The sequence below is a fragment of the Barbus barbus genome (genome assembly GCF_936440315.1).
Source record: "Barbus barbus genome assembly, chromosome: 17".
NCBI classification, from domain to species: Eukaryota; Metazoa; Chordata; class Actinopteri; order Cypriniformes; family Cyprinidae; genus Barbus; species Barbus barbus.
In genome coordinates, this window is record NC_136745.1 from 2,672,545 (window position 1) to 2,816,723 (window position 144,179).

General features: G+C 39.9%; 4 protein-coding genes across 7 annotated transcripts; 2 read left to right on the forward strand and 2 right to left on the reverse strand.

Moving 5' to 3' along the window:
* Window positions 1–4,184: 4,184 nt before the first annotated feature.
* Window positions 4,185–10,379, forward strand: LOC306883349 (fibroblast growth factor 16-like). The gene is made up of 3 exons (XM_079438539.1): window positions 4,185–4,509; window positions 7,027–7,130; window positions 9,412–10,379. Exons 1-3 carry the CDS (start codon window positions 4,248–4,250, stop codon window positions 9,655–9,657), a joined length of 612 nt encoding a protein of 203 aa, XP_079294665.1. The 5' UTR covers window positions 4,185–4,247; the 3' UTR covers window positions 9,658–10,379.
* Window positions 10,380–13,032: 2,653 nt separating this feature from the next.
* LOC306883285 (transcriptional regulator ATRX-like) lies at window positions 13,033–73,957 on the reverse strand. Of its 3 annotated transcripts, none has more exons than XM_079438442.1 (35): window positions 73,718–73,957; window positions 72,367–72,491; window positions 72,209–72,258; window positions 71,490–71,539; window positions 69,932–70,056; window positions 69,738–69,854; window positions 67,962–68,071; window positions 67,816–67,883; window positions 64,534–66,404; window positions 60,792–60,858; window positions 60,333–60,469; window positions 59,904–60,074; window positions 59,708–59,834; window positions 49,908–50,007; window positions 49,637–49,822; window positions 49,036–49,177; window positions 47,110–47,219; window positions 46,887–47,033; window positions 45,883–46,060; window positions 44,789–44,926; window positions 42,060–42,235; window positions 41,863–41,980; window positions 37,818–37,948; window positions 36,591–36,685; window positions 36,376–36,515; window positions 34,880–35,030; window positions 34,691–34,791; window positions 33,120–33,228; window positions 32,623–32,800; window positions 32,319–32,510; window positions 21,132–21,281; window positions 18,955–19,074; window positions 16,582–16,677; window positions 15,360–15,488; window positions 13,033–14,328 (listed from the first exon to the last, which is right to left on the reverse strand). In XM_079438442.1, the coding sequence occupies exons 3-35, from the start codon at window positions 72,251–72,253 to the stop codon at window positions 14,104–14,106; spliced, it is 6,000 nt and encodes a 1,999-aa protein (XP_079294568.1). In that variant the 5' UTR covers window positions 72,254–72,258; window positions 72,367–72,491; window positions 73,718–73,957; the 3' UTR covers window positions 13,033–14,103. The 3 variants fall into 3 exon arrangements, with proteins under 3 accessions (XP_079294568.1, XP_079294570.1, XP_079294569.1); XM_079438444.1 differs by having other exon boundaries at window positions 72,397–72,491; window positions 73,718–73,934; XM_079438443.1 differs by lacking the exon at window positions 73,718–73,957 and adding an exon at window positions 72,934–73,183.
* Window positions 73,958–74,668: 711 nt separating this feature from the next.
* On the reverse strand, window positions 74,669–90,061 carry LOC306882937 (nuclear pore glycoprotein p62-like). Of its 2 annotated transcripts, none has more exons than XM_079437947.1 (13): window positions 89,997–90,061; window positions 88,716–89,006; window positions 87,289–87,524; window positions 86,768–86,842; window positions 86,562–86,669; window positions 82,723–82,827; window positions 82,487–82,595; window positions 81,755–81,899; window positions 81,319–81,368; window positions 80,542–80,676; window positions 80,353–80,464; window positions 74,966–75,032; window positions 74,669–74,871 (listed from the first exon to the last, which is right to left on the reverse strand). In XM_079437947.1, exons 2-13 carry the CDS (start codon window positions 89,000–89,002, stop codon window positions 74,780–74,782), a joined length of 1,521 nt encoding a protein of 506 aa, XP_079294073.1. In that variant the 5' UTR covers window positions 89,003–89,006; window positions 89,997–90,061; the 3' UTR covers window positions 74,669–74,779. The 2 variants fall into 2 exon arrangements, with proteins under 2 accessions (XP_079294073.1, XP_079294074.1); XM_079437948.1 differs by having other exon boundaries at window positions 74,670–74,871; window positions 89,993–90,061.
* Window positions 90,062–90,540: 479 nt separating this feature from the next.
* LOC306883167 (uncharacterized protein) lies at window positions 90,541–116,209 on the forward strand. The gene is made up of 13 exons (XM_079438289.1): window positions 90,541–91,086; window positions 93,116–93,211; window positions 93,302–93,532; window positions 93,684–93,706; window positions 93,789–93,907; window positions 97,416–97,955; window positions 103,142–103,200; window positions 104,220–104,636; window positions 104,882–104,977; window positions 105,068–105,298; window positions 105,434–105,456; window positions 105,539–105,657; window positions 115,226–116,209. The coding sequence occupies exons 1-13, from the start codon at window positions 90,691–90,693 to the stop codon at window positions 115,768–115,770; spliced, it is 2,895 nt and encodes a 964-aa protein (XP_079294415.1). The 5' UTR covers window positions 90,541–90,690; the 3' UTR covers window positions 115,771–116,209.
* The last annotated feature ends 27,970 nt before the right edge of the window (window positions 116,210–144,179 follow it).

Genomic DNA, 144,179 nt, shown 5'->3' on the forward strand with positions numbered 1-144,179 from the left:
CTTTTGGAAATGACGATCGGCCGTCTAATGATCGCGCTTCTCCCGGTACACCTTTTCCGCGCAATTGTGCCGCTGCGCAAGGCGCGATCGTTCACAAAGCACAAACAAGTGATCATTTCAACACTTTGCCCAATGGGGATGGGGGTGGCAGGGGTGGACGTGGTCTTAGTGTCCATAGGAGAGCTGTTTCTCTCTGATAATCGGCCAGATTGCTTTGTTTGTTCTGATCGCGCGCGCTCCAAGTGCCGCCGGCAGACAGTACAGGTGCGGTGTGTGGGGTAGATCTGTGCGCTGTGCCATGCAATGAGAGCTACCATACTCTCAAGAACTATAAACTGTCACATAGATACCTGATTGGGCAGATAGCTGGTCAACTGATCAAAAAATAGGCACATGTATTTTACTATGGCACAGTAATATAGTAATAATTTACTACTTTCTCCTGTTTTACTGTTGATTTCCTCTTTTCCTGATCATTTGGAATGAGGATAAAAAGACAAAAAAACAACAACAACAACATGCAAATAAGTTCAACCATCCATTCAATATCTATTATTTCCTGAATATTACTGATGAACTGATCAAAAAGTAGGCTACTGTTCACATGCGTTTTACTACTATATAGAATAGTAATATAGTAATAATTTAGTACTTTCTCCTGTTTTATTGTTGGTTTCCTCTTTTCTGATCATTTGGAATGAGGAGAAAAAGACAAAAAAACAAACAAAAAAATCAAACATCAATTCAATATCTACTATTTCCTAAATATTATGAAATTCAAGAGGGCCGCCCCTGATGACGTCATAATATGCAAATTAGATGAGTATATTTACACCCCACATAAACTTTCGGTCATGCCCAACATTTTTTTAATTTACAGTAGATCTCTATCTTTAAGCCCTTTCAAGCCACAAGCTTTTGAAATCTTGATGTCAAAATCCAGCATTTTTTCCAAAAAACCCTGGCGCCTAAAGGGTTAAACTCCTGAATACATGGTGCAGTCTTGGCCACTTCTAAAAGGTGTTGAATTAGTTCCGGCATACCTACAGAGACAAGTGGTTTATATCTAACATGCCATACAAATAAAAGTTTAACACAAGCTGGTGGAGTATCGTGGTGCAACCTTTAAGAGAACGAGAGCAAGAATCTGCAGGACTGAAAATATCTAAAATACCAAATAAACAGGTAAGATACTGACCTCAATTCATGGCTCAGATTTGATTAACTTGCAAGACTTTATTTTCCGTGAAGAGTGAGTGAGGCACTGGAGCATGAGGCATGATCTTGAGGTCGTTATCGTCCCTATATGTCCCCGGAGCATATGGGAACATTTTCTACTCACTCATAAATCAAACATGTCAACTATCAAATATAGCTGACCAGCAGCAGATGTCCTTATAGATTTTTTAAAAAAAGGAAACAAACAAAAAAAAGGAATCTAAATTTCACAAGTTCTCAATTTTACAGCTAACACAGAGGATGCAGCCTGCTGAGTTCTCGCAAGCGGTTCCTGTGCAAATGACTGGATGAGGTGTGCATGTGAATGCTCAAAGCATGAGGCAGCAGTGCACTCACACCATAGTCCACCTGCAGTTATCACTCCCTCTGGGCTGAAGATAAACTACGGCTCTCTCACAGGGTTCATTCAATATGGTGATTTTTTTTTTATTTTTTTTTTTTATTGTAGCCAATGTGAGACTGGCACAATTTCTGAAAACCAGTTTCTGATGAGCTAATGCTTGAACTTCAAAAGACATTTTCCATTATACTTTCAGCCAGGATACCTGAGATTTGGGGAAAACATATTTTGATTCAGTCTGCAATTGAGTGTAAAACAGTGAGAAGCGTATACGGAATTTGGGCTTCATATAAAAAAAAGCACATGTATTCACATGATAGGGCTTATACTATGGGGCTGTTGAATGCTTGATTGTGATTGGTTGACAAACATTCTAAAACATAAAAAAAAAAAAAAAAAAAAAGCCCCTTGCACCTTCATAAAAATCCAAAATAATGTGCATAAAATGAAACAAAATACAAATAGGCAAATGCAAATAAGGACTTGTATATTCTAATAATGAGAGAGACTGAATATGTAGGAGTGCACAGATTTCCAATTTAAAAAACTGGAATGCTTTAAACCGGTGATTCACAGCAAACATGCTGTACATTAATAGCATTCTGAGTATCAAAAGACATAACTCATATCAATAGTGCTTATTTTGTGAAGGAAACACCGGGCTACATAGAAGAACAACACTGACCTTTAACTATTCAGACATTAAACAGAGCAGATATTTGACAAGCCATATCTTTATGAGTGTGTCGGACACATCAGAGATGTGTTTTATAGATGCAACCCTGCTCTTGATTTGTGAGGTGCACATGGTTTGCCGGTCGCCTCTGGCAGCACTCAGCATGCATCATTTCCTACAGAAGAACCCATATGAAGTTTGTGGTCATCTGGTGTTATTTCTCATTCCTATTTCGTGTGACGCATACATTTCACATTTTATGAAATTCCGTCTGCCATGCATTCCCTGCACCGCACAGGTTTAATAAAATACATCATCATCCTTTTGTATTTCTTTGCTCCTTTAATTTCTGCAGTAGATATCCAACAGCTGGTCTGGAGAGGAGGAGGAAACACCTGCTTACACAGGGGAGGTGGAGAAAGGAAATCTATGAAAACCTCAGACTGAGGCTGTGTCTCAATAACTAGACAGCATCTTTGGGTCCTCACTTGCATGCAGCAACTTCAAAATCCAGTGAAGTGGATAATTAGACAGTTATTTTAGGCATGTGTGCAGTTTTTGGTTGATCTCCAAAATTCAGCTCAAAATATTCTTCTAAAGGACAGAAATAATACACACAAATGTGATGCCTGAAAATGAGATTGAGGTAGGCAGCTCTCGATTGATGTTCATGCAGCTTTCATACTGTGCAAAACAGCCTTTAATTGTCAAATAGTGGTACACACAAACATATGATGCCCCAAAATGCTGTAAATGCCACAAAATTCGGTATGTATGTATATTAACCCTATACCATATCATACTTGAAATGCAAATTTCAACAATCAAAACTTTGCAGAAAAATCAATTGCACAGAACGTATTACATAACTTCTGTCATCTGACTGAAAGACTTTTTAGCAGAAGGCCTATAACTGTACAAACCTCCACCTCAAGATCATGCTTCATGTGTCTTTTTGCTGTGAAATCTTTACTGATTGTTAATTATAAGAATAACTTATAAAACTGTTAGTAATATTTCAAGATGAACATTTACTGGACTATATAGCAACTAAATATTTATTTGTTAATCTGTCATCATTGCATTGCATTGCTTTATATATAAAACGTATCTTAAATCCAATCATTTAAATATCTTACCAAGACATTATTGGGGGATGAGAGAGTTGATATTTATATAATTTCATGTATGCAGTCTGCTACATTCTTATAAAGATCTCATTAATTTACATTACAAATTATCTAAATTTCATTCAGACTTTCTGGCCATATAAACATTTTACTGACTATTATTTCATATGTCAGGCTTTACAGAGTTATTGTTGGATAAAATGCTGCTAACTCACAAAGTTGTATGCCCATAACGCTCAATTATGTTGTCTAGGCAGTTCACTGGGGTTTGACTGTTATGATGACCCGGACTGTTGCAACCATCCACAAAATTGTTGCACAAACCAAGGAAGGCATCTCACTGTTACAGGTTACTGCACGCACCTACGATACGCAAAATGAGGCTAGACACGCCGTTCACTGCCTTACAAGTTGCTGCAAGTGCCAGTGATACCCAAAAGAAATGCAGTCGAGAGGCAGGCAGCTCATTAGAGTTTGAGACGCAGCCATAAACTCCTCTAGTGGCTCACAGCGGCGCGGTGAGAGAGACTGCGATTACAGCAATAAAACACAGACACGCAGTCAGGAGAACTTTACGCACTGCGTGGCTTCGGTGTTTTGTCAGTGTTGCTGGTTGAGCGCTATTTTACGCACACGCAGACTTTGCTTTCACTGAACGATCCGCCACAGACAGCAGCATCAGGTCTGAAAGTTGGAGCAGAAGCTCTGCGTTGACATGCTGAAGGTGAAGCAGCAGGGATGTCATCCAGGCGTGGCTCGGGGAGGATATGGATGTCTATATAAATGACTCGTTCAGTCTGATCACGGATGAAAAGAGCGTCTCTCTCCTCTCCGCTCTCTAAACACGCAAAGTTTGCTCGCCATGGCAGAGGTGGCTGGATTTCTCGGGAGCATCGATCTGGATTTGCAGGCTTTTCCAGCATTGGGGAATGTGCCTCTGGCGGATGGTTTGAATGAGAGATTGGGTCTGATTGAGGGTAGACTGCAGCGCGGGTCGCTCACGGATTTTGGCCACCTGAAGGGCATCCTGCGCAGGAGACAGCTCTACTGCCGCACCGGCTTCCAGCTGGAGATATTTCCCAACGGGACGGTGCACGGAACCAGACAGGACCACAGCAGATTCGGTGAGAGCTCTCTATCCACCCTTTCATTCATTCGTCAATCCAGCCACCCGTCAGTCAGCGGGTTTGGGCATCACAGGCGCGTTAGCACACCTGGTCATTCTGTGGAAGGCTGTCTTTTTTTTTTTTTCTTTTGCAAAAAATAGCATATTTATAAACTGCATTGTGCCATCTCAAGATAACTTAATATACTTTAAAATGCATTTACAATGTGATATCTTAACGTCTTCATATAAGTAGCAAGGGTAGCAGAGTTTAAAAGTCTTCAAGGTGTTTACTGGACAAAAAAACAATGCTGATATTTACTCACACATTTACTTTACTATCTAAATGGGGGCACCGCATAGCCTTATACCGTTTTATATACTACTAGTTATACTAACCCACCTAAAACTTTCTGCATTTAAAATTAATTTATTCTCATACCATCTGAGTATAAATTTGCTCTCAAAATATGGATATGTATAAACACAGTACATGTATATCAACAAATTATGTATATGCACACAAATATACAAAATGCACCTGTTTTTTTTTTGTTTTTTTAATGATCAGTTTGCCAGATCAAGTTATCATGAGTTGTATTTCATTTTGCAATTGCATGCACAAGACATAACTTGTGTGCATAACTTGGGCAGAATTCAGGGCTGTAGATCTAGGCTTAGATTTCAAGTGAAGCAGATCTGCATTTAGGGGGTACAGGAAGCAGGAACCTTTCTTTAAAACTTTGATTATTGGGGGCTGTGCCTCCCATGTCTTATGGAATCTACACACCATATACAGGCATCTCAAGTACTTGCATCTCGTAACAAAATAACCCTAAGCACAATAACCCTTTTAGGAAATCATTAAAAGACAAAAAAAGAGAAAAGGTTTGTTAGATTTGAATAAAACAATATAGCATTAAATAAATACAATAATTCTGCTTAAGAAACTCCCCAAAACACCAACTAATACCAAAGCAAAGTGACTAAGAAATGTTTGTTCTATGAAAATCTGGAGCGTTTGAACGCAGATGACACTTGCTTCAATGTTTTGCTATTTAATTCAATGACATTCAGAGTGGTTTAGGTATCCAGATACTTTTTGGTACCACTGTATATCAATCCTCCCATTAGGCATATCTCTCAGTCTTGCACTCGAATTGCCCTCGGCGAACTCCAGCGCAGGGTCAAGGGATGCAGGTGCTTCGCTGCAGTGGAAAACAAGCTCACAGCATGAGGCTGTTTTTCTCTGAAAGCATGTTCAAAGGACCCCAGCCGACACAGGCACAGACAATACTAATTACAGCGCTAATAAATCAGTCAAGTAGTGCTTGGTATTACAATGATAAACAAATGATAGCAGAGCCCAGACATGAGGATTTTTTGCATTGCTCTGATCCATAATCATTGTGCAGGTGCAGCCCTTGCTTAGAAAACAGGAATAGCTCTAAATTAAAGCATGACCACTGTGGAATCCAGTGGTAATGCTTGTTTTTAGGCCGAGACAAGCTGCTTTACTGGATTGGGTGGTCCACGGTCATGTTTCTGGCATCCTTCTGGCAAATGCGAGCCGTTTGTCAGTAATGTTGCAAGCTGGCAGTGTCTTTGATTAAACGCATATGAAATGTGCTTCTGCTTAACCCAGCTTCAGAGAGTTTTCGGTGTCGTCGTTTGGCATCCAAATCACAACATACTTGGTCCAGGTGGTGGTAAAAGGCCACAAAGGTGTAGTTTTTGCTTTAGTCTTTAATCAAGAGCGCGTGAACAGCTGGTTTCGACCAAGATTGGGCTCGTATCCTGAAAATTGACACGAATGCAGATACCTTAATACAATATTGATTTGTGTATTATCTATCTATCTATCTATCTATCTATCTATCTATATCTATATATAAAGTACTTCAAAAGAGAGTACAAGAGTAGCAACAAGAGCTTAACCAAACATATCAGAGATTATTGGCTTTGTGTTGCATACGCGCTCTTATAAACAGTGTTAGTGAAAAGACTAACTTCCTGTCCTTTAGGTTTTATTGTGGCACATTTTTAAATGCTAGTTTGCTGAACGCTTACTTGTAAGGGCACATGTGAGACAAATCTTTCAAATACTAAATTCTCAAAGTAAACACCTTGTATGAAACAAAAACAACAGAATGCATGTATAAAAGCCACTGCCAAAGACTTTCATGTTAAGAAACGCACTGGGTTACGAGTAAGTGGAAAACAACAAACACAAACCAGCCAAAGTTGGTAGCATAGCTGGTAGTCTGGCCAGGTTGGTTAGGCCGGTGTGATTTGGTGGGGTTTTGGGTATTTATCAGCTTATGAAAGTGAAAGACCAGTTGGCCAAAACACCAGCTAGATCTGCTTAACATATCTACAACCAGTGACCCACTTTTGGCTAATTTACGTTTTTTCTTTCAGTCGGGAAAGGGGCAAGATAAAAATCTTACTTGACTATACAGCATTGTTGATGTACAGGTGCGCTGCAGTTGTAAAGGTGTCTGGTGTTTGTCTGACGAGTGCTGTTGTGTGGCAGGTATTCTGGAGTTTATCAGTCTGGCCGTCGGGCTGGTGAGCATACGAGGTGTGGACGCTGGTCTTTATCTGGGGATGAATGAGAAAGGTGAACTCTATGGGTCGGTAAGTCAAACCCCTGTAGTGCTCACACACACTCCAAACAATATCCACCAACAGAAGGTTCTGCTCTATGAAGTGTTCCAATAGGAATGCAGTCAGAGCTGGAATGAGGAGCAAACGACAACCCACCCACCAGCTCATAGTCTGTTCCCCATATGATGCAGATGTACAAAAAGAAAACACTTAACCAGACAAAACAAGCAGTGTTTCCACTGCTGCAAGTCCTGACCTCTGATCAGCGAGGTCTGTGCGTAGCTCACCTTGTTATCCACATGAGAACAACCTCTCAGACATAACGCTCAATCTCAGAGAAGAAAAACTGCCTCTTCATTTCGCTCCATACTTAAAATATTTACATATTTTCCAGGGACACATGAAGCATGTAACGTATACACACCCACATATCGTGGATATACGAGCTGAGTGCTCTTGGTTTCTTGCATATCTGTGTGCTGCGCAAGGACCGTGCTTTTCTCCGCTGGAGTGCAAATTGTAACCGAGACCAGGAGATAAAAGCATGTAGCATGGATTTGACTTTTTGCATGCTAACCTAGAGAACCATATATAGGAAAATGCGCCTGGCCTCCCCCCTCTGCAGACTTTGCCATGCTTGCAGGAGAAACAAGCTATCAGATTTCCAGAGACAATAAGTGGGGGCCCCAGTAAGTTTCTGTGGATCCTGAGTTAAAACAAACCTATTTAAAGCAAGGAGAGATGACTTCACATGCAATGCGATAACATCCCATTAAATCAGACTGTAAATGCAGAACTGCAAATCACCTGAAGTCTTCTAGGTTCACTGCGCAGACTTAAAAGGTCCATTTCTGTTGCATGAAGATCAAATAATTTACCATCACTGGTGGTTAGCTTTAATACATTATGTAAATCCTGTGCATGGAGCAGTATTTAATCCAAACAGCACCCTGCCTAATTGAAACGGCATATAAACCATCAGTAATTTCACAGCTCCTGAAGAGCTATTCCAGTACTTTTAAATGAATCTTTTAGTTGATCACTTTCTCTGTCTTACTCTATTTGCTTGGCCGACTGTTTAAACGATTTAACAGAACTTTTAAAGTTGACTTTATCTTAAACACTAATTTTAAATATCATCTTGACACCAAGACTTGAACCTGGTCCACTGCATGACTGTTCTTTGGCAGGAAACATGATGTAGCCCCAACGTCTTCTATTGTTCTCAGCAGTGTAGTCAGCCAGCGATGTTCACCTGCTTAACCCGAAGTCATCGCTCATGAAGTTCTGTCAGTGGTGTAGTAGTAGCAGCCCACACAGACTCTCTCAAGCTGCTGTGTTTGTGCGAGAGAGCTTGTTGCATCATGGGGGAAGCAGACAAAAAGGTTAACAGTTTTGAAGAATGATTTTGGGTGTAAACTGCAAAGCTTGCCCGTAATGACTTTTCCCTTCTCTGGTGCAGCGAGCACCTGCTGTCTGGCCTCAAGATAGTTTCCACTCCACACATTTTGCGATGGTGACAAGGGTAAACTGTGCACTGTGAGAAAGAAACAGTACCACGTCTTCACACCCTCATGCTTTCCAGCGCATCTGGAGGTCTGGAAATGGGAGGCGAATGTTAGTTCTTAAACATGTGGTCAAATGCACTTAAACTGGACTCTTGACGGACAGAGGAAAGATTACCAACTAGAGAACACACCATTTTGGTTGGGACGTTTCTGGGTCAGGGCATTAAAGTAGTTTCCAACTGATTCATATCTTACATCAGGGGTGTCCAATCCTGTTTCTGGAGGGCTACCGTCCTGCATATTTTAGCTTCAACCCCATTTTTAAACACACCTGAGCTAGCTATCAAGGTCTTTCTAATCATACTAGAAACATCCAGGCAAGTGAGTTGAGGCAAGTTGGAGCCAAACTCTGCATGCCAGTGGTCCTCCAGGACAGGGGTTGGACACCCCCATCTTACATCTTGTTTTAAACAGTTTGTGTAGATCAGGAGTGCCAAATCCTGCTCTTGGAGGACCACCTTCTTGCAGAATTTAGCTTAAACTGGCTCCAACACACCTATCTGGATGTTTCTAGTAATCCTGAAGACCTTGATTGGTTAGTTCAGGTGTATTTAACTGGGGTTGAAGCTAAACTCTGTAGGCAGGTGGCCCTCCAAGGGCAGGACTGGAAACCCCTGGTATAGGTGAAGCTTTTCATGATCTTTCCAATAATCTTACCTGTAACTTTCCATTATAATGTAATGCACATTATTGTCTCCAGATAATCAAAACAATGCTTTTGTCTCTTTCTGGCTGCCTTGCAGAAGAAGCTAACAGCAGAGTGTGTTTTCCGTGAGCAATTCGAGGAGAACTGGTACAACACGTATGCATCCACACTCTACAAGCACACGGACACTGGAAGATACTATTACGTGGCTCTGAACAAGGACGGCTCACCTCGAGAAGGCGGCAGGACTAAAAAACACCAGAAGTTGACTCATTTTCTGCCCAGACCCGTCGAGATAGAGAAGATACCCCAAGCCTACAGAGACTTGTTCCAGCATAGGTGACCAGAGCATCCGTCAGAGCTGCTGTGTTGGAGAAGCACAGTAGAGTTGCTGGATGGGAAAGTTTGAAGAACATTAAGAAATACAAGACCCTACTTCTCTCGCCTCACAGCTGTTTATATTTGGGTTCTGGTCCAAAATGAGGAGGCCCTCTCCAATGGTGATTGAGATAAACAGTACGTGTGTGTCCTGGATGGCTCCGTTTCCTCTCCTTAATGGGTTTTAAACCACAGAGAAGAGGGAACATTCCTGCATCCAAAGCTGGTGCCAAAAGATGTCTTGAGGAAGAGGTGTTGACTTCAGGGCCTCATGACGTGTGTCATGCAATCACCCTTTCTTCAGACACTTTTTGTAAGGTGAACCACATTTTGGGCATGTTCTCACTGGAAAAAAAATAGGGTCTAAACCTAAATTTATTGTGTAACTTGTCACCTGACATAGGAAGTAAAACTGCCTTTGACCGTTGAGATAAAACTCAACATGCCCAGTCTGGTGACCCTGGGGCCAAAGTCATGTTGAAAGGTCATGATGCAGCACTTACCAAGAAGACAGACATGGGGAGTATTCCCCAACCTTCCTGTAGGACAAATGCAAAGCAAGAGCTTTTCAAATTAAATATACCTTTAAGGGCACTTAAAAGGAGAAAGATGCTTTGAAGAACAATGACCAGCTTCTACTGAAACGATACAGATTTTGAACGGAAAAAGTACCAATTGTGAGACTGCAAAAAAAAAAGGCTTTATAATAATAATGTAAACAAATACCATTTTCCTATAGTGGCTTACACAGATGATCTTCTGTACATCTGTCTGCTTCCTTTGAAGGTTCAGGAGAGTTCAAACATTACAAATTTGGTAGAAAAAGCTAATTAGCAGTAGCAAAGTGATTAGTTGAAACGAACGCATGCTGCTTGCTGAAGGGTTCGGTAGAGGCTTTGGTCATTTGACTAAGAGTGACTTATAATGTTCAGGTTGTCAGGAACATTATTGAAATGCAAGTGAAAGACGTGTAAATATGGACAAACCTATTTATAAGATGTACAATATATTTATTTTCTACATATAAAGAATAATTATAAATCTATATATAAATATATTTATTTATTTCAAAGGCTCTATTTTGTAATGAACTTGAAGTTATTGGAACTGTAGATTCTACTGAAATTATACAGAAGGGCTAAACCATTTGACCTGAATGACTGACAATATAATTGTCCTGCTATTGTTTATTGGTGGTGACCATATTTGCAAAGATTCTCTGTACCAATCTATGGTACCAATCTCTGTATTAAAATCTGAGAAACACTGAGCTGATTGAGTTTGACTGCACACACACCTTTTATGATAGTTTATCAAGGTACTGTCATGGAATGAATGCTCATCTTTGCTAAACAACACAGGAACACAATGCTGAGAGCACTAGTTAAGTCAACATGATATGGCATCAGAAAACCATGATATTATCTTTCTATCTATAATATCATGTACCGTATTTGCAAGTAAAACAGGGTATTCAAAGAAAATCTGCTTCAGAGGCAGATTGAGTTATGTTTTTATGAAAGGTTACAAAAACAAACATGTTTGCCTTTGGAAGGAAGAGTGAATTCTGACTTCGTATTGTCTTCAAAGTAGAGCACATTTGATATCCTCTCTCAGAAAATCTTCATGTAAGGGGTCAATCAGTCTATGAAATGTTGTTTATCTAGCGCAGCGTAAATTCCAGAACATCACAGCAGCATTCACAGAATAATCCAGCTCTTCAGAGATGTGGATGTTAGCTGATGATGTAAAAAGACAGCTCTTGGCTCGGGGAACCTGTGGGAAAGTTCTCCCTAAGCAGTCTGTAGAGGCATAAATCAACGCCCTACAGAAAGCGAAACAATACGAGAGAATGTGTTGCGCTGGTGGGCGTCAAACCTGTTGAAAAGCCTGCAGCACAACGACATTAATTACCTATATAATAGTGATAACATACGCAGAACTATTATTAATGAGTTTTTTTGTGAATCCGATGCATTGTAAATCACGGCAACACAAAACAACTCCCTTGGTGACTGAATGAAGATTTGGACCAGCACTGACGTTGCCCTGAATGGACTTCTATAGGGTTTCAGTCAACTTACATCATCAGAAACGAACAGAACGATCCAGATTTACAAACATTCACAACCCCACCCACCACCGACGCCTGACAGCATGCTTGGCTCGTTCGTGCTCAGATGATCAATAGCACGCTCGAATACTTTCAGATATGAAGTGTATAGTGCATGTTCATGTGAACGGAAGCAGGTTTTAACATCGGAGGATAGATGGGGCAACAGCTGCCCGGTGCTGCAAAGCTAGCCGAGTGGTAATCTGGGCATACCAAGGATGGGATCAACATTTCAACATCTGCAATAGTTGTAATGTTTCTCTTTTGGCAGCTTTCTGCAAGCTGTGAATGCAAGCTCCCCTCGGGGGGGGGGGCTTGAGGGGGCGAATGGAAAAGAGGGGGAGAAAAACCCTGGCAGCTAAAGAAATGAAAATAATAGCAAGCTGTAGAAACGACACAGCAGATGAAAGACTGAAGGGGAAGAATGGGGTGTACAGGAGGAGACAGATTCTCAGTCTCGTTCATTTATTAATTTACTGAAAATAATGAGTAGCTGTTTGAGTACTCACTAGTTCTTCATAACCACAACTTCCTAGCATTGGCTTAAATCAGGGGCAAAAGTTTGTCTTGTCTTCTGGTGACTTCATCTGACTGTCAACTGCACTGACACATTTTAACATGCATAAGAAATGACTAGCCAGTATGCATCTGTCGCAAAAAGTAGCAAGTAAAACCACTGTCTAGAGTTATAGGTTGCCAACATATAGGTAATGCGTGTTAAGATTAAATAAAAAGAAAGAAAGGGGGAATTACTCAATATATGCCTTCTGACTCGTAAGTCAATTTCACACGAGTTCCCATATAATGCATTCAAACTTGAAGTATCATCCAAGAACCTGATTTAAGAATCTATGACACATGCTACTATAAGCAATGCGTCAGAACCAACTGAGAGCAAATGGAACAAAATGGAATTCTTGACAATTCCCAAAATTGATGAAACTGAAGATTATATAACATAAATATGATATAAACGTTCATATTGAAGTTTTAAATGTTAGAGCTTTCATGACTATTCCATTACCTTTGTTCAGTGGATACATGAGCAATTTCTTCTTGACAAAATATCTTAAAAACTAAGCATAAACAGAATAACTTATTCAACTTTTAACAAAGTTATGGAAATTTCAAATAATTTGTTAATTCCCTTAAATTTAGGACATGGATTTGCACATACCGAAATATTCGCCAGTAGTTGTGCAGAAATAAATAAAATAAACAAGCCAAGACCTGCATGTAACTCATCCTTTTGGTCACTTTATTTAAATGTGATATTAAATACTAAGTAGCAGTTCATATTAATGGCAGAAGTTGTTGGTGTATACGCTAACATTAGAACATATTCAGGAGGGGAAAAAGTTCCTCTACATTTCTGAATGACACCCTGTGGATATCAAAGGGCTTATGGTCGCCAATGAAAAACATCTAGTTTAGCATCCAAAGTGGAGATGTGCCCAAGAAAAGAACAATACAGCCTGAGCACTAACCTGATCAGGAAAGTGTTAGCATTATTATATCATCAGAACAGGTTTGAACTTCAGTTAAACCACACAAACATGTATCTAACTCCCGCCGCGTGCCAACTCAGCTGCGATCCCAATGCAAGTGGGGAAAAGAAACGGAAAGAAATAAACAACAGAAAAAGAAATGATGAACAGTTCTCACAACAATATGCTAGGCAACACTACAACGAGAAGTCTGATGTTACAAAAGTCCGGAGGAATTCAGCAAGCAGTTTTAACAACACAGACATTCCATAGCATGATTAGCAACAGCAAGTTTAAATACCTAAAAGCAGATTAGAAAAAGGGGTTTTAAAACATTAGAAGAGATCTAGCTGCTTGATATAAGGCCATTTGATTTGACGTTACATTTAAGGTGTCCGCTGCAGTGTCTCTGCTAGCACAGTACCGATGACAATCCACTACTCGGAAGATATTAGCGCAGATAGTATTTACGGGGGCTCTAGAACAGAAACGCTATGGTCCCTCCTCAATCACGCTGTTTTCCTTGCAATATAATTATTTATATATGCACAGCCCTTATTCAAGGGGAAAGAAACCTGCAATGCCTAAAAGCATTTGGGGAGAATATCTTCTTCAATCTTAAATACGTGAGAGAGAAAAAAAAAAAAAAAAAGAACTTGAATAACATTAAGGCTATATACACAAAATGACAAACTGCACTGCCAAAAACCCCTTTAACAAAGTCCCAGCATGCCCTCTCTTTACCGAGGAGCTCAAGAAGGTGTTCTGGCTGTATCAGTCCAGCTGTGTGTACACCGAGGGGCGGAGGCATCTACAGGCCCTTAGACGGGCCCGGGTTCTTGCCCAGCTGTGGTGAGGGGAGGCCCTGGAGCGCCCCGAGCTGCTGGTACAACCCCAGCAGGTCCATCTGATTTATGGGGCCAGTAAGACCGTTCTGCATGGCCAGCTGGTTGAGCAGCAGCCCCTGTCTCGCCATAGCCATCTGCTGCTCCTGCACCTTACGGTTGGCGACCACCTTCTGCACGTACATCATCAGCTGGAGAAGAGACGGAGATCGGATGTTAATTTTCTCATATGTGGCTTCAGAAAGTCATGCAATATCAGAGACTCCAACAGAACTGGTGTTACTACATAACCCGTCCACAAAGCTCCACATTCTGTGATTACAATCAAGAGCATATTTTATGAAATCACAATAGGGCTGGGCGATTTTTCCGATTAATTTGAATTTAATTTTTTATAAATAGACGAATCGCGATTTTGAATAGAAATATTACCAAACATTAGACACTTTGACAATATTCCAATGATAACAGTAAATAGAAATTAACGATCCAACCGCATGTCTGCGCACGTGATTAACCACTCGCATGTGACGCGCTCATATCGCTAAGGTACATTTGGATGAAATCACAAGTTAATAAAGTAAACTGCAACACAAAAATAAAGCAATCATAAATTAGAGGTTTATGGACACTGGATTTTGCTGATGATATAAAACCAAATAAAGACTATTTTGCCGTTACTAGTATTTAATGTTGTATTTTTAAACGCCAGATGTAGTTTATGGTATTATTGTAAAATATGCACTCTTGCAACCACCTACAAAGTATTATAATATAAACACCATGAAGCAAACATGCCATAATTCATCAGCAGTAGATCATAAGCAATCATTTGGCATACATGCAGTTTCCACTGATTTTGAATGCTCTGAAACTATGAGTCTGTAGAACGTGAAACAGTGCCGGATTTTTACACGGAAGCATGCAGCACTCACATCAGCCTTTTTAAGTTAAAATAACAACATAAGGCCATATTGCAAGATTTAAAAAAAAAAAAAAAAAAAAAAAACTGAATTTAAGACATGTTAGGCCTTTTAAGAGACCCTTAATTAATTTACACATCACATTTAATTATTTTTGATAAATGGAGAATAAAGGGGTGCAACCAGGGTCCCCAGATGTAAAAATCTCTTTCCTTCTAATTAGTTCAAAATGTCAGTGTCACTTGTACACAGATAGAACATAAGATGTCACAGAAATAGTGACAGATGAGCAAACGTACAGTTTGTTGCTTGCCGAGGACATCACGGTAAATAGCCTCCCTGTGTTTAATTTCCAGCTCGTAGCCGGCCTGCCTCCCAAGAGCCATGGACTGAACCTGGGCCTCGGGTAAACTCGGGTTCTCCTTCCACTGCCAAAAACAACACACCTGTTACATCCTGTAGACCTCAACAAACAAACACTTACACGCTCATCACACAAACACATTCAGCAGTTGTTCAGAACGTAGTCCATCATCTCAAGCTTAATACTGACGACACCGCAAACTATCGGCAAAAACTACAGCCTCAAAAGTGTATATATATATATAAAAAAAGCTTGATCCATGACACTAGGGTATAGTGGCTTGTTGTTATGCAGGTGTTGAAGATGGGCTCTGTTGACTTGACAACCAAATACAAGTCTCTATAATATTCTGGTGTCCAAATATGACTATAGAGTCTATAGATTTTGGTCTTTTTATCACCCAATCAGAGTTTCATTCATGTCTGTAGCACAAAATGTATGGGACAACCTATGCATTAGAGGTTCAACTGGGGGAAGTACTAACAACAACAGTGATCTTTGCCTGGCACACACTAACTGCAGAGCAAATTTTCAGTCTTGTCAGAGAAAGTGTGTTTTGCATCAGTTATTGGTCATAACAGCCCATAGATGCAACACTGGACCTGAAGCAAAATCTAAAAATCTAACTATTGTGATGTCATTACAAACAAAATCAGGCCAAAATGAAGTTTGTTTGGAGTTTATGGAAGTGTTCGCTCCTGCCGTTTTATCAGGAATATGATTCTTTGACTTTTCTTCTGTTCAGTCTGAACACACTGGAGAACTGCTTTATAGCAGAAACTGCAGCTGTAATTCTAACTGAAAGCAACACGGACACTTTTTTTCATATTTACTACTGTAAAGCTGCTTGCTTTAAAGCAATCTATTGTATAAAGTGTTATATAAATAAACATGACTGGAGTGCTGAATTGCAGAGATGCGCAAGCTTATCCACATCGCCATGATCAGATGCTTTCTTAACTGCTGTTTTCACACCGCTGTCAATTTGTTGTGTTTATTTGGTTATAGAGAGGAAAGCATGCAACATATGTATCTCTTTGGGATGTTCACTAACAGTAAATTGCTGCTCAGGCATTTAAAAACTTGTTTTCACCCCTAACCGAAGAGTGAGAGTATATCAGGGTCTTTCCGACGAAAGCCTCGCTTCTGTCACTCACCACCTGCGCGATGATGTCCTCCAGTGGTTCCCTGGGCACCGACTTCAGACCGTTAGTGGCTTCCAACACTTTCTGCCTGCCCTGGTTAATCAAATCCTTGAACACAGAGAGAAAAAAATTAGAAGAAATGGAAAATACTAGACGAGAAAAATCAAACCTTGCAAGAAAACATCTCTGAATTTGGTATTTTCACAGAGATAGCTAGCATTTGTAACTTGCACATGAATATAATAGTCAAATGTGCAACAAAAGTAGTAGAAAAACTACTCTCTGGAATAAAATAAAGTGCTATGTTACTTTGCATACCATTTTAGTCATGTTTAGTAGAGCTGCACGACTCTGGATAAATTGAAAATCACGTGTTTTTTAACCTCAAATAAAGATCATGATTCTCCCACGATTCTGAACTAAAAATAATGCAGAACATTAATTGTTGCAGTCTATTTAAAAGTGTTTAATCGATTTAAATGAATTATTAAACATTTTAATATATATGCATTTAAAAATATATTTAATACACCCATTTTTAATATTAAATTATGAAAAATTGGTTTGAATAAATGATTTGATGACTCAAATACTTCACTTGTTTCATTGACAAATGCATTTTTTAACAGTCACTTGTTGCCAACTAGTGGCAAAACGATGCAATCGACAAACATTATTTGAAACACCAACTATTTTAAAAAGATGACACTTTCTATTTTTATTGCTAACACCGACGTCAATGTTTAAATCTGAACTATAAACTTTCATCCCAGTATTTCTGTGATAATATGAATGACTGTAAGACAGAAATAATACTTTGTAGTAGAGATGTTAATTTCGGTTATTTTTCCTAACCGACAACCGACGCTCGTTAACCAATAATTAACCGTTAACCGACAATTAATTTTACATGCGCAAAAAGCAACAAACAGACCATGAGGATTCACGAGGTCATCACAGCTATCACATCACGCACCTGCAGCGCTTCTGCAGTGGAGGAAAACATCATAAAGCTAGGCGCGCACACTCGCTCTCTCGCTCTATACATATAAAGAATACATTTATTGACTTTAAACCGTTGAACTGATTCTTATCGGTCGGTTAACGGTTAATATGAACATCCCTACTGTGTAAGAAAGACTGTTTGAGAAGCTGTTTCTTACCTGAATATGGTAAGTGTCTGCTGTGTGTCAATGGCAGCGTAAACGCAGACCTGAATCTTCCGGTATGTTGTTTTTTTCAAAATCGTTGTCATTTAGATTGAGTGGGTGTTTGAATGGAGATAGCTAATTTTTAACGATTAATCGTGCAGCGCTAATGTTTAGTCATGTTGTCCCAGAAGTGTGTAAAATATAATGTTTCCACACTTCAGATTTAAAATGTGACGATCCAGAAAGAGTTGTCGAAGAGGTTTGCTCCTCTGCTTCTGCCATGGTTTTGCTTTCTGAAACGGATACTACGTCAACTAATGCTGCGTTCAAGTCCTCCTGGGACGTTCGTACTTACCAAGTCACTTTGGTGGGAACAAGATGGCGATTTAACTTTTCTACAGAAAATTCAATATTTTAAACTCTTCATCTACAAAAATGATGAATAAAGAATGCCTATCATTGTTTTTAATTTTTTTTTCCAATTTATAAAGGTGATGTAAATTTAATCATTATATATTCTATGGTAATTATACAATAATATAATATTTTGTATATGCAATTTATATAGTTTTATTGTACATAATTTTTTTTTAAAACTAATTTCAACAAATCCACCGTCAGCACAAACTCTGTATATCTAAAGTCTGGCTGCATCTATTGCGTTGCATACCTTTTTTTTTTTTTTTTTTTTTCACTGACACGCCCCCAACTCGGAAACTCTGGGCTTAAACTTTTTTTTTGAGTGGTTGCATTCACGCGTGTTCAACTCGTAAATCTGATGTATCCGACATGACTTGAACGCACCATAATACAGCGGCGCTGCGCAGACCGATCGTCGTATAACAAAGCACCGCGAGAGCTACAGAGATCAGACGGCTCCGCATGCTTTCGAATCTCTCTCGCAGTACTTTGATACACTGATCGGTCTTCGAGGAGCTGCTTCAAGTCAAACACACCTATATATGTCGGCCTCTGTTGGAATAAAAGCGGTAACTTCTCCCCACCACCTCTTAGGGAAAAGTAAAAGAATTAAATATACATAGATTCAGAGATAAGCCGATTTTTAAATAATTTTAAAAAGAATCGCGATAGTTAAATGAATCGATTTTTTCCTCCACCCCTTGTAAACAGCAGCTACCAGAGCACAAGCCAAATGTCGGTGTCCGAGGACGCATGTCACAATTAGCTGCCGGCTGAAAGAATGTGAAAAGAGCATGTGGAGCTCATTACTTACCTCCAACTGTTGGTTGCTCATAGAGGCCAAAGCAGCCACGTTGAAGGGGAAGTAAGAGTTTGGTCCTGCTCCCATGCCCATCTGAGAATAGGACGGCTGGTTGAAACGCATGGACAGCCCCTGAAACAACAGACGAGCGGGTCCATCAGTCGGAAAGAAACAGAGAAACTTCATTTATGAGATGAGGTCACACAGAAAAGATCCCAATTATCAATAATCTTCAAATCAGGTTGGGCCTGACAGATGAGTCAGCCTTCCATCACACTAGCACTTGCTGCAAGGTAATCAAAGCATTGCTTTTTTGACTTCATTTTCCACTCGATTTGCGACTTTGACATGATTTGTCTGCGATCTGGCAAAGACACGCGCCGAACGATAATTCCCAGCCAACAGATCGCTGGAGGATCCAAAAAATCCTGATGTGCACCCATGTGAACCTCTGTTAGGGTCCTGCCCAAGCTGTGTTTGTCTTACGGCTCTAAACAGAACGCTCCCCCGCTGAAGGTCAGCAGGATGGCTGTGTTTGTGTGTAAATGAGCTACCGAGGCAGATGCAGCCAATCCCACCCTCTAATTGGGTCTTTGGTGCATGCAGCTCGTAAACACACTCCACAGCTGAGTGTCCGGTGTTCAGACCTGGCATGAGCAGGTGTGCGGCAGAGACGCCGGCGTGGATCGCAGCTGTGCCGCAGACTATTTAAACGGACCCTCTTTTAATCTGGTTTCAAAATGTGACGCTCGCTGCATGGCTGTTTTCAACTAAATCTTGAGCAGAACTCGATAGGGCTCTCTAATCACTGCGAGTGACTGCTTAAAATCCACTTTAATGGCTCTGACATAGTTAATGATTTTAAGCAACCAAATTAGACAAAGCTCTTCAATCTTAACATACACAAATGACTGTAGCGAGATGATCAAAAGCAGGTGAATTCTTTTCGTTGCATATAATAGCTATGGCCAAGTGATTCACTGATGAAATTACTTTGATTTAAGCATAATCTTGCCAAAAAATAACATGAAATTTAGGAGACATTACATGTAGCGCAGAAACAATAGTGTCAATATGGTATGAATTAAGTACACACACACACACACAAATCTAAACCCATGTCTCAATGCTCAGTATCACAACTGAGTCCCCAACAGGTATAACTACAAATACAGCTCCTGTATTGGGTACTAAAGCTACAGTGATATTTTCCATGTTCCCTTTGTTAATTTTTACTGAAGTGTTCAAGGGAAAGGGGTCAGTCTGTGCTTTGTTAACTGTAGATCTATTTGCATTGATGTCAGACGGACAATGCTTGTGATTCAGTTTTCTGAAAGCAGTTGACTAATGAGAAAGATGACTGCAGAACTGTTTTGCAGGGAATCGGTGTAGATATTATGCGACTGCAAAAGGAATGATTACAGTGAATCTGAAATGGAGAGAAGCCACTTGTAATTAAATTAAACTGCAGAGTCAGAGTCCCACAAGGCAACAAGTCACTTCCCTCCCTAAAAACTCCACTAATGAGCAGCTGACCAAAGGGCGAAGAGTCTCTAATCTGAAGACAATGACTCAGATTGTTTGAATACTACAAAGGATTCCAGGATAAAAAGGACACAGGCTCTCGGCCATCATCTGAAATGCAAATTTCACTGCGTTTATGTAAGGGAATGAGTCGACTCTCTGAACAACTAGACACTTCATAAAAGGTGTGCTTTAATAGGTCTGAGCAGAATCATTACCACCTAAAGAGCACTTTCCAAGCAACAATCTTTGTTGGTAGCTCCCACTGGTTTTATGTAGGTCTTGTTTATTTATATGTTTTACAAGGAGCTAATCTTTGAAGCTATTGAGGAATTTTATGTACGCACATATGCATACAGTTAGACCTTTCTCATGGTATTCCTTAAAGCGTGGGTTCATTTCTTATGAAGATATCATTCCACAATATTATTTGACAGGTGTGGCGCATCACTAAAGAAATAATAATCAACCTCACCAAGATCCTTAAACAGCTATCAGTAACAGCCAGATATAAAAGACAATTCTTTAAGGAAATATTGAAGAAAAAAAAAACCCCACCTGAAATATGGCTAAACTCTAACATTATATTTACTAACTGATATGCTGGTATTAGAAAATATTCTCATCATTACATGTATATAATAGCAAAGGACTTGTGTGGTTACCTTCTTTTCAGCCTCGTATTCGGCCCAGGCCGCCTTGCGATCTTCCTCACTCAGTGCCTCTTCCTCCTTGTGGTCCAGCAAAGAGTCATGCTCGTGGTAGCCGACGATATGATCTTTGTAACTGTGAAGGAGTTCTGCCAGGAAAGGATCCTGGGACAGGAGAAAGAGTCAAAGAAAGATGGGTCAACATCCCACATGAAAACACACACAGATGTACTCCTCTAATAATCACCATTACCAACATAAATATTGAGCAGAATCAACAATCTAACATTTTTGTGGCTTATCAAACAAAAAAAAATTATTGTTGCTCTGACTTAATTAAACTATTCAAAAATGTCATATCATACATTTTATAATTTCATTAATTCATAAGTTCAGTCACACTTTCGTTTGGGGTCCAATTCTCACTATTAACCTTGAGTTTTAATGTTAGTAAACTCCTAATTTGCTTCTTATTAAAAGTTAGTAAGGTAGATGTTAAATTTAGGGATCTAAAATATGGCCAAGCAGATTAATTTCTCCAAAAATGTAGGGTAACACTTTAGAATCGGGAACACATTCACTATTAACTACGACTTTTCCCTCAATAAAGTCCTAATTTGCTGTTTATTAATAGTAAGGTAGTTGTTAAGTTTAGGTATTGGGTAGAATTAGGGATGTAGAATAATGCATTAATATGTGCTTAATTACTACTCATAAATGGCTAATATTCTAGTAATATGCATGCTAATAAACAACTAGTTAAGAGATCCTAAAATAAAGTGTTACCGAATTTAGCTCGATTAACCTGCCCTTGCAAGCTCATGTTCATCCGCAACAGATGCACGAACCAAGTCCCGCCCTACATTTTATTATTTTACTTAAATAATCCGTTACACTCGAATGTACGCAACAATAGAGAAGTAAAGATTCCTCACTACCTCTACATCATAGTAACTTAAACAATTAACTTTTTCATTTACTCACTGTGATTCTGATCAAATATTAGGAGTCACATGTGGATGTACTCATGCACTTGACATCAAAACGTTACAGATTCTAAATGTGTCGAAATGGTGTTTTTGAAAAAGTTGAGTTCTAAAAATGTTACAGCGTGCTTTCAAAACATGAGCTCGTCTCGTTACAAATAAATAAATAAAATAGCCAATTAGCAGTTGTTTTTGCTGAAAAGCTAAAAATAAAAAAAAACACGGCCTCCAACCAAGTGTTCATATTTAAAATAACTTCAGAGACTTTCATGCAACTCTGGTATCCATGACTACACTGTTATTGAAAACAACACCTGAGCGGTGCGCAATTCACTTCCAGACCTCGTACAAACATGGTTTAAAATTACTCTACAGCTATTGTTTGCTTTTCTTTGTCTTGACTGCGCTTTACATTAAAATGCCTTCAAGATCCAGAAACATCTGCTGGATCCCAACCACATGAACACTGACGTGTGATGGTTACGTCATCACCTGATTTAGCAGAGACAAAAAACAGAATAAAACAAAACAAAATCAATCATAACGTTCAAAAAGAAAAAAAAAGCCACAGGTTTCTAAATTTAGGACTGCTTACTAAATTGCTAGAGAAACGTTAGGATAAACAGAATCTGAGGAAGAAAGTGAGCAAACATCAGTCGTCCTCCAGAGAGCCTATCATGATTAACCGAATCAAGGTTTGTTTCAAGAAATAAAGATAACAGCAGTAAGACAGGTACCAAAAACAGAGCCATGCCTTCTGCATTACAGCAGAGTGTAATGGAGAGCGCAGCTACAGATCCATCCACATCAAGGCTTTTCAGTAAGTGGCTTCGATAGCTGGAAAATAAAAACATGTGGCGAAAGCAAGCACAATCACGCCAGGCCTGGCCTATACCCTCCACAAACCCAACTGGGTGAGTGAAGGTAATTTCTGGCTAAGTGGCTAAATTAAAGCATGGCTGGATGCTGCCATGTGAGGAACTCCTTCTGCATCACAACCGTGACAGAGACTGCATGGAAAAGATGATCTCTTGTTGAAAGTGTGCAGAAGACGAGGGGCAACTGAAGTGTGAGCCGTGTCTCTGGAGCAAAGGACAAGTCAGTGATGAAGCTGTTGTTTGAGCACATTTCAAACACTCGCCATCATGAGAAGGCCGACCTGAGCTTATCTGAACATTGTCCAATTTTGAGCTGGGTAAATGGGTCACAGAGCCGCTGGGTCAAATGACAGCGAAGCCGTCCAGGGGAGCAGGGAATGCTGGGATTCCTGATTAATCTCCAGGCTGGAGCTCCACGGGTGGTCTCGTCTGTCTCCGTAACCTGCCCTACATGTGCATCTCGACTGAAGGCACTAATGACGGTAACAAGAACTCCTGCATTGTCATACTGTGAGCTAACCCCACGCATAATGACGGCTTAGGAAAAGGATATCGTTTTACGCCATGCATGGATGTGGAATAGGCTGGGTGGGGGAATGGGGGAATCAGCAGACTGCAGATTTTTCTTCTTTTCTTTTCTCAGGGAAATGGGGAGTGGGGATCCCACAGGAAGTCAAACGGGGGGAGGAAGCGTTTTGCTTCTGATCAAAGCATAGAGGTGCATGAGCCAGACTGCTTCAAAGTTAAATACCGCTCCAGGTGAGGAACCGTCTATCTGCCCATGTCTGAACCACGCTCTCACATCAACCATAGAATCATTTCCTTGTCAGTCTTTGCTGTTTCACATGTGTTTTTTTTTTAAACAGTAGACCTCCATAAACATCTTCGTTAAGCTTGAGTTAACTTGCATTACAAACATTTCCCTTTGGTTTTGAACTTTTAGTGTGCATTTCACCACTAGCTGGAAAATGTTTATAATATGAACGATACACTGTGCCCTACCCAAGTATGATGCGACTTTTTTTTGTTTATATATATATCGGTCCACCACTAATTTACACAGGGCAATGTTAGAAGCTGCACCAATTATTGAAATCAGACATTCCCTAAGAAGTGCACACCAATATTACTGTTAGAATAGGTTGTTTCTTGGCAGTTTACAGAATTGTTCATTACAAAGTAATTGTTCAAAAAAATTGACCTTTTGTAGTGCTCCTTACAGCAACGCTGAGAATGTAACGTACCAATGAAATGGTGCACAATTAGGCATATATTGGCCATCTCTGTGTGCGATAGTTTATGCCAAGACTTTTTTGGCAACATGTTTTTTTTTTGCCTGAACAGTGGCACTCTTAAAACATTATTTACTGCTCAATCTCTCTCTGCATGACATTATTTAAACTGCCTTGAACAGCTATCAATTAAAAGCTGACGGCAATAAGAATTCTTCTTGCAAGTTCTCCTAAATTAGAAAGCTGAAACAGCGACACATCATTGCTGGTGAAACAGAGCATTCAAATAAACTTTAAGAGCTCTGCTCAACTACATACATTTATGACTTGGCAAACAAAGCCAATTTACTTAAGACATGGTCCCAGATGAACTCCGCTTGTGTGAAAAACGCAATCAGGTTCAAAGGTACAAGGTCTTTTTTCTTGCCATTTGGCTTCCTACTGAATCATTTTCAGCACATTTACAGCTATATTCAGCTCAATTGCTCAAAAGGTTTTTGATCACACCACCTCATATTAAATGCAATCCATATTTGCGAACTCCATTTGATTTCACTCATTACCATGGCCATAAACATCGTTATGCTCTTAAGAAGACAGGGTGTGAAGAGTGGGAAAATGGAAGTGTGACAGGCTAAAGCCATAATAAAAAAAGCAAAAGATACAGGAGCTTCGGAAAAGTGTGGAACAATTTGCGTTTTTCAAAAGACAAACTTGTCTTGTTTCGATAATAAAAGTGCAACTTTGCCTTCTTGACCGAAAAAGGGGCATCCCAGTGAACAAAAATCTTATTTACTGCTTTAAAATGAAGAGTCTAATGCTTGCCTCAGATTTCACAAGACACTACGTTACCATGCAGGTGCACAAACCAAAGAAACCAAGGGGTCCGGGGCAAGAGACTCAAGGAATGTGAAGGATTGGGATATTTGTAATACCTAACCTTAGCCAGGCAAAACGTACTCTACAGCTGCACGCAAATTATACACATAACCTCAGTGCCCTGATGTAAACAGTCTGTGTCTGCACATCTCTTGACGTTTGGCACAGGGCTGGATGTCAGGTGTCCATCCTCAACTATCTTTCCATCTTTTCTACCATTTACTAAATGGACGATGTTAGGTGAGAACTTCTTTGACGTACTTCAGTTCACACCTTCAGCTCTTTCATCCAAGTTGGGGTAAATATCTAAAAATTGAGGGTTGAAGGCAACCACTCATTTAAGGAACATCTGGGGGATTATTAAGACCAGTTCCTGCACCTAATTACGCCAACTAAAGTCTGTTCCTTTGCTCAGCGAAACCCACCCGAGCGAACGCAAATTACCACTTTCCCACTGATGGACCACTGTCAGGAAGTGTACACAATGATCCAACCGTGTCACTCAAGTCTCCCAGGTCTCAGCTCTATAATGGGCCTCCGAAGAGCCCCAGGCAAGGCCAGACCCCAAGCTGGGTGGCTCTCGTGTCTGGGCCGCAGCACTCTTCTTTGTCATTAGAGTGGAAGTCCGCTAGCTTCCTTTGTCTCCAATTAGTTTCTCTGAAAAGCACAAGAACATCCTAAAAGGGTTTTGGAATAATGACTGTTCATCAGGTCAGGGGAGGTTTACAGTGTTCCTTTGAAAACTTCAGAGACGAAGCAGTGAATCAGCGTAACAGATGGCCTTCATGATGTTTGGGTGAGTTGCAGCGGCACACAGGTTCAGAAGCAGTGTGTGCTTTAGACTGAGGGGGAGTCTTCCCAGAAACACTTGGGAAAGTAACAGGGGGACTGGTGGGAATAGCTGCTATCGCCAGATCAGAGTAAGTTAATAGCGTACTGTTACAAAGAAAATCGCTTATAGCCTTAAATTTGGAGGGGTTTAAGGAGATGTTAACTTAACTATCAGGTTTCATTTGAATTTTAATATATAATATTTAAACACATGAACGAGATCGCATCAACAGTGCGCACTTTGCACAAATGGGGTACAAAATAGGACTTATCCAGTAAATGTCTTGTCCACCGCAGGCAACTAAACAACATATGTGGTCTCGTTTACATTGTTTCATGAGGTTCACAATTTTCTTTAACCCTTTTAATGGAATTGGGGTTGAATGGTTGAGTTTCACAAATGTGTTAAAACAAAATGGGTCTTTTTACTGTTCAGTGAACTATTATTATTACTTTTATTAAGGTATAATTACTTTAATTAAATTTTATTTTTGCAATTTAATCGCAAAAAAAAAAAAGAATTAATCCAACATAAATGTTTGTTTATATGTGTGTGTACTGAATAAAAGGAATATTTACACACACACGCACACACACATATACATACTTACATATATACATACATATACATATACATATACATATATATATGCCAATCAGTAAAAATCAGCTGTGGTGGGTAACGTCATCAAATCACTAGCCAATTTGACGGGTTATGTTCACTCATTAATTTCTTGGGGAAGTTCATGCAAGCCAAATTTTAACTGTAAAAATTAAGGGGTGTACATACATTTAAGGCACTGAATACTAGCTATTTTAATTATGTTAGCTAACAGTTCAACACATCTAAGTTCTCTGTCCAAAGACAACTTAGATGTTCTCTTTGGACAGAGAACAGCGCTCTAGACATGCGTAATCTCTTCAGAACATTTAATTCTCTCCTCTGTCCCCCTCCTCCACCTCCCACCACTTTGATAACCGCTGACGACTTTGCCTCTTTTTTCACAGACAAAACTAGAACAATCAGCAACCAGTTCTCAACTCCACAGGACCTCCAATCAACCACATCCACTGCTCTAACTCCCATCTTCTCCTTCTGTCCCCTCACCGAGGCAGAAGTATCCAAACTTCTCCTCTCCAGCCATCCTACAACATGTCCTCTCGACCCAATCCCCTCATACCTCCAAACAATCTCTCCCACACTCTTACCGGCACTCACACACATTATCAACACATCTCTCCTCACAGGCATCTTCCCCACAGCATTCAAGCAGGCTCGGGTAACCTACATTAAACACTTATCTTTTAGAAAACTACAGACCTCTCTCTCTCCTTCCATTCGTAGGGAAAACACTAGAACGAGTTGTCTTCAACCAGCTCTTGCGGTTTCTTTCACAGTACAACAAACTGGATGCTAAACAGTCAGGTTTCAGGAGTGGCCATTCAACAGAGACTGCGCTACTCTCAGTCACTGAAGCCCTGCGAATTGCAAAGGCCGATTCCAAATCATCAGTCCTCATTCTGCTGGATCTTTCTGCTGCTTTTGACACTGTCAATCACCAGATTCTCCTGTCTACCCTCTCATCACTGGGATTCCACTTCGCTGGTTTGAATCCTATCTCACTGGTAGGTCTTTCAGGGTGGCCTGGGGAGGGGAGGTATCCAAACCACATCAACTGGTCACTGGAGTTCCTCAGGGATCGGTTCTTGGTCCCCTCCTCTTCTCCACATACACTACATCGCTGGGTACCATCATACATGCACATGGCTTCTCCTATCACTGCTACGCCAATGACACACAGCTCTCTCTCTCTTTTCAACCAGATGACCCAACGGTAGCTGCACGGATCTCAGGCTGCCTGGCGGACTTCTCGGCATGGATGAAAGAACATCACCTACAGCTCAACCTGGAAAAGACGGAACTTCTTGTCTTCCCTGCCACTCTGACTCTACAGCATGACTTCACGATTCAGTTAGGCTCATCAATGACTACCCCATCAACTTCGGTCAGAAATCTTGGTGTAATCTTTGATGACCAGCTGACCTTCAAAGAGCACATTGAAAAAACTACTCGATCCTGCAGGTTTGCACTACACAACATCAGAAAGATCAGGCCCTTTCTGACAAAGCATGCTGCACAACTTCTTGTCCAGGCCCTTGTCGTTTCTTGACTGGACTACTGCAATGCTCTTTTGGCTGGTCTGCCATCAAACACAATCAAATCTCTACAAATGATTCAGAATGCAGCGGCACGACTGATCTTCAACGAGCCCAAAAGAGCGCATGTTACACCTCTCTTCATCTCCTTGCACTGGCTACCAGTGGCAGCTCGCATCAAGTTCAAGACACTGATGCTTGCATACAGAACTACCACAGGCTCTGCACCCTCCTACTTCCACTCACTATTACGAACCTACATCCCCTCCAGAAGTCTGAGATCTGCTAGTGAGCGACGCCTTGTGGTACCATCACAGAGAGGCTCAAAATCACTCTCCAGAACATTCTCGTTCACCATTCCTGGCTGGTGGAATAATTTTCCCACCCCTATCCGGAACGCCGGATCCCTGTCAATCTTCAAGCAACAACTGAAAACTCATCTCTTTCGGCAGTACTTGACTTCATCCTAAACTCAAAAAAAAAATTCACTCTTTCCCTCTATCTTTCTCTCCCTCCCTTACTAGCTTGTACTTATTTGAACAATGACTGAGACTTGGTGTTACGAGCACTTCCTCTGTCTGATTGCCTCTTCAAGATTAATTGCTTTTTGTATTGCCCAATTGTCGCTTTGGATAAAAGCGTCTGCCAAATGTAAATGTAAATGTAAAGAACATGAGATTTGCGTTTGCAAGTGCAATGGTCATATTCTTTTGGCTTTATTAAAAACAAAAAACAAACAAAAACAAAAAAAACATCAAGATGCAGACACATTACACAAAGTAAGGAAAAGAGCGATGGGCAGAGGTCTGGCAGGTTTAGAAACATTTCCTGTGTTCCATAAACTTGGCGAGGTTACTGTGAGAAATAGAGATATGACTACAGGCTTTGAGGGATGACTGACTCATCCTCAGACGATTACAGGCAGCAGATTTCATCCATAACAGCTGACTTGCTACATTCTAGTGCACATATGGCCAAATCTGGTCATCGGCTGCATACAAAGGTAGGGCTACATCTCAGAATAAAGCTTGATCAAGAACAACAAGCTTCTCAAACATCAGCTCATGATAAAACACTGAGGACTTCAGCAGAGAGATGTGGGGGGCTGGCTGTATCTTCCCCAATATAAACCTTCTGTGGTGCACAAGACAAATATCTGCACAGCTGTGCGCTTTGGACACTTTTGTTGGATGTGTACTGGATGCTTTGCCTCCAATTAAAGGATCCCAGCATCATCGGTTCTGCAGAATAAAACTATTCAGTAAACAAGGGTCACGGAGGTCGCAGTGTGCAGCTGTGTGCTGTTGTGAAAGATTGGACACACAATCGAAGGCCCATGTGGTCTTGTAAAATCTTCAGGGGTTCTCTCTTGTGACTGCGCACCTGTGCTTAGATAGACTCAGAGATGAAGCGGACAGAACTATTAAGATGAGAGCTGAGCACTGTTCCTCAAATCCCTCCAGGAAGACTGAATACTTTGGAAACCAGGCGCATGAGTAAATAACAGTGTCTCAAACCTGGTGAACATCAAAAGGTAACGTGCACAGAACACAGGCCAGGAGCATTTAACTTTAGCAGTGAATGCGTGATTCTGCAGTCTGAGGCAGATTTTGGGAATGCTTAGAGATTTCTTTCGACACGGGAAGTCTTGGATCACTTGCTTAAGCTCACGATAGCTAAATCAACCACCAATGCAATTAAACATTAGGTCACAAGACCTACAACAGACTAATGAAGACCCAATAGAAGCACAGAAATTAATACTTTCAAGGTAAATGTATTTCTGTCACATCATTCTTGTATGATTTCTTTAAGTTTTTTGGTGTTACAATAAAGTTAAAAGACATGGTGAATTATTATATTGCCAAAAAAATTTAAACTATATTATCGCCCAGTGATTTGTAAACAAACTCTACTGTACTGATGTACTATCTATCCAACTTTTAATATGAATATAAGGTTACACTTTAGTATAGTGACAATTATTATTAACTAGTTGTTTATTAGCATGCCTATTATTAACATATTGGCTGTTTATTAGTGCTTATAAAACACATTATGCATGACTATATTCTGCATCCAAATCCTACCCAATACTTATCCCCCTGGGGTCTGGGGGTGTTTTGGGGGCCTGGAGAAGTTTTGACATAAATGTTAGCAGCATTTATGTACCTGATTGTGTTTTTGAGAAAGCCACGTTTATACGTGATTAGTGAAAAACAAAAATTTTGAAGTTGCTGAAATAAGGCCATTAAAAAAAATAGTTCACAAGACTTTTGAGAACTGGATCTTGTCATCTAGAGTTTTTGCTTCAAAATAATGTGAAAATCATCTTGTTTACTTGCTCACAGAAAACAATACTTTGATTTAAATTTTCTAAGTCACTTTTTGAGTAAAAAGGGTCTATGCGAAAAGGCGTCAACCTTCACATTCACACCTGAGAAGACAAAGGCCTGCATAATGAGCTTTATAATGAGCCATTTAGTCAAGTATGTGACTGAGAGGGAAGAGTTACAAGAAAGAATATGAGGACAAAATAATATTTTTTGTTTGTAGTTTATTTAGAATATATTTAGCTATCACACAAAATAGCTTAAGATTCACTCACGAGTGCAGTTAAGCATTTTATTAGAAACAAAAATCTTTCAAAGCTGACTTTTTAGCATCATTACTCCAGTCACATGATCCTTCAGATATCATTCTAATATTATGATTTGCTGCTCAAAAAAAAAACATTATTATTATTATTATTATGTTGAAAAGAGCCGAGATTTTTTTTTTTTTGATGAATAGAAAGTTCAGAAGAACAGTATTGTTTGTAACATGATAAATGTCTATCATCACTTGTGTGCTAAATAAAAGTTTTAATTTCTATATATACTGTCTCCAAGCTTTTGACCCTGGCATTTTCATAGTGTATAGGCTATCGTTTATGTGCTCTGAAGAAAAAAAAAGAAGAAAAAAACAAAAAACAACACATTTTGAAATTCTGGGTTATTTCTCTCAGCAGATCTTCTTCCAGAAACAGAAAGTAGCCGGGATGAACTTGGGCGTGGGCGTGACCGCATTAGATATAATGAGTTGAGACTGGGAAACCTGGACATCGCGGTGGTTTTATATGGATTACTTTATCACAGAATATTTGTTTTGGAAGTGACTTACTTCATTTAAAAGTAGACATTTCAAGCTTTCTATACATGTATTTCTCATGTATTTGAGGTGAGTATTCGCGGAGATTCATGTTGTTTTATTTACGTGTTTGTGAAGAGAGGTGACTGAGACAGAGCTGGCAGAGAACGCACAGTTTATTTTCTCTATTTTTTAAAAGCATATGGTTTTGTTGTTATTATGACTATAAACAAATAAAAGTAGACCCTTTGCAGCTTCAAACAATACCTTGTTCTTATCTGTAAAATCAAAACTCATGGAGTATTTTTAGTTCTTTTCGCGCCCAAAAAAAATATGAGACCGTTTGAGGCAAAAGTTGTAGTTAATGGTTTGTTAACAGCAAGAACTGGACGTTATAATAAAGTGTGACTGAATATACTATATGACCGCAGGTAATCGATACACTATATGACACCCTGGACCATAAAACCAGTCCTAAGTGTCAACCCTAAATTGAGATTTATACATCATCTGAAAGCTGAATAAATAAGCTTTCCATTGATTTATGGTTTATTAGGATCGGACAATATTTGGATGAGACTACTATTTGTAAATATTGAGAAAATCTAAATATTGAGAAAATCTCCTTTAAAGTTGTTCAAATTAAGTTCTTAGCAATGCATATTACTAATCAAATTAAGTTTTGATATATTTACAGTAGGAAACTTACAAAATATCTTCATGGAACATGATCTTTACTTAATATCCTAATGATTTTTGACATAAAAGAAAAATGTATAATTTTGACCCATACAATGTATTGTTGCTATTGCTACAAATAACCCCAGCGACTTGAGACTGGTTTAGTGCTCCTGGCTCATATATAGCAAATCTAGACTCTATAACTATATTCTCGCCCAGCCATAATCTGCTTAATGCGACAGTAAGGCATGAGAATATTGAAATCTTGTCAATATTACCAGTGATTTTCTGTAAAGCTGCTTTGAAACAATTTTGAACAGTGCTATACAAATACATTTGATTTCGCTTGACAAATTGAAACGAAACACTAATATGTCTTCTGTTGACAGACAAAACAGAGAAAAGCATGTGGTATGAAGCGGTTTTCACCTTGGGCAGCATGGGTGTGGTCCGCTTGCTCTTCTTCTCAGAAGGATCGTCCAGCTGGTCTGGCTCAAACGTGTACAGCTCCGTCAGCTCGTTCATGGTAAAGTGACGCTCAATCTGCTGTTGGTCTACAACTCTGAAGGACAGAGACTGTTTGGCGACCTGCCGGTCATAGATCTTGTCCTCCATGGTTCCCTAAAGAAAAGAATCATGTAAAAAAACATTACAGAAGTGATCCGCCCTGTCTGTGAATAAACGTTTCAACATTGGAATAAACACAAGAAATAAATAAAACTACATTTCTCACCTGAGCCAAAAACCTGTAGACAAACACGGTCTTCACTTGGCCAAAGCGATAGACTCTGAAAATACTCTGAATGTCGTAGGATGGGTTCCATGAGGCGTCGAAAATTATGACCCTGTTTGCAGCTACCAAGTTGATCCCAAGAGAACCAGCTCTGGTTGAGATGAGGAACAATCGACCCCTGAGGAGAAGAACAGGAACACAAGTGCTTGACATATTAGTACATGATTTATTTAATGCCATGTCAGCGTCTTAGGCTATTTTCATGGCATGAACAATTCAGAAAAATTACACAAGATTTTTTACATTAACATATGATGATAAATTCTAAAACTTTTTCTGGCAAAATTATACTAAACTCTTTAAGTGAGTTCACTTCATACAAGAGTTTTCTACATACATTAATCTTGCAGATCGTTCCAAGTGCTTGACATACATGGAAAAATGAGTAACAGCTCCACTGTTTGACACCTTATAGGGAAAATAAAGGGTGTGTTTACCGAACATTAGTAGTGTCATTGAAATCCTCTGCCCATTTCTTCCTGGTAATGGCGTTCGTTGAACCGTCTAGACGATAGTAGTCAACGTTTCTGAACCACTTGCCCTCACCTTGAGAAAAACATCAGCACAGCCAGTCAACAATCAGATGCTAGCAAATGTTTTATGCAGCTGTCAGCCCTGGTACGGTGTGCTGTACACGGAGAGCTCAGGGGAAAGTACCCTACATAGGTGGCAAAGCCCAAAGAACTCATGTTCAGCAATTAATATTGTGGCCTCCCACACTCGCATTCATACCTAACATCTCAATATGTTTCCAATTATTCCTCTGTGATCTTTTCATTACAAATTGCAAAGCCTTAAGCTAACTTTTTTTTTGCAAAATAAAAAAGGCCTAATCATTTTGAAAATGAAAGTAAAAACAGCTGCGAGGGTTTAATTAGGACCGTGACCTTATTCCAGGGGCTTTGTGTTTACCTGTGCATATTTGTGTGTTTCTGCGGGCACTTAAGCCAGATCTGTGTCACATGTGTGCGCAAAAATCAGAGGCGTTTCCGCTTGTAACCACAGTTTGCACTCACTGGATCAGTGCCCACTTATTTGCTGAAATGAATGTTAAATTTACAGCAAATATAATTCAAATAAAAACTTCAGGACTGGCCATAAACATTCAACAAAACACTCACAACACGGGCCACCGTACAAACCACATGAAGTCGAGACAGACAAAAGAGAAAGACGCGGAACAAGTCATTATATTTTAAAAGTTTTAGAACATTTTTTTTCTCTTTGGAAGTATGGACTCATTGCGTACAATAAGACCACAGATGTGACCAACAAAACCAACTAGTGTGTGAGTCAAACGATTAATCGCATTCAACATAAGAGTTTTTGTTTGCATTATATATGTGTGTTCTGTGTATGTATGTGTATATATGTGTGTGTATATATGTATATAAAATACACCCAAATACAGTGTATATTGAAAATATTTACATGTATTTATGTCTATATTAATATTTATATTATAAATAAATATATTTAATATATAAACAACATTTTTCAGAAATAAATACACATGCAGGTGTGTGACTTTATATTTACATAAATATACACAGCACACATACATATATTAAACAAAAACTTTTATTTCGAATGCGATTAATCGTTTGGACAGCACTACACTGTAAAAAAAAAAGGATTCTTGAGATTGAGATTCAGATTTTTGAGTTCTCTGAACTTGGTGTTTTAAGTTTATACAACAAAAATTGAGAAAACACAAAAATCTCCTAAAAAATACGTTGAGAAAACTTAAAAAAATCTGTGGAAGCTGGTTGCCTTTAAGTTTGCTCAACCTTTTTTTTTTTTTTTTTTATTTCATGCTGACGTAGTAAGAATTTAAAATGATGCACAATACAATGAATACAATATCCTGTTATAATTTGTAAGAGAATATATTAAGTATGAAAGTCACGCAGACTTTGAGTGGCAGAAATCTCTAGCACAGAAAATCTAACAGATTACAAAGCACCGTGATTAAGGCTGAGGAAAAACATTGTTAGAAGTGCCTGACCTTTGTAGGGCGAAAGCTTCCCTTCCTCTTTGGCTCTGCCTGCTAACTCCAGGAAATCTTCAATGAGGTCCAGAGAAATGAGAGACTGGCTGAACACCAACCTGAGCACACATGACCGTATGACACGGAAGACTATGAATTCTGAGCAGGAGGAAGAACTGTTTGCTACTCTGACAAAACTTAACTCACACTTTTTCTTCCACTTCTTCAGCCATGCGGAGGATCTCAAAAAGAAGCACCATTTTCCCAGAATGCTCCAGCACCTCAGAATCTGGCTCGGTCACAAACTCTTTGTACCAGTCAGGTGATGGGCTGCCAGGACTTGAGTTTGACACCCGAACTGAGGAAAACGTCACAGATACACACTGTTGTGGCCATATGTGAAGATGACGTGCAATGCAGGGATCTCAGATCCAATTTTTCAACAAAAAAGTTCTAGTGTCAGGTACAAAATCTACCAACATCATTATAATCAATAATAATAACAATAAAAAGTAAATATTTTTTAAAAACGTGAACTGTGTGTGAACTGGGGGAAGTCGTGGCCTAATGGTTAGAGAGTCGTAATCCAAAGGTTGTGGGTTCGAGTCTCGGGCCGGCAGGAATTGTAGGTGGGGGGAGTGAATGTCCAGCGCTCTCTCCACCCTCAATACCACGACTGAGGTGCCCTTGAGCAAGGCACCGAACCCCCAACTGTTCCCCGGGCGCTGCAGCATAAATGCCCACTGCTCCGGGTGTGTGTTCACGGTGTGTGTGTGTGTGTGTGTGTTCACTGCTGTGTGTGTGTGTGTGTGTGTTCACTGCTGTGTGTGTGCACGTTGGATGGGTTAAATGCAGAGCACGAATTCCGAGTATGGGTCACCCTACGTGGCCGTATGTCACTTCACTTCACTGTTATAAAACTAACAGTAAAAACGATCATCAGTATCGGCCAATGAACGTCTGTTGATAGGACATTCCACACAACAACGTAATCATTTACTCAACCTCAGAGTTTCTTTCTTCTGCTAAAAACAAAGAAATGTTGATAACCAAAAAGTAGCTGGACCCCAAAATACTATGGAAGTCAATGGCTACTGTCAACTGTTTAGTTACCAATAGGGCTGGGAAAATAAATCGATGCATCGCGAATTGAGAAATTATTCAGCATCGCTTATGAGATTTTCAGAATGAGTCACGATTCTTTCTGGAGTCGATTCTGAGCTTAGTTTTGAACAGCAGATGGCGCTGCACGCTTTAGATCCAGCCGTACTCTGCTCGTTTCCAAATCCTTACACACACTTGAGCCTAAAATAATCATTCATTAAATTAGAAAAGTTTGAAGTGAATTACAAGGGTGTTCACAGTGGGCTGTATTTACATTACTCTCGCGTAATAAAAGCATTCTGAGCCGAGGTGAAATTACAGACTCAGCCAAACGCACAAGCGCTCTTCAGTGCTCTTCTTCATCAGCATTTGAGTGTACGGATAAAAACTAGATTAGATCGCCATCTGCTGTTAAAATCTGAGCTCATTCCAGAGGACTCGCGATGCATTCGGAAGATCTGCATCGACTTATCGTCCAAGCCCTAGTTACAACATTCTTCAAAATATCTTCTTTCACACAGGTTTGGAACAACTTGAGGGTTGTTCCAATCTTAAGCTCCTATCTGAAGAGATGATTTAGTGCGTAAGCTCAGTCGTACCCTCTTCCACAGGCTCTGCTCTGTTGCGCCCCTCAGGGTTTCCTCCACGAGAGCTGGTGTTCCACTCCTTAATCACTTCCAGGTCATCACTGTCGGACTTGTCTGAGCTCTGCCCTTTCCCTTTGCCTCGTTTCTTCTTTCTGTACGGGGGTTTAGAGAACCAGATCAGTCATTATACAGGCAGCAAACAGGAAGAGTAAAGACTCAACACAAACCTTTTGGGCTTCTCATCTTCAGAGGTCAAACTCATGGAGGACTCCTCTGTCTCTGAGGCTATGAACTCCTCCATACTATCCTCGTCGAAGTATCCCTGTTAGTGTGAAGAGAAAAAAAACACAGTTAAGTTGCTGCTATACTAATCAGCAGTGTTAAAGCAATTGTTCAACCAAAAATGACAATTCTGTCATCATTTAATCAACCTTATCTCATTCCAAACCTCAAGACACAAATTAAGATATTTTGGTAACACTTTAGATTAGAGAACACATATTCACTCATAACTAAATAACTATTGCCTCAATAAACTTCCAATTTGCTGTTTTTATTAATAGTTAGTAAGGTAGTTTTTAAGTTTAGGTATTGGGTGGATTAAAGGATCTAGAATATAATGGTCATGCAAAATAAGGCATTAATATGTGCTTTATATGTACTATAAACAGTAAGTTAGTAATACACATCCTAATAAGCAGCTAGTTAATAGCAAGAATGGGTCTAAATTTAACTAAAGTGTTACCTCCACTGAAAGTCTAAGTAACCAAAATTTAAAACATCCAAAAGGGTCAAAAATGCATATAAATCCATATGAATTGAGCGGTTTAATGCAAGTCTCGTGAAGAGCTTAATATGATAAACAGATTTAATGTAGGCTTTTAAACACACATGAGCTAGAACAAACCTCAATGGTCCTCATGCATCACACGTGCACGCTTGAGCTTCTGTATTTGCCATGTGTGCATGTTTGTCAATCATTATTTAGATGAATAGATTAAGTTTTTATTTGCAAAAGCAACTGTCTCTTTTCAGATGGATTCGTTTAGGGCAGATTTATGACCATTTTGGTGACCTGGCATTTGAATAGTGGCACAGGGGTCTCATTAAAAATATCTGTATTTCTGAGGTTGACCAAAGTCTTCTGCATGGTGAAAAGATGACAGAATTTTCATGTTTGGGTGAACACTTTAAATGCTGCAAATCTAAGGGATTGTCTAGTTTTCTAAAGCTTAACATAATGAACTTGGGATAGATAATGTGAACCTGAGCACGTACAAAAGTGCTTCTTTGGCAAGTAAAGAACATCATTTGGCTGCCTAGTCATTTTTCTGGGTCTGGCGTCCTGCATGTGCACAGAAAGCGATGACTTCAGGGAAAGTTCCCCCTCAAGTAAATTCCCCCAGGGTTGTGTTTTCAGAGAAGTCCGCCGTCCGCTGTCTTTATTCCCTCACCTTGTTTTCTTTACTGATATAGTCCAGCTGGAGGCACCACGGATGGGTCCAGATTCTGCTGAGCATCTGGAAATCCTGGAAGAGTTTGGTCCCAGCGCGGCCTCTTCCACTCTCCAATGCAGAACCGACACCTGTTCAGAGGGAGACGTTTAGCGCCGCCGCTGGCACGGTTTCTATCCCAGCGTGCCAGAGCACGGCGCGGCGCACCGCAGCGCCCTAAATCCTGAATTCAGATTAGCCCAGAGGATTAACTGAGCAGGTAAACAAGCTCTTAGCGCTGTGAGAGGCTCACCCTGCCTGTTTTCACACTGATGCTTAGAAAAGCAATGCAACAAAATCCTCCACTCAAAAACCACAAAATAACATGCCTTTGCAAGAAAGGCTTTGCTACAAACATCTTAAAACTGCTGTGTGTCACTTTCACAGTTCACAGAGCAGATTTGCAAAACAAATGCCTGCTGTGTTCAAAAAGAAACACTAGGACACTGAATATTGCACAGGGCCTGAACCCTGTCTACTAGAGATATGCACGAGTACCAGGGCGACAGTGATAATCCATCATGAAAGCGATGATTGCGTGACTTGAATATAAATCTAATAACTCCGATTAGTTTTGGTGGCATTTTGTGTGTTATCCTGAGGTCTGATGGGTTACCATTAGAACAGTATGCCACCCAGACTAGAGGACTGAAGTGAAGCTATGGCTTGTAGTAATGACTGAAGTCCCTTTGATAATGAAAACACTGCAAGGCATGCAATATGCCAATCGGTCATAACATTATATTGAGAACGCTACTATAACACAATGTTGTAAATTCTTTGTGCTTTAGCTGTCTGTTTAAAGTCCCTAGAAGTCAAAAGTGTTTGCTGCTAGTATGATTATGCGAGTCTTAACTTTATCTATAAGCTAGTGTTTCGATATAATGACAAAATTTGCATTTATACGCATTCAAAATGTACAGCCTCTCTACCACCAATGTGGATCAACGATTTGTACATCAGCTTCTCACCAGATTTTAAGCTCAATCAAATGCTCTCAAGAACCTGAAGCATCCCTGCCCTTACACTAGACAAGACACTAAAGCTGCAACTGAAATTATACACACAATTCTGCATTTTGAAGCTCAATGGAGGAGAGCAAACATTGCAGTTAGACATCCTGTGCATTATAAAGAGCAATGATGAGCAGCAGCAATAACACCGGTGCCATGTTCTAGCACATATCAAGATTTTTATTTGTCACATACACAGTTATACAGAGCATAACCAGCAGTGAAATGTAGAAACATATTACACCTTTCCAAAATGTATTACTGAAAAAAGCATACATTTTTAGTAGTAAGACTACTTTTTTTTTTTTTTATATAAAACTGTGGTTGCCACAAGCTGTCAAATGCTGCATTGCTGGGCTGTAACACAAACTAAAAGCTAGCTGAATTAATAAAGGCACTTCAGTGGGAGTGTAAGTATATGAACTTCCATTCATATTCATGTAAATGTGTGAGACATGCTGCTTTCCAAAATTCAAGTTAAGTGAACTCTGACCTGTGAATTTATAACATGCGAAGACTTATGACCTATAGAAGATGTGACCTCTTAAATTAAAACTTTAAATCTGCAGGATTGCAGTTCAGTTAGAAAGCATATTTTATTACATGTTGAACATGCACAAAGTCTAGGTGATCGCAGCAATGCACAACATTAGTGGCTAATATTGTAGCATTTGTAGGAATGATATCCCTTTAAAAAGTTTATTTTTCAAAACTATCAATGTTATGGTCACACTTTGTATTAGGTGGCCTTAACTACTATGTACTTACATCAAAAAAAATAAGTACAATGTACTTATTGTGTTCATATTGTATCGCAAAACACTTCTGCTGCTATTGAGGTGGGATACAGGTGAAGTTAATTGGTTTCTGGGTAGGTTTAAGGGTGGGTTAAGGTCTTAAGGGATGGGTCAACGGTGTAATTATAAAAGTAATTACATTACAGATGTATTTCAAAAAATAAATATTTTTTAAATATTTTTTAAAGTACAATGTAAAAACATGTACACAATAAGTGCATTGTACCAAATTATTAATTGAAATATAAGTACATAGTAGTTAAGGCCACCTAATATAAAGTGGGACCAATGTTATTTTCCTCATACTTACACATCCTAATACCAAGTATAAACAGGGACAGAGAACAATCATCGCTGCATACAAGGCTGGGATAGTATTTGAAGAAAAAAAAAAAAAAAGAAAGTCAGAGCAGCTTTAACACACCATCTAAAACACCAAATGCGAGTTCACCTCAATGCAGCATGAAATTGGATCAGGGTTTGGGGAAAGCAGGCCACCAGGACAAAAGCGCAAGCATTAAGGTGGTCTCTGGGGGTCTGCAGTCACAGCCACAACAGCAGCGCAGCAGCATAGCAGCAGGCTCAGAGGAAAGCCGGCCTAATGAGCCTCTGGCTGGGAAATTCTCCCAAAGCTCTTCATTAGATAAGGACGTGGGAATTGGTTCATATCGGCCCGCGTCCTGGTGCCAGCTGCCGTTCTTCCTCTCCCAGCTGCGGAGCTGCTTCAGAACAATCACAGCCTGAGCTAGAACACCGCTAAACCACTTAATTGAAAAAATGAGAGCTGGGGGTGAAGACTGGTTTCACCTCAGGAGACTCTAATCTCCAAACTACTATTTCAAGGTTTAAGCTGAGAGACTGCATGACGTGAATCGCGTATTTGACAATTAAAACTCAACATGACAAAGCATTTAACTTCATATTCAGTTTCACTCAGGAATATTTTACATTAAGCAAAAAATAGAAGGATTTTAATCAAAACTTTTTTTTCTCACAGTTCACAAGGCCTGTGTTATGTCTATTTGCCCTGTTAAATCCAGAGACATACACTGGTGGACAAAATGATTAGAGCACTAGTATTTTCAGCAGCTAAAATGGTTTTAAGCCAGTTATTTGTATCTTTTGCTGTAGTGTCAGTAGAAAATATCAGTTTACATTTCCAAACATTCATTTTGCCATTAATTGTAATAACCCAGTGAGATTTTTGTCTGACAACAGCCGGTGCTCCACACAGAGATCTGATCTGATCATCATCCACTCTGTCTGGAGTGACATGAAGAAACAACAAACTGACACAGACTAAATCAGAAGAGCTGTGTCTCCAAGACGCTTCAAGATACCTCCTGCAAAGCTCCTGAGAAACTCAAGTGCACAGAGGACAAAAGCTGCTTTAAACACAAACGATGCTCACAACAAATGATGATTTAATTTAGTTAATAGAAGTTCTATTTATGACATTATTTTTGACAGCCTCCTCATTTTACAGAATGTTTACACCAGTGCCTAAAACTGTTAACAGCACTGTAGCTTTGCAGGAGGTCTCTTGAAGCGTCTTGGAGACACAGCTCTTCTGGATTGAGTCTGTCTCAGTTTCTTCTGTTTCTTCAGCTCATTCCAGACAGACTGATGATGATCAGATCAGATCTCTGTGTCGAGCACTAAAATCTCACTGGATTATTGTCCCCACCTGAGAAGAGACGATGCCTCAGACAACATACAAAACTACCAACTTTTGCTATATGTTTGATCGCAACATATAATCATTGCTGTTAATAGTGTTCACCGTCTGTTTGATTGCATGACATTAACTAACTGCTTCATTTTTACCGTACATTTCTGCCATAAGGACATCACCACTGATAAACTGCTACTAAATATAATAGATACTTAAATTTTCTGAAAAATTTAATCTTTTGCATCGTGAAAAAATAAACAAATAACCTTGAATTGGATTATTGCAATTAATGACAAAATGAATGTTTGGAAATGTAAACTGATATTTCCTACTGACACACTACAGCAAAAGATACAAATAACTGATTTAAAACCATTTTTAGCTGCTGAAAACACTATTGTTGTAATCATTTTGGCCACCACTGTATTTTATGAAAATAATTAGGAAAACATTAGATTTCAAGCCATCTTTAACAGAGCAAATGTGAAATAAACTGAAGGGAATATAACGTGGAGTCGTACCTGTGAAGTGATCCAGGTAGTACCGGTAAAGCTTGCACTGAATGGGTGTTAACCGTATCGCTAGCACATACTCGTGTTTTGGTGGCAGGAACTTTGTAAGAGCAGAATAGTCTCTTCTCTGTGGAAGACAACCAGTTTTACAAGTCTGTTCATCATAAACTAGCTCTGAATGCACCGGCTGTGGTGTTTTGTCTTACTTGGACGCATCCTGCCAGCATCTCGTAGAGGATGTGTGCGCGTTTCTTCATGACTCGGACATCAGTGAGCGTGGAGTCGGCGCACTGGCCGTTCTGGATGGGGTTGATGAAGCGGTTTCTGAACTCCTTCACTGATCCCAGCAGGTTCTCCTTGATGAAGGTCACCATACAGTGATCTGAGGGGAGAAAATGACACGTTCACTCCCAGAAATGATTCTCGTCATAATTCAAGTGTTTAAAGATGCCTTTCCACATTCAGAATGACGTACTTTCCTCCTCAGTGGCACAAGCATTAACTAATCATAGATTACCTGAAGCATAATGCACACACAATACTCCAGATCTGATAGAAATCTGACTCGACTAGCTGCAGTGCAGTTTCTGGGAGTCAAGAGGCACAGAATATTTAGAGCCAGTTAGAGGTTCAGTTTATAAACTAATGATGTTTTTTTTTCAAGATTATGGCATTGGCTGATAATTTTTTTTTTTTTACTGCCTACTCCACTCTCAAGTTGCAGGCCAATCATCTTAAATCTAATTAATTACATTCATTGTGTTGATTAATTCATCAAATTATTTTCAAACTACATTTGGCTGTGAAAATACCCCCAAAAGATTAGCATATTGACCCGAATATAAGATGACCCCGATTATAAGACGACCCCCCCCCTTTTTCCAGATGTACCTTTTGGAAAAAGGCTTTTTGAAAGCCAAATCTTGTTTTTTTTTCTCTCTGTAAAACACATTTTCATATTGCATCTTGTTTTGAAAGTATGGTAAATACTAGTAAAATGTACCAACAATGATATTTAAAAATATACACACTTTTTGATATACCATAGAAATAACAGGTAGCCCATCTGAATTATATAATATTTAGGCTATCCATCTCATACAGTAGTAGCCTACCAAAATTGTATTAACAGTAGAAGTGAAATCTTACTGTAGTCTTCAAATCTGGGTACTGTTTTATGTTTAAAATCACTTACAGAGGAAGTTTGGTCCCATCAGGCTAACATTTCTTTTTCTTTTGTTTTCACTCGCAATCTTTACAACACACATTACATTAAATATTTCATAGCACACTCGTTTTATGCGTGTTTGACGCCACCTATTGTTGTGGGTGTTTAATCGACATGTCAAAGTCTAGACCAGGGGTTGAAATATGACCAATGTGACCAATGGTTGAAATATTTTGCCACTAGATGGCGGGCCAGAACATAGTCAATGGATAATTTAAGAAATTCATTGATGAAAAATGTAACTAGAATTGCCTGACAGACTGTTACAGTGTCTTTTGTAACTGTGAGCTGTTACTCTGTGACAAATCCTGTAGTAGGACAGTCATTAACAAAATGGCACATTTGTGTGGCGGTGACAGGCAGAGTAGGGCATGTGAGCGGAGTGGAGCGAGGACAGTTTCCCTCAGCACTCCAGGCATTTAATAACGCCGCTCCGGGTTCACTGCAATCAGAAACAATCTAAAGTATTTCAGTATCACAGTTCTGTTCATAGGCCTATATTAAAAAATAAAAGATCGTTTCAACGTGGCTTATTGGAACACTAGTGTGCAAACTTTTTTTCCTACCACATGGCAAGCTAATTACATGGTTGTCAGCATTACAAAAGCAATAACTGCTGCTTTTTGCAGTGCAATTTATTTTTTTGTGATGAAAATAGTACGTTTTCATCAGTTATTTTACATGCAGATCGATGCATTTCTTACAGATTTCTGCTCATTCGAAATCAGATACAGATGAAAGATTACATTTGTTTGAATGCATTATTGAGAGAGCGATTGCGTGTGAATAAGTGTTGTAGTAGTTGTTTAAATCATGCTTTCAGCTCAAAATATTCAGCGTCTAGAAGGAACAAACTAATTCCTTGAAACTGTTATAACTTCCCGCTCATGTCGATTGCCGTCATTCACATTCTTTCTGATTTGAGTGATCCTTCTCTATCAAGTTAGCTAAATATTTTAAACTTGTGAATTCTTGTTAAATATGCAGTTATATTACGGGTCGTTGGCATGAATTATACTCATGATGGAGCGAGTGAAAACCACGATGCTCCGACTTTTAAAAAAATCCGCTCCTTGCTCCATTCAAAATCACACCGCTCCACTGGCGCTCCGCTCACATAGCCTACTCTGGTTGAGAGTAGGCTAACTGTTGCGGTCATGACGGATCTATTTCAGAACCAGCCGCTATCAAAATAATCTGGCTGCGGGCGTGGGCCAGATATTATTGCTGGCGGGCCACTTTTGGTCTAGACCCTGAATATAAGACGAGAGCAAAAACTGAGCATGTTATATTGAGCAAAAATATTGTTTTTAAAATATAACACCATATCAACTTCATATTTACTGAACTTGTTGATTCCTCTCTGCTTCTCATGTGATATCGCTTATATAAATATGAGACAAATACTCAGACAGGAGCATTTTTGCCCAAGTATCTTGAAATATAGGGCATAACTGCATTTATAGAGTTGTTGCACTGCATCATATCAAAGTCCCTTTCTATAGTCTTTGATCAGATTTATCAACTGTATGAAATCTAAGATGACGTACAGGTCTGGGGGCGGGGCCAGTGCATTAACTGCGTTAAAATATTTTAATTGTGTTTTTAATATAACTAATTAAGTTAACAAGTTAAACGGACAGCCCTAATAAACACATGCATGAATAAAAACCATATTGGTCAAGCAGTAGCAGTAACATCGCTCACACTCGATCAGGTTGTTCTGCAGTGGAGTTCCTGTCAGCACCACTCGCCGACGAGTCCTGATGGAGTTCATGGCTTTGGAGACCGCAGACGCTTCGTTCTTCAGTATGTGACCCTCGTCACAGATGACAAAATCCGGACCTGCACATCAAAACCTCATCCATTCAGTTCATGTCCATCATCAGTACTGATATGCAGCGCTCCCATACATTCTGATCAACACATAGATTTCTGGAATTCCTTCATAAAGAACATTTTCTAGTAAATTAAACATTTTTCTGTTCAAAAATGTATATTTACTAGTGCTGTCAAACGATTAAATCACATCCAAAATAAGTTTTTGTTTACTTAATGTGTATATTTATTTATTATGTATATACAAATACAAACAGATGCATGTATATATTTAAGACAAATATGTTGTGTTGGTAACACTTTACAATAAGGTGTCATTTGTTAACATTAGTTGATGTATTAATTAACATGAACAATGAACACTACATTTATTACACTATTAATAATTAATAAATGTTAATAAAAATACAGTCGTTCATTGTTTGTTCATGTTAGGTCACAGTGCATTAACCAATGTTAACAAACAAAACTTGTAATTTTAATAATGCATTAGTAAATGCTGAAATTAACTAAGATTAATAAATGCTGTTGAAGTATGGTTCATTCTTAGTTCATGTTAACTAATGAACCTTATTGTAAAGTGTTACCGTTATGTTTATATATTAAATATACTTATATATAATATAAAAGAATATAAACATATAAATGTATAAACATGTAAATATTTTCAATATATATACTGTATGTATGTGTATTTATATATAAATAATATATATTCACAGTACACACACACACATATATATTATGTTAACAAAAACATTAATTTTGTATGTGATTAACTGTTTGACAGCACTTACATTTACCAAAACATTAATAAAATAAAATCAATCATGAGTTGTCCATGACTGTTTTACGGATTTCAGTAGACTGGAAATCACAATCTAAACATTTTTCCCAGCTGATATTTCCAGGTTTTTCATAATCACGTGAGCAGAAGCGATTTGCTAATGCAGTAACTTCACCTGGATCCACCAGAGTTTTCTGAAAGGTTTCTTTCAGCTTCTTGCTCTTGATGTTTCGTCCTTGCGTGAGGTTGCGGTACATCTCGTAGCCTATGATCATGACGCCGCCATCTTCCTGCCAGCGCTGTAAAGCGTACGCCCTCTCCTGAGGCCTCTTGACTGTGGCCAGCTCGGTCACCTGAAACACAAGCGAAAACACACCGACATGCAGTGATTCCAACTCAAAAGGAATGTGCTCCTGTGAATTTTTATTTTTTATATTCAACAAATATGTGACCCTGGAGCACAAAAGCAGTCTTAAGTCGCAGGGGTATATGTATAGCAATAGCCAAAAATACATGGTATGGGTCAAAATGATAGATTTTTCTTTTATGCCAAAAAATCATTAGGATATTAAGTAAAGATCATGTTCCATGAAGATATTTAGAAAATTTCCTACCGTAAATATCTCAAAACTTCATTTTTGATTAGTAATATGCATTGCTAAGAACTTCATTTGAACAACTTTAAAGGAGATTTTCTCCAATATTTTGATTTTTTTGCTCCCTCAGATTCCAGATTTTCAAATAGTTGTATCTCAGACAAATATTGTCCTATCCTAACAAACCATACATCAATGGGAAGATTATATATTCAGCTTTTAGATGACGTTTAAAATTGAATTTGAAAAAAATTGACCCCTTATGACTGGTTTTGTGGTCCAGGGTCACATATGTATTAAGAGGAAAGCACCAAAACTTGCATTTGTTAAACAGGCTTAATTTATAATTACATTAGGAATGTGCACATGATGCACTAATGAATGATAATGCCACAGTATGCAAGTATCCCCCATTTTACTTCTCTGAAGTACACATGCAATAATAGTCACGTCAAAATAAATGTGTCTTTATTTGTAATATTCCTGATGCAATACTTAAACAGTTTCAAATGCACCCTTGTGAATAATTAATGATGGTAATGAGCAATGGGAAGATCTACGTGATGCAATACCAAAACTCTACCTCTAAACTCTCCTCGTCCGTCAGGCCTTCCTGCCACTTCTCAAACTCATTGAGCCAGTTGAGCACAGTGTTGAGAGGACACACCACCAGAGCTGTGCTGAAGTCCATCTTCTCACACAGCAGCAAAGTGTGGAGAAACGTCACCACCTGCAGGACGACAAGAGAACAGTCAAACACTATCCAGCTACAACAATCACAAAACAGTTCATTCTTTCACAGTTACCTGGAGAGTTTTTCCCAGCCCCATGCAGTGGGCCAGAATACAGCCGGAGCCAGCAGACTTCTCCACCTTCTTCACTGACTCACAGCAGCAGTCCCACATGAACTGCACACCTGCAAACACAAGAAAAAAACACACAAAACCATCACTCAGTGCGCGTGTTTTTAACATGCGTCCTCCATTTATAGAAGGACATAGTTATGATGACCTAAATAAATGCATGAAACATGAGAAAGACAAAAATCAGAAACATCCATTTCTGGGCAAAAGATTCATTAAGATTTGTTTAGATTTATTCAGTGACAGTTTGATGTTTTCTATTTTTGGCCCATGTAGCCTTAAGCCCTATTTGGACGGGACTAGTTTGCTAAACTACGTTTGAGTTTCGATTCTGATCACCTGACATCTGTGATGTTCATGTACCAATTCAGTCGGGACTAACGTCTCCGTGTTTATTACAGAGGTGGGAGGGTCTGTTTTGTACATCTAGGCGTGGAAGAGATCACCCGTTCTGTATGCGTGCATTGCGTATGGTCATCGGGTTAATTACCATAGTATAACCACAGTTATACTACAAATACCATGCTGAAGCTATATGGCTAGTATAGCAACACCTTGGTTAATGTGTGTTTTACTTTAGTTTAACTATTAAATATTTTTTTATTTGTAGTAAAACCATGTTTAATTTTGGTAAAGGTACATATGTAATTGAGTGCAGAAATTAGGGCGAATAATCTTACCCGACCCTGATATTACAGTAGCCAGTCTTAATAGTTTACATGATCTGGATCTTGATTTTATTATTTTTTTTTTTTTTTCCATTTCTTTGCCGGGAGGCAAACATATATAAAAAGTGTAAATAGCATATTTTCTTAGTGATTTATACTATTTACACTAAGCGCAAATAGCAATGGATTATATTTACACTGTTAAAATAGCAAGATTTTCTGCTATTTATACTACTTATTGCAAATAGTGGCAATTATCTGCACCTCTGTATTGTAGTACATTATAAAACAGTATGGAATAACGTATTGAGTGTAAATTATAATTTTAATTCAAATTATTAAATGGATGCCACATTATTGGGACAAAGCCCTCCCTACACCTACCCTATACTTTATTTTCAACTTTGATTATTTCTTTCATTTTTATTGAAAATAAATGGTGTTTCGATGCGATATGAGATTTGAAAAGGGAGAAAAAAAGTTCGGCAAAAGGCGGGATCGAACTCTGGTCGATCGTGTCAAAAAGCACACGCCTTACCATCTACGCCACTGAAATGAATGCTGAATTAGCATGTTTTTTTTTTTACTAACCCAATCACACGTCGGTGTAAATAGACACTCCGACATAAAAAAAAAAAAGGAGCACGGTAAGAGTGTCTACGGTAATTCACGTTGGCCAAAACACACAAGGAAATGCGTTGGGAACAAAAATATTGTCGGCAAACACAGACATTCGCATTTGGATGGGATTAGTTTTCTCAGACGATCACTGACTTTGCCGAAAGACACAGACATGGCAGATTCGGATGGGATTAAAATGGCAAAACAATTGCAAGTATGTCTATGAAACACAAATTTCTATAATCACCCCCCTGTAAAACTAGTCCCGTCCTAATAAGGCTTAGTTACATTAGCAAGAAAAGCAGATTTAAAGGTTATTTTTTCTGAAAGATTACACAAAACAAAATATAAATGATAGACCATGAACATTTAATTAGAACGAAATGGGGCCAATTTTAATTTGATGATGACTTTATACATCGATTTACTTCAGGCAACCCTTTTCAGTGACATACTATCAGCCAGAAATACTAAACTGCTCTTTCCACAGCATTAAATAAAAAATAAATGTCACGCATAATTGTTTTTCTGGAACTGGAATAAAAGCAAGTCCTATAACGAGTGGCGACTGCAGACTCACCGTCCACCTGATGGGGTTTGAGTTTGGTCACCAGGTTCCTGTGAACCTGCACTAAGGGCTCCTTGGTCTCCTCGTCCTCATCCAGCACCAGCTTTGTGGTGATGGGACACGCGACCTGCGATGACTCCTCCACCACAATAGTCTGAAACCAAAGAGTACCAGCTTTGAGTTTCCCTACAAAATGACTTACTGTTTCTGACGAGAGAATTCGGCAGAAAGAGGTATTCAGTCAGTGAGCTAGTGAAGAAAACACCGGCATTATAGCGATGCCACCTCTGATTGGTCACTGCATTCATACGCTCAACAGAATGGTGTGTGATTTGTTATAATGTGCAGTGCTGTAAAAACGCATCTGTCTCTGGCTCAGCGCCAGCCAGCGAACACAGATTTGAATTTAGCAGCTGATATGATGCACTGAACGCTCTAATTACGCCGTGTTATTGTATTAAATATAGAAAATATGAATCTGCTATTTTTTGTCTTTTGGAAGTTGCATTCAAAATGCACTTGGCTCACAAATCTCACTTTGAATGGGCATGACGCCTCTGATGACAAATAATACAGCAGAACAGTTTCGCTACGCTGAGCCCTAAATATCTACCTCTCGTAGTTTTAGCCTCAACCGCTCCCTCTCAGCAATGCGTTTCCTCCTCTCCTCTTCCTCCTTCAGCGCATCCCGGGTCTCTGTCCGCAGATTGTCATCTTTAATGATCTTGCGGATCTTCTTGCGATTTTTGGGCGTTCCTTTCTCATCTCCTTCATCCTCTCCATCCTCTTCCTCTCCGCTCTGCAGAGCAGAAAAACCAAGCACACTTCACATGAGACACCGATGGTTTGTGTGTTTATTGTGCTGAAACAGATCAGTACTGTACCTTGCCACTGGACGAGGAGTCTTGAACCTTAATGCGACGTCGTTTCTTCTTCTCTTTCTTGTAACTTCTCTCACGGTCCTTGGAAGCTTTATTAGACGACCTGCAAGTGTTACCACAGCTTCTTTCATAAGTTTCGTTTCCCCATTTAGGAGTAATTCATCCATTGTAAAAATGTATTAATAAACCATGATCATTAATAATTAGGGCTGGGTTTTGAACCAAATTTCACAATTCGATTCTCATTCACAAGCTTGCGATTTGATTCGATCAATACCGATTATTTTGGATCTTTATCAGGTACATTACATTTCAAATATTCAAGAAAAAAAAACTCAACTAATGCGGTTCATGAGTCAGTTGGTACTACATTCCTATAACACTGAAGGTTAAAGTTAACAGATTCGTATGCTTTACAACTGCTTAAATTACACTTAACCCTTTCCCCACCAGCGTTTTTGAAAAAAGTTGCCAGCCACTGCCAGCATTTTTAAGGATTTTCACTAAATTTTCATGGCCCCCAGAATATTTTGTATGAATATCTGAATATAAAAACGGCTTTCCAAAGTAGAGGGATTCCACCAGCACTCCCAAAGCTTGCACAGGCCTTTGCCACCTTCTGGATCCACTCAGAAACATTAGGCAGTTTTCATTCATATGCTGTTTATTGTTGATGATCCAATATTTTACATATGAGATCGCTCGTTTCTGCGTCTTCCTGGTCTGTGTTTTTGATGGACACATTCAAGACTCATTCAGGAGATACGAAAGAGCGCCCCCTAGCGTATAACCGCAAGAATTTGAATCTTGGGATTTAATAAATCGCTAGTTTCATAAAAATGAGAATCGATTAAAGTCGAGAAATCAATATTATAATCCATAATCTCTAATAATGAAGCAGAAAAAGTCTCTTCTGCTTACCAAGGCTGCACTTATTTGATCAAAAATATAGTAAAAACAGTAATATTGTAAAATAGTATTACAATTTATAATAACTGCATTCTTTTGTATATATCTTAAGATGTAATTTATTTCTGTGACTTAAACTTTATTCAGTATCAGAATTTTCAGTATCATTAGTCCAAATCATTCTATGCTGATTTGCTGCTCAAGAAACACTTCTGGTTATTAATGTTTAAAACAGTTGTGCGGCACAATATTGTTTGCTGAAACCATTATACATATTTTTTTTATTTTAGGATTCTGTAATGAACAAAGTTCAAAAGCACAGTGTTTATTTGAAATATAAATATTTTGTAACACTTTTATTGTCACTGAGTCCTTGCTAAATTAATTTATAAAAACAAAAACACTGCATTTGTGAGTTCTACAGGGGTCTTGATGGAAATATGTCATTACAATTTCAGGTGCACACTGATGAGGTGATTATACCAGAGATGGGCACTCGAGTCGCATTTTTATAGACTTCAGACTTGACTCAGACTCGACCTGAAATGACTCCAGACTTGACTCGAGGAAAAGGGCTCGTGAATATTTTAAAAGCAACTCGAGTCTTTTATCCGTAAATACTTGCTTAAAAACCGATATTCAAAAGGCGGGCCGCGTCCGCACCCCGGCATCCATCCAGACTGCACCATTTTTAAGTGAGCAGTGCATCAAAACAGCGGAGCGGATCACACAAGCGCTCGGGCTCGTTTGTGGCAAGTATCTTTCAGCTCTATATCTTTTTCTTACTATTTATCTATCTATAACCTATGACTCTGACTGGTCAAACCAGATGTGAAAAGACGTTTCTGATCTACATTTAGCATTAATAATCTGTAAGAACATTTCACAAGAATCATGTAATTATAATTGTTGTTAGATGGCTAGTATAGAACTTAAACTTTGAAACTGCTAGATATCTTTCTTTTCTGGTCAAGATGAGAACGTGTTGATTATTGCAGCTACATTGTTATTAGTAGATAATGCTTTTAAGAAAAATATTAAAATAGTATAGATTTAAGGAGGAAATCGCTGAACAGTATTTTTTCTGTCACATGGCTTTGCATGTTTCTAAATGTATGAATACATGTAAAAAAGTAATTTTTTATTTTATTTTTTTTGTCAGGACCTCTGCTTGGAAGAAAATATAGAGGCCGCACCTCTTGGAACTTTAATTGAATACCCCTGACTTATATAGTTTATTTGTAAAATCTGTGTCACAGGCTATTTCCTCTTGTGTCATAGTAGATCAGACTCTTTTTACAGAAAAACAGTTTTGAACATGGTAATGGATTAAAACATAAGTAACAGGCTGGATGTATATTAACCTTACATCTTAAAGGGATAGTTCACCCAAAAATGAAAATTGTGTCATCATTTAATCATCCTCAAGTAGTTCCAGACGTGTATGAATGTGTTTGTTCTGCTGAACACAAAGGAAGATATTCTGAAGAATGTAGGAAACAGAGCAGTTCTGGGCCACCATTGACTTCCATAGTATTTTTTTTCCTACTATGGAAGTCAACGGTGCCCCAAAACAGCCTGGTTACAAACTTTCTTCAAAATATCTTCCTTTGTGTTCAGCAGAACAAAGACTTTCGTACAGGTTTGGAACTACTTGAGGGTGAGTAAAGTAAGACGAGACTATTGTCATTTTTGGGTGAACTATCCCTTTAAGAGTTCAACTCGCATCTCATAACCTTGCTTTTCCCATTCCACAGCCATATCTGGTGTTTTCCAACACAAAAAAACATTGTGTGTGAATAGGTTTTAGGATTCGTGATATGTGGGAGCAGGTTATCAGGCGTGCCGCCATTTGGTAGGATCAGTTTTTTCTCTGAACGGTTTTCATTGCTGTATTGTTGACATGTCTAAAGTCTTGTTCAGACTGTCAGTCCAAATCTGATTTTTGTGCATATCCAATAGGTATCCGATCTAGATGACTGACTGTCCACACGGTGTATCGCAACTGATCAAATACGATTTGTGTGTCCCATAGCGCTCTTTCGTTTTATTGAATATCTGCATTGGTTTCTATTAGGGATGTAATGATTAACCGCGAGCCGGTTGAAAATCGATTCAAATATGTGACGATTCAAATCGGTTGAGATGCCAAACAAACGCGATTCAATTAGGGGTAGGAGTTTATATGAATGCATGTCTGAGGGTAACTTTAGATGGTATTTTTTATTTTCATCTTGCTGTTAACATGTTATTTCTTCCCTACTCTGTTCCCTATAAGAAGGTTCTTCCAGGTTAAAAATAAGGTTAGCGCATGCACTGATTAAAAGGTGAGCGCGCGCAGGGAAAGGGGAGGAGTTGTGAATGTGTGTGAGCTGATGTGATGGCGGCAATGGATGTAATAAAGTGTTAGCTGAATAAACGTCGTGTTTTATTTAACTTAACATGGTAGCAGAGGATGGTTGAAGGATGGCATCTAGTTATAAAGTTCCGCCGAAGTTTGATGAAGCCAGGCCATACGAGTGTTGGAAAAATGAAGTTAATATCTGGACGCGGGTTACCGAACTTGACAAAAAGAAGCAAGCCCTCGCTGTTGCCTTGGGGCTTGAGGGGAGAGCCCGTGAAACGGCGATGGAAATACCTGCGGAGGATTTAGACAGTAATAATGGTATGGCAACGCTAATGGCTAAGCTGGATGATGTGTTCCTAAAAGAGGAAAAGGATCGCGCATATGAAGCCTATTCTTATTTTGATGGAATAACGAAGAATAGTTCGGTTTCCATGACCGACTACATAATTGATTTCGAACAGCAATACAACCGGATGAAAAAGTATAATATGACGCTTCCTGACGCTGTGCTGGCTTTTAAGCTACTAGACACGGCTTGCCTCGACGAAAAAAACAGACAGTTAGCACTGACGGCCTGTTCAGAGTTGAAGTTTTCATCCATGAAGTCGGCTCTAAAGCGGATTTTCGGAGGAAAATCGACAGTCTCGTCAAGCGGAATACAAGTGAACCAGGACGTGGCATTTTTCACCGAACAAAGATCACAAGGAAGAGGAAAACGTAACGTAACGTTTCAAAGTGGACAACTAAAGCAGCAGCCATTACCAGGGACTAATCCACTTGATAAATACGGTAAAAGATCCAGATGTGCTATTTGTCAGTCCACATTTCACTGGGCTAAAGACTGTCCACACAAGAAAACGGAACAAGTAAGAATAACTGATGATGCAGATATTGAGGAATGTAACATCACATTGTTTACAAAAGCCTCAATGTCAGATGCCGAGATATTCATGACTGAATCATTGGGATCAGCGATTATTGACACTGCCTGTACCCGTACTGTGTGTGGGGAGAAATGGCTGGAAAACTATATTGATGACCTCACTCAAGATCAAGTGAACCAGTTGATGCAAACAGAAACTCACAGTTGCAGACCATTTCGGTTCGGAGATGGGAATTTGGTATATTCCACAAGAAATGTGAAATTACCAGCTAAAATAGGACTGACAAAATGCCTAATTGAAACGGAAGTTGTCAAGGTTGACATTCCACTCCTGCTGAGTAAAACGTCACTGAAGAAAGCAGGGACCATTTTGGACATGGAAAAGGACAGTGCAGTAATGTTCAAACAATCTATTCCACTTGAATTTACTAGTTCTGGACATTATTGTGTTGATATCAGAGACAAAGACACCAAAAAAGATCAAACTGAAGAGGAAGTTCTAACAGTGACAGAAAATATGTCTCCAGATGAGAAACGCAAAGTCCTTCTGAAGCTCCATAAACAGTTTGGCCACGCATCGGCAGACAGGCTACAGAGACTCATTCAAAGTTCAGGAAATAAGGACAAAGATTGCCTTACTATTCTACAGCAAATAGTTTATGACTGTGAAATATGCCAGAAGTACAAGAGGACAAAGCCAAAGCCTGCTGTGGGGCTGCCCATGGCTTCGGAATATAACGAGACAGTGGCGGTGGATCTGCACGAGTTGGAACCAGGTGTATGGTATCTTCACATCATCGACCACTTTACACGTTTCAGCGCCGGAAACATTGTGAAAACAAAGAAGTCATCTGAGATTGTCAACTCCTTCATTCACACTTGGATTAGTGTCCATGGTGCCCCCCAGAAGCTGTACAGTGATAATGGAGGGGAATTCAACAACCAAGAGATCAGAGACATGGCTGAAAACTTTAACATCGAGACAAGAACAACAGCTGGTTACAGTCCCTGGAGCAATGGACTACTTGAGAGACATAACCAAACACTCACCGAGATCATCCTGAAGGTCAAACGAGAGAATGGATGTGACTGGCACACTGCCCTTGACTGGGCCCTCATGGCAAAGAACAGCATGTTGAATGTTCATGGCTACAGTCCATACCAATTAGTGTTTGGACAGAATCCTAACCTTCCTTCTGTATTAGTTGATAAATTGCCTGCTCTAGAAGGTACCACTGTGAGTTCTAAAGTAGGAGAACACATTTCTGCTTTACATGCTTCTAGGAAAGCATTCACAGAAGCAGAGTCTTCCGAGCGGATAAGAAGGGCACTTCGTAGGCAGCTTAGGCCCACAGATGACATGTATGTGACAGGTGACAAGGTATATTACAAAAGAGCAGACTGTCCTGAGTGGAAGGGACCGGGGGTAGTTATTGGTCAAGATGGAGCTGTTGTTTTTGTAAGACATGGGGGGACTCTTGTTAGAGTACATCAATCCAGGCTCTGCAAGACAAACACGCAGGATCAGGAGTCTCAAGATAAGCCAAATGAACAAGACAACAGTCAAAAAGTAAGTGAAAAAGGTAGCTTAAACAATGTAGCAGATGGCTCAGATAGTGAAGAAAACACAGACAGTGACCAAGAAAACATCAGTGACAGGGAGTTGAATACAGGAGAAGTGGTTTATCCTAGAATGACACAACCTGAAATGGATCATGATGTGTGTGGTAATCCTGTCTCTTCTGCTGGTGTAAAGTTAAAAACAGGACAGACTGTAACATTTATGAAACAGGATGGTGGTGTACAGAGAGCCAAGGTTTTAGGAAGAGCAGGCAAAGCCTCTGGAAAATATAAAAACTGGTTTAATCTGCAACATATTGAACATGATGGCAGTGATGGGCAAAAAGAGCCAGTGGATATGTCATGTGTTGATAATCTTCACATTGATTCAACTGATAAAGAGAATGATGTACTCATATCAAAAGACATTTCATTTGATGCAGCTAAACAGGATGAAATGGTGAACTGGTACAAAAACAATGTTTTTGAAGAAGTTGATGATGCAGGTCAAAAGTGTGTCTCTACCAGATGGGTCTGTAGTCTCAAAGAAACTCCGAATGGTATTATGCCCAAAGCACGACTCGTAGCCAGAGGTTTTGAAGAGCTTAATATTCACGAGCTGCAGAAAGATTCCCCAACCTGTGCCTCTGACTCTCTTAGGCTATTATTAGCTGTAATCTGCCAAAATAAGTGGCAAATCCATTCCATGGACATCAAATCTGCTTTCTTGCAGGGCATGCAGTTGTCCAGAGAAATCTATATTCGGCCCCCTCCTGAAGCAGGAAAAGAAAATGTTCTATGGAAACTAAACAAGTGTGTTTACGGCCTTGCAGATGCATCACTGTATTGGTACAACAAAGTGAAAGAAATCATGCTGAGTACAGGTGGTAAAATGTCTAAAGTAGATCCAGCAGTATTCTATTGGCTGGATGAACAGTGCAAAGTTACTGGAGTACTCGCATGTCATGTTGATGATTTTCTTTGGGCAGGCTCACAAAACTTTTCAAAAGATGTGATACCTACACTACAGTCTGCATTACATGTTGGACGTGAGGAACATGACAATTTCTGCTATGTGGGAATGGACTTTGTTACTGTTAATGGTGTGGTTCATGTACATCAGCATAGTTACATTGAACACCTACAGCCTATTCGGCTGCAAGCAGCACGTGCAGTACAGAGGGATGCCTCTCTTAATGAGACTGAAAAAGAGCAGCTTAGGTCAAAAATAGGACAAATACTGTGGGTTGCAAAACAAACCAGACCAGACATTATGTTTGATGTATGCAGTTTAGCATCAAATTTAAAGTATGCTACAGTCCAATCTGTTCACGAGACAAATAAGGTCATCAGAAAGCTTAAATCTGAAAAGGTGACTCTCAGGTTTCAACATATGGGAAACAATGATGCTCTAAACTTTGTTGTTTTCAGTGATGCTTCCCTTGGAAATCTCCCTGATGGGGGCACACAGGGGGGAACATTGATTGGTCTCATGGGAGAAGGAGGGAAGTTTTCTCCTCTTTGTTGGCAATCTAAGAAAATTAGACGAGTGGTGAGGAGTACTCTGGCAGGAGAAACTCTGGCCCTGTCAGATGGAATAGATAATGCCATTTTTCTGACTACTCTTTTTTCTGAACTTACTACTGGAAATGCTGAGCTGAATACACCCCCGTTGATCTGTGTGACAGACAACCACTCTCTGTTTGATGCCCTTAAGTCAACTAAACAGGTCTCTGAGAAACGTCTTCGACTGGAAATAAGCTGCATTAAGGAGCTCATACAGAGTAAAAGAATCAAGAAGGTACTCTGGTCGGACACAAAAACTCAACTCGCTGACTGTCTTACAAAAAAAGGAGCGTCTGCCTTGATGTTATTGAAAGTACTCAGTGAAGGACTATGGTGCTATTGAAAGCACTAACTTAAGGACTATAAAAAAGAGGGTTCATTTGAAAAGATTCTGTACTTGTAATCGGATATACAACAATTTTCTTTTGGCAACTGTAATTTTTGTTTTGAACGGTTTTTTTTTGTATTTATATTTTCTTTGTATTTTTGTTGTTTAAAGTATTGGGAGACTGTTAACATGTTATTTCTTCCCTACTCTGTTCCCTATAAGAAGGTTCTTCCAGGTTAAAAATAAGGTTAGCGCATGCACTGATTAAAAGGTGAGCGCGCGCAGGGAAAGGGGAGGAGTTGTGAATGTGTGTGAGCTGATGTGATGGCGGCAATGGATGTAATAAAGTGTTAGCTGAATAAACGTCGTGTTTTATTTAACTTAACACTTGCCTCCGTTTAATGTATATTAAAGTTCATAAGTGCAGCGCTGCTTTGTTTACCGATGGAAAGCAATCAAGTCAGGGACTCAAACCTGCATCACTGGAAGCACTTCAGCGCCAATGTGTCGAGAGCTACATCGAGAGCACATCAAATTAAGGGATCATTTTCTAAAGTAAAATATGCAAATACATGTTGACAGGTATGAATGAAAATGCTCGGAATGAGTGTTTTGACTGGATGAACATTTCTTGGTCCTACGCCTTCCACAGAATATATAAATACTAGTCAAATGATTAATCGCATCCAAAATAAAAGTTTTGTTTTTGGCGCTTTTCCACTGCACGGCACGGTGCGCCAATAGTATGTGTGTGTGTACTGTGAATATTTATTATGTATATTAGGGCTGCACAATTAATTGAATTTCTAATTGCGATTATGGATGCCGCGATTACATAATCGTTCAAAGCCGCGATTACAAAAATAAATAAATAATTAAAAATGCCCACTTGCTTTATTCTGTGGGCTTAAGAGGTGCTTGCAGCGCAGGGTTTAACAAACTCAAACACACTGGATAAAAGACATTGTCTAACTGATAGTCGTTGTCACTCTGTTGTGCATGATAGACATGTTAAACGCCAATCGTGTCAAAAGCGGAACAAAATAGCGGTACTCCCCACTCGCCTCAAAAGAAACCAGCGCAGCGCGAGCTTAGAGCGTATGCGTTTATTACAGTAACCAGTCGCGATCACGTGCTAAACAACGCTGTGAAATCCAGTAAGAAGCAGTCGAGTTCAGCGCAGAGTTCTCCAGAACAAATCACATCTCTTTAATTTAAACTAGTTTAAAGCCAAATAAATGGGAGCTGTTATTCTCATCAACACTGATGCAGAAACAGTGCAACAACGATCCACTTAGAAGACGTTTCAATCCACTAATCACCCACATTTACCATAGTTTTACTGTAACACTAACGGTAACAATGGGATGGTGGCAGAAAAGTAGGATATTCATATTGAGTATTATTATAATACTAAATATGTTAAAGGAGTAATGGAATATAATTACATTATTGTGTTAATTATTCTATCAGTTGATGTGGATTTGTAATTGACTGAATGTCTTTAGGCGACTGTTCTTCAATGCAAACACCATAGAAACCTATAGTTAGGCTACTTTTTCCCATGATAATGAGGTGCTGTTCTTTTGGTTATGTATAACAGATGAGGCTGTTACAGTTTTCACAATGGTACTGTCAAATGTACATCTGCATCCCGACTCAAAAGCAATAAATGTTCAGGAAGAGTGTTTTCAGCCTTTTTAAAAATATATATTTTATATAAAAAAATATGGCATGCAGCTTCAAACAATGGCATAAATCTGTTCAAAATAATCGTTATTAATAATCGCAATTACAATCTCAAGGGAATAATCGACAATTATGATTTTTGTCATAATCGCGCAGCCCTAATGTATATATAAATACACACACATGCATGTATATATTTCCGAAAAATGTTATGTTAAATATATTTATATATAATATAAATTATATGCATATAAATATATACTTGTAAATACATGTCTATATTTTCAAAATATATACAGTATGTGTGTGTGTTTATATATAAAGCTTATATTTTGGATGCGATTAATCAAGATCAATCATTTGACAGCACTAATATTTACATATAAATACATTTAGACCATTAACTTAATGATCGCTGTAGGGATGTGAAGAGACTTTCAACCAGCATAACAACAAATGTTTCTGAAGACAATTGCACCTTTAAAACGGAGTTGAGAAACTCAAATTGTTGCCATCCTTACCGTGTTTTGCGTTTGTTGCTCTTGTCTTCGTCGGCGTCTTCACTCACATCCTCACTGAGCGCTGATGCCTCGCTGGAGCTGGAGCGTGACTGCTCAAAGTCAGAGTCTGCAGAATCATCGCTGCCCACTGCACAAACACACATCAATAAAACCCTAAACACTTCAGTAGAGTCACACGTTTAGACTTGACACTGACCTTTCCGCCTGCCTCTCTTTTTGGCTTCTTTCTTGTTTTTGACTGGAGTCTCGTCATCAGAGTCTCCCTCGCTTAGAGTCAACTTCTTACTCAACAAACGGTGTCTGCGTCCAGCTTTCTTCACGTCAACATCTGAGCCCGAGTCTGAAGTTTCATCCTCATCCTCGTTTTCTGCAGGAAACATCAATGCATTATACATGACAAGAACACATCTGCATTAAACTGGATTACATCTGAATTTAGGGTTGGGCGTTATATCAAGTCTGTATGATATATAGACTTTTTGTTTTTTAAACCAAGAAGAGAATGAGGCAATACGGTTTATATTTATTTCTGCGCATCTGAAAAATAGATTCCAGCAGCTCAATCTGTCTGTACTGACAGACTGGCTACTTGATATCGCCCAGCCCTGTCTAAACTAACTCTCACCACTCTCGTCTCGCTTCTTAGCACCATCTTTTCCTTTCTTTGGTGAATTCCTGTCTGCGTTTTCATCATCAGATGAACTGTCAGCTCCAGATGAATAATTGGCTTTGATTTGCGCCAGAAGCATCCTTTTGGCAATTCTTTTAGAAGAGACAGAAACAAGATTAGGCCAAAGTCCAGAATAATACATCCTCTTACATCCTTGTGAATGTGCATTCATTCTGAGGCGTTTTCATGAAGGGAACAGTTTAGATGTTCAGAATCAGAAACAAGACTAAGAGTGATGCTATGGAGTTGTGAGGCTTTATGAGATTTCACAGTTTGAGGACATACAAGGGTTAGCTTTTCTTATATATTTATTTAATTGGTTAAATATGTTTGCAAACCCCCAGACAGGGGAAATCTTGTTGGGATAAAACAGAAATAAAAACAATCCCCAGCATGTGATTTGTAAACTCATACCTATTCTCTGGATCATCGTCATCATCCACCACCTGGGAGGATTCAGCCTTCAATTCAGCTTCATCACCTTCATAAACAAGAAGGAAACAACAACTTACAAGTCATGAAATTCAAGAACTTTTACTCAAAACGCTAGTTTATACAACACTGATGATACACTTAATGATCTAAGACACTTAGTGTTCAGTAGGGCGGTCTGCTAATAGTCTTTCTTTTCCAAATCTTCACTCACATCTCAAGATTTGTCAAGAAGAGACTCAAATCAACCAAATTTGAATTAGTCGGTTTGTTGCAGGAAAAACAAAACAAAAAACACATACAATAGGATATAGAGAAGTCATGCAGTCTGTAACTAACACATCGTTAACACCGCTGCTATACAGTTTAGTCGTGTTTCTATAATGTAGCCTATAGCAGGTCTGTGCCGCTCATCCCGACAACTGCCCCTGGTTGAGCAGAACTTGTTTTTTTGCAAATGCTGTTTTAGGTGAATATTATGATGCGGAATTACTACAAAGTTTTAGTTACAAAATAAATAATAGGTTGGCAATTAAGTGTTACATCACAAGCATGGAAACATCTGGACTTAGGGTAAACATGAGAGTATTTAGGATATTTGCATCCTGTGCAGTAGTAAAGTGTAAAAACGCAGTAGGACAGATACCTTTTTACTTGCATGTCAAATTCTATTTAACAGTTTCTGTTTGCTAGACTTTGGTAAAGCACATCACGTTGTATAGTGCATGTCACACTTGCCCAATAACTTTGCTTTCTCTGGAAGTACGATATAAAATATAGCTTTTATTTCTTGTGCATGCAGAAGAAAAATTTGCTCTTCTGAACTGAAAGCGCAGAGCGGTAGATATGATGCCAATATGATTAAATTGATTTCATAAATGAGCGATTAATCCACTAATGGTTTAAATGAATGACTTTACTTACTATATAACTACATTATATTCCACCTGTTAATTCACTTTTTTCCTCTCGAGCTAGTCTACTCTATATTTCTGTGTTTTTTGACTACGTCTTACATCCAGAAACAGATCCATCTTAAATGCTCTCAAATGTTCCATCAGTGCGTAGCAATATATGGACTATCGTCTCAGTTCAGTGATCTTTGTGTCTAGGTCTGTTTCACTTCACTTCAATTTAGGCACCCTTTTTAAAAGGAGAGCCACAAGGTGTCACACTCCAAAAGTGGCAGAGAGTAAACAGTTTTGCCCATAGCTGATGCTGAAATCAGCTGGAGACTAGAAAACATAAACATGAAAGCAGATCAAAAATATCTAATCTCTGAATGCAAATGACTGAAGCAGGCAACACTCTGTAAGTTGGTGGTCTACGTAAATGATTTACCATAATTGGTCCTCATATATAACCAGTGCTGTGGAGTAATTAGTTACATGTATGGTAAAGGGGAGTGGTGTGTGACCAAGTATGGTGAGCCATACTCTGAATGTGTGCTCTGCATTTAACCTATCCAAGTGCACACTCAGTAGTGAACATACACCCGGAGCAGTGGGCAGCTAATGCTGCGGCGCCCGGGGAGCAATTGGGGGTTCGGTGCCTCGGTGTCTCACCTCAGTCGTGGTATTGAGGGTGGAGAGAGTTGGTTATTCACTCCCCTCAACTACAATCCCTGCCGGACCTGAGACTCGAACCCACAACCATCGGGTTACAAGTCCAACTCTCTATCCATTAGGCCACGACTGCCCTTAAATTATGTAATTGAAATTATGGTAATGTAATATGTAATATGACATTATGGACTGTAATTAAATTATTGCATTACATAATTTAATTACAAAATAAATTTTACTGTAATCTGTTACAGTTACTGAGAAAAAAATAATAAAAATTACAGTTACTTATGAAAATGTTATCGATTACAAAAGGCACACGAAGACACACACACACAATTGATTTCTATCCCAAACTGCATTGACTGTTTTAAAACATGAGAGACCAATGTTTAGGACACAGAATAGGACACATGCTTATTTAATAACTGCTTTATTTCCTATTTGGGTTTCTGTATATGCTAAGGTGAACGGTTATTTTGGCATTGTTAGATGCCGGTGTTTCCTGTCAAAGCTATGCAAAGATTTGATTTCAAAAACAGTATCAGTATCAAAAACAGACTCAGAATCTAAACATTCACTAGAACGGTAGAAAAGTAATCAAATGTAATCAGTTACTGTAAAAAAGTAATTGAAATAGTTACACTTCTTATTACATTTTAAGTAGGGTAACTTGTAATCTGTAACCCATTACATTTCCAAAGTAACCTTCCCACCACTGTATAACATATTCCTGATGCAAGTCACTTTTCTTTATCATCTGAAACATGCTGCAACTTGTATTATATATAATGCAAATAACATCAAGCATGCAAAACATTTGGATTTGACAAACGAAAGAGGAAGTGTACTTGTACAATGCATTACCAACATGCCAGTAGCTTCAATGTTGGTTTTCTTTATTTTTTAATTAACGGCGCTATAATTTATGTTTGTTTTATACTTTTATTTGTTCATTTCTGTTCTTAACAGCATTAAAATTAATTACTCATTGAGTGATGGATAAAATAAATGCTTACCTGTATTTTACCTTATTTCTGAATGTAATAAAAAAAAAATGCAATAAAAAAGTGTGACTTGCACACCGATGTAACCCCCCCCCCCCCAAACAATGTAGTTTTGACTGGTTTAAATGAAGTGGAAAGGAGGTGTCCACACATATTTCATAATGATCAAGTTTGCATTAATCCTCATTTACCCTCTCCAAAAACATTAGAAATTGTACATTATTTAAGAATTTGTAGTATGTAATAATTTCCATTTGAGAATTTTTATGCGGTCCCCCTTAGCACCACCTTGTGTTTGGAAACCGCTGCTAATAAAACATCCACAGGAGGTGTTGTTCAAGACCAATGGCAGGAGTTTACGGGGATAGTAGGTCATTTCTAGTGCTGTCAAACGATTAATCGCGATTAATCACAAATAAAATAAAGGTTTTTGTTTGCATAATGCGTGTGTGTTCTGTGTATATTTATTATGCATATATAACACACACACACACACAGTGTATTTTGATAATATTTACATATTCAAATATAATAAAATGTATAATATAATTAAAATATTTATATTATACAAGTCGCTGGGGTTATTTGTAGCAATAGCCAAAAATACATTGTATGGGTCAAAATTATCCGTTTTTCTTTTATGCCAAAAATCATTAGTATATTAAGTAAAGATCATGTTCAATGAATATATTTGTAAATATCCTACCGTTAATCTCTCAAAACCTTCAGATTCCAGATTTTCAAATAGTTTCAATCTCAGCCAAATATCGTCACATCCCATCAAACCGTACATCAATGGAAAGATTATTTATTCAGCTTTCAGATGATGTCTAAATCTCAATTTCCAAAAATTGACCCTAATGACTGGTTTTGTGGGCTAGGGTCACATATATTTTATAAACAACATTTTTCTGAAATATATACATGCATGTGTGTGTGTATTTGTATATACATAATAAATATACACAGCACACATACATATATTATGTAAACAAAAACTTTTATTTTGGATGCGATTAATCGCGTTTAATCGTTTCACAGCACTAGTAATTTCATCGATTTTCTTTTCCCTGATTTGAAATCAATGATCAATAGGCAGCTAGTACTTCCTGCCATAAAACTGATCTTAATTTAACCTTTTTTTCGACTGACCTGATGACTGATGGAAACCATCAATACTAGCCATCACGGACTCAAGAATTGGTTTAATCTTCTGCTGATCGCTGTCTTCGTCCGAGTTAGCGGCCTGCTCCTCCTCCTCTTCATCACTGGAGGAAAACTCCTCCTTGGTTTTAGCCTTTTCTCTCTGTGGCCTATGTTTCCTCTCGAATGACCTTTTAGGACCTTTCTTGCCCTCTTTACTGGACTCGCTCTCTTCCTTTTTGACACCTTTGGATGTTTTTTTCCCACTCCCGATCTTGGACAGGCTTTTCATCTGTTTCTCGAGGTCAGAGTTGTGGTTTGAGGAGTCCGATTCTCTGCCCTTCCTTTTTTTGGCCCTCCTTTTGTTTGCTGTCGATGACTTGCCGCTCTGTTCTGAATCAGAGGAGCCCATATCAAGTTTACGCTTCGGTTTTGCTTTCTCAGCAGACTGGGAGGCTACCTTCTTCTTCTTGGTGCCTTTTCCAGAAGTGTTCTTGTGTTCGCTCTCATCAGAGCTGGCCTTCGAGGCAGCCGTCTGCAGGACCTCAGGGACTTCATCCGAGTCTGACTCACACTGCGGCTTCACTGCGTTGCTGAGCTCTTTTTTTGCCGCTGAAGACCTTGGTTTGCGTTTGCTCTTCGCCTCTGGTGATTTGCGCAGCGGCGTGGTCTTCATTCTGGTGGAGCGTCTGCTATCTTGACCCTCTTTTGGCAACGTGTCCCCATCCACTTCTTCTGAAGGCGACTGTTCCTTGCTCTTATCTCGTTTTATAGTGATTTTAAGAGGAACGGGTGTTAGTTTGACTACAAGTTTTCTACCCAGTTTTGTAAGGCTCTTATTGGACTCCAGCACCTCAGCGTTGGGCGTTGATTTCCCATCACTGGAATCGGTCGTGTTGTCAGTGTCATGATCTTCTTTCTTTACTGCAAGACTCTCGACCATCTCAAAGAGCTCCTCTGGGACCGACGGTGGAACAGACACGATGTCTTTATCAAGAGACGCTTCCCCAGCTGCCACTGAGTTTTCCTCAAAGTCAGGATTATCTGCCATTTCTTGAGCTTCACTTTCTTCTGCCCGATCCTGAGGCTTTTCTGGAGAGGGTGGAAGGCTCTCCTTCATTTCAACATCAGCTGAGTTACTTTCCTGGTGGTTTTCATCCTCCTCTACTGCAGGGTTTTGGTCCTTGGCGGTGCAATCCAAACCATCTTCTCTGACAGGAGCGGGGTCAGCGTGGTGCGAGTTAACAATTGTATGATCTGTTTGACTCTGTGCTGGCCTTTGCTCCTCTCCGTTTTGAAACTTGAAGCCTTTTGATTCAAATTCCTTTTCAAGTGATTCCTCCAGAGCCCCATGGGCCTTTTTCAGATCGGCCAAAACTGATTTGAAGGCCTTTAAGTGTCTATAGCTTACAGCACTAACCTCACGGCCTTTTGATGTGTGCTGGAGGAATTGTACAAAAGTACGATTCAAACCGTTTGTGGTCTCGATCAGTTTTTTGGTCTTCTTAACAAGCTCTTTCGGAACCGTTAAGGTCTTACAGGAAAAGGTTAACGACCCCGCTCCGTCGGAGGCGTAACCCTGACCATTTACAGCCGTTTTTTCTCGTTTGTTATGCTTGTGTTTACGATCCTCGCGATTCACCTTGTCTCCGTCTCCCTTGGGCTTTCTATAAGACGATTCCAGACTGAGCAAAACTTTCTCACAGGTTTTAACAAAGTCCTGCAGCGGCTCTGGGCGGCACACATAGCAGTGCCATTTGCTTTCTTCATTCATGATTTCAGACAGCTCTTTTCGTCCAAGGTTCCTCAAAATGCACTTTTTGCAGAATGCATTGCTGCAGTAGTCACAGCACATCAGATTACCACCCTCTGCACACCACCTGAAAAAGAAAATACAACATCCATTAAATCATTACATTTTTATTTGGGAACTGACTGCTCTTTTTCTTTGGGTAACACAGCAGCTCATTTGATTGTGAAAGATAAATATCTACTAACGATACTATTAGTAGCCTGCAAGAAATTTACAATATGAGAAAGGTCAAAGACGTTTAAATGTCTGTATCAACAGATTTTACAGAAGTGATTTTAAATACATAGAAAGCTCATTAAATGTAAGTAAAGTGTCTACTTTTAAAAAGTTTCAAATAAGTTTTTAAAAAAAAAAGTCAAAATGTGGTTGAAAATGTTCCATTGACATTCAGTGTAACACTTTATGTAAAAACTGAAACTTATTCTGACCTGTAGGCATTGAAATGTGACCCTGGACCACAAAACCAGTTATAAGGGTACATTTTCCAAAACTGAGATGTATACATCATCTGAAAACTGCATAAATAATCTTTCCATTGATTTATGGTTTGTTATGATAGGACAATATTTGGCTGAGATGCAACTATTTGAAAATCTGGAATCTGAGGGAGCAAAAAAAATCTAAATATTGAGGAAAATCATCTTTAAAGTTGTTCAAATGAAGTTTTTAGCAATGCATATTAATAATCAAATTAAGTTTTGATATATTTACGATAGGAAATGTACAAAATATCTTCATGGAACATGATCTTTACTTAATATCCTAATAATATTTGGCATAAAAGAAAAAAAATATTTTGACCTATATGTATTTTTGGTTATTGCTACAAATATACCCCAGCGACTTAAGACTGCTTTTGTGCTCCAGGGTCACAAATATATAAGAGAATAAGAGAGCATACTAAATTTTCATCGCATTTTAATTGAGTAAAAAAAATGTTGCTGACAAATGGCCAAACTGGGATTAATTACTTATGTAAGGATATGTAAATATAAGGATTTAAAAATTATCAAGTCGGTAAACTAATTAATAAGGGGAAAAAAGTAGATCAAGAATTGTTCTGGAATCGGATCGAATCGTGAGGTGACTAAAGATTCCCATCCCTACTGACAAGATTGTTACACCGAATGACATTTTAGTGGCTGTTTTCTAATGGTTAAAATGTATTATTTATTGTAAACGGGACACTTTCTTATATATTGAAAAACAACAACAATTCAAAGCTGTATTACACTAATTGTTTAGATGCTTGAAAACCATTTTTTGTCTTTGACCCATATACTGATTAAATTGAGAACCCTTAAAGTTGCACAAGAATGTTTTCATTGAATTTAACTTTATATAGTAATGCATTCATCAGGATAATATGTTTTGCTGTGGCATTGGGAAATGTGAAATTCCACTGGTACTGATAACTAATATGTTGGTATCATCACAGCTGGCGTGTTATAAATAAATAAAACATGTTCTGCACCAACCTGCACTGCTCATCCATTCCATCTTCATCCTTGCTGATGTCGTCACTCATATAATATTTGAAACATGACTGTAAGAAAAAGGCATGCGTGTTAATAAGAGAGATACAAGTGCGTAATTGGCTGTAACAAGTTAATCTGGTTTCTACCTTGCAGATAAGAACATGTAGTGCGGGATGCTGAAAGACAGACTCTCTCTGAAAGTGATTGACTTGCTGTGCACATGCTGTGCAGTTAAAAATCTCCTTGAGCTGTTCGTCTGCGAAAGATAAAAAAAATAAATAAAAGATGATAAAACAATCATACTGAAACGCTATGACTCTTTAATATTTGAGCAGTTCCTCTCAATCGTGCTCTAGTTCATCAGCACTCGGCTGACGGAGCTGGCGAGATTACTTACAAATTGTGATCCATTACTGATTTCAAACTACATGACAAAAATTACAAGGAGAAAGAAAATATATTCCATTCGCAAACGGGGGTTAATGAAGGAAATGCAAGGAGTTTGTGACTTTAAAGAAAAAAAAAAGTTAAATAAAAATAAATCAATAAAAAAAGTAACTGTAGTCTGATTACACGTATTTTAAATTGTAATATAAACTAATTACAAGTACTTAACTTTTGGAACCTGATTACATAATCTAAGGGTGCGTTCACCTAAAAGGAAAATGATACATTTGGTCCTGGTCCGCTTAGCGTTCACTTTGGCATTTTTGACAGCGAACCTAAAGGCATAGCGATTCGTTTACAACCTGATTGGTCGGGATAAATGACGCATTCGTGACGGTGCTTACCAAACACCCCAAACAAAAGGCATGTTCAACTTAAAGCGGCGCTGCAGGTGTATGATATCAAACCACCCATTAACCGATCGGTCTGGTCATGCCGCTTTAAGTCGAACACACTTAATGCCGTCTGCTGGACAAAGTGCACTTATTGTCACGTGTACATATTTTATTTTAACCACCTGCAAACTCACAAAGAGCTCATAAAAGGCACTTTACCTCATCGTTGCTCCACGTCTTTTGCCCTCTGCTCATTTTGTTTTGGTTACACTGCTCGTTCTGTGTCGTCAAATCATGTCGCATAGCGTCGCATCTTGTCATTACTTCCTGTTTTCGTTCGTTTAGAAGTATTTGGTCCATGTTGCGTTCATATTTAATTTGAACCACACCAGAGTTCATTTGGAAGCGGACCGAGACCCATCTTTTTAGCGGTCTCGGTCCACTTGTTTGGTGCTCACCAGGGTTCGGATGGCAGCGTTCACACTTACTCAAACGAACCGCACTAACAGAGCAATCGTTCGATTTAATCGAACCAAACATGACAAGTGTGAACACACCCTTAATTACATGCAATCGATTACTACTCAGCACTGCTAACTGATGATCAGGTCAGTTTATTCAAGCGTGTTTCTAGGCGTGCCTCCAAACGTGACTTTTTGGGCATATTGCAGGAGGTTGTTTTTCTTCACTGAAAGAAGAGAACCTTTATATTATATTAAGCATTAGGCTGATAGATTGTGATAGCCACAGTATTTGACCTAATGGTGATTTTTGAGACCAAACATATAGCCATACAAATAAAATAATTTTATGTAAAAATAGAATGACAACACAATAGATAAATGTGAAGATCTAGGTCGGTTTCATTACGGGGACTTATTTTAAACTTAAGAACTGCATTTTCTCTCTTCCATTGTTTGGCGGAACAGGTCACACTAAAATTACTCTTAGTAAATTACATTAGCGACTGACATTTTGGGAGTCATTATCCTAGAAATAAAAAAATATTTGACCATTGAAAACAACTAAATAGAACCGTTTGACCCAGTGCAGCAGTTATGTAACAAATAAATCGATTTGAGATAATTCAATATCCTTTAACGGGGCATGGGATCATTAACAGCACATAAACCCACTCACCGGGACGTTTCCGAGCACCTTCCTCTTTCACTTTACTTCCTCTGCTACGAAACTCCGGACCGCGGAATTCATCTTTAACTTCATTAGCGACCGGCTCCGGCTTGACCACCACTGTTCCTGCGCAAAAGTGAAGTCAGGAGATTCAGTGCGCCTCTTAAACCACACGCTTCAGAAGACTTTAACAGAGGACTAACCTTGTGGCAGCTTGCTAATATCCATACCACTCTGCACGCTTTCATCTGTGCAGTGTTCAACGCCACTCTCATTTGCACATTCAGATTCATCTACAGCAGTGTGCTTGGTCACAAACGAAGGTTTTCTGTAATTAAAAACAGAGGGGGAAAAGGGGTTAACAGGTTGTTCCAATAAAATCGACAAACACTTCCCACACATTCACTTTCAAACTCAAAATCCCAGCATTCCATTCCCACAGCAACCTACAGCACTTAAAGCACAGCGTGTACACCTACACGATCATTGAAATCAACACTTTCAAAGAGTAATGCATAACCACAGCAGCTGATAGAGATAGAGAAATACAACACTAACATGTCAGAATTCGCCGTTTAAACAACACATTCTCAACACATGACTCATGATCATCTCTATTCTGAGTTTTATAAAACAGTACACATTATTCCATGTTCAGAGATCAGTGCAATGAAGTCTTTGACTCGTGCTGTTCTCCTTTCAAATTCAGGAAATCAGATTTTCCAACTTCTTGTTTGTAAAAGCAGTAAAAACACATGAGGGTGTTTTCACACCAGGAAAGTCTGCTAGTTCACTTGCTTTGGTTCGGACCAAATACAATGTTGATTTTTTTTTTGTTTTTGTTTGGTGCGGTTCGCTTTCACGCTGCCCTTTTTGCAAGTGAACCAGAAACTAAAGAAAACCACACGTGTGCTTAAGGTCATCCGTTCTTTGGACAGAAATCCTCAAGCAGGGAAAACAGGCTAATCATGGAGATCTTTCGTAGTGCAAGTTTTATTCTTTTACTAATTTGGTGTTATGGCAATATGAAAAAACTTACGAGCATCATGAGACAATGTCATACGATGTTGTAATTACGACTTGCCAAAAATAAGAGAGATATAAAATACTTAAAGCATATCACACAATGTTAGTTTAAACATTTAACCTAGAAAAATGTGTGTTATTAGGTGCATATCCAATCGTTTGTGTGGAGAGTGAAGGACGTCAGTGGAAACATCATTTTTCTCATGAAGGTCAGAATAAGGCATCGTTCTGAACTGGTCTATTTTTATTTGTGTGCACTCACAATATCAACAAAACATTGTGTGCTTGTAAAATAAAGAAAAACAAATAGGATGCAATTTCTCCCGTCTCGGTCTTGAAAGAGCGCTTCACAAAAATGCAGCGAATATTTCTTACAAACATGATGCATATAGAAAGCTTTTAATGACCACAAAACTAAATAATTCAAATCCAAAACTAAAAAGCTTTCATTAGCTTATGTAAACCGTAAAGATGCATTTAATTTTTCTTTGCGACACTGACACAGAAAACACTAGTTTATTAATAAATATTTAATAATGCACAATACAGAAATTCCTACTATGACAATAAAAACCCATATTATATGGTCATAATTCTGCAATGTTAAGTAGGGAATATCCCACATCTGACTTTGAATGGAACGCAGCACAAGACAAAAAACAAGGTAATGCATTTAGTTCAGCTGTTTTACTGGACAAGAGCCAGAGCTTCGACAATACCTGCAACCCAACTCACCTCTTTGAGCGTGAAGACGAGGGTTTGGTCATTTCTGAGGAGCAACCAGGCTGAAGAAAATAAAACACAAAATTAATTTCATTTTCAGTGATAAATCTCAATAATAAATACCAGCTCAACCTGCAACATTAGTCTTACAGTAGCTTTGCATAAATCAAGCACAAAGCACAGAAACATCTCTTTGGCAAAAAACAACAACAATAACTGGTCTGAATATTATAACCCAAATTTAGATATTGTTTAGATATTCTATATAAACTTCCTTTTGAAGCTTTTGAAGCACCAGTCCAACAAACTGAAGATCAAAGCATGAACATGAGTCATGTAATCCATGCTTTATTCATGCACTATTCTCGTACTATTACAGAGAATGATGGCAGAAGCGGTTTTGTGTGTTTGTTGCTAAATGGCAAGATGCATCATTATTCTGCCTAAATACTAATTGTGATGTTCTTCATGCGTACTCATCTCAAAGAAAAACAAATTGCATCTAGGATTTGTGCGCAACTTTGCAAAAACTGGGCAAGTACAATTAGAGTCAGACATTTTTTAGTTTTTGCATGACTACTGCTTTAGTTCAACTCAAGTTGAACTTCACAGTGCAAGTGAGTACAGAAAGATGACCTTACGCTGTAGACTTGCCCTGATGCAGCCGGATAGGACGTGGTGTTTTAGTAAACTGTAGAGATAAAAGGCAAAAACAGACTCTGTAGACATACCTCATTCATTTTCTCATCAGGGATGTTTGAGTCACTGGCAGCCATTTTACCTGCAATATGAGAAAAACATGCAAACTTACAAGATGCATCATTTTCAGTTTTATTACAAAAGAAAACATTTAGATATTTTTACATTGGCTTTATTTACTACATGTAACCTTTGAAGAGCTGACAGTAGGGATCCTCACTATTGGAAATGTCTTGAGAATCGATGCTTTGGTCGTCTGGAGAATGACCCAAGAACTCATGAAGTTTAGTCACCAATGTATTCAACTTACTGGACCTGAAACACACAATACTGTCAGATATCAACAGGACACTTTTAACTACATTTACCACAGATACTGCTCTTGTTGCATTTACATTTTTACATTGTTATTGTAAAACTAAATATGAAATTTCAACCTAAGAAGCTTTCAAAATATTACACACAAAGTATATTAGAGGAGGCTAAACCAAGTTATCACAACCTATTGTTTGTTTCAGGCCAGCTTCTGTGGCTATTTTCATGGCGAGAACAAATTATAACTAATTATTTTTAACATTTATAACCTCTGGCTTAAGAATATCTTCAAAGAGTTAGGTTAACTGAATAATAATAATAATAAAGTTCCCTCAGAGGGTTACCATCACAAGCTAACTGTGGTAACGTTACGGTTTAATACGGTACTAATTATAAAGAAACGTCGTAACACCTTCAACATAATTTCAACTCTAACAGTTACCTGAAGAATAAAATCTCTTCTTCAACAGAATAAACTGTTATTAATGCCCCTGAAAATCATATCCAAAGCCATGCTGCAAAAACGGCAAACAAAAGTAACGCACAGTAACGTTAAATCGCAGAAAAACGTGATTGTAGGTATAAATCCTCATAAAAGCATGCGATGATAATCCAAAGTAAACATTAGCATCAGATTAAATCCGAGCAGAGTTCTGAGGTAATTGCAGGCGGTTTGATTGACAGCTGGCGTCATCACGGAGCCCGTCTCCCATTAGCGCGCGACACAACAGCCGCTAACATAAACAAACCGACCCGTGCCTACCGGTCAAACCGAGGACATGCTAACTAGTCCCGTGAATAAAACAGGATGAGGGAAACCCAGTCATGCCACTACAGATCGCTGTTTGACACAGATCCGTATCCACTCATTTTATTTCAACGCTTAGCCTGATAGAAGAGCAAAACACCACAGAGACACAAAAACAACAGTCAGATCCTTTAAATCGACATGATTCTGAGCCAAAACACCCCTTTGAATGAAGTGCTAAACATTTTGGTGGAGAAAGGCCTAGTTCTAGCATGCATCTATAACTGCTGGAGATGCACAATCGCGTGAATAATGAAACTAACGTTACTTGTAAACGAAAGCAAGGCGCTTTTTGTTAGGACATCAATCCGCGTAGAATACCCTCTCGACGCCTCCTAACTCTTCGCAGTAGTTGAGCATAGATGTTAAGTGCACAAATGCATGCACGCATTACCCGGCTATCCATCCCTGCACCTACCTTAAGATCTCTGTGCTCGTGTCACGCGCGGATCTCTGAGATGTCACCGCTTTGGCACCGCGAGGAAAGGGTTTTTATCATTCGATCCGCTGGATTTTCAGGTGTGTAGTAAAAATAAATAGTGTTTTATGCCAATCGGGGCAGACAAAGCGAGAGCGCCATCTTGCCGGATGGCTGGAGACGCGCTAAAATGGCGCACGCGAGACTCAAGTCATCTGCTCGCGCGCGCGCTCTGAACGCGAATATGCACACATGCACTGGGCGGGATTCACTTTAAATACCAGTCCGCGTGGCCATTGAATGCATTTTTAAAGCACACAGAAAAATCATAAATAATTAATGGAAGAATGCATGCATTTAATGCAAAGAATGTGCAGCATAGGAGAATTTAGGGCACGAGTTTATGATGCATTCCGGACCCATGCTTGTTGTACCGGCTCGTGCTATAGTAAATGTGCAAAATCATAATGTTATGACCCCAGCATCCATGCCATTGCACTCATCATCACAATGCAGGCTGTGCACTTTAGACATACTCGTGGTTCAACTACACAGACTACATGCATGTGGAGGGGCTGATGCGGTGTTCTCAGTGGTGCACATACCTGCAGATGTCGGTGGTCATTTCGTCCCCTTTTAAAAATCTGCTCTAAAATATTATGATTTTTATTTCTGGAGATTTCATTGATTTTTTTCTACACGCAGACTTAGATTGCTTGATATTAAACAATGCCAGGGTCCATGTTGCTATGGTGGAGCTCCATGCAGCTGATTGGCTCGTTTTATCCCGTAAGTGTGAACCAGGAAGAGAAACTCCCCTCTTTGCAGGTGTATTCTTCATTTTACATCTTTAAAAGTTACTCTGGTTTTCCATCTTAAATATTTGATCACTAAACGATGATGATCATTTTGCAAATTGCAATAAAAAAAAGAGAGAAAGTACAACTAATTAAGACAAAATGGGGTAGAAAGAAATTATTTTATTTTGAAGCAAATATCAAAAACAAATGACATTCATTTACAACTGACTGAGAAAAAGAGAGGGAAGAAAAACAAACACGATCACTGGAAGTTTAAACGAAAGCTCTTCTCTTGCTCCTTGCTGCGGCTTTCACACAGCTTTGAGACCTCTTGCACTCGCCTCTGGAGTAAAACTGCACAGAGAAAGTATACAAGCCAACATTAATAAAGCATTTAATGGACTGACAGTTTGTTTTTTAGTGTGTAAAAAGCCCAAAGTATACCAACCAGAGTTTTGTTCTACCCACTGCAGGGAGTCCATATGTGCATTGAGGATTTTGCAGATCTGCTGAAGCTGAAAAACACCAGTCATTCTTAGTACAGATCACACAATGATTCATTAAAGGGTCTGAAACCCCAGACTACTTTTTCTGAGATTTTGACAGATGTTTGTGTTGCACATCACAGAAGACAATGTTAGCATCCAATAATTTTAACTGTTGGAGAAAACTGGTTAATTTCAAGGGTTTTTTTTGCGCAATTTTCATCTTCCGGGTTTAAAAATCACGATTATTTGATCAATTATTGTGCTTTTTATATGGCACAAGGGGGAGTCATACACCAAAAGAAACAGAAGCGCACTAGTTTGGTTTTCATGTGTTTCATTATATTTACACTGTTGAATTTAAGTTTACAGAAACTCATCTTCCTTCTGCTGCAGCTGTCAGTCATTCTCCGCTCAGCATTCAAACAGCACGTCACGTTCAGTTATAACAGTCAGCACGGTAAAACTCTCCAAAATGACATATCCCCATTATAATACTTGGTGTAGATAAAGGTCTGGGGATTCACATAAAATGACAATATCTTGCTGGAGTTCATTGCTCTCTCTCTTCTCTTCTCTGTGTTTGTACCGTGTGGGGAGTGAGAGTAAGAGCTTTGTTTGAAGCGTTTCACATTATCAAAGTTTTGCACACAGAAAGACTATTAGAAGCCTTTCTTTTTCTCATGATTTCTATCTTATTTTCATGAATGTATTTAGTAAGAATACAAATAGTTGACAGAATAAACTTGTTTAAATTGTATAATGTGCACCAAATAATTTTTCTTCAAGATATAGTTTTTGCTGCTAAATTATACAGTCAGCTGGTTTAATTTCATAGCTTATATATTTTTATTCAAACGTAGTTTTTCTCTGTAGTGAGGAAGTGAGTATTTAGTGGATTGTGTTTAGCAAAGGTTTTAAAAAAAGAGTCACAATTAGTTACACAAATGCAGTATTGATATTTTGTAGTGGTGTAGAAAAAAATTAAAATAGCGCTGGTGTTGGATCTGGCCGATTCTTAGAATTTGGAATACTCTACGTAATCTTATTTTACACTGCAAAATAATAACTAAAGAAAGATTAAAAGATATCATAATTATTTACTGAACCCTTAAATTAACAATTATAATTCACAATTATGTAATGAAAGACAAACACAATTAATCATGATAATCGGCATAATCGCCAAAGCCCTAAAACAGACAATTAATGGTAACCGTGACTATTTTTAGACAATTAATCGTCAGCGCGTTCATATACATGTTTTCGATGCAGAGTGCAAATGCATTTATTTGTGTTTTTAACTCGATGGGAGCGAAATGAAACTGTCTGAACCCGAAGCGGTGTGTGTTGGCTGTCTCCCCTCTTACCCCTCTGCTCCACAGCGCACCACGCCCACTTTTTTAGTGTTTTTTTTAAAACTGTGGTAAGAACGCTAGTTACATGTTGTTGTTATATGCATGTGTTAATTTGATTTAATTTCTTTATTTTCTTAAATATGTGGGTAGATAGTATTTATAGAGTTGTAACTTTTTAGTTTTAGTTACTTTTTCTTATTTGTAAGTCGCTTTGGACAAAAGCGTCTGCTAAATGACAAAAGTAAGTAAAGTAAGTAAAGTAAGTTACGTATATAACTGTGGTTCTGTGAATTCCGGATGAATTCTGGATGCTTAAGCACTAGTGGATTATCACTATGCCAGCTAGACAGGCCGAGATAATACACCAATGGTCACATGGTGATATAGGCGGAGCCTCGAAGACATGAGCCGTTGTGGCTCAGTATTCGGCCTCGACACGCCTTTCTCGCGTATTCTCATGCATTCCGAATTACAAATAACTCATGTAACTAGCGTTCTGTTTCATTCCTCCTGACCGCCAGAGGCGGTGCTTAAGCACTAGTGGATGACTCGTACCAACACAGTCATGAGGAATGGCACTCACCCGAATAATTGAAGACTGCTCCCGAAGAAGCACTGAACTGACAGTATGCAGGGGTAGCAATGTTGAGCTTGTAAAACCGGGCAAGGGTACAGGGAGAATCAACCCTAGAATCTTCTGGCAGCCAACATGCATAACTCACTAACGGACATGGCATGCAACTCACTAACACGCTTTGCCGAAGCGAGGGCCAACAAAAAAACAGCCTTCAAAGACATCCATCTAAGGTAAGCTGCCTGTAAAGGCTCAAAAGGTGGCGAACAAAGAAAATCAAGCACAAGTGGTAAATCCCACCCCGGAAAATAAGGTTTGCGAGCTGGTCTCAATCGTCTCGCACCCTTTAGAAAACTACAAATAAGAGCATGGCAACGAAGAGATGACCCATTAACCGGTACATGATACGCAGGAATTGCCGCAACATATACCTTCAATGTGGAGGCTCCTTTACCAGACTCCAAAAGCTGTTGTGAAAACCTTAACACTTTCTTTATGTCACTGCACACAGGATCCAATCCCCGACTCTTACACCACGAAGAGAAAAAGCTCCAACACGCTGCATAGAGTTGACGTGTGGACACTGCTCTAGCACTAGCTATGGTATGAACAACTGCAGGCTCACAATCAATCAAAAGAGGGTTGGACCCAGCGGCCAAACCCAAAGTTGCAGACGAGCTGAGTCCGGGTGTCAGACAGCACCGTCCATCTGTGACAACAGATCCTTCCGAGGCGGAAGTTGCCACGGCCTGCCCTCCAAAAGACTCAAAAGCATGGGAAACCAAGGCCTGGCTGGCCACCGAGGTGCGACAAGTAATACTCTGTGACTGCACTGTGCTATCCTGTGCAAAGTTTCCCACAACAGTGGAAGAGGAGGGAACGCATTAAGAAGGCAGTCTGGCCATTCGTGCGACAGAGCGTCCTGCCCCAATGGACTGAATGTCTCGGTTCTCGCAAACCACAAGCGACAGTGAGTGGTTGCCTCTGTCGCAAAGAGGTCTATTTCTGCTCTCCCGAATTGTTGCCATATCCTCTGCACCACATCCGGGTGAAGCCTCCATTCCCCCGGATGCAGAAGATTCCTGGACAGAGCGTCCGCTACTTGGTTGCTTTACCCCGAGAGCTGAACTGCCCTTAGCGATGCTAGACGAGGAAGAGACCACGTGAGGATCTTGCGAGTGAGATGCAGAGACCCGAGTGACCTTGTGCCACCTTGATGATTCAGATGAAACACAGTCGAGGTGTTGTCTCATCAGATGAGCACATGGCGACCAGCCAGAACCGGTAGAAGACACTGCAGGGCAAGGAAGACTGCACATAGCTCCAGGAGATTGATGTGATCCTTGGACCGAACTGTAGACCATTGGCCACAGACACCCCTGTGATTCCACGTCGCTCCCCAGTCGAGGAGAGAAGCATCGGCCGTGACCACTTCTCGGCGAAAGGGAATGACCACTAGCGGTACTCCTGACATCAAAAACTCCACCGCCTCAACGCCTGAATACAGTGATGTGAGACAACCATCAAGCGATGACGATGTCTGGCGGGGTTCAACCGCAAACCGGTGTTCCACCACTGAAGCGGCCTGAGGTGGAGCAAGCCCAGTGGTATCACGGAAATGGCTGCCGTCAACATCCCCAGAAGTTGTAGCAACACTCTGTATTGCAAACTCACTCCCAGCCGGTAATGAGCAATGAGCTGAAGAATGTGGTCTACTCGGGCTTGTGATAGGGTGGTAGACATTGCACGAGAGTCCAGAAGCATTCCAATGTACGTTATTGTTTGTATTGGAACCAGGCAACTCTTTGCCTTGTTTACAGAAAGACCGTGCTCCAAGAGCAGACTGGTGTCGTGGACAGCTTGTTCAAGTTCAAGTTCACTTTATTTATATAGCACATTTAAAACAGCCACGAGACTGACCAAAGTGCTTCATAAAAGATACAGCATCATAAAAGTAATTAAAACAAGCAAACAGATTAAAACAAAGAACCCAAATAAAACGGTACCAGAAAAACTATACTAGGCAGGAATATAAACCTAATAAGCCAATGAAAACAGATGGGTTTTTAACAGAGACTTAAAAATGGTCAAGCTCGGGGCCATTCGAATTTCCACTTTCCAGCTTGCTGTCTTGAGGGGGCACACAGCATCCAGTCGTCCAAGTAGGGCAGTTGCAGGTGAGATAGGAACCACCGGTTGAAGTGTCTGAAGGAGGCGTTTCAACTCTGACATCTCTGATGAAAGAACCGCCACAGTTTTAGAAAGTGAAGTTTCTTCCATATGATCTTTACGTGAAGATGCTTTTTTCTTTGAATGGGGAGCCCCAGCGGCCACAGATGCACCACGCTTCCGAGTACGAGTGGTAGATTGTAAGTCTGCATCTCCAAGCCCTACTGCAGATTTTGGATCCAATTCTGCGAGACGAAGTAGTCTCTCAGACATGGGTAAAAGACTACAATGCAAACACGGATCCGTAAGGGCTTCCTTTAAATGCTGAATCCCCAAACAGGACGGGCACATGTCATGGCCATCGTCAGGAAGGAGAGTGCTAGGACACAGTTTACATGTCAAGGGAAAACCAGTAGCAATAGAACTCTGTGCCATGGTCACATCAAAAATAAACGGGGATTGTCAGCGTACACGCAGAAAAACACTAGCCACCAGACAGCACCAAGAGGCACAAGTGTTTGCAAAACCTCCAAAAAATGATCCAGTCAACGAGGAGCCTTCAGCTTATCGGCGTGAAAAGGGAACGATAGCAACCGGATAGCACCGAGAAGCAGAGTGTTCCACAAAATCATATACACGTGATACCATAAACGGAGGACCGTAAACGTACCAGCACAAAAAAGAAAAAAAAAAGAAAAGAAAAGCTCTGAGTGTTCAGTAACAATTGCAGAGGAGAACAGTCAATGCATTAATGTAGCAGCACTAGCATTCGAATCAGCGGGAACCGCTGATATATTGTTAGCTCGGTAAAAAACACTAGCCACCGGATAGAACCGAGAAGCATAAGTGTTTCCAAATATAACAGGCCAAAAAAACAGCTCACCAATGTTGAAGAAATCCAATCCAAGATCCTTAGAAGTGAGCTGTCACAGCTTGAGAGGATGATAATTCGCTGCTCCGGTAAGCTGCACTTGACAGCGCGAGATCACTGAAGAACGACCTAAGTCATGCGAGAAAGCGAAAGAGGCCGAATACGGCTCATGTCTTCGAGGCTCCGCCTATGTCACCATGTAACCATTTTGGTATATTATCTCGACCTGTCTAGCTGGCGCAGCGATAATCCACTAGTGCTTAAGCACCGCCTCTGGCGGTCAGGAGGAATGAAACAGAACTAACCAGTGCTGAAACAGAGGGTTTCATGACCCTTTAAGAGCATTTCTGTCTGGACTATTGGCCATATTTTGCATACCGGGTCAGTGGTGTCAGCAGGACCGCTGGATGTGTTGAGGTGTTCAATAATCTCTTTAAGATCTTGGGACATTCTCTTGAGCTGGGCATCCACATTTTCTGCCAACTTGTACCTGGATAAAAGAAATAATTCAGATACTCAATGACGTACAGTATTATGAGATGCTTAGATGGCTGATTGAGCGCTTACGTTCTTTCTCGCTCTTCATCTGCGTTCTGCATGTAAATGGTTCCACTCTGTTCCTTCACAGACTCCTCTAATGGACCAAGAAGATCCTCCAGCTCTTTCTGCTGGGACAGGATGAAGTCCAGTTCCTGATCCAACCTAACACCAAAATATGAGAAGCACAAAGTTCACATCAAACATGGAATATAAAGCATGCTTGGTGATATCTTTGATTGTGACGGGTAAACTCTCCATTCAAACCATTAAGTAACTGCTATGAATAACAAAATAATGTACAGTCAGCCAGCCACTGCAAAAATTAAAATAAATATGAAAAGGTGTCACCCTTATGGCATTATGGAGAGCATCACGATGCATGTGCATGAATTCCTCTGCTCGTAAACAAGGCGCAACGCATTCGTCATGACACTCTCCATAATGGAGCTTTAGGGTGACGCGAAGAAGTATTGTTGAATAAAGTCGTTATTATCGTTTTCTTTGCACACAAAAAGTATTCTCGTAGCTTTGTAAAATTAAGGTTGGACCACTGATGTCACATGGACTGTTTTACCAATGTCCTTACTATGTTTCTGTGCACTGATCATGGTATTATCCTTGCTGTTTATGAAGGGTCAGAAAGCTTTCAGAACAACATGAGGGCGAGTAATTAATGACAGAATTTTCATTTTTGGGCGAACTATCCCTTTAATGGTTCTCCACCAAGAAATTAAAGTTTTGTGAATTACTTTAGAATGTTTTCAATATAATACAACTTTTTAAATAAATTAAAACACTGATTACCTTCGTTGGTCCAGTTTCACTTTTTCCATATCTTTATGTAAAGAAGTTATCTAACAGAAAAAGAAAAAAAAATGAATACTTTTCACTGGAAACCTGTTGCAGTATGATTTTATGCGGTGTGCCATCAACACTAGATTCAGGTTTCAAGATGGATAAGTTAACTATGGGAGACTCAAAATGGGAAATGTGTTGCATAACAAGCAGCAATGTCTGTTTCTGTGGGTGAACACATTAGAATCACAGTTCAAACCAAAGAGCTGAATACTTGCTCTTCTCCGAAACAGGTGCATTGCAAGAACGCTCTATTTGAAAAGTTATCATTCATAATGGGAACGTGTATATCAATCTGGAATTGCTATAATTGTACCAGTGCAAAGATGGTGTATGTGGCAGCAGGGAGAAAACAGTGTGCTAAAATATGAATGCATTTCTCTACCTTCTCTCCATTCTCCACCAGCATACGGTCCCAGGCATTGACCTGAGTGGCCTGCTGAAGAAAGTGTCGCTCTTGGTCTTCCAGTTCTGAGCTCCACTTGTTAATCAAAGCCTCCAGCTGAGCGTACGACATCACCGGAGCAGTGCTGAATACAACAAGAATTTGGATATGCAACTCGACAGTAGGAAAGAAATCAAAAATCTAGGGCCGGGAAAATAAATTGATGCAACGGAAATTAAGAAATGACTCATCGATTCTGATATTTTCCAAATGCGTCACGATTCTTTCTCGAGTCGATGCTGAGCTTAGTTTTGAACAGCAGATGGCGCTGCACGCTTTAGAACCAGCCGTACTCTGCTCGTTTCCAAATCCTTACACACACTTGAGCCTAAAATAATCATTCAGAAAATTTGAAAAAGGCTGAAGTGAATTACAAGGGTGTTCACAGTGGGCTGTATTTACATTACTCTCGCGTAATAAAAGCATTCTGAGCCGAGGTGAAATTACAGACTCACAAGTGCTGAACACGCAAGTGCTCTTCTTCATCAGCAATCGAGTGTGTGGATAAAAACCAGATTAGAGCGCCATCTGCTGTTAAAATCTAAGCTCAGAATCCATTCCAGAGGAACTGCGATACATTCGAAAGAGTCCATCCACGAATCGATTCTGCATCGGTTTATCGTCCCAGCCCTACAAAACAACACAACAGCTCAGAAGTGAACAGCTTTGTACCTGGTTGTGACGACGGCGGTGGAGGTGGATGTGATGGTGGCTGGTGCAATAGATGCTGCGGTCTTCAGTCCCAGAGAAAAGCCAGTAGTGGCTCCAGTGCTAGCAGCAGCTACAAAAGACACAAACACATGCTCAAACAATACAAATAACTAATAGGAAAATTATATATTGGTGCCAATTATTTGCTCAGCGTGTATTAATGTGCAAAGGCAGTGTGTGGGAATAAGTGAGGGCACCTGCGCTTATAGCAGGAGCGGCTCCTAGAGGTTTCAGGGACAGGCTTGTGGGAGCGATGGAGGCTGAGGTCGCCACAGGAGCCACCGAAGCCATCGACGAGCCCACTGACAGAGGAGAGAAAAACCATGTGATCTCAATGATTTCTCTAGAACAGAGATGGGCAACTTTGATATTGACGAGGGCCAGCATTTTTCTCCTTTATACCAAGGGGCCAAATTACTAAACCACGTCCACACACAGTCTTACTCAATTTCCTTTTTATTGAAGGAAATTAAAGTATAATTACAGTAATTTGTTACAGTAAAAAAGATTATTAACTATAAAACTTGTGCAGTTAAGTTAATCCAGTAGTTAATTCACTTTGTCAGTTGACAGCAATATTACCCCAACAAGCCAATGTAAACATCTCAATTGCATTGTCTGTAAATTTGCAACAAACCAATACACAGAGATCCTATTTTTTTTATTAGTGGCCTACAGAACATTCCCAAAACAACCTAAGAGGACAGTTAAAAAGGGCTTATTCAAAAAACACAGTACTTTCAGGTACCATAAAATAATGCCCACAAGAAAAAATACTATAGTAATTTAAATACTATACGGTTTTTGAACCATACTATAATAAATTACTTGAATTAATTTGTTGTGGTAATTCTATAGTTGCTGTGGTTATAAAACAACTGCAGTAATATAAGCACATTACTTTACCCAATACTGTGCTAAGATTTCTACAACTATAGGGTATATTATACTACAATACACTACAGTTTACTATAGTAAAAACTAAAGTATACTACAGTATTTATTAGTTTATCAGTTCACTATAGTTAATACAACAGTATGCTGTAGCATTCATTAAAGTGTTGTAAATACTATAAGATACAGGTGCATCTCAAACAATTAGAATATCATGAAAATGTTCATTATTTTTTGTACCTTATATCAAAGAGTGAAACTTTTATATATTCTAGATTCATTACATGTAAAGTAAAACATTTCAAAAGTTTTTGTGTTTTGTTTTTTTGATGATTAGAGCCTACAGCTCATGAAAGTCAAAAATCAGTATCTCAAAATATTAGAATATTTACATTTGAATTTCAATTAATGACCATCCCTACAGTATAAATTCAGAGTATCTCTTGTTCTTTGAAACCACAATAATGGAGAAGACTGCTGGCTTGGCAATAGTCCAGAAGACACAAAGAGAGTAAGTCACAGAGGGTCATCACTGAAAGGTGTGGCTGTTTACAGAGTGCTGTATCAAAGCATATTAAATGCAAAGTTGACTGGAAGGAAGAAATAGAGTAACAAAAGGGGCACAAGCAACAGGGATGACCGCAAGCTTGAGAATACTGTCAAGCAAAGCTTGTGAGAGCTTCACAAGGAGTGGACTGAAGCTGGAGTCAGTGCATCAAGAGTCTCCACGCTCAGACGTCTTCAGGAAAAGAGCTACCAAGCCACTTCTGAACCAGAGACAACGTCAGAAGCGTCTTACCTGGGCTGTGGAGAAAAAGAACTGGACTGTTGCTCAGTGGTCCAAAGCCCTCTTCAGGTAAAAGTCAATTTTACATTTCATTTGGAAATCAAGGTCTGGAGTCTGGAGGAAGAGTGGAGAGGCACAGAATCCAAGCTGCTTGAAGGCAGGGATGATTTGGGGTGCCGTGACGTCTGCTGGTGTTGGTACATTGTGTTTTATCAAGTCCAGAGTCAATGCATCCGTCTACCAGGAGATTTTGGAGCACTTCATGCTGACAAGCTTTATGGAGATGGTGATTTGCTTTTCCAGCAGGACTTTAGCACCTGCTCACACTGCCAAAACCACTTACAAGTGCTTTGCTGACCATGATATTACTGTGCTTGATTGGTATTACTGATGCCTGACCTGAACCCCATATGGAATCTATGGGATATTTTCAAGAGAAAGATGAGTAACAGTCGATCCAACAATCCAGACGAGCTGAAGACTCAATAGTGCCACAGGCTGATCGCTTCCATGCCATTCCTCACTGATGCTGGAGTTTGTGCTAAAGGAGCCCCGACCAAGTATTGCGTGCATAAATGAACATACTTTAAAGAACTTGAACTTTTCTGTTTTGCAAATCCTTTTTGATTGATGTAAGCTCTAATCATCAAAATTAAAACAAAAAAAACTTTTGAAATGTTTTACTTTACATGTAATGAATATAGAATATATATGAAAGTTTCACTGTTTGAAATAAGTTACAATATAAAAATGAACTTTTTCACGATATTATAATTTTTTTAGATGCACCTGTATACAGTGTAATACATTTTACTATAGTATGGATCGAAAACACTGCAGTATATACCATAAATTATTATAGTATTTTTTCATGTGGGCGAGTATCTGCAGGATTGTAAAAATCAAATTTAAGACTTTTAGAGACCTTTTTAAGACCTGTACTTCACATTTCAGACTTTTTTTTTTAAAGTAAATCAATTTAAACAATTATTATAAATTATCATATTAAATAACACATAAATATATCTTAGTATCTTAATTGTTTAGATTTGTATAATGCATTAGCTTCTTGTCGATCCACTGGTTCACATTTACAGCAAAAACAGCAGAAGGGCTTGTTGAAAAAGCGTTCTCTTCCAGAAGGTTTCACTTTCGGAACGGCAAAAATATAGCGGTTTACTCGGTAACCGCACAGTACTTTGAAACGAGTGGCGCTCATATTTATTCAGTGAAAACATAGCCTTTTGAAGTTTAATCAACATATTAATCTATATAGCAATTCTTGTCTTTCCGTCGCCCAATTTAAGACCTCTTATAATTAAGACTTAAGAACCATTTAAAAGTTTTCATTGCCTTATATTTAAACAATTAAACTGAGGACCCGCAGAAACCCTAAGAACATAGTTTAATGCAAACATTTCTGTCATGCATTTGGCAAAAAGCTTTTGCTGACAATGTATTTTACCTTTGAAATCTGAGGCAAGTGCAACTCTGGCGTCTCGTTGTTTGTGAGCATGTGATGATTTAAATAAAAAAACTGATTTCCAAACATATGGGTATTCCCTTGAACTTGTTAAAAAGATATTCTGTTTACCATCTTGACTGAAAAAATATTGTTTTCATGGTCACTATTTATTTATTCTTTGCTAATGTTAGTGAATGTTTACATTTAAGTGCACGTCCTACTGAGCTGAAATTAATTCTAGGAGCGGCTGGAAACTAGCAACTTCACCTGGATGGAGATGGTATTAACATCATAAACTGAAAGCAATCTTTACGCGGCTTACCCCATATCACGACTTACTTTCAAATATTTTAAAATTGATCATCCGAGTCCCAGAAGCCTTGTGGTACAAAAAAGTGGTTTTAGGCAACCGTTAATCACTTTATTAAATCATATATTAAATTTATAATAATAATTTAAGCCATTTATATACTCATTTCATTGATTCATCCATTGATTAGTCATTTACATTATATTTTAGATTATTTTTCCATTGTTGTTTAGTCTTATGATTGTGTGGTTTGTCTTCATGAAAGAGATAAGAGAATGTCTCCATTTCAAGGCTTTTAACATCACGGGATGATGTTGTGAAGCAGTAATTTTCCACTGCTATTGATTGTCAAATCCAACAAGTAGTGTTATACCATAAAGTCTGAGCACTGAACCATACACAACTAAGATTATTCAATAAACTCTGCTCCTTTTTTATCATCATGACTTTGTCTCCTGCTTCTACTCTTCTCTGGCTTTGCTTAGTCAACTTCTAGGCTGATAGAGGACTGTTAATACAGTTTTGGGTACCAGACAAAAATTCAGCTTGACTGAACTAGAAGATGTGTAACAGAACTCACATGTGAATCCTGTGGCTGGTGTTGAGGCTATAGGAGTAGCAAACAGAGAAGATAGTGGAGCCGCCATGGCCTGGCTCAACATGGCAGAGCTGGAGGGGGCTGGGGTGGCTAAACAACAACAACAAAAGATGTATTACTCAACTATTGCCCTCTTTTGCCAGTTTTTCTAATATCAGAATAGCCACACTACATATTGCATACTGTACCTGAAGTTTTCATTCCAAAGTTGATTGCAGTTGTTGAGGCTGTGGATACAGCAGAAGGAGCTCCAAGAGTCAGACCTAAAAAAAAAAGTCAACAGAAAAACAAATTAATAAGCAGACAAAAAAATATTTTTGCATATTTCCTTCAAAACGGAACCAGTGTATATAACAAACTCCAAGTGGAGAATAAAAAAAACAAAATTCAAGACCTCTTGAAACGGTTTGAAAAAACAATTTCCTTCTCTGTGAGTGTGCGGACATTCAACTGAAACATGAAGTTTGGCTGGCAGGCCGTGTCCTTCTGCTCAACTATTGGAATTAATGTGTGTATTTCTGTATCTCAGAGCTACTTTCTGCTTCTTGTAGCATTAAATGGTGGCAGGTGCATTAGCATTTCAGAGCTGGAGATCAGGATAAAATTGTCAGCTTCTAAAAGAATAGGAAAGAAAAGAAAAAAAAAAAAAAAAAAACAAGAGAGATCTCAAAATCCTCATTTCGATGTCAAGACATGTACTCAGTGTTACCTGTGGGTTGAGCCCCTAGTGAGAGTGCAGGGGTGGGCTGTACTGGGGCAGCTGAGGATGCTTGAACTTTGGGCGTCCCGAAGCTGAATCCGGCCAAAGGCTGCTGGGCTGCTGCAGTAGTCTGAGGGGCGAGACCTCCGAAACTGAAGCCCGCCCCTGCAGATGAAGCCCCCAGAGTCACACTTGTGGTCACAGGCTGAGTCGCTGCTGGTGTGCTGAGTTTTGGAAGGGAGGCGCTGGACACAAAGACATGAGCAGACTTTTCAAATAAAAAGAGACATGTAAACTGTTTCCAGTCCTGCTGTTCCACTGTCACCTTTCAGTTATACAATGGATCTATACAACTCTGCATGTGCCTCAACCAGTAGATTTTAAAGTCATTTTTAAAAAGCTGTGACCTCACAGCTGTTGAATTATACAATTAAAGGCACTTACACACTAGATAGAACCCTGACAGAGCTTTGGACAGATAGAAAGGCATATCATGCATTTTTATGGTCTAGTGCAGGGCAGAGGTGGGTAGAGTACCCAAAAACTGTACAAAAGTAAAAGTACTTCTAGAAATATTTACTCAAGTAAAAGTAAAAGTAATAGTCTGAATAGTTACTTGAGTAAGAGTAAAAAAGTATCGGATAAAAAAAACTACTCAAGTACTTAGTTACTAGTTACTTTGGATCATATACTGAATATAGTCTATTTTTATTTAGATATATAGATTACATTTATGTATGTGTGTATACACACACACACACTGCCGTTCTATATATATATATATATATTTTAATGTAATTTCTTTCAGTGATGCAAATCAGAATTTTCATCAGCCTTTACCCCAGTCTTCAGAGTCACATAATCCTTCAGAAATCATGTTGGTTTATTATCAGTGCTGCTCTTTTTAGCTTCTATTCATCAAAGAATCCTGAACAAAATGTCACAGGTTCCAAAAATTATTAAGCAGCAAAACTGTTTCCAAAACTGGTAATAAATCGATATATTATAATGATTTCTGAAGGATCATATGACTCCGAAAACTGGAGTAACAGCTGATGAAAATTCTGATTTGCATCAATGAATTAAATTATATTTTAAAGTAAATTAATTATGTATTATCCTATAACCTCTGACACTGAAACCTCTGAAAACGCCTCACATGACTGCTCTGAACATAAAGAAACAAATGCATATTGACGGATCCTCTGTTCTGCAAAATGTAAACAAATGTAGCCTATAATATAAGTGATAAATATATATATAAAAAATACTCATATCGCTTTTCACCAGGGATTCTGCTTTTGAACACAGTAATTAAAAAAAATAATACCATTTGATAGCTTTAACAAAAGCACAACGACTAACAGCCTCAAAGCTCACGTGAGATCTTTCTGTAAGGGTTTATCTGAAAAGGTTTGCTGCAGATAAAATCTCACCCGAAAGGGAAGCCTCCACTCGGGGTGGTGCTCTGAGTCTGGGCTCCGAAGCTGAATCCACCTTGCATGCTTCCATTATTTTGCACAGTTGGCTGTGCGAGAAGTCCTGCGATCTGAGACGGTTGGTTTCCAAAGGACTGAGCCTGGGGTTGGCCGGCCCCGAAAGAGAAGCCCCCTCCTGCAGGAGTGCTGGTCTGCAGCCCGAAGCCTGTGGTGGGTGCAGCGGTAGTTTTAGGGGCTCCAAAAGAGAAACCTCCAGTGCCTGACTGACTGAAGTTAAACGCCATGGTGCTGCAAGGATGGGTGAAATAAGAGTGTTAGACTTAATGAACCAGATCTGTCTGACAGCGGACCTGTATAAACATATATCATCAAATCTGTTGAATTTACTTTCATATAATAGTGGTTAAACACTATTGTGTGCTAAGCAGCTAAGGGTGCACAAACACACATTTATGTCATATAGAAAGATGAATGTGAAATATATTATTAGTTAAGACTAGTCAGGTGTGCGGGGATTGATTGTTAATTACAGAATTATTTACACTGTAACTGTAAGTCTGATCAGTCTGAAAAGATATAGCAACAAACTACACATCAGGGCCAGGTCTCTGCAGAGTTTGGGGCTTGTAGCATTTAAGGAGATACAGTTACAAAGAATAAGATATAAGTTTAAATAGCATAACAGCTTTCTCAAGCCAACATAATAAGATTCATTAGAAGCTGTGCTTGTGTCTAGAGACCTAGAGCATAGTCCTGTAGATGTGTGCAGTCTACCCTCAACTCCTTATTTCACACTATGACACCTAAACATGTTATCTACGTAGGCAGCTCATTAGTTTGGCACTATGCACCACAAATGCCACCTAGGCAGCCTGGTGTCATAACACAACGCCCAAAAATGCTGTCGAAGTAGGCAGTTTACTAGGTTTTGCGACCACAATGTCCAAAATGTCTCGTAGCTCCTATATGATGAATCATACAGACTGTGTAGTAGACTACGTAGTAGACTAATCACTAGATTTTACAAATTCAGTCATAAAACGATATTAAAATCAACTGACAACAAACTAAAGCAGAGGAGCAGCTCATAGGCGACTCTTTAAAGCTGAAGAATATCATAAAACGACGCTAACGGCTTAACTTCAGTGATGATAAACTAAGCTAGCAGACCGCTCCTCACATCACCCGTGGTATTACTATAAATCTAACCAGACAGACTACATAATAGAAATAAGATTAAATAAAATACGTAATATTTAGTGGGAAAAACTTACGTACAGTACTTCACAGCAGCTCCGCGCGCAGAATGCGTCACATGCGCTGTCGCTGTGAGGACCCCTGCGTCAAGTGTCTAAAATACCGCCTGATCAAAAATATAGATCGTTGTCGCCAATGTCAAAATAAAGGCCACACCTCGGATGCCAACAGCCGCAAAACCCACGAGATGCGCGTCAAACAATAAATCTGTCAATATTTTTTTATTTATTAGGATATTTATTCAATTGCTACATGAACAAAAATGCATTGTTGTTGTTGTTTTTAAAAGCCAGTGTTGTATTTGAATCAGTTTTACATAGATGACATTTAATCGATGATAATGACTGCTCATATTTGAAATGATTAAAGTCAATCAAATAAAAGATGTTTGCATTGAGGATCACTGACTGCTCATAAGCGTATGTTATATATAGTTTCTTTAGTTTATCAGTTCATTGAGTTCAGTAGAATAAAATAAAGATATAAATAAACAATGCAATCAGGCTGTATTTAGAAGCTTCTAAAGGTCATCAGACACCCCACCCTCTCACAACCTTTGGCAGGAAGTGATTTCTCCTTTACATCATCCTGAAGAGTGCTGTGGAGATCAGAGGACACTATAGATGAGCATTTCAGAGAATTGATTGTAATGATTATTTACTTTTCAAAGCAGTGTTCAGAAAGTGAAAGTAAACTGTAGATATTTGTAGAGGAAATGGATTCTAAATCTGTGGAAGAGCTTTCTTGTCCCGTGTGCTGTGATATCTTCAAGGATCCTATTATTCTGTCCTGTAGTCACAGTATTTGTAAAGAATGTCTTCAGCAGTTCTGGAGGACCAAGAATACTCAGGAGTGTCCCGTCTGCAGGACAAGATCCACAAAACAAGATCCTCTGTGTAATCTAGCGTTAAAAAACTTGTGTGATTCACTGATAAAGGAGAGAAATGAGAGGCGTTCATCAGGATCTGAGGAGATCTGCAGTTTACACAGTGAGAAACTCAAACTCTTCTGTCTGGAGGACAAGCAGCCGGTGTGTTTAGTGTGCAGAGACTCAGAGAAACATGTCAATCACACATTCAGACCCATCAGAGAAGTGCTTTCATCTCACAAGGTATGACAAATGTCTTTCATTTCCTATGCTGAGCACAGTGCTTTGAGAGATCAGTTGAATGTTCATCCTTTACAAGTTAAATAAGTTAAAATGATATGCATCCTGCAAATTTTAGGCACAAATAGAACACTTAGAGTGGCCATGCAACATATGAACAGTGTTGTGCAAGTTACCACATTGACCCGGATATAAGACGACCCCCCTGTCCCAGATGTACCTTTTGGAAAAACCAAATCTTGTTTTTTTTTCTCTCTGTAAAACACATTATTTTCATATTGCATATTTTTCCCATTTTAATTCTTGTTTTGAAAGCATGGTAAATACTGGTAAAATGTACCAACAATGATATTTAAAAATATACACTTTTTGATATACCATAAAAATAACAGGTAGCCCATCTGAATTATATAATATTTAGGCTATCCATCTCATACAGTAGTAGCCTACCAAAATTGTATTAACAGTAGAAGTGAAATCTTACTGTAGTCTTCAAATCTGGGTACTGTTTTATGTTTAAAATCACTTACAGAGGAAGTTTGGTCCCATCAGGCTAACATGACAGCCACGACTCATGCCGCTGTAAGCATTTCCTGCTAAAAACACAACAATAGAAACCATCACAGAAATTCCAATGGTTTCCATTAAAATACCATTATAAACCATTAGCTTTTCCCAGTAAAACCATTACAAAATTCCTATGTTTTGGGCATTTTTCCAATAGTATTTAACATCCCACCAATAGAATCCATCACATGCCAGTAGACACCATTATAGTTTCCATTAAAACCAATACAATTCCCATCATAACCATTAAATCCATTACATTTTCTGTTGTGTTTTGAGCAGGGTTCTATTGTTTTTTCCAGCAGGGATCTTTTTATTTAGTTTTCTCTCGTGATCTTTACAACACATATTTCATTATATATTTCATGGCACACTCGTTTTATGCGTGTTTGGCACCACCTATTGTTGGGGTGTATTATTGACATGTCAAAGTCTAGACCCTGATTATAAGACGACCGTGTTTTTTCAGAAGTATTTCCAAGAAAAAAACATTGTCTTATATTCGGGTCAATACGGTACTTCCAAACAGTAATACATTATAGATTACTTGTTACTGTTATATAAAAGTAATTCCTTACCTTACAATATTACTGTCTCAGAATTGTAATGCGTTACATGACTCCTGTATTACTTTTGAGTTACTTTCACCAAAATATCTACAGAAGTAGAAGCCATCTTCACCCATTAGCCGCTTTTCCACTGGCCAGTGTGAGCCAGGGCTTACAGCGAGCCGGGGCTAATAGCCTCGGACCTCGAGCACAGAGGCCGAAACCATGCCGCGTTTCCACGGTCGGGCCAGCAGCCCCGCGGCACTCCTGTAAAACCCACCCTAAACACCTCTTCACTGGACTACGTCACACAATACAAAGTTCCACTGGTGAGAGGGAGATGAATGAAATAAATTGCTAAACAAATATATCAGAAGCTGTCACTGTTTAGTCTTTAATTACAATATCACACGCGGCTATTGACTGACCACGAACAGGAAATATAACTTACTTGCGGCATTTTTTATTCGTTAATGTCTCGCGCTCTTGCTGTTGTTGTTTTTTTTCTTCTTTTCTTTAAACAATTAAATTTGAGGCTAAAAGTGTGTTGTAACGCAAGCGTTACTGAACGTACCGATTATAACAGTGTTGGGAGTAACGCGTTACAAAAGTAACGGATTACTGTTTGCTGTACAGGAGTCATGTAACGCATTACAGTTCTGACACAGTAATATTGTAAGATAAATAATTACTTTTAAATAACAGTAACAAGTAATCTGTAATGTATTACAGTTTAGAAGTAACTTGCACAACACTGCGAGCAAAATATGAGATTGATTAGTAATACCTTACACTGCTGCATTACAGCAAAAAGTAATCCGTTACTGTAATGCACTGCATATGAATACAATTAACAATACAACTATATTAAAGCTCTTAGCTACACAAGTTTAACAGATTTTCATCTTAACTTGTAGGAGGAGCTGAATACAGCACTGACATCTTTACAAAACAAGCTCAAACATGCAGAAGAAATGAAAGCAGAGTGTGATAAAACAGTGCAACACATCAAGGTGAGGATACAGAGTAAAGAGTTGATGATGGACATTAATGGAGTGAGTGTTAAAGCAGAGCTGACTGAAGTGAATGTGATGTGATTTCAGTCTCAAGCTGAGCACACAGAGCGTCAGATTAAAGAGGAGTTTGAGAAGCTTCATCAGTTTCTCAGAGATGAAGAAGAAGCTACAATCACTGCACTGAGAGAGGAAGAGGAGCAGAAGCAGCAGATGATGAAGGAGAAGCTGGAGGAGATGAACAGACACATCTCAGCTCTTTCTCACACAATCAAAGACACGGAGGAGATGATGAAAGCCAGCAATACCTGCTTTCTGAAGGTGACGACTGAATTCAGCTTCACTGTTTTTGCATAAAACATGTCAATTACATAATCAATGATCAAACTCTTAATTTGAATACAGAAAATGAACAGTTATGAGCATTTGATAAGATATTAAAATTATTTTTTTTTTTTACTCTATTTTCCAGGACTTTAACATCACGATGGAAAGGTAAGTTGAGCTGCTGGTGTTTCTTCTCTCAGTGGATCTGAACTCAAATCCTCTTCAGTTCTGATCCTGAATGTTCTTCCAGAGTCCAGATCTCCCAGCCGGATCCACAGATGAGTTCAGGAGCTTTGATTCATGTGCCACATTACTTGAGTAACCTGCGGTTGAGAGTCTGGAAGAAGATGCAGGAGACTCTCAAACACAGTGAGTCTGCAGCAGATCTGACTTCAGGAGACACCAGTACAAAAGATTAAACAGTTCAGCTATAAACAAGACAAGATAGATTAACATTTAATAGGAATTAGTGCTGTCAAAATGAACATAGCTTCAATAGCACGCACAAATGTGGCAGTGCACTGTATATAATTTTATATTAAAGCGCAAATTAAACTACGAGCATGCTATGTCGTAGTTATGTCATCAGTTAAGTTACCAAAAAGGCGATTAAAGCTTCTTTAAAACTGTGCATGCATTTAAGTATTTGTTAAATGAGTCACATTTAAAAACATGCCTCTGAAATGCAGCGGTTTTCAAAACTGTCCTAGAGCAGCCCAGCTCTGTCTCCCTCATCTAACACACCCGATTCAACTGGTCAGCTCATTAGCAGAGACTTTAAGACCTGAAGCGAGTCAGAAAAAGGTGAGAGAAAACACGATGCGCGTCAGATCCGCGTCACGTTCAGCAGCGGCAGCTCTTAAAGTAACAGCAGCCAGATAACCTAATAACCAGCTGCTGTGAGGTCTGTTCATCAAAGAACAAAAGAAAAAAGAGGAAATCAAAAACTTTTGTAGCTTTAAGGATTCATCTATATTTAATTTAGAATTTAGTGTTTGATAACTTTATTCATTTTCTGTATATTTCCTACTTGCTGAAGGGCACAGATTGCTGAACATTTATTATAATGGGTTTATGTGAAGATTGTTTTAAGTTCACTAAAATTAGAAGTTGTTATTTTTTGAAGTCTAATCAATGTTAAAATTGGTAGCTCTCAATTGTAATGTTAAATGGCACTCTTTATTTGTTTTCTAACTGCTTGTTTTCTTAAAAAAAGGCCTCTAACACTAGCTTTCTCTTTTTCTATTCTATGTACTTGTTTTCATTTTGTTATATATATACAGGTCCTTTTCAAAAAATTAGCATATTGTGATAAAGTTCATTATTTTCTGTAATGTACTGATAAACATTAGACTTTCATATATTTTAGATTCATTACAACACAACTGAAGTAGTTCAAGCCTTTTATTGTTTTAATATTGATGATTTTGGCATACAGCTCATGAAAACCCAAAATTCCTATCTCAAAAAATTAGCATATCATGAAAAGGTTCTCTAAACGAGCTATTAACCTAATCATCTGAATCAACTAATTACCTCTAAACACCTGCAAAAGATTCCTGAGGCTTTTAAAAACTCCCAGCCTGGTTCATTACTCAAAACCGCAATCATGGGTAAGACTGCCGACCTGACTGCTGTCCAGAAGGCCATCATTGACACCCTCAAGCAAGAGGGTAAGACACAGAAAGAAATTTCTGAACGAATAGGCTGTTCCCAGAGTGCTGTATCAAGGCACCTCAGTGGGAAGTCTGTGGGAAGGAAAAAGTGTGGCAGAAAACGCAGCACAACGAGAAGAGGTGACCGGACCCTGAGGAAGATTGTGGAGAAGGACCGATTCCAGACCTTGGGGGACCTGCGGAAGCAGTGGACTGAGTCTGGAGTAGAAACATCCAGAGCCACCGTGTACAGGCGTGTGCAGGAAATGGGCTACAGGTGCCGCATTCCCCAGGTCAAGCCACTTTTGAACCAGAAACAGCGGCAGAAGCGCCTGACCTGGGCTACAGAGAAGCAGCACTGGACTGTTGCTCAGTGGTCCAAAGTACTTTTTTCGGATGAAAGCAAATTTTGCATGTCATTCGGAAGTCAAGGTGCCAGAATCTGGAGGAAGACTGGGGAGAGGGAAATGCCAAAATGCCTGAAGTCCAGTGTCAAGTACCCACAGTCAGTGATGCTGGTGTTGGTCCACTGTGTTTTATCAAGGGCAGGGTCAATGCAGCTAGCTATCAGCAGATTTTGGAGCACTTCATGCTTCCATCTGCTGAAAAGCTTTATGGAGATGAAGATTTCATTTTTCAGCACGACCTGGCACCTGCTCACAGTGCCAAAACCACTGGTAAATGGTTTACTGACCATGGTATTACTGTGCTCAATTGGCCTGCCAACTCTCCTGACCTGAACCCCATAGAGAATCTGTGGGATATTGTGAAGAGAAAGTTGAGACGCAAGACCCAACACTCTGGATGAGCTTAAGGCCGCTATCGAAGCATCCTGGGCCTCCATAACACCTCAGCAGTGCCACAGGCTGATTGCCTCCATGCCACGCCGCATTGAAGCAGTCATTTCTGCAAAAGGATTCCCGACCAAGTATTGAGTGCATAACTGAACATAATTATTTGAAGGTTGACTTTTTTTTTTTTTTGTATTAAAAACACTTTTCTTTTATTGGTCGGATGAAATATGCGAACTTTTTGAGATAGGAATTTTGGGTTTTCATGAGCTGTATGCCAAAATCATCAATATTAAAACAATAAAAGGCTTGAACTACTTCAGTTGTGTTGTAATGAATCTAAAATATATGAAAGTCTAATGTTTATCAGTACATTACAGAAAATAATTAACTTTATCACAATATGCTAATTTTTTGAAAAGGACCTGTATATATATATATATATATATGAAGCGTTTATTTGCAAGAACAGCTAACTGTTTTTGTTTTTTTTTGCTTTAAATCATGTATTACACTATCATGTTTTTATTGTGTTAGTTAGCTAGTATTTTTTTTATAATTTTGTCCCTAATCAAAATAACCCAACTGCAGTTTGATTGAAATTAATTGGAATGCACAATGGAAAACTTGATTTTTGAAAAGAGTTATCTGTTTTTGCAAATGAACTCTTCATACATGCATACATATGTATATATATACACACACAGGTGCATCTCAAAAAATTAGAATATCTTGAAAAAGTTAATTTTTATATTGTAACTTATTTCAAAAAGTGAAACTTTCATATTTTCTATATTCATTACATGTTAAGTAAAACATTTCAAAAGTTTTTTTGTTTTAATTTTGATGATTAGAGCTTACAGCTTATGAAAGTCAAAAATCAGTATCTCAAAATATTAGAATATTTCCTAAGATCAATCAAAAAAAGGATTTCGACCTTGCTACGTTAAGATAACTGAGACTTGTCATAGCACTGGCATATCATTGCTCTTTTGTTGGTTATGATTGCATCTATTGTCATCATTTGTAAGTTGCTTTGGATAGAAGTGTCTGCTAAATGTAAATGTTGTTTCTACATTACTTTGAAGATTGAATGTGAAATTATTGCAATATAAAAGTATATTTAAAAACTTTAATGTTAGGTGGGATTAATCGCGTGGGATTAATTTCAGAAAAAATGTGCAATTTAATTAGTTTTTTTTTTAATCCATTGACAGCACTATTAATTTAATAGTGAATAGATTTAATAATAACTATGGGATTTAAGTGAATTTGAACTGTTTTATTAGATCATCAGCTCACACAGACATATCAAACTCATAATTACTACAAAACACAGTCTTTTCCTCATGGTGTATATTTATGTATTTAAGTTTACATTTCTAATACCCTAATATTTCATCCTCAAATCTGAATTTATTCTCTTCGCAGCTCCATTAACTCTAGACCCAAACACAGAAGGTTGTTGGCTCACACTCTCTGCTGATCTGACCAGTGTGTCCTACAGTGATTTGCGTCAAAGTCTTCCTGGTAATCCGGAGAGGTTTGACTTTTATCCGTGTGTTCTGGCTTCTGAGGGCTTTAACTCAGGAGCACACTGCTGGGATGTGGAGGTTGGAGACAATACATACTGGAGTGCTGGAATAACCACAGCATCAAACCAAAGGAAAGGAGAAGTTTTCTTTAACACTGATGTCTGGTACTTTCGGTACATAAACAACGAATACTACTCACAGTCTCCAGATCAACCCTCGACTCACGTTACTGTTAAAGTGAAGCTCCAACGTATGAGAATTCAGCTGGACTATGACAGAGGACAGGTGTCCTTCTCTGATCCTCTAACTAACATCTGTCTGTGTTCATTCACAACAACCTTCACTGACACTGTCTTTCCATTCTTATATAATCGCTGCACAACGTCCCCTCTGAGGATCTTACCAGTTAAACTGATTGTAACAAGAGAAAATCACAGTTAAATCTGCTTCTAAATCTCTCTTCTTCTTTTAAACAACAACTCTGTAATCAGTGGAAAATGGATCTCATTCATCAGTCACATTTAAATTACTTCAACATATAGATTATACAGAAATTAAAGAAAAATTATGGTAACACTTTATTTTAAGGACCAATTCTCACAATTTAGTTGTTTATTAGCATGCATATTACTAGCATGGCTGTTTATTAGTACTTCTAAAGCACATGTTAATGTCTTATTCTGCATGACCATATTCTAGATCCTTAATCCTACCTCATTCCTGAACTTGATTTAAAATGGGATGGTCAAGTGGACCACATGTTTTTTGCATTTTGCTCTCCGCCGGCTAAAGAAATTTGGTGTTCGAGATCAAGAATTGGTTATCATCTATACAGGGTATGTGCACCCTGTGTTAGAGTATGCAGTTCCAGTTTGGCACTGTTCATTGACTACTGATCTGTAAAATCATACTGGGACAAAGGTATCAAGGATATTCTGACACCCTGTCCCTTCTTGGATTGTGCACACTAGCAGAGAGACGAGTCCAACCGTGTCTTGATTTTGCTAGGAAGCTATACAAGTCTAGTTTTAGAGACTGGCTACCACACTCAGGGAGGAGGTGACTGGACGCCAGATGAGAAACTCAGATAAACTGACAATCCCCAGATGCCAAACAGAAAAATACAGGAGATCACCTATTCCCTATATGTGTAGACTTTTAAACAATTACGAATTTTACTTTACGAACTTTGTGTATTCCTATGATGTATTTTATTTCTTTTTCTGTATTTTAATAAGTAAATTGGTATTGACATTTTATTGCAACAGCAAAATAATTCAGTGTCCCCTAATGAAAAACGTCTTTGGGTACCTGTAACAATGCTGAAAAGTCAATAAATGAATACATGGCAAAATAAACCTGAACAACTACCTTACTAACAATTAATAAGCATCAAATTAGGAGTTTGAGGCAAAAGTTGTAGCTAATAGTTAGTTAATAGTGAGAATTAGGCCTTATAATACAGTGTGGCCTAAAATTACATTAGTTAATTGGTTGTGAAAAAATATCAACACCGGGACAGAAACTGTGCTCAAACTCTCTGTAGAGTTGCTTGATATAAGGTGTGAACCATGTATAGTCTAATAAAGTATATTTGAGTATTAACAGTCTTGTTGTCTAACCCATGATTTAACACAAATATAAATTCAGTGCTACAGTAAATAGGAGTATTTGTAACGAGGAGTCAGTGACGTTAGGATCCATGTGCAGCTTTATTAAAACAGAATGCAAGTCAAACAGGCAGAGTTCAATCACGGGCTTCAAACACAATGTAGATAAGAATCAAAGTCAGAGTTCAGGCTAGAGATCAGGGCAGGTGGCAAACACACAGGATAATCAAATGACAAGGCGGATGGAATCAGAATAGGCAGGCGGCAGAGAATCAGAGTCCAGGTCATACACGGGGAATCACACATGGAATAAACGCTCGGAAATGTTTGCATGGCAAGACAAGACTTCGCAATGAGGAAGCTGGGAGAACAGTTTAAGTAGTTGAGAATCAATGGGAAACACCTGTGAGTGAAATCAGCCACAGGTACGGGGCATGTGGGAAATGAAGTCCAGTGATGATTAATACTCAGGTGACGGTGTCCTCTGGTGGTGAGCGGAGGGAGCCACAGAGGCTGAATTCGTGACAGTATTCATCAGGGGTAACCAGTCCTGCTCCTGGAAAGCTACCTTTCTGCAGAGTTCAGCTAAAACGCTGCTCCAACACACCTGCCTGTAATCTTTAAGTAAATTTAAACATATAGGTTAGATTATTATACTTGTTTAAACAGTTTTGAATCAAACTTTGCTCTAGACTTCCAGGAGTTGGTTACCTCAGACAAACTCCCTCTGGTGGACAGACTCTTGAAAATACCAAAGTACAAAGACCACTTACAGTGGGGCAAATAAGTATTTGATACACTGCCGATTTTTCAAGTTTTCCCACTTACAAAGAGTGGAGAGATCTGTAATTTTCATCGTAGGTACACCTCAACCGTGAGAGACAGAATATATAAAAAAGAAATCCAGAAAATCACATTGTATGATTTTTGAATAATTAACTTTCATTTTATTGCATGAAATAAGTATTTGATCACCTACCAACCAGCAAGAATTCTGGCTCTCACAGACCTGTTAGTTTGTCTTTAAGAAGCTCTCCTATCCTCCACTCATTACCTGTATTAATTGCACCAGTTTGAACTTGTTACCTGTATAAAAGACATATGTTCACACACTCAATCAATCAGACTCCAACCTCTCCACTATGGGCAAGACCAAAGAGCTGTCTGAGGACACTAGGGACAAAATTTGACCCCCCAAAAAAGGTGGGAACACAACACCCACCATAAGGAATGACATGTGGTAACATGCATACAAAACCTGACACACACCTCATGCTGAAGGAGTATATATATATATATATATATATATATATATATATCATTTATGTCGAGGGAGGGTACAGATGACCTGCTTAATGACATGAATAAGTCGAGCTGGACAACCCAGGCATAAAAGGTGTAGAGAGTATAGCAGCACAAGGCTGTGAAGAACCCTCACCTAAAACAGAATGAGCTACCGGGGTCTGGGTAACATCAAGCCGGTAGTATCTTACAAATGTATGTGGTGAGGCCCAACTTGCAGCAGCACAAATGTCTTGCAAGGAAACCCCTTTAAATAGGGCCCAGGAGGCCGAAATGGCCCTAGTGGTATGTGCTTTGAGGCCCCCTGGAGGTCACACTCCCTTAGATTCATATGCCAAGGAGATGGCTTCCATGAGCCAATGAGAGAGGCGTTGCTTAGAAATGGGATTCCCCGTGTTCAGGAGGGCCCAAGAAATGAAGAGCTGGTCACTTCTGAAAGGGCTGGTCCTGTCGATATACAACGGCAGGGCACGAACAGGAAACAAAGCATTCAGCCTCTGATCCTCCTCAGAGGAAAATGGAGAAGGGTTTAAATCGGAACGCTCAAGCACTTCAAAAGTGAAAGCCGGAAAGCATAAAGGCGGGATTAAGCCTGAGAAAGACCTTTTCTCCACAGAGAGAGAAATTAGTGCACGAGGGATGAACAGAGAGTGCGTGCAAATCACTGACACGTTTGGCGGAAACCAAGGCCAGGAGTAGAGCTGCCTTTTTTTTCTTTTTAAAACAATGCAAATTGTGTCAAAGCAGCTTTACATCATCTTGATATAAAGCTGGGTGGCTTTATATTAGCTTTACAGTATTTAGACGGGGAAATAGTTTGTCGAAATAGTGTCATTCTCCTCTGGCCAGACAAAATCAGCAGTTTAAATCTAGGCTAAAGCAGAATCAGATTGTGCAAAGGACTCATTTGGTTCCTGTGGTCTAGTCCCGATGGCAGTCAAGGAGACAGGGTCTTCACTGGGGATCAGTCTCTGGGGCTCATCTAGTTGTCCTCGTCTCTGCTGATGTTCAGGACTGTAGAGGTCATCTCTAGGTGCTGATCCACCATCTGATCTGGATATGGACTGGATCCGAGTGGCTGCAGTGACCATCTGATCTGGATACAGTCTGGATCTAGGTGGCTACGGTGCAAGGTTATTTTCGTAAATGAAGACTAAAACGAAGACGAAAACGATTGATGAAAAAACTATTTTGTAAACTGAAATAAAATAAAAATGTGAACATAATTTAAAAACTTAAATGAAACGAAACTAACAACAGTTATTGAAAAACGAACTGAAATAAAATAATAATTATCAAAAATAAACAATCATTTTCGTAATCTCTCACCCCTTGGCGGAAAAATCATGGTCCATGCCCAGAGAGCCACCCTGTCTGGGTGAGGATGGTAGATTTCCCCGTTCGCTTGGGACAGGAGGTCTGTGCATAATGGGAGGGGCCATGGTTTTGGGTCATTTGGGTGCTATCAAAATCAGAGTCAGGCTCTGATCTTTCACCCTGGCCAGAGTAGAAGTTATTAGGCAGAGCGGAGGAAATGTGTAGAGCAGCACCTTGGGCCATGGGTGGGCCAGTGCGTCCACGCTGAGGGGGGCATCCTCGTCCCATAGCGAGAAGTACATAGGACAGTGGGTGTTTTTGCGTGAGGCGAAGAGATCAATGCCTGTCTGACCGAACCTCTTCCACAGCAGACCCACTATCTGAGGGTGGTGGCGCCATGCTCCATAGAGTAGGTTCCCCCTCGACAAAAGGTCTGCACCCCTATTCAGAATGCCTGGGATATGGGTCGCCCATAACGACAGAAAGTGCCACCTGCTCCATACTAACAAGCTCGTGATCTAGGGCATGAAGCTTTGAGGAACACATCTCACCTTGGCGGTTGATATAAGCAACGGCTGTGGTGTTGTTGTCACAACGCACAAGCACATGATGTCCCTGCAGGCGGGGCAGGAAATAATTTAGAGCCTTCCAAACAGTGAGGAGCTCCAAATAATTTATGTGGGCTGAATGAAGTGTGCTCGACCACACACCATTCACTGTTCTGCTCTTCTGCTCCCCATCCTGTTATGGACGTGTCTGTTGTTACCACTTTCCGCAACTTGGCCCCGAGGGGGGTCCCCTGAGTGTAGAACTCTGCATTCCTCCAATGACGCAGCGCTGCTGTGCACGAGTGCGTTACTGTGACAGAGCGGAGATGAAGAGATAAAACCCGCTTTATGAACGTCCTCATTCTAAGAAGGTCCAAAGGCAGGGCATGGATAGCTGATGCCATAAGACTAGGGTGATGATAATGAAAGACTGATTTTTGGGTGAACTGCTGATTTAAAGCAGCTTTATCTCACCTCGACTCATCTGACAGATTCTGTGAAGTGAAGTGACATACTGGTGACCCATACTCAGAATTCGTGCTCTGCATTTAACCCATCCAACGTGCACACACACAGCAGTGAACACACACACAGCAGTGAACACACACACACAGCAGTGAACACACACACACACCGTGAACACACACCCGGAGCAGTGGGCAGCATTTATGCTGCGGCGCCCGGGGAGCAGTTGGGGGTTCGGTGTCTTGCTCAAGGGCACCTCAGTCGTGGTATTGAGGGTGGAGAGAGCACTGGACATTCACTCCCCCCCACCTACAATCCCTGCCGGCCCGAGACTCGAACCCACAACCTTTGGATTACGAGTCTGACTCTCTAACCATTAGGCCACGACTTCCCCTATGATTCTAATGATCTGGCCGCCGCTCCACATCTCTTGCTTGAGGTTTTAGGCTCAGCTGGAATATCAACCTTCGCGGCGGGAGTTGAAGACACTAAACAGTGAAGAAGGACAGGTTTTATTTAGCATAATGATAATAAAAATTATTTATTAAAAGAAACAGAAAATATTTCTTAGTTACAATATGCTTTTATCCAAAGTGACTAACAAATGAGGACATTAGAAGCAATAAAATGAAATAAATTTAGTATTTACATGTGTAAATAAACATACATTTAACTATAAATGTTATAGAAAAACCTATCAAATTACACACCAGTGGGAGTACTGCTTTCAGCATTTCCTCCCGAATCATCCATTGAATTTAGCTGTTGCCATGGTTCCAGCTCCTCCTCCTCACACTCCATAAACAAATCCGCATCCATGTTTCTGAAATATTTTTTTTACAAAGGCGATAATCGGAAACTATTATTAGATACATTAAATAATAAATAAATAAAATAAATAAAAGTAAGGCAACAAGCAAAATTCTTTATTTTTTTTCTTTATAAAGTCATGGTTGCATTGAAAAAGAAGAAGGTTGCACTGAAGGAGGGCCCTGGACTGCCCTAGAAACAAAAACTTGTTGTTCTTTAATTATTATTCAATTATTATAACTTAACAGTTTAGTAAAAATTATTACATATGATTGAATTCTCTTTCAATTACTTAATTTATTCTCCATATAGTTAGATTAATTTATATTATGCATTCAGTTCATTGAGTCCAGGAGATGAAAGCACAATTAAAGTTCAAATAAAACTATATATTCAGTCTGTGTTCAAAAGGTCCAAAATCTCATTAGAAACTCCTCCCTCTCACAACCTTTACCCTTCCAGGAAGTGACTAGACTTATGATTTCTCCTTTATATATCATACTGAAAGCTGAAAAGAGTGCTGTGCATCAAAGGAGCACACTATAAATGAGGATTTTTTGAGAAGTTTATCACATAAATTAGATTTTGATTGTAATTATAATTATTTTCTTTTCAAAGCAAAGTTCAGAAAGTGAAAGTAAATTGTAGATCGTTGCAGAAGAAGAGGAAATGGATTCTAAATCTGTGGAAGAGCTTTCTTGTCCCGTGTGCTGTGATATCTTCAAGGATCCTATTATTCTGTCCTGTAGTCACAGTATTTGTAAAGAGTGTCTTCAGCAGTTCTGGAAGACCAAGAAAACTCAGGAGTGTCCCGTCTGCAGGAGAAGATCCTCAAGATCAGAGCCTCCACGTAATCTAGCGTTAAAAAACTTGTGTGATTCACTGATAAAGGAGAGAAATGAGAGGCGTTCATCAGGATCTGAGGAGATCTGCAGTTTACACAGTGAGAAACTCAAACTCTTCTGTCTGGAGGACAAGCAGCCGGTGTGTTTAGTGTGCAGAGACTCAGAGAAACATGTCAATCACACATTCAGACCCATCAGAGAAGTGCTTTCATCTCACAAGGTATGATCAGAAAATGTCTTGCGTTCCATATGATAAACACAGTGCTTTGCTAGTAATATTTGTATATGTTTATCCTTTACAAGTTAAATAATTAAAAAATATATGTCCTGCAAATTTCAGGCACAAATGGGACTACTTCATGAGAATGACCATACGTCACACAATTTACAATAACTATGAAAACTTCTAAACATACTAAAGCTCTTAGCTACACAAGTTTAACAGATTTTCATCTTAACTTGTAGAAGGAGCTGAATACAGCACTGACATCTTTAAAAAACAAGCTCAAACATGCAGAAGAAATGAAAGCAGAGTGTGATAAAACAGTGCAACACATCAAGGTGAGGATACAGAGTAAAGAGTTGATGATGGACATTAATGGAGTGAGTGTTAAAGCAGAGCTGACTGAAGTGAATGTGATGTGATTTCAGTCTCAAGCTGAGCACACAGAGCGTCAGATTAAAGAGGAGTTTGAGAAGCTTCATCAGTTTCTCAGAGATGAAGAAGAAGCTACAATCACTGCACTGAGAGAGGAAGAGGAGCAGAAGCAGCAGATGATGAAGGAGAAGCTGGAGGAGATGAACAGACACATCTCAGCTCTTTCTCACACAATCAAAGACACGGAGGAGATGATGAAAGCCAGCAATACCTGCTTTCTGAAGGTGACGACTGAATTCAGCTTCAAAACAACTTACCAATTACCTAGAGATGCTGATTAACAATGAGAAAATGAACTGTTATGATTAAGTAAAGTCTTATAAGTTATTAAAATGTTTTTCAAACTCTCTATTTTCCAGGAGTTTAGCATCACGATGGAAAGGTAAGTTGAGCTGCTGGTGTTTCTTCTCTCAGTGGATCTGAACTCAAATCCTCTTCAGTTCTGATCCTGAATGTTCTTCCAGAGTCCAGATCTCACAGCCGGATCCACAGATGAGTTCAGGAGCTTTGATTCTTGTGCCACATTACTTGAGTAACCTGCTGTTCAGAGTCTGGAAGAAGACGCAGGAGACTCTCAAACACAGTGAGTCTCCAGCAGATCTGACTTCAGACACCAGTACAAATGATTAAACCCTTACAAAAAAATTGCTGCAGTTTTTTAAAAAGTAATACTGCAGTTTTTGTTACATGTAGAAAAATGCAGTTTTTTGGACATGAAAAAAAACTGTATTATCGCTGTTTTACTGCAATACATCTGAAGTACTATTGAAATACAACTGCAGTAGAGCTGTAGTATTACTGCAATTCAGCTGAAGTAGTACTACTGTTATACTGCAATAAAACTGCAGTAGCACTCCGATATATAATACAACTGAAGTACAATTCAATACTACCGAAGTGCAATACTAATAAAATGCTGTACAGTAACACTGAAATGCAACCAGAATATTCAGAATAACAAGTTTTATTTGCACATACAGTGCCCTCCAAAAGTATTGGAACAGTAAGGCCAATTCCTTTATTCTTGCTGTAGACTGAAAACATTTGGGTTTGACATCAAAAGATGAATATGAGATGAGAGATTAACATTTCAGCTTTTATTTACAGGTATTTTCATCTGGATCTGATACACAACTTAGAAGATAGCACCTTTAGTTTGAACCCACCCATTTTTCATGTTACCAAAAGTATTGGAACATGTGACTGACAGGTGTGTTTTGTTGCCCTGGTGTGTCCTATTAGTTGATTATTCAAACAATAAATAGCACTGAATGTCTGCGCTCAGTTTCAGATTTGTGCAGACTGCATTTATAGTTAGTTAGATGTGTAACCAACATGAAAACCAGAGAGGTGTCTATGGGTGAAAAGTTATGTTTTATTAACAAATTTCGGGAGGAGCACGCGCAGATAATTAACATGGCCAATTCATCATCAGCAATTACACCACCTATCCAATCAGCACGAGAGAGAATCCCTATAAATAACCAAGCAGTCTTACCGTCATTATCTCTCGTCTTCCAACATTGGCACACCCAATCGCAGAACCATGTCAGAGACAGAACTTTTCGCAAACAAAAATTCCTTGGAAACCACGGATCCTCCTGTATCACCAGCAGCTGTCCTCTGCACCAGCGCTTCGCAGGACATCACATTCGAGTCACGGCTGCAACACGGGGCCGCCGGCTTTCCCGCGCAGCACCCGCTCATACATCCAGGCATCGAGGCATGCCATCACCTGCATCTTCAAGGCGTCAGCCACCTTCTCCAGCATCCTCCTTCACGTCAGCCATTTCTTACGCCCCAGCCGTGGAAAATCGGACCGTGGCAGGACTTCACCAGGTACTCACCAGCGCCAGCATCATCATTCCAAGTCGTTCTACAAAGCCGGATCTCCTCGCCCTCTACGCTTCTCTCCAGTCCGGGGAGCCTTCAAACTCTTCACGTCCGTCCAAAGCAGTGACTAAAACAAGCCAGGGCCGCGGCGTTCCCTATTCACGACCAGAACAATTCACCACTCCCTCGGGGACGGGCCTCCGGCCACTAGGCCGCACCAGAAGGCCTTCAGCAAGTTTAGGCCGCATCTCGGATGCCGCTGCCACCAACCCCCACCCTCCACCTCGAGCCACCGAGCTAGTAACCCATCCTGGCGAAGAGCTGGCCTTCGCCTCCACAAGCCGCCGCGTCAGAGCAAGCACACCTCCGCTAGAGGCAAGGAACCACCCAAAGCCCCGGCCCCACCCCACTCCCAATCCCCTCCCCTACCCATGGCCAGCAGCCCCAGTGTTGCCAATTTAGCGACTTCATTGACAAACTGTACTGCCGCAACAGCGCGAGGTCAGCGCGCACGCACCTCTTTCTCTGTATCTGCTCTGTTCAGTAAGCAGCGCGTTCAGTTCAAATAGATATTATGTTGCTTCTCTAATTTTACATACAAATATAGCTGAAATCACAGCACAGGAATTGTCTCGTCTTATCTTGTGTGTATTATTTGATTTCATCCGACGACGGCCCAATTATAAATCAGGATTTTTCTGCAGACTAACTTCTTAGGAGGGAGAGCTGGTTATGTATTCTTAAAGGGCTGCATTTCAGTCACTATTTCATATTTATCCCATTGACTGACAACATAAACAGTAAAATATATAAAGAAAAACAGTTTTTGAGATTTTGGCTGCATTAAAATACAGTATGAGCACAGAGAGACAAACAAATGTAAAAGGCAATATGACTTGATGACGTCATGAATATGCTAATTAGCGCATGACGTCATCTGGCGACATTTAGCGACTTTCAAACTGGCTTTAGCTACTTTCCATCGAAAGAATTTGGCAACACTGAGCAGCCCCACCACACACGTATAGCGCGAGCATGCCTCCGCAATCGGCGCAAACCCGGGCGCCCGCCATTCCCCCTCTCTTCCCCTCCCTTTCCTCTGCCCACCGAGCTTACCCAAGCGCGAGCATGCCTCCGCTAACCACGGTGCAAGCCCCGGCACCCGCCATTCCCCCTCTCTTCCCCTCCCTTTCCTCTGCTCACCGAGCTTACCCAAGCGCGAGCATGCCTCCGCTAACCACGGTGCAAGCCCCGGCGCCTGCCATTCCCCCTCTCTTCCCCTCCCTTTCCTCTGCTCACCGAGCTTACCCAAGCGCGAGCACGCAGCCGCTAACAGCGCAAGCACCAGCGCCCACCTTTCCCCCTCTCTTCCCCTCCCTTTCCTCCGATCCTCGAAGTTTCCCAAGCACAAGCATGCCTCCGCTAGCTGCCTTGGCGGCTAACTTTCCCCTTCCCTCCTCCCGCGGTCCATTCTCACTTTCTTCAGCCACACCCCTACCCATCCCGCCAATGTGCTCGCACTGGAACCACCCCCGTAGCCAACTCCATCAGGACACAGATCTTGTCAGGTGCGGATATAGACCTTTTTCCCTTTTTGTCACCAATTTCACCTCCGTCCGCTGATCGCCAAATTGACGAATTTTCCGTCACTTTAAAGAACACAGCTAACAACCCGTCACGTATCTTATCATTCACCGAATTCACGATCACTTTCAACCACTACACGGAAGTTATTTGCACCGAATTTCCTCACAGAAGACGCGAGCTCGGCGACTATCTCGCGATAGTTGCCGAACTCGCATTATCATACGGAGGCTCCCACTTCTATACGTACCATAAACTATTTGCAGCTAAATGCGCCATTCGAGTGGCCCAGTGGAATCAAGCCCCTTACTGGGGAGCCCTGGACACCGAACTCCATTACAGAATATTTTTAGGCTGCCGTAACATTACATGCGCGGTCTGCCGATCCATTTCCCACTCCACCACCTTATGCCCCTTCATCAAGCCATCCATTCCCCCCTGCCCAGAATCATCTCCGCCCAAATCCACTAGCTACGTGCCAAGCATTCCAAACGTCTCATCCAACCCATCTCCTTTACTTCGCCACCGCCCATTTTTCTCCGACAGCCAGGTCTGCATCAGTTTCAATACGGGTAGATGCTCAAGACAGCACTGCGGGTTTATGCATATTCGTGATTTTTGTGGCGGTGCTCACGCTCGCTTGATTTGTCCAGTTAAAAAAATAAAAAAAATTTCACCCCACCATTTCTGATCTAGCGGTGCTGGACGATGAAACTATCTCTTTACTTCATTAAACAAGTAAAACAGACCAGTCAAAGAAGGTCACTTTGTTTACATCTTCAACCTCCTATCGCCCATATTACCATACCAAGCCCTCCTAGCTTTCCTCCACCTCAGGAAATCACAGGCCAAACTCCCATCCGACCCCCTGTTTACAGACGACTCCAACCGCCCGTCACTTGCTTATGGTTTAAAAAGCACCTTAAAAGCACCAAAAGTGACTGCTCCCGCAGGAGCCTATCTGTATCTCCCCACTGCCGCTGCAGTGACTGCTCCCGCAGGAGCCTTTTCTATATTTCTCCACTGCCGTAGCAGTGACTGCTACCGCAGGAGCCTTTTCTATATTTCTCCACTGCCGCAGCAGTGACTGCTCCCGCAGGAGCCTTATCTGTATTTCCCCACTGCAGCTGCAGTGACCGCTCCCGCAGGAGCCTTTTCTATATTTCTCCACTGCCGCAGCAGTGAATGCTCCCGCAGGAGCCTTTTCTATATTCCTCCACTGCCGCAGCAGTGACTGCTCCCGCAGGAGCCCTATCTGTATTTCCCCACTGCAGCTGCAGTGACCGCTCCCGCAGGAGCCTTTTCTATATTTCTCCACTGCCGCAGCAGTGAATGCTCCCGCAGGAGCCTTTTCTATATTCTTCCACTGCCGCAGCAGTGACTGCTCCCGCAGGAGCCTGCATCCCTACCTCCCTCTCATCTCTACTTCCAGATTCCACAGAAGTACCACTACCACAGCAGTATCCAGCATCCCTTCAGCCTAAGCCATGCAAGTTTTTGGGGGGGGGTTATCAAGCCCCTCTTCGGCTGCTGTCCTGCAATAATAGCGTTTTGGGGGAGCACTTTGGGTCTGGGCTAAATGCCGAGCTCGTACCTCTCCCTGGTCGTGGGGAGTACCCCGGGCTCGGGAATGATTACCAAGCTCGGAGCCCTCCCCCCGGACAGCACGCCAAATACGTAAACTTGCTCCGTTATTATTATATGTAAGTGTGAACTCGTGAAGTGATGTTTTATTAACAAATTTCGGGAGGAGCACGCGCAGATACTTAACACGGCCAATTCATCATCAGCAATTACACCACCTATCCAATCAGCACGAGAGAGAATCCCTATAAATAACCAAGCAGTCTTACCTTCATTATCTTTCGTCTTCCAACATCCCTCCACCACCTGACTCCTCACCTATAGCCGGTTCCTACCCCAGCACGGGGGGGCTGGGGGGGAGCACTTTGGGTCTGGGCTAAATACCGAGCTCGTACCCTCTCCCCGGTCGAGGGGAGTACCCCGGGCTCGGGAATGATTACCGAGCTTGGAGCCCTCCCCCCGGACAGCACGCCAAATACGCAAACTTGCTCCGTTATTTTTATATGTAAGTGTGAACTCGTGAAACGAGCAATTGTGAAGCTAAGAGAAGATGAAAAATCAATAATACCATTGCACAAACACTGGCAATAGCAAGTACAACCATTTGGAATCTCCTGAGGAAGAAAGAAATCACTGGTGTACTAAGTAACACACCTCAAACGGGTAGATCAAGGAAAACATCTGCAGTTGATGACAGAAACATTGTGATAGCTGTAAAGAAAGACCCTAAAACAACTGTTAGTGACATCACCTCCAGAGGGCAGGAGTGAAGGTATCACAATCTACTGTTCGCAGAAGACTTCATGAACAGAAGTACAGAGGCTACACCAGAAGATGCAAACCACTCATTAGCAAGAAGAATAGGAGACGAGCCTCAAAAATTCTGTGACAAGGTTTTATGGACTGATTTTATAAACAGTGTACACAGGTGTACATTATAGTACACATTACACAAGTAATGTAATGGCTTGGGCTTTCACCGCTTCTTCTGGGACAGGCTCATTAATCTTCATTAATGATGTAACACATGATGGCAGCAGCAAAATTAACTCAGAAGTCTACAGAAATATTTTGTCTGACAATTTACAGAAAGATGCAACCAAACTGATTGGGAGATCCTTCATCATGCAGCAAGATAATGATCCAAAACATAGTGCCAAAACAACAAAGGAGCTCATCAGGGGCAAGAAGTGGAAGGTTTTAGACTGGCCAAGTCAATCTCCACACTTAAACCCTGTAGAGTATGCATTTTACCTGCTAAAGAAGAGACTGAAGGGAGTAACCCCCCAAAACTGAAAGAGGCTGCGGTGCAAGCCTGGAAAAGCATCACAAAAGAAGAATGCAAAAGTTTGGTGATGTCAATGGGTCACAGGCTTGATGCAGTTATTGAAAGCAAAGGATTTGCAACTAAATATTAAGTCTTTTTCACTTTAATCTATGTTAATTCTATCTGTTCCAATACTTTTGGTAACATGAAAAATGGGTGGGTTCAAACAAAAGGTGCTATCTTCTAAGTTGTGTATCAGATCCAGATAAAAATATACCTGTAAATAAAAGATGAAATGTTAATCTCTCATCTCATATTCATCTAAAATGTCCATTTCCACACATTAATGTCACACTACTGAACATAAATGCTGGTGTACAGTGCTGTGAAAAAACAAAATCCAGATGTATTCTATTTCCAGAGTATATCCAGCACTAAATATTGTTTATTATAGTATATTATAATTATACAAATCATCAAATATGTAATAATTTCAGTGCAGTTGTGAAGAAAACAGTGGTGTCATCATCTCTCTCAGTTCAGTCCTCATCCAATAGTGTCTGTGGAGTCAGAGCAATAATATTATCAATAATATAAGCACGGCGTTTCCTCTCATCTCAGCAGATTGAATAAGACATCTGTGAAGTCTCTCTAAAATCATAAATAAAGATATATGAGGACATTAGACATTATACTCACCGCTAAACTTGATGCTTCCGCTTCTGCTCGCCTGATGAACTTCTCCGGAGGAAAGAGTTTCTTCTCTTTTGTCACACTTGTGAATGGCCTCGGGGTGTAATGTTGTTATTGTCAGTCCTTGTCTTGTGGTTCCCCTCCTCTCGTGCCCATATTTGGCCTTCCTGTTCCTGTCCTCGTTTGTCATCATTGTTTAATTAGTCCCTAGCCCTGTGTTTGATTAGTCCACACCTGTTCCTCGTTAATTTCCCAGTGTTCTTAAACCCTGTGTTTCCCTGCCTCTGTGTCCAGTCTGACCGTCAAACCCCTCTCTTCAGTTGCTGTCTCCACGGTTCCTGTGATTCCTAAGTTTGCTTAATTAAAGTCTGTGTTGAAGAGAAGTTGCTCGCCTCTGCCTTTCCCTGCTCCCAGAGGGAGCGTGACAGAAGACTGGACCTATACAACTCAACTATGGCTGAAGACAGGCTTTGGTGTCTGCGGCAGGATGGTCGGGATTTGGTAAGGTATGTTGAGGAGTTTCTTGAGCTTTCCAACGAGGTGAGCTGGATTGACGCCTCGCTCGGTGTGTGTTTTCGGTTTGGACAAAGATGTCATCAGCTGCGATATCCCCACGTCCAGTTTTTCCCTTATCGGGCTGATAAATTATGTCCTCAATGTACATGGCATTGATTTCGAAGTCGAAGAATGTCAAACCGATCTTCGTCCAACCCAACCCGAGAACAACCCGGCCTCACCAGCTCACCGCTCGCCAGGACCCTCCACATGCCCTGCCAAATGTTCCGGCCACCCAACTCTTCCCAGCACTGCTGCTGTCCTCAGCCCAGAGCACCCCCGCAACCCCGCGCTTCAAGAGCGCCCCCCTGTACCTGCTCCTCGCAAGTGCCCTCCTGAGTTCCCGCTGGTTCCGTCCAGCCCTCCTGAGTTCCCGCTGGTTCCGTCCAGCCCTCCTGGGTTCCCGCTGGTTCCGTCCAGCCCTCCTGGGTTCCCGCTGGTTCCGTCCAGCCCTCCTGAGTTCCCGCTGGTTCCGTCCAGCCCTCCTGAGTTCCCGCTGGTTCCGTCCAGCCCTCCTGAGTTCCCGCTGGTTCCGTCCAGCCCTCCTGAGTTCCCGCTGGTTCCGTCCAGCCCTCCTGAGTTCCCGCTGGTTCCGTCCGGCTCTCCTTCATCTCCGCTGGTTCCATCCAGCCCCGCGCCTCCCGAGCGCCCCCAAGTGTCCGCGCCTCCCGAGCGCCCCCAAGTGTCCGCGCCTCCCGAGTGCCCCCAAGTGTCCGCGCTTCCAGAGCGCCCTCCCGTGCCGGCTCCACGCACGCGCCCTCCCGTGCCGGCTCCACGCCCGTGCCCTCCTGAGTTCCCGCTGGTTCCGTCCAGCCCAGCTCGTCAAGAGCGTCCCCAAGTTTCCGCGCTTCCCGAGCGCCCTCCCGTGCCGGCTCCTCGCACGTGCCCTCCCGTGCCGGCTCCACGCACGTGCCCTCCTGCGTTTCCGCTGGTTCCATCCAGCCCCGCGCTGCAAGAGCGCCCGACAGAGTCCGCGCTGCAAGAGCGCCCGACAGAGTCCGCGCTGCAAGAGCGCCCGACAGAGTCCGCTCCTCTGTGGCTCCCAGGGGGGAGCTTCCCCAAGAAAATTTTGGGGGGGGTAAGAGGGTCACAGCCTGTGTGGCCGGGCCAAGGGCCAAGGCCACACGACCCGAAAAAAATAGGCCTTGGCTTCCCAAGTCTCCAGATCCGCCCTGGCCTCCCGAGTCCCCTGACCCGCCCTGGCCTCGCGAGTCTCCAGATCCGCCCTGGCCTCGCGAGTCTCCAGATCCGCCCTGGCCTCCCGAGTCCCCTGACCCGCCCTGGCCTCGCGAGTCTCCAGATCCGCCCTGGCCTCGCGAGTCTCCAGATCCGCCCTGGCCTCCCGAGTCTCCTGACCCGCCCTGGCCTCCCGAGTCTCCAGATCCGCCATGGCCTCCCGAGTCTCCTGACCCGCCATGGCCTCCCGAGTCTCCTGACCCGCCATGGCCCCTGGAACGGGCACCGCCCTGGAGGCCTCCAGAGCGCCCACCCCCCTTCCCCATTGGATGGTGTTAGGCGTGAGGACACGCCTTCCGGAGGGGGGCGTAATGTCAGTCCTTGTCTTGTGGTTCCCCTCCTCTCGTGCCCATATTTGGCCTTCCTGTTCCTGTCCTCGTTTGTCATCATTGTTTAATTAGTCCCTAGCCCTGTGTTTGATTAGTCCACACCTGTTCCTCGTTAATTTCCCAGTGTTCTTAAACCCTGTGTTTCCCTGCCTCTGTGTCCAGTCTGACCGTCAAACCCCTCTCTTCAGTTGCTGTCTCCACGGTTCCTGTGATTCCTAAGTTTGCTTAATTAAAGTCTGTGTTGAAGAGAAGTTGCTCGCCTCTGCCTTTCCCTGCTCCCAGAGGGAGCGTGACAGTTATGTCTTTGTGCTTTAATTGTGATAGTTCACATATGAACGATGTTGTCAAACCAAAACGTATTTTATACTTTTATATCCATCCTGCAGTAGACACTACGGAGAAGATGCTGATTTACCGTTACTATAGTGATCAGCTGCTCTAGAGACTTGTAGTCAGGGCGACCGTTGGCTCAAAGGAAGATCTCACGTGCGGGCTAATAATTTTTTATACAGATTTTTTTTTTTTTTTTGTACGAATATTTTATAGAGTGTCTACATTACAAAAATAAAAATAAACACTTGCCAAGTCTACTGTAACCACGACACTTGCGACATGTTGCTCAATACAGTATAACTGCAGTACAGAGCCTGTACAAGAAGACTTTACTGGCAATAAAAAGAACCTTTTTGCCATTAAAGTGAAATTACTGAGCCTAATCTTATGAGCTTTATTTTCAGCGTATCATTGAACTACAGTTTATTGTATCTGTACTTCATACTTCAGTTTTACTGCTGTTTTCCTTCGATGTACTGCAGTTATTTTTTGTAAGGCAACAGTTCAGATATAAACAAACACAGACAGATTCACATGCATGATAAAAAATATATAATAATCACTTGAAATTCTATTGAGTTGCAGTGAATCTGAACTGTATTTCATCAGATCATACAGCAAACTCATAATGACTACAAAACACAGTCTATTCCTCATGGTGTATGTTTATGTATTAGCTTTATTTTTCTAATATACATCATATTTTATCCTCTAATCTGATTTTATTCTCTTTGCAGCTCCATTAACTCTAGATCCAAACACAGCACATCCTTACCTCACACTCTCTGCTGATCTGACCAGTGTGTCGTTCAGTGATGTAGGTCAAGATGTTCCTGGTAATCTGGAGAGGTTTGACAGGTGTCCATGTGTTCTGGGTTCTGAGGGCTTTAACTCAGGAGCACACTGCTGGGATGTGGAGGTTGGAGACAATACATACTGGAGTGCTGGAATAACCACAGCTTCAAACCAAAGGAAGGGAGAGGTTTTCTTCAACACTAATGTCTGGCGTGTCCGGTACAGAAAAAGTGAATACTGTTCACAATCCCCAGATCGACCCTTCACTCTCTTCACGGTTAAAGAGAAGCTGCAGCGTGTGAGAGTTGAGCTGGACTGTGACAGAGGACAGGTGTCCTTCTCTGATCCTCTAACTAACATCTGTCTGTGTTCATTCAGAACAACCTTCACAGAGACTGTCTTTCCATTCTTATATATTCGCTGCACAACGTCCCCTCTGAGGATCTTACCAGTTAAACTGATTGTAACAAGAGAAAATCACAGTTAAATCTCATTCTGCTTTTAGAGCAATTAATGTACAATAATTAGTTGTTTAGCAATAGTTCAATAACAACACTGTAATCAAAGGAAAATGGTCTCATTCATAAATAAAAAATCTACTCAAACCAGTGCTGGATGAAGTACACAAATCAAGCACTTGAGTAAAAGTATAGATATGTATCATAAAATATTACTCCAGTAAAAGTACTCCTTTTTCAGTTTTACTCAAGTGTACAAAGTACAAAAGTACTCGATTTTTTTATGTACTTAAGCAAAAAGTACTAATAGATAGATTTATTTTGCAATTTTATATAGATTACTTAATTTAATTTTATATTAGCATACATTTTTTATAATCCCACTGCTCAAAATACCTGTGATTTTCCCAGAATAACCAGTACATGGAGTCAAGATATATGCTTGTTGTTGTTGGACTATGCTGAGGAGAGAGAGACGTAGTAGTTCACTGTGAAGCTTACACTGAGATGTATCTGAGACAATACCTGATGTAATCTATCTAGGTGGATGAATAAATATATTTGGACTTTATATCTAAAAATTACCTCAACATAGCACCAGCAAGCTTGTTAGCTAGACAGTTAACATCAGCTAACAATATTGACTTATTTTCAGTATGCTTATAAATAAACATTCATATCTGTCTACTCAGCTAATTGACCTAAACAATATAAAAAATCATAGTGTTGATAAACCATATAAAAACAGATGTCACATAGGGCTATTCGCATTTTAATAAAGGTGCTAACACAGAAGATGAACTTGCATGAGTTATTTTATTTAATCTGTTATATTAATGTTTAGTTTTTTGACCTAAAACATAGAGACACTGATGTTGATCTGTCTGCATTCAAGGATTTCAGTGGGCTTTAATAGATCAACCTTTAGTCCACAAACAACTGAATATGATTTGACCTAAATATGATTTTCAGTTTCAATAATTAATCCTAAAATTCAACATTAGTAACTTACTTTTCGCGGCATCATCGCTCACAAGATGAGATCAGTTCACTTGAGACTCACTCTAAACGGTTCATTTGAATCAGTGAGTTGTCGAGTCGAGAACAGCTGCAATTGGATAATTTCAATTCGTGAATTAATCTTTTGGTGCGATTTACGAACTGATTTAACACATTCATTGAAAAGAATCAGCCTTCGTCCCAATGTGCATACTATCCATCCTAACTTCTATGTGACATTAGTAATTTTCAATACTATTTAGGGTAGATAGTATGCACATTGGGACGCAGGGCCAGTTTGTTCATGAATCAGACACCGCTTCTGCGTCTCGGAGCATGTGATTTATTATAAGGAGTAATGACGTGTTTTATTAAATGTAGTGAAGTAAAAAGTACGATCTTATGCTTTGAAATGTAGAGAAGTAAAAGTAAATGTTAGTCAAAATAAAACTACTCCACTAAAGTTCAGATACTTGAAAAATGTACTTAAGTACAGTAATTACTTTGTTACTGTCCACCACTGACTCAAACTGTTGTTCAAGCTACTCTAATGCATTTTTCACATTTATTATGGATTTCTTACGGTTTTATCGAAAAATAAACAATGTAGGGCAGGTCTGTTTCTGTTCATCTGTTGTTGACTAGATTTTGATTGATTTTTAGATTTGATTCATTTTGATTGATGTTACACTCAAATATGAATGTGATCTTGCAGTTGATGGTGGAGGGATGGGGTTTAATTACTGCTAAAGTCCTGCATACATCACCAGAGAAAAGTATGACATTTTATGATTTTTTTTTTTTTTGTTTTGTTTTTTAATAAATGAAACTTACACATGGATTCATGTCAACTACAAGCAAAATACATCACTTGACTGCTTGGAATTTTTTATTATTATTATTATGCATTGGCATCAATGATCTAGTGTAAATTTATTTTTATAGAAATGAAAGGAAACTTACATTAATTATTTAACTGGTTGTGAGAAAATATGTCAACACAGGAACAGAAACAGAATTTATAATGGGGGGAAATATCATTATGAAATAAATGTTTTTCTCAAATACATTTGGACACAATTATTGGCACCCCTAGAAATTCTTATGAGTAAAATATCTCTGAAGTATATTCCCATTCATATTCACAATTTTGAGCACTCCAGGGTGATTATAAACATGAAATTATCCAGCCATGGCTTCCTGTTTCACAGAAATATAAATAGGAGGGAAAACAAAGCCTAAATTCCCTTAAACATCCATCACAATGAGAAAAACCAAAGAATATATTTCTGATGTGCAGCAAAAGATAACTGAGCTTCACAAATTAGTGAAGTGGCTTTAAGAAAAGAGCTAGAGCAGTGAAAATTCCCATTTCCACCATCAGGGCAATAATTAAGAATTTCCAATCAACAGAAAATGTTACAAATCTGCCTGGAAGAGGACATGTGTCTATATCGTCCTAATGCACGGTGAGAAGGAGAGTTTGAGTGGCTAAAGACTCTCCAATGACCACAGCTGGAGAATTGCAGAAAATAGTTGAGTCTCGGGGTCAGAAAACCTTTAAAAAAAAAAAAAAAAGTCAAACAGCACCTACATCACCACATGTTGTTTGAGAGGGTTTCAAGAAAAATTCAAATCCAAAAACAAACTCGAGCATATTCAGTCCTCAGACACGACTGGAACTTCAAATGGGACTGGCTTCTATGGTCAGATGAAACAAAAAAATGAGCTTTTTAGCAGCAAACACTCAAGATAGGTTTGGTGAACACAGAGTTAAAAAGTACCCCATGTGTACAATGAAATATACTGCTGTATTTTTGATGTTGTGGGCCTATATTTCTGCTGGAGGTCCTGGACATCTTGTTTAGACACATGGCATCATGGATTCTATCAAATACCAACAGATAAAAAATCAATAAGTGACTGACTCTGTTAGAAATCTTATAATATGGATCTTCCAACCGTACAATAATCCAAACACAAACCTCAAAAACAACACAAGAATGGGTCACTGAGCACAAAACCAAGCTTCTGCTGGCCATTCCTCTGACCTGAACCCTGTAGAAAATGAATGAGGTGAACTGAAGAGGAGAAGCACCAATATGCAGCTGGGAATCTAAAGGATCTGGAGTGATTCTGGAAGAAGGAATGGTCTCTGATCTCTTGTGAGGTGTTCTTTAACCTCATCAGGCATTATAGGAGAAAATTTAGAGCTGTTAAACTGGCAAATGGAGGTTTAAAAAAGTATTGAATAAAAGGGTGTCATTAATTGTGGCCAATGTGTATTAGAGAAAACATTTATTTCATAATGATATTTCCCCCATTTTAAATTCTTATTATCCAATGAAAGGTTAGATTTTTGTGAATGTTTTAAATAAAAGATTAAAAGCATTAACAATGCAGATTAATTTTCACATCCTTCTTTGATCATATTTACCAAGGGTGCCGATATTTTTGGCCATGACTGTATAACTGTTTTAAACACTTTTGACCTGATTCAGCATGTGCATGGACCCACACACAATCGTGGACACACTATAGATTTACTCATCAGTAGAGATCTAAACATTTCAGCCATTGTTATTAAGGATGTAGCACTACCTGATCACTTCTGTATTTTCTTTGATATATTGATCTCTGTTACCACTGAATCTAGATCTGTCTCTGTCAGAAAGAGATGCATTAACGAGAACACTAGTATGCTGTTTATGAAGGCTTTATCTTTAACACCAAGCATTTCTGTAGACTGTTGATCTTCAGCTGGATTCATTTAACTCAAAAGTTAAGAATGCTATTGATGATATTGCTCCGATAAAGGTCAGCAAGAAGACTGGCAGACAAAAATCATCTTGGAGAAAACCAAAAACAGTTATGAAAAGACAATGCAGAAAAGCTGAGCGGATGTGGCGGAAGACAAAACTTGAAATTCACTATAGCATCTATAAAGACAGCCTTCATGCTTTCAATGTGGAACTAGTCACAGCTAGACAGACCTTCTTCTCAAACCTTATAAACAGTCATTTAAACAACACTCGCACTCTTTTTGCTACTGTGGAGAGACTGACAACCCACACCACCCCAAGTCAGATTCCCAGTGAAATGCTTTCCAACAGCAAATGCAATGAGTTTGCTTGCTTCTTTTCTGAGAAGATCAATAATATCAAAAAGGAGATTGGCACATCTTCCAGTTATGCAGCAGTCACACAGATTCGACCGCAATTTCGTTTTTGAAGCAATTGTTAGCTAAATTTTGGACGAAATAGTAAAGCACCTTAAATCGTCAACCTGCTATCTTGACACACTTTCTTGACACATCTTTTTTCAAAAGTGTGCTTAACTGTTTAGAAGCAGATCTCTTAGAAGTGGTGAATGCCTCACTTCTTTCTGGGCTTTTCCAAACTCCCTGAAAACTGCAGTTGTTAAGGCCCTTCTGAAATAGTGCAGTCACGTTACAGTTAAAGAGAAGCTGCAGCGTGTGAGAGTTGAGCTGGAGTATGACAGAGGACAGGTGTCCTTCTCTGATCCTCTAACTAACATCTGTCTGTGTTCATTCAGAACAACCTTCACAGAGACTGTCTTTCCATTCTTATATAATCGCTGCACAACGTCTATATAAGTATATAATAATACTGTTATATAATTGTTGTATGTAATGCTTGCAATACCACTGAAGCAACTTACAATACATTACACCTACTGAATACACTGACTATCTTGTAGTATCTTTGGAATAAAAAGCTTTTAGAATGTTAAAAACCTATGAAAAAAAAAGTAAATAAAATTGAAACACCCCTACCCACCCCCACAAAAGCAGGATGGAAGTGATCTCACACAGCTCTGACAGTGTGTGCACACGTCTATGTGTAGCTATTCATCTACATTTGAACAGAGAAATCCTGTAAATACAGAGTGATAAGATAAAAAAATCAAACCAACTGTAGCTGTATAACTTTACAACATCAATACTGCTTTAACAAAAAAAGAAAAACAGCAAGATTTATTTGACATCAAAACAAAAAATGAACAATGTTGTCTAATCGCTCTCGCTGTACTTTGCTGTCACACACAGAACGGTCTGCAGTGCTGCTTCAAGTCCAACACCTATTGTGTTTTATTAGGAGACACACAACAGTTCTTCTGTGATTTTATAGGTAATATTATCACTTACACAATTTAGCAAAATCAGACAATATTGTGTCTAATATATACCACGATATTAACTTCTTATTATTGAATTGTTGTAAATAAATATCACATTTGCAACTGGCCAGTGTTCAAAAATGCTGGGAAATCACTTCATGTAGCCTTACGAGAGTGATTACTGATAAACTGTCTGAAAAAAAGTAAGTCATGTTTTAGAGAAGAAAAAAATGACTTTCAAAGCTGCTACATAGTAACGACTTTCTACTTCGAGGACCTTGACAGAAATGTAGTGGAGTGAAAAGTACAATATTTGTCTTTCAAATGTAGTGAAGTTAAAGTCATAAGTTTCCAGAAAAAATAATAATATTCAAGTAAAGTACAGATACTCAAAAAGTGTATTTAAGTACAATACTCAAGTAAATGTAGTTACTGTCCACCTCTGATCAGGTAACCAGTCCTGCTCCTGGAAAGCTACCTTTCTGCAGAGTTCAGCTAAAACGCTGCTCCAATACACCTGCCTGTAATCTTTCAGTAAATTTAAACATATAGGTTAGATTATTATACTTGTTTAAACAGTTTTGAGTCAAACTTTGCTCTAGACTTCCAGGAGTTGGTTACCTCAGACAAACTCCCTCTGGTGGACAGACTCTTGAAAATACCAAAGTACAAAGACCACTTATATGTCAAAAGATCAAGGCAAATTTGATTTCTCATGCCATTGCCCCTTTAATCATTTTTAGTCATGTGGGCCACATAGGCCTTCGCCTGGGCCAGTGGAATTATACGTACATATACTATTGTTGCTTTAATAGCTTTTAATATTTCTTGATTAATACATTTACACATTTAAATACAATTTGTAAATACATTTCCCATCATTGTCTGTACTAGAATTATCCTCCTTGATAAAATAGAGATAAAGTTTACTGATTCAGGTTTAAATTACAAACCTAATGTGCATTCTTTGCTCTTCATTTTGATTACACAAACTAAATATCTGCCTGAACTCTAAGAGAAGTCCGTAAAAACATGGCTCAATATACTAAAATATTAATATGAAGGAATTCTCCATATTGGTTGTTCATAGGAGTTTTGCCTGTATTCTGAATTGTGTTTTAGAGTTAAAGGAAATCTGTCTGTAGTTTAACAAATGTGACACTGGACCACAAAACCAGTCATAAGGGTCAATTTTTCAAAATTGAGATTAATACCTCATCTGCAAGCTGAATAAATTAGCTTTCCATTGATGTATGGTTTGTTAGGATAGGACAATATTTGGCTGAGATTTGAAAATCTGAGGGTGCAAAAAAAATTAAAATCAAAATATTGAGGAAAATCGCCTTTAAAGTTGTCCAAATGAAATTCTTAGCAATGCATATTACCAATCAAAAATTAAGTTTTTATATATTTTCGTTAGGAAATTTACAAAATATCTTTATGGAACATGATCTTTTATCCTAATTGTAATGAGGGGTCTGAGGCAGAGGGATCCATTTGCAGCTTTATTGATAAGACAGGGTCAAACAGGCAGAGATCAGTCAACAGCGACAGGGGTGTCAGAGATAAATCAGAATCCATAAACGCTATCCAGGCTAGAGTCGAGGCAGGCAGCAGACAGGGGAAGTAAACAACAGTCCAGAGATCAGGTCACAAAGACAGGTAGCAGAGAATCACAGAGTCGGATAAACAGTCCAAGGTCTTAAACAGGAGATCAATAAACACAGAATAAACGCTCATTAGTGTAGCCGGGGCAATACAAGACTTCACAGTGTGTTGTTGGAGATTGCAGCTTATATGGGGTAACAGTGATGGGAAACACCTGTGCCTGCAATCAGTCTCAGGTACAGGGCATTGTGGGAAATGCAGTTCAGTTAATATTCCGGTAATGGTGCCCTCCGGTGGTGGTCAGGGAGGGCCACAGAGGCCGAGTTTGTGACGCTAATGATTTTTGGCATAAAAGAAAAATTGATAATTTTGACTCATACAATGTATTGTTGGCTATTGATTCAAATATACCCCAGCGACGTAAGACTGCTTTTGTGCTCCAGGCTCACAAATATGTTCTTGGCAGAAAATTACCAGTACCCTACCTTTTCCATTTTTCCAACCAATTACAACAAAGTTAATTTTTACAGGCTGATTGACCATAACTTAATTAAATAAAAAGAGCAATACATTGGTGGACTCACCTAAGCAGACCTTCGCACAAAGGCTGATCCTTCCAACTTAATAACCAGTGTTCCATAGTAACCTTTTTTTTCTTGCTAAGAAAAACTTTTCTCTACTGGGTGGACATTTCGGCCACCTGAGCAAAAACTTTATTTATACCAGACCTGTGCAGCACACACACAAAAAAGTGTGTAACTTGTAGCTTTAATGTGATATTTATATTTGATTTGACCCTTGATTATGCACAGTTTAGGTTACCTGAGAAAACATTTTTTCACAGAGCTGTTTTACCAAGAAATTCTACTAAAAATCATTAAAAAAATTAATTCATGCAGAACAGTTAAATTCTTTATAAACATATAATATAGTATAATATGAAAAAAAAAAACGTTTTGTTGTCAATTATTATCAGGTTTATAATATAATAATTTGAAGCATTTAAAGTGATTTAAACTGATCACGTTAAGGAGAAGTGATCAGCTCTACATTTCTTGGGCCCCCCGAACATGGGGAATGCCATTTCTAAGCAATGCATCTCTCTATCATATGTATTTAAGGGAGTGCGGCCTCCAGTGGGCCTCAGAACACAATCCACAAAGGCCATTGCAGCCTCGTGGGCTCTGTTTAAAGGTGTTTCCTTGCAGGACATTTGTGCCATTGCGAGCTGGGCCTCTCCACATACATTTGTCAGATACTACCGGCTTGATGTTACCTTCTTCGTAGCCTTGTGCCCTCAAACCCTTATTCATGGCTTATTCATGTCATCTGTACCCTCCCCTGACACTGTATTATATTTTTATATATATTTATTCAATATATGCCTTTAGCATTCTTTCATGGCCGGTATTACATTTGTGTGGGGTCAGATACTTTTGTGACATGTGGGGGTTGGGGGCATTAGGAAACGATACAGATTTAGAAATAAGACATGGTTCTATTTTACAATTCCTGGTTATTTTTCATTATGAATTCTCTAAACCAAAAAGAACATTCTACAGCGATGAACATCACCAAATATTTTCTGTAATACAAACTCTCTTGTAACAATGTACAGTGTTCACAAACTATGCAAAAAAAAAAAAAAAAGACTGCAATATGCATAGTTACAGTATATATTGTGAAATATGTATATAACGTTGTACAGTAATGATGAAAGACAAAAGCATGTTTGCTGATCGCTGTGAACATTATTTCCTGTTGTGACTGTAACGGGAGATCAGGTACTTCTCCCACTGTAACGACTGCTGTCTGGTTTGTTCTGGGACATCACCTGAGAAATCACATCATACATCTTACTATAAACAATTATGTAAACAATCTCTCCTGAGAGAATGAAACACAAAGCAAATAAATTAGAAATAATTATTGATTATAAACTGTTGAGACTGTGAATCTGAATCCAGGCAAACACACCTCACAGTCAAATCTAAAGAGAAAAGCCTCGTTTGATACGGACCAGTGAGCAGAGCATCATTACAACATTACAGGTTCACACTGCAGGATTCAGATCGCTGCTCTTCTCACACTGCACGACTGTCTGGAGGATCATCTCTCTGCTGTTGTGTGTAAACTACACCACAGATCGCTGACACATTACACAACTTCTCAATAGAAAGAATCACAGACAACTCTATCTGGTCTACAAACATTTCATAACTAAACAAGCTCACATGAGACTGGACTTCCTCCTTTTAAGAAGCTTGGTATAAATGTTGTCTGTATGCATTTCCAGTCTGAACACATTTCACACTGCAGGATTGAGTCGCTGACCCCTTTAAGCAGGGGTCCCCAAACTACGTTCAATGTAACGTGCCATCGCGATCGAACAGGTGACGATAAGGGTTACACTGTCAGAAATTAAATATACTAAAATTGTGTTTTAGCCCTTTACTGGAGCAGTAACCTCAAAGGTGCACCCTAAAAGGCAGCATATTAGTACCATACAAGTATGCATGCTTTAAGGGTATAGATAAGTTACAAAGGTGCAGAATTGTCATGGTCGTAAAAGACTGGAGGAGTCAAGCTGCGGGAACAATAAGTGTTTATTGAGAAACACAGGTCAGGATAACAATAGTCTGTAGACGAAGGATCCAAAAACAGGAGCTCAGTGACCATGCCCGGCAAACACATCCAAGGATCTGACAACACAGGACAGCGTGAGAGTGTCTTAAGTACTGCTGATAATGACTCGCAGCTGGAGCGAATCAGCCTCAATCAGCCACACCCACACACACACACACGCAAATACACACACAAAGAGAGCGAGAATGACACCGTGAGCCCGTAACCGTGACAGTGCCCCTCCCCCTAAGAGCGATCTTACCCGTTGATAGTAATCATCAATAAGGGAGTGATCCAATATATCCCTGGTCGGAACCCAACTTCTCTCCTCCAGACCGTAACCTTCCCAGTCCACCAAGTATTGGAAACCTCGTCCCCTCCGTCTCGAATCCAGAATACGATTGACCGAATAAGTGGGTTCCCCATCTACGAGTCACGGCGGGGGAGGAACTGGAGTAGGAGGATTAAGGCGAGAATGAAAAACGGACTTAGGCCCCGTCCACATGAAGACGCGTTTCTCTGTATACGCATACATTTTTTACCGTATAGGCGTTTCGTCCACACGAAACCGGCGTTTTCGAAGAGTGAAACCGATCATTTTTGAAACCGGGTCCCAGGGTGTATAAATGTTTTCGTGTGGACGGCGAATCCGTATATTTTCTGAAACGATGACGTCATCAGCCCACGTCTCGCCCCTAATCAGACACCGCTGCGTCACATAACAGCGACAACAACAACAACAATGTCAGACTACGTGCCTGTGTTCGTGCTGCAGAACCTACTGAGCTCATTAGTTTTATTAAAGCAAAATCTTCTGCTTTGTGTGTTAGTTTGTATTCAGCGCGCAAGGTTTACGCACATGGTCCAAGTCTTCTTCTCTGTTTTTTGTGTATCTCTGTGGCAGAATTACAGCGCCACATATTGGTCTGGAATGTGTACTACATTGTTTTCAGTCGTTTTCAGTGATTCCATGTGGACACAGATATTTCCTGAGACGATTCCGTGTTTACGGAATTTGAGGCAAAAAAAAGATCGGATAGGGAGAAATCTGGCTTCGTGTGGATGTAGCCTTAATCTTAGACACATGAAACACGGGATGAATTCTCCTGTACGCAGGAGGGAGTTTGAGGCGGACTGTCACTGGACTAATCTTCTTAGTGACAGGAAACGGGCCAATAAATTTAGGAGCCAACCTATTACACACGGACCGGAGAGGAATGTTCTTGGTAGAAAGCCACACCTTTTGACCAACGACGTAATCGGGAGGCCTCGACCGGTGGTGATCAGCCTTAGCCTTGGTGCTCGCCCCCACCTGGAGGAGAGTCTCTCGAGCTCTCGTCCAGGTACGGTGACACCTCTGGATTCAGCGGAGACTTTCAGTTTTCAGGAATTGTTGAGAAGTAACAGCGCTCGCATGGATCAACAAGAGGAACACATGCTGAACACTGGACGAGCTGTACAGGCATTGGTAACGCAGGTGTCGGAGCTCACCACCCAGCTGCAGCTTTTAAGATCCCCCGCTGTGCCACCCCCACCGCCGACTCACCCAGTTCCCGTTATCCACGCTCAGCACGAACCTAGACTCCCTACACCGGAGGTGTATGCCGGAGATCCTAACCTCTGCAGAGCGTTCCTGACAAAATGTTCTCTGTTTTTTTCCCTCCAGCCACAGACCTTCGCCACAGGCATCGAAGGTGGCGTTAGTGCTGACGCTGTTGTCGGGGAAGGCAGCATTGTGGGGTACGGCTGTGTGGGAAAATCACCATCTATGTTGTTCTTCGTTCCGCTCACTCTCTCAGGAGATGAGGGTTTTCGATCGCGCGTTGGTCGGGCGAGAAGCGGCACGCAGGCTGGCTGATCTCCGCCAGGGGGAGCGTTCCGTTTCGGACTATTCCATTCAGTTCCGGACCCTGGCGGCAGAGAATGAGTGGAATGACAAGGCGCAGTGGGATATGTTCCTGCATGGGCTGGCTGATCGTATCCAGCAGGAGATCTACACGGTGGAACTACCTACTGGCTTGGACGATCTGGTGTATTTAGCATTACGCGTGGACGCGCGTCTTCAACAACGCAGTCTGCGAGGTCAACGCAGATTGGCACCTGAATACTTTTCCCTCGACACCGCGGATCCATTGTGTGGTCAGATCCTTCTGTCATGGTCGTAAAAGACTGGAGGATTCAAGCTGCGGGAACAATAAGTGTTTATTGATGTAAGAAGTGGTCTGAACGCACACATCTAACAACAGACATCCTGACGCCGTATGGAATGGACATCTTTATCTCCTGGGACCAGAAAAGCATATATTTTGGGTTTTTGAGAGCCCTTGTCATTTGGAGAAACTCCACAGAAACCCTCCCTAACTGCTAACTCCATTAAGTCGCAGTAATTCAACAAAAAAATATAGTGCAAGAAGACTTTTACAGCTAACTCTGACAACGGACAAATCCCAGAGCTTCCCAAGAAGTGACATTATGACCTCGCGTTTCGCCCAAGAAAGGAATGCGTTTTTCCTGTTGCGTTCTCTAAACCAACAGAAACAGACAAAGAGAGAGCCACAGCTTGGCTTAAGGATATTGTATGTTAAAAGGGAACGAAGTATACTAAGATCCTGTGACTGAAATTATACTTGAAAACAAAAACACTATACACCATACATTTATAGATATATATCAAAGGACGTTTTTGTTTGTGACATTTATAAGCTGTTGCGTTATTTTTGAACTTATGTCATCTTTTTCCACAATGTATAATATTCCTGATCACTAGTTGTGAGGTTTTACATGCCCGATGTGATTATGCAGAACTCAGGATTGTTTAATCAATGCATTTAACCGAGTAATATCCTTTGTATTCATATGTATTTTTGGCTATGCAAAGTTACGTGGTGTTTGGTGTCAAACGAACGCTAATTTCATGAATAATAATATTGTGGTATGATTGAAATCTTATCCGTTTTTCATTAATGCATATTTACAAAACGAATAGAAGTTTGCTGTTATAAGTTTTTATGTGATAAAATACTTGCGCAGATAATGTATGCAACACGAAAACTGTGCAGGGGCGGGGCTCCGCCCACAGCAACACTTGCGATTGGATCAAACGCCCTGCAGAAGAGAGTCCGATTGGATCAGGCCCCGAAGGCGAATCCCAAATCGACTCGCTTAAAACCAGATGCACAACCGAAAAAGTGTGGGAGTTGAAAACTAAAAGGAGGCTCACGCACGCCTCGCTCGTCTCTCGTTCTGCTCACGCTGCAAAGCGCTTCTGGCCTCTAACATCACGGCGGAGGCATTGCACAGCGATCAAAGTTAAACTTCTAAGAGCTGACAAAGACTTCCTGAGAGCTTCATCGAGTCAGAACGAGGTCCTCCAACCACTGAAGAGTAACCGCGTCACACGACCTACCGAGCAGCCAATCCACACGCGGTCCGTCTCGACCAAAACAAAGGACGGAAGTCACCTGAGGAAAAGACTCTTTGAACCGAAAGAAACACGAACAGTAAGGCAAAATGAACTTCTCTTGAATCTACTGGAAACTGGTGATGTATCTATCTGTTGTTTAAGAGTAAAGATAAGGGTTCTTGCGTGTGAATTTTCCCTCAGGTTGAAACGAGCATTAAAACCTAAGTCTCTCTCTTCAGATATAAAACAACTCGCTCCCATCTGTGTGTATGTTAAATCGTCTGTTTTGTGTTGTCTAGTCAGTAGTGTCTTAGAGTTAGTGAATAAAACTTTGATTTTATTAAGAAATCTCTGGTCTGTGCTATGGATTTTGTATATCGTAATTATTTGCCAAAAGATCGCGTTTACCTACGCTCATGAGTCTGAGAACGAAGTTAACTATTTGGTTATTTTAATCGTTGGCCACGAATTAAATAAACAAAGTGTTAAGAGATAACTTGCTGAGATTAATGCTTGCTGGACAAGTCGTTGATAAGGTATAAGTTGGACGTTCTGATTAATATCCATTAATCCTATGACGTCACTCGTAAGGGTGGTTCCCTAAAGCTCAAAATAAATAAAATAAATATATGTAGGATTATTATTAACATATCTTACATTGAGAAACACAGGTCAGGATAACAATAGTCAGAGAAGGTATGTACAGCGTCCGTCTGGCTTGGCAACGCAGGGATGCAAGGACGGCCAAGTGTCCGGTGGTGAGGTCCAGGAAACGACTGGAGTCTGTAGACGAAGGATCCAAAAACAGGAGCGTGTACAACTCAGTGACCATGCCCGGCAAACACATCCAAGGATCTGACAACACAGGACAGCGTGAGAGTGTCTTAAGTACTGCTGATAATGACTCGCAGCTGGAGCGAATCAGCCTCAATCAGCCACACCCACATACACACACAAATACACACACAAAAAGAGTGAGGATGACACCGTGAGCCCGTAACCGTGACAAGAATATAGTGCACAAAAATTTTATTGTGCTTGATAATGTTTTTATGCAGCTTAACGGTAACAGAATAATACGCACAATATCGGATTTGGATTGGCCCTCTCTGACCGATACGCGACCCAACAAAGAATGGTAGAATCGGATACATCTCTGCTATGATCTGACAATGACTAAATGAACTAATGTTAAGTGATAAACAATTTACCATAGCCTTTATACGTGACCATTATAAAATGAGGGCAGCACACAGAGTCTAATTCACAGCGTGCACGTCAATATTTTCTTAAAGATTCAGAAATGTGAAAAGATGAGATCAGAAAGCATCAGCTACCAATTTAACAAAAAAAGGATATTTTAGATATTTCTGTAATGCTTGTGTAACACAAGTAAGAATTCAGCTATTTAAGAAACAGAAAGAAAATAATATAATTTTCAAATAATTATATTTCTAATAAAATACTGAAAGTATTAAATAAAAAGCTGTATAATGTCATTGCAGTTTAAAATGATAAATTGATAAAATGACTAAATGCCTAATTAACATATTGACGGAGATTACGCGTGACGTCATCGAGACGAGACGCGAAAGCAACGAGACACACACATTGCTGATCGCGAGAGAGAAAAAAAACTAAGATGAATCTGAGGCAAATATCTAAATAATCCTTTTTTTTTTTTTTTTTTTTCTTTTTTTTTTTTTATTATGCAAACAAACATGCTATTTACAGGTGACAAATCAGATAAATAGTAACCAGGGTCAACAAAACATACATGACAGCCAACATGGTTTGTGTGAGTATGAGTGTGTGTGTGTGTGTGTGTGTGTGTGTGTGTGTGACTGGGTGTTGGGAAGTATACTAAACAAAATAATCAAAAAATTAAATAAATTAATCAAAAAAAAAAAATACAACAGTAATGATAACAGTAATAATAATAATAATAATAGTAACATTAATAACAAAAATTAGAGGATAGTAATTAATTAAAAAATAAATAAATAAATAAATAAATAAATAAATGTGGGGAAAGTTGGAGGATTAGAAAGAGGACAAAATAGTAATAATAATAATAATAATAGTAGTAATCATAGTATTAATAACAAAATAATAATAATATTAATAATAGAGAGAAAATAATAATAATAATAATAATAAAGCTAAAAAGAGTAAGATATTGTAAGGCTGCCTCTGGGCCCTCCGTGGGCAAGGCATAGTTTAGGCCCAGGACGAGCCATCTAGGAGAGGAGAGGAGCTGCAGGGCACAAGGACCAAAGTCTCAGCCCCGGCCGCCACTCACATGCCATGTTTACCTCACATATGTACTGTATATGTATTGTTAAGTGTATAATGCATTAAAAAAGTGTGACGTGCAGTGTGGAGCCAGCCCAGTGCAAAGCCCAGGCCCCCATGCTCACGTCCCACTTACCCTGTGTGTGTCTGATATACATGTATGCATTTTTTTTTTTTTTTTTTTTTTTTCCTCTCTCTTTTTCCCCTTTTTTTTTTTTTTTTTTTTTTTTCTTTTCCCTCCCCTCCTCTCCTTCCTCCTCTCTCCTCTTCCCTTGCTTGTTTTAAAATAGATGTATGTATACCGTCTAGTGATGCATTAAAAAAAACAAGGCATGTAGTGCTGAACCTGCCAGAGGCAAGAAAACCAGGCCAAAGCTGGTACAGGTTGGAGATACAAGGCCCCCGGCCCCACAGCACACCCACCAACCACTAAACCCAACCACACAGGGCCACAGCCAACTGAGGCCCAGAGGCGTGAAAAGAGAAAGAGAGAAGAAAAGAGAGAGAAGAAAAAAATAAATAAATAAAAAGTTCAGATAGCAGAAAGCAACCGTAAGAAAGGATAGAGAAAGATAAAAAAAATAATAATAATAATAATAATAATATTAATAATAGAAAAATATTTTAAGTTTTTGCCTTTGTTGCTACCTCTTCCTAACCCCCCTCCCCCATAATGTTATGTAGATATTGATGAATGGTGTGTTGTTGAGGGTGGCTTCAGACAGAGAGGGTCAACGGATTCATGATTGATGGAAGTTTATGAGAGATAACAAAGAGGGGTTCAATTCTGTTGTATTATTTTGAGTGGAAGTTGACAGGTTTTCCATGGAGATGTAGTCTGTTATTAAGTTTTTCCAAGATGAAATATGTATGTTATTCCTTGATTTCCAGTTCATGAGGATAGTTTTCTTGGCGATAGTTAGAGCCACTAAGAGTAATTTACTATCTGTATCGTTTGAGTTGATTATGGATGTGTCACCTAATATACAGAGGGAAGGAGACAATGGGATGTGACATCCCATATGGTTGGATAGTGACTCAGTAACATTTTCCCAAAATTCTTTAACTGGGGTGCAATGCCACAAGGCGTGAAGATAGGTGTCTGGGGTGTTTTGTGTACAGTGTGAACATGTTTCTGAAGTAAAACCCATTTTAAATAATTTTCGTCCAGTAAGGTGAAATCTATGAAGTATTTTATATTGTATAAGTTGAAGATTGGCATTTTTCGTCATGAAGTAAATGTTTTTGCAGATTTGTGTCCAGAAAGTGGCATCGGGGGCAATAGATAAATCTGATTCCCATTTAACATTTGGTATACCTAATGTATTGTCCGATTTTGATATAATTCTGTATATTTTGGAGAGTAGTTTTTTAGAAGAAGAAATATTTAATAGCTCTGATATTGGGAGGGGGAGGTCTAGATTAATTGTCCTAGTGTCAATTTTTGATTGAATTGATGATTTGATTTGTGAGTATTCCAAAAAACAATTGCTCCCAATGCCATATCTCTGAACCAAGTGGGAGAATGGTGCCAGGTTATTATTATGAAAGATATGCTGAAGTTGTGTGATTCCCTTTTCTGCCCATGTGCGTAAATTGAGTGGCTTCTTGTTAGCTGTAAAATCTGGGTTATTCCAAATTGGGGTGTATTTAGATGGTGCAAGAGGAGAGTTTGTGATTTGATGGAATTTCCACCAGGCTGTCAGAGCTGCTGCTATTGTCGGCATTTTAAAACAGTGATGCTTTTTGATTGTCTGATTGTAGAAGGGTAAATCTGAAGTATTAATGTCCTTACAAATTGTTTGTTCAATATCTAGCCATGTGCTTTCTGATGAGTTAGGTTGAATCCATTTGTGTATATTTTGGAGCTGATTGGCCAGAAAGTAGTGGTAAAAATGTGGTGCTTCCAGTCCTCCTTGTGTTCTCGGTTTCTGTAGGGTGGTCAATTTGATTCTTGGGGTCTTGTTTTTCCAGTAAAATTTGGTAATTATTGAATCTAGTGATTTAAACCAGGAAAGGGTGGGTTGTGTTGGTGTCATTGTAAATAAATAGTTTAATTTAGGGAGTATAGTCATTTTAATTGTTGATATTCTGCCCATAATAGATAGTGGTAGGTTCATCCAGCGTTGAAGATCCTCGTCTATTGTTTTAAGTAGTGGAGTGTAGTTGAGTCCAAACAGCTCTGACAGCCTGGGGGAAACATTAATACCTAGATATTTGATATGATCGGTGCACAGAGGAATTGGTGATGTATGGGATGTCACATCCAAACTAGTGGAATGTAATGAAAGTATAGCAGATTTACTCCAGTTGGTTGAGTATTCAGAGATATTTGAAAAAGAGTCAATGAGTTTAATCGTTTCTTGTAATGATGATGGAGGATCTTGTAAATATAATAATATATCATCAGCGTAAAGACTTATTTTGTGGTGTATATTTAGTGTTTGAATACCTTTTATGTTGCTGTTTTGACGGATGGCTGCTGCTAATGGTTCAATGAAAATGGTAAAAAGTGAGGGGGAGAGTGGGCATCCTTGTCTAGTCCCGCGGTGCAGTGTGAAGCTACGTGATGTTAGTCCATTGGTGATGACAGTGGCTAAAGGTGATGTATATAGAATTTTAATCCAATTAATGAACGACTCCCTAAAACCAAACCTCTCTAATGTGGAAAACAGGAATTTCCAGTTTACTCTATCGAAAGCTTTTTCTGTGATGGTTTTGGCTTTGTGAATTGATGAATAATACATTAAGTTAAAAAGTCTACGTGTGTTGTTAGATGCAAGTCTACCTTTAATGAAACCAGTTTGGTCTGGATGTATTATAGATGGTGTGACTTTTTCTAATCTATAGGCTAGTGCTTTGGCGATGATTTTAATGTCTACATTGATTAGGGAAATTGGACGATAGCTTGACGGTAGTGTTGGGTCTTTATTGGGTTTAAGAAGAAGCGAAATTGTAGCTGTGTTCATATTATCTGGGAGTTTTGATTTTTGTTTTGATTCATTTGTCATTCGGATAAAGAGTGGTGATAAGATGGACCAAAAGTGTTTGTAGAACTCAGCAGGGTATCCATCAGGACCTGGTGCTTTATTATTCGGCATAAGTTTGAGGGCATTAAAAAATTCATGTTCTGTTAATGGAGATTCAAGAGTATTTATTTGATGTTTACTAAGTTGAGGTAGGTTGATATTGTTGAGAAATGAATTGATGTCTTTCTGAGTCGGGTGTTTTTCTGAAGAGTATAATTTACTGTAAAAATTGTGAAAAATTTGATTTATTTCTTCTGGTGAATTGGTGGACTTCCCTGCTGTGTCTGTAATAACTGCTATTGTTGTTTTTTCCTTATTTTGTTTGATTTGATTTGCCAAATATTTACCAGATTTGTTACTGTGATGGAAGTTTTCTTGTCTTAGCCTTTGTATTAAGAATTGGGTATGTTTATTGATTAATTCGTTTAACTGAAATTTATATTTTCTTAATGTGTCCTGTGTTTTTTCTGTTGGATTATTTATATTGGAGTCTTCTAGTTCTTTGATTTTTTGTTCCAATTCTGCTTGTTGTTCCTTCTCTTTCTTTTTTTTGTGAACGGAGAATGAAATGATTTTTCCTCTTAGTACTGCTTTCCCTGCTTCCCACAGAAGAGAAGGAGATAATTCTGGGGAGTCATTCATCTCTAGAAAGCATGCCCACTCTCTTCTAAAATAACTGTCGAAGTCATGGTCTCTCAGAGGGGATATGTTAAATCGCCATCTAGTAATGGGTTTATGTGGACTATTTATGATCCATTTTAATGTTACTGGGGCATGATCACTAATAACTATTGGATGGATCTTTGATTCAGAAATATTTGATATGATAGAGTTACTGGTGAGAAAGAAGTCAATGCGGGAATACGATCGGTGGACTGGTGAGAAAAAAGAATATTCTTTAACGTTAGGATGCTGTGTACGCCAACTATCGCCAAGACCAAAATCACTCATGAACTGTTTTATGGTTTCTGCAGATTTCCAGATACGTGTATTGTCTGAACTGTTAAATCTATCTATTGTAGGGTCTAGAACTGTGTTGAAATCACCTGCTATTATGACTGGGCAGTTAGAAAAGTTTGAAATGGTGGAAAAAATGTCTGAAAGAAAGATGGGTCATCTATGTTTGGGCCGTATAAATTGCCAATTGTAACTGGGCTATTATTAATTGAGATGTTTATGATAATGAAACGTCCCTCGGGGTCTATAATTGTAGTGTTATGAACAAATGAGATTTTTTTACTTATTAAAATGCATACTCCTCTCTGTTTTGTGTTGTAGTGAGCCGAGAATAAATGACTGTACTTTGATGATTTAATTTTGTTATGATCAGATTCTGATAGATGTGTTTCTTGCAGAAGGCATATGTCGGCTTGTAGTTTGTTTAGATGATTCAAAACTTTAATCCTCTTTGTCTGAGAGCCAAGACCACGAACGTTCCAGGTTACAAAATTGATAGTTGACATGTTAGAGAGTGAACAGAAATAAATATTAATGTGTGGGCCTGTTAGTACTGTATATATATAAATGTGTGTGTATGTATTTGAAAGGATACAGCAGTACATATGTGTGTGTGTATAACAGTGCAATGTTGTTGGCAAACTGACAAAACTACAGATACATAATTGACAGAATGTACACAGCAGGACAACACTAACAAAACAAAAACCATTAAATACAAACATAAGGTGGAATATGGGAGGGGGGCACGAGACCTAGGTGCAAAAACAAGATCACATCTTATATATTAGAGAGAGAGAGAGAGAGAGAGAGAGAGAGAGAGATTGTCCTAATGAGAGTTATCGGGAGTGAAATGTTCAGAAAAGCCAGGGAGTAATGTCCTTATCGCGATATAGTTGCCCATCTATGTATAATTTGTCCACTGTAATGATTGCTCTTTTTCCTTCATTTATTTTCTGTTTTCGGATTGGGAAAAGTTGCTTTCGACGGTCGAGAATGTCCTTTGGGTATTGTTCGTTGAGTCCATAGTTTGTTCCTTTAAGTTGTCTGCCTTGTCTCTGAACCAGTTCTTTGTGTTTGTAGTGTTCGAATTTTGCGATGATAGGTCGTGGTCTATTGTTGTTGTTTTGAGATCTGATACGGTGAACACGGTGAAAGGTGATGATCTGTACAGATTCGGCTGGTAATTTGAGTTGTTTTATCATAAAGTCCTTTAGTGATTTCTCGGGGTCGTCTGGAGTTTGTTCCGGGATGCCTGTGAAGATTAAATTGTCCCTCATGCTGCGCGTTTGCAAATCCAAAATGTTTTCTTTCATGATTTTGTTTTCTGCGGCGACGGAGGTGAGTTGATTGGTAAGTGCGTGAACTGAATCCTTTAAGAAGTGATTTTCTTTAGTGAGAGTGTCTATCTGTTCTTGGCTGAATTCTAAACTGTGCCGCAATTCCTGGAGATCCTTGTGTATGACTTCTATCAGTGCGATCCTGGTGTCAAGTCCGGAAAGTTTATTTTCGATGGAGAATAGAATGTCGCTTACCTCAGTGCAGCACGGCGGTTTAGGTGATGTGGATGGTGTTTTGCTTGGACTGGAAGGTGAATCGGGACGAGGTCTCTTGGAGATTGGAGTGGGGTTACCTTTGCTTTTTTTGTTGTGATCTGGTTTGTCCCTATTCATGGTGCAGCAGAGTGTGTTGTAGTGTGCGTCGATATACTCCTCGAGATAATCCAGGTTGTAAAACAGTATAGTCCAGTTTTGAATCGAGTTGAAAGAATTTATGAAAAGACGAGAGAAAGAAGGAGGTTTACAATCTAGCAGACGGGAGCCGCCATCTTAGATCACGCACCAGGTCTCGTGGGTTCTCGCGTTACTCAGCCATCTGACGCCCTAAATAATCCTTTCTAATATTCAAATAATATGATGTATAATATGTTGCAGACCTATTATTTAACTATATTGGGTTATTTTTAGAACGTGATTGTTGACATTGCCGCTGATGATTGTTGATTGAGAACCCCTGTGAAATCCAATGTGGGTTAAAAGCATATGAACCCCGGATTTGGTGAGTTTCTAAGTAATATTTGTTCAACTTACTGAAAACTGAATGTTATAATTGTTTATTGAAGTTCTGAAGTGTTTTATGTTTGTAATAGTTTCTGAAGGAGTATGAAATGTGACGTAATATTCCAATTAAGCACTTACATGCTATATTGCGCATAATTGCATATTCTGGTATGTTTTATATATCTTCTCGTTTGGCTCTGTTCGAAGGCGGTCACATTTTTCTTCCCTCCCTCCCTCCTGAACTTCCCTGCTTGCTCTCTTGTATTGTCCTGTCCTTCTTAAGAGACTCTCGCTGCACTATTCACAAAACTGAAATTATGGATCTGATCAACTGGTCTCTTAACGCAATTGACACCATCTTCTCGACTAGGAAAGCGGGATCTGGAGAACCGGAATGTCCCGCTGGGACATTTGCTGCTGGCTACACGATGGACGCATGGGAGAGATGGCGGGTCGTGTGTCTGGCGGCTCTCTCCGTGGAGGACATTGAAGACATCTTCTTATTCGGAACAATGATAACTGGGTTTCTGCTATTTGGATTAGGCGTTGCCCTAAATTATCAGAAAATTAAGGAGACGGGACTGGCTATCCAAAACCTCTCACGGCTGCCCGTCATGATGGAGGCTGTAGGCAGAGCGGTCGCCTCGGAGACAGAGGCGATTAACCGCAATATGGATTCGATCACGGCTAAGCTCTCGGCTTTGGAAAGAAAAATTGATGAACAAGCAGATCAGAATGGACAATGAGAATAGCTGTGAAACTGGAAGACAGCTGTTCGCCCTAAGACAAAACAATCTTATCTCTTTCCGGCTTCCCACAACAGAACGGCTTGGCAAGGCCGCTCTGGTATCAACTCTCCGGTGAATACTGCAGGGAGACGCTCTTTCTTCCATTCCCTCCCCCCATCAAACACCTTGTTATTGTCGGGCGCTTGTGCTCTGTTCAAGGTCATTTCCATGGCAATTGCTATGTCTGCGAACTGAGTCGACTGGTTTGGAGTGCTGGCGAAACGGATTTCAAGACATACGAACTCACACGAACTTACACATACACACACTCATACACCTCCCTACCCCCATCCCACGCCTTTGTCGCTTCATCCTGTCAGTGATAACGGGTCTGTGTGTTTGCGCTGTAATGGCTGCTGGCCGGATGGCTGTTTCGTCTGAACTAGGATTACTATGCAAGTTATGTTCCTGTGTTGACTGTGCTTTATGCTGAGGTTTTTGTCTGTTCTCACACTGCACTCTCGTCCAGGAGCATAGTGTGAGGACAATTTTTTTCTCCTCTCTTTCCTCATGTTATGCTGTATTTCTTCTTCTTTATTGCATTTCGTTGTCTTGTACCTACATGTGCAATGACAATAAATTGAATCCAATCCAATCCAATATATGCTGAATATGAGAGAAAAGGGTTTTTGAATACTATTTTCATATAGATTGATAGATGATTGATGAATGTGTAGTGTGTGTATATCGTTTTGTTCTAAAGGAAATTGTGTGTAAATGCTTTTGAAACTTAAGACGCTGTTTGTATGAACAGGTCAGGTTTTTTTGGTGTGATTGGATCAAACCCTTCATACCATGAGATGGCGAGCCTCCCAACTGAACCTCTGTGAATTTGAGAAGTGCGGACGGAGTAATCCTTTGCGTTCCAATGGATTAGTGCTTCTACTGATCAAGTGGAATCCAGTTCATTGCATATATTCTGATTGGTAGGATCGGACTTTTCCTTAAGCGATCATTTTGCACCATTGACTGTTGAAACAAAGTTTTCATCTACACCAAGAGACTTTTGCACACACTAACATATTTTTCCACTTTGGATGACAAAGAGACATTCATTTATACACAGACTGAGAAGTTATTGACTGTTATATTGTTGGAATTGTTTTCAAATTGTTTCAAATTGAACTATTGTGATTTTGTACTTTTCTTTTCTTATTTCCATTGTTTTAATTTGGGTTCATATTTTCTATGAGTTTTTATATAAAGATATAAAAACCTAAAGATAAGAAAAGCTTTTATTAAACTAACAGTTAGTAAAACTAAATATCTATAAACCAAAGTAGAAACTAAACAACTGAAATATAAGTTGAATACCTAGAAACAAATAGAAAAGAAAGCTTTTTATAAACCTATGTAAATAGCGAGCAGAGCTAAAAAAAAAAATACCAAAAAGAACAACAAGGGATTGAAGAGAACAATTATTTAATTTGTTTTTATTAATTTTTCTTCAATTGTTGTTGTGGTTGTATTACATTTGTTTTTCTTATTATTATTATTATTAATTTTGCACCAACAAAATACATTTGAGTCATTTCCAGCTATCATCTGTGTCCTTGTGTGCCTTGATCACTTACCCTCCTGTAGCGAACCTAGTCACTGGTCCAATATCGGGTGCCTAGAGTGACCTGTCCCTGTGTCAAGTAACTCTTAATGTTACAAAAGTGGTGAGCCAGCAGCCAGGAGTGGTATAGTTTGTAAATTTTAAAATTTTGAAGGGCACAAAAGAAAAAGAAAAATCTAACTAAGTGGTGCAAATAGAGTCAAAATGGAAGTAATTGAGCTTGAAACCGTTGTAATTGAAAACTCAGTAATAATTAGTGGATTGACCAACACAGAAATTGACGAAGATCTAACTGACTTCCTGAACAAATATGGTCGTATCCGTAGACACCTTACCATAGACGATCCCAAATCGCCTTACCATAAAGAAGCCATCGTAGAGTATGGAAGTTGTTCTGCAATAGTAGCTCTCAAACCCCTGTTGCCCTACACTTTCAAGAGCCCACACAACGTTGTTTACCACATAAAGCTTCTATCAAACGTCTATACCTCAGCAGTAACTGAAAGTGCCACAACCCAGTATTTTGCTGAATTGAAGAGGATAGCAAAGCTCAGTGGCAGAACTTTCGACGATCTCTTGAAAGAGCAGCTTCTTGCAAACGCGACTGATGTCGCTGACAATCTGGCTAATGCCAATGATCTTGAGTCATCTCAAATGACTGGTCATTCTTCCTCTGACATTCCGCTTCCAACCAAGCGAACTGAGCATTCAGATGAGAGACGAAACTCAGATACAGTCCAAAAAGCTAGTACAGGAAGTTTTTCACCCACACTTGAGACAAAAAATGTGAACCCACCTGAAGTCCAAAGGATGATCATTGAGCATATTTTGAAAAGTGATGGCGCTTCACCCTCTAGTGCATCAATCAGGCTAAGAGTGTTCTCAGGCAAAGTTCCCCGACCTGTTGGCGAAGTTGATTATGACACCTGGCGGAACAGTGTAGAGTTAATTCTCCAAGATCCTTCACTGTCTGACTTACATCGTTCCAGAAAGATATTAGACAGCCTGCTGCCGCCAGCGTCAGAGATTGTTAAGCAGTTAGGTGCAAAAGCTTTACCTGCTGCTTACCTTGATGTCCTAGATTCTGCTTTTGACAACGTAGAAGATGGTGATGATCTCTTTGCTAAGTTTCTGAACACGCTGCAGAATGCAGGGGAAAAACCTTCTTTGTACTTGCAACGATTGTACACCAACCTTCTCAAAGTGATGAAAAGAGGCGGTATTCCTGTTGATGAAGCTGACCGACAGCTCCTGAAACAATTCTGCCGGGGCTGTTGGGATGACACGCTAATAGCCAACCTTCAGCTTGAACATAAAAGGAACAAACCACCTCCATTTCCTGAGCTACTTCTGCAGTTGCGCAGTGAAGAAAACAAATACTTCACCAAAGAAAGTCGCATGAAGCAGCACTTAGGAGTGCAGAGACAAAGAGCCAGTTCCCATGTCGTCACTGCTAATCATCTTGATCTGAATCACAATGAAGTGTCAGAACATACAGAAGTTGCCGAGTTAAAGAAACAAATCGCTAAACTTCAGAGCCAGCTTGCTAAGCAGAAGAGCAAAACGACAAGACAAAGTGAATTGTCATCAAATGATGCTGTTCTTGAGCTAAAGCAGCAAGTTTCAGAGCTCCAGAGTCAGATGACAAAGCTCAGTGTACAAAAGAACTCGGAGTCGAAGAGCAATTCAAGTAAATCAAAGCAAACGCACACACAAGTTCGCAAAGACCCTCCTACAACTGACCATAAACAACCTCACAGGCCTAAGCCAGGCTATTGCTTTCGATGTGGCGAGGATGGACATGTTGTTTCAATTTGTGAAAATGACCCAAACCCGTCTCTTGTAACTGATAAGAGAAAACAGTTGAAAGAACATCAAGTCCTATGGGATAGTCAGTATGATCCAAGTTCCTTAGGAACTTTAAACGCCGCCCAGCCCTGGTAGCGAGACGTACGAGGGCTGTCACTTGTCAGAATAGTCTCAAGAAACCAGTGAACATCAGTAACTTGAGGTCCCATGGTATAAACCGTCTAGTTGATCTACCCAAAGGATTAATTGGTACAAAATGCACTGCTCAAGTGAACATTGAGGGAAACCCTTGTTCTTGTCTACTTGACACAGGGTCACAAGTGACCACCATTTCCTATTCGTTTTATGAACAGAATTTGCCTGGACTAAGCATAACTTCCCTAGATGACTTGCTGGAAATAGAAGCAGCCAATGGTCAAGCAGTACCCTACCTGGGGTTTGTTGAAGTAAAAATTGCATTCCCCAGAGACTTTCTTGGATCTGACGTTGAAGTGTCTACTCTTGCCCTGGTTATTCCAGAAACCGGAGGCACTGCTCAACCAAAGGTGCTAATAGGCACGAACACCTTGGATCTCGCATATGACAAACATCTTGAAACGAATGATTCAGTCTGTCGAGCCGTCCCATTTGGTTACCAAGCTGTAATCCAGACCATCGAGCAGAGACACCAACAGAAAGTAGACAGCAGCATAGGAATCGTTAGGCTTCCTGATGTTACCCCTACTGTTGTTCCTGCGGGTCGAAATGTTGTTCTTGAAGGAGTGGAGAGTGTAAAGGGACAAGTAGTTGAAAAATGGGCTGTGATGGAACCCCCTTCGAATTCACCTTTTCCAGGAGGATTGCTAGTTGCCAGTTGCTTACTCAACCTACCTCAGCATCCATCGCGTAAAGTTCCAGTGGTGTTGAAGAATGAGACAGAGCATGATATCATCATCCCTGGAAAGAGTGTTATTGCAGATATTCATGCACTGCAGAAAGTGATGTCGGACACTATTGTGCAAGCTGATTGTTCAGAGTCAAGTAGCCATGCAAAATCCACCAAAGAACTTTGCTTTGACTTCGGTGATTCCAGTTTGCCAGAAGAGTGGAAAAGAAGAATCACTCAGAAACTGCGCACCATGCCCGAGGTCTTTGCATTGCATGACATGGATGTTGGACAAACGAGCAAAGTGAAACATACCATCAAATTACACGACGAAACCCCATTCAAGCACAAAGCAAGACCGATCCATCCCAACGATCTTGAAGCTGTCCGCAGACATTTAGAGGAATTATTAGATGCTGGTATCATCCGTGAATGAGAGTCATCCTTCTCTTCCCCTATTGTTGTAGTAAGGAAGAAGAACGGCGAGATAAGACTTTGCATCGACTACCGCAAGTTGAATACGCAGACCATCAAGGATGCATATGCCTTACCCAACTTGGAGGAAACCTTTTCAGCACTTCGAGGTTCAAAATGGTTCTCAGTGCTCGACCTCAAATCTGGGTATTACCAGATCGAACTAGAAGAGAAAGACAAACCCAAGACCGCTTTCGTTTGCCCATTAGGTTTTTGGGAGTTTAATAGGATGCCCCAAGGTATCACAAATGCTCCCAGCACATTCCAAAGGCTGATGGAGAAGTGCATGGGTGACATCAACCTCTCAGAAGTCCTAGTGTTCTTGGACGATTTGATTGTCTTCTCAGATACCCTAGAAGAGCACGAAAGACGTCTTCTTCATGTTTTAGGACGTTTGAGAGATTATGGGTTAAAGCTTTCGTTGGAGAAGTGCAAGTTTTTCCTGACGTCAGTAAAATATCTCGGTCACATCGTCTCAGAAAACGGTGTGGAGACGGATCCCCAGAAAATAGAAGTCATCAAGACCTGGCCAAGTCCGAAGAACTTGAAAGAGTTGCGTTCCTTCCTGGGTTTCTCAGGTTATTACCGGCGATTTATTAAGGATTATGCAAACATCGTAAAGCCATCGAATGAATTTACCGTGGGATATCCTCCGCTTCAGAAAAGTTGCAGGACGAAAAGTAAGGAAAGGACTTACCTTGACCCCAAAGAACTTTTCGGAGGGCGATGGACAGCTGACTGTCAGCAAACATTCGAAACACTCATCTCAAAACTTACCGAAGCACCAGTGTTAGGATTTGCAGATCCTGGGTTGCCGTATGTGCTACACACAGACGCAAGCAACACCGGACTAGGTGCAGCGCTCTATCACGAGCAAGAGGGAGGGCTACGAGTAATTGCATACGCCAGTCGAGGGTTGTCAAGAAGTGAAGCCTGGTATCCTGCTCACAAGCTGGAATTCCTAGCCTTGAAGTGGGCAGTGACTGAAAAGTTTTGCCATTACCTCTATGGAAACACTTTCAAGGTGATCACAGATAGCAACCCCCTTACTTATGTTTTAACTTCAGCCAAGTTGGATGCAACGAGCTATAGGTGGTTGTCTGCTTTGTCTACCTTTTCCTTTACTCTCCAGTATCGACCTGGAAAGAACAATCTCGATGCGGATGCACTTTCGAGACGACCTCATGGTGATCTGGTAAATGATCCTACATCTCAAAAGGAACATGATCGAATACGGCAGTTTACTTTGTACCATTCACCTGAAACGGCCAATTCCATCTCAGTTTCCATGGATGCAATCCAAGCAGTCTGTGAAAAACATTCCTTACATCAAGCAGGTGGCAGTAATGGTATCACTCTCGTTGAATCACTTTCCATGAGTCCAGACGCAATTCCTGAAGATTACAAGCAAATGGAAGGATCTTCCATTGTTCCCTGCATGTCGGAACAGGAACTGAAAGAAAAGCAGAGAAATGATCCAGCCATGCGGGAAATAATCATTCAGTTGGAATCAGGATCTACTGTCTTACCTGTACTTAGACGTGAGCTTCCAGAACTTCCTTTCCTGTTGAGAGAATGGAAAAGACTTGAGTTAAAGGATGGTATTCTCTATCGCAAAAGAGCCGATGGAGACTGTACGACTTACCAGCTTGTTCTACCACTTGACTTAAGAGCCATGATCATGGAGAGTCTACATGATAATATGGGTCACATGGGAATAGAACGGACCCTTGATCTCATCCGGTCCCAATTCTATTGGCCCAGAATGGCCATGGATGTCGAAAATAAAGTCAAGACCTGTAATCGCTGTGTGTGTAGAAAAACC

Coding starts and splice junctions, on each gene's coding strand:
- LOC306883349 (XM_079438539.1), top strand. CDS start 4,248: ATGGCAGAGGTGGCTGGATTTCTCGGGAGCATCGATCTGGATTTGCAG. Junction 4,510..7,026: donor ACAGGACCACAGCAGATTCG/GTGAGAGCTCTC, acceptor GTTGTGTGGCAG/GTATTCTGGAGTTTATCAGT. Junction 7,131..9,411: donor AAGGTGAACTCTATGGGTCG/GTAAGTCAAACC, acceptor GCTGCCTTGCAG/AAGAAGCTAACAGCAGAGTG.
- LOC306883285 (XM_079438442.1), bottom strand. CDS start 72,253: ATGGCTGCCAGTGACTCAAACATCCCTGATGAGAAAATGAATGAG. Junction 36,516..36,590: donor GAAGATGAGAAGCCCAAAAG/GTTTGTGTTGAG, acceptor ACCCCCGTACAG/AAAGAAGAAACGAGGCAAAG. Junction 32,801..33,119: donor AATGACACTACTAATGTTCG/GTAAACACACCC, acceptor TCTTCTCCTCAG/GGGTCGATTGTTCCTCATCT.
- LOC306882937 (XM_079437947.1), bottom strand. CDS start 89,002: ATGGCGTTTAACTTCAGTCAGTCAGGCACTGGAGGTTTCTCTTTTGGA. Junction 87,525..88,715: donor AGTGGAGGCTTCCCTTTCGG/GTGAGATTTTAT, acceptor CTTTGTGTCCAG/CGCCTCCCTTCCAAAACTCA. Junction 80,677..81,318: donor GTGAAACTGGACCAACGAAG/GTAATCAGTGTT, acceptor TTTTGGTGTTAG/GTTGGATCAGGAACTGGACT.
- LOC306883167 (XM_079438289.1), top strand. CDS start 90,691: ATGGATTCTAAATCTGTGGAAGAGCTTTCTTGTCCCGTGTGCTGTGAT. Junction 104,637..104,881: donor AAGTGCTTTCATCTCACAAG/GTATGATCAGAA, acceptor CTTAACTTGTAG/AAGGAGCTGAATACAGCACT. Junction 104,978..105,067: donor AAACAGTGCAACACATCAAG/GTGAGGATACAG, acceptor ATGTGATTTCAG/TCTCAAGCTGAGCACACAGA.